The 144,179-nt window shown below is 41.6% G+C and overlaps 1 protein-coding gene and 1 long non-coding RNA gene across 2 annotated transcripts; one reads left to right on the plus strand and one right to left on the minus strand.

The window, feature by feature from the left end:
- Positions 1-18,150: 18,150 nt before the first annotated feature.
- klf5l (Kruppel-like factor 5 like) lies at positions 18,151-99,634 on the plus strand. The gene is made up of 4 exons (XM_034177911.1): positions 18,151-18,422; positions 75,147-76,083; positions 77,415-77,474; positions 96,747-99,634. Exons 1-4 carry the CDS (start codon positions 18,282-18,284, stop codon positions 96,923-96,925), a joined length of 1,317 nt encoding a protein of 438 aa, XP_034033802.1. The 5' UTR covers positions 18,151-18,281; the 3' UTR covers positions 96,926-99,634.
- On the minus strand, positions 97,749-100,550 carry LOC117517008. The gene is made up of 2 exons (XR_004562614.1): positions 99,059-100,550; positions 97,749-98,832 (listed from the first exon to the last, which is right to left on the minus strand). It is a non-coding gene; the product is annotated as an uncharacterized LOC117517008 (long non-coding RNA).
- Between the last annotated feature and the right edge of the window lie 43,629 nt (positions 100,551-144,179).

Below are 144,179 nucleotides of genomic sequence, written 5' to 3' on the forward strand. Positions count from 1 at the left end.
GGGCTGGCTGAGTTCGTTACCTCCTTGGTAGAGCGATATCTCGGCAAATGAGGTGGAGATGCCGTCCTGCTGATATACCTCCTCAGTGATTGGGATCAGCTGTCTCCAGTGATAGATGACAGCTGTCATCCTGGCTGCTCCCGTAAGGCGGCAGCGCCCTCCGGTTGCCTGGAGCCCGCACTCCAGCAGGGCGCCCTCTAGTGGTGGTGGCCAGCAGTACCTCCTCTTCAGCGGCCCACACAACACATTTACCACATTGCAGTTGTTTTTTTTAATGAAAACTCAGCCTACCATTCTTTTTGAGTTCTACACATGTGGTGATACCTTATTTACACCAGGATGTTAATGAAATCAGTGCTGGCTATTCTCAGAATAAAGTACTAATATCCACAGTTTCAAATTCAACGACCCCCCCCCACCATCCCCTGAAGCATACATAAGCCCTCCGGAGCCGTACGGAGGTTGTGTTGAGACGTGCGCAGACTTCCTGATGCAGTGCTCGCTCGTCTTTGCACAGCGTCCCATCATGTACGCGTCAGACACTAGCCGGGTGGCTTATGTCATCAATTTGCTTCGAGGAGAGGCACGCGCTGGGCTACGGCGCTCTGGGAGCAGAACTCACGGCTCCTAACATCATACGCTGGGTTTGTAAGGGAGTTCAAAACAGGTTTTTGATCATCACAACAGAGGCGAGACTGCTTCGAGCATGCTACTGTCAATGCGACAGGGGGCCGGAGTGCAGCCGAGTATGCAGGTCGACTTCCGCATCACGGCTGCGAGGTCCGGCTGGAATACGATGCACTCCGCGCCGCCTTCATAAAGGACTGTCTCCGGTCCTGAAGGAGCACCTGCTGGCTAAGGAGGAACCGCGGGATTTTGACGGGCTTGTCGACCTGGTTATACGCTTAGACAACCGGTAGAGGAACACCGTCGGGAGCAGGTGGGGGGCGTGACCGGGCAGGGCCGTCCCTCTTCCTTCCGGTCCGAAAGGATGCCGTCGTCCCCCGCTCCACAGCCAGAGGGCCCGTGTGGCTACAGCTCCCCCTGCTGACGAAGCTATGGACACGAGCAGGGCCAAATGAAATCAAAGGACAGACAAGGAGGCAGGCCAGCGGGGATGTTTTTCTGGGTTTTAAAGGTCACATACAAAGGAACTGTCCCAAACGGTCAAACTACAACGCCCGTCCTTAGAAACTGGGCTAAGGGTGGGCCATAACACGCATGCGGGGGAACCCCGAAAATCAGCACGAATCCCAGTCACAATCCTTTGTGAGGATTTAACCCTTCACGCCCCAGCACTTATAGACACGGGGTCAGAAGGGAATCTGCTGGACAGCAGATGGGCAAAGGAAGTAGGGCTCCCTCTGGTGGCTCTGCCTTCCCCTGTGAAGGTACGAGCATTAGATGGCACTCTTCTTCCATTAATCACACACCAGACACAGCCAGTGACCTTGGTGGTGTCGGGAATTACAGGGAGGAGATAATGTTTTTGTAACACCTTCTACCTCCCGAGTGATTTTGGGTTTTCCATGGGTGTTGAAACACAATCCCCGGATTGATTGGCCGTCTGGGGTTGTGACGCAGTGGAGCGAAACTTGCCACCGGGAGTGTTTAGGATCCTCGGTTCCACCCGGTGAGATAGCTAAGGAGGAGGTCAAAGTCCCCCCCAATCTGACGGCGGTGCCATGTGAGTACCACGATCTTGCTGACGTCTTCAGCAAAGATCTGGCACTCGCCCTTCCCCCGCACCGACCGTACGATTGTGCCATCGATTTGATTCCGGGCGCTGAGTACCCGTCCAGCAGGCTGTACAACCTCTCACGTCCGGAACGCGAATCAATGGAGACCTACATCCGGGACTCGTTAGCTGCCAGGTTGATCCGGAACTCCACCTCCCGATGGGTGTGGGTTTCTTTTTTGTGGGTAAAAAGGACGGCGGACTCCGTCCATGCATCGATTACAGAGGGCTGAACGACATTACGGTTCGCAACCGATACCCGTTACCTCTGTTGGATTCGGTGTTCACGCCCCTGCATGGAGCCCAAATATTTACCAAACTTGATCTTAGGAATGCGTACCACCTGCTTCGGATCCGGAAGGGAGACGAATGGAAGACGGCATTTAACACCCCCTTAGGTCACTTTGAGTACCTGGTCATGCCGTTCGGCCTCCAACGCCCCCGCGACGTTCCAAGCTTTGGTTGATACGTCTTGCGGGACTTCCTGAACCGGTTTGTCTTTGTGTATCTAGACGACATCCTCATCTTTTCTCCGGACCCTGAGACTCATGTCAAGCATGTACGTCAGGTCCTACAGCGGTTGTTGGAGAACCGGCTGTTTGTGAAGGGCGAAGTGCGAGTTCCACCGCACTTCTTTGTCCTTCCTGGGGTTCATAATCTCTCCAACTCCGTCGCCCCTGATCCGGCCAAGGTTGCGGCGGTGAGAGACTGGCCCCACCCAACAAGCCGTAGGAAACTGCAACAGTTCCTCGGCTTTGCAAATTTCTACAGGAGGTTCATTAAGGGCTACAGTCAGGTAGTTAGCCCCCTGACAGCCCTGACCTCCACTAAAGTCCCCTTCACCTGGTCAGATCGGTGCGAAGCCGCGTTTAGGGAGTTGAAAGCCGGTTCTCGACTGCGCCAGTTCTGGTGCAGCCCGATCCTACTCGCCAGTTCACAGTGGAAGTGGATGCCTCTGACTCAGGGATAGGAGCCGTGCTGTCCCAGAGTGGGGAGTCCGATAAGGTCCTCCACCTTTGTGCCTATTTTTCCCGCAGGTTGACCCCGGCTGAGAGGAATTATGACGTCGGCAATCGGGAACTCTTGGCGGTGAAGGAGGCTCTTGAAGAGTGGAGACACCTGTGGAGGGAGCGGCGGTGCCCTTCATGTTTTCACGGACCATCGGAACCTGGAGTACATCCGGACCGCCAAGCGGTTGAACCCCAGGCAAGCTGGTCACTGTTCTTCGGGCGCTTTGACTTCCAGATTACGTACCGCCCTGGGACCAAGAACCAACGGTCGGATGCACTGTCCCGGGTGCATGAAGAGGAAGTCAGGGCCGAGCTGTCAGACCCCCAGAAACCATCATCCCCGAGTCCACTGTCGTGGCCACCCTCACCTGGGACGTGGAGAAGACCGTCCGGGAGGCCCTGGCATGGAACCCGGACCCAGGGACCGGCCCGAAAGAACAACCTGTCCGTCCCACCAGAGGCCAGAGCTGCGGTTTTGGACTTCTGCCATGGGTCCAAACTCCTGTCATCCTGGGGTGCGTAGGACCATGGCAGTAGTCCAGCAGCACTTCTGGTGGGCGTCTATGGAAGCCGACGTCCGGGACTACGTCCAGGCCTGCACCACCTGTGCCAGGGGCAAAGCAGACCACAAGAGGACCTCAGGACTCCTCCGACCCCTACCGGTGCCTCATCGCCCCTGGTCCCACATCGGCCTGGACTTTGTCACGGGCCTCCCGCCGTCCCAGGGCCACACCACCATCTTGACGATAGTGGACCGGTTCTCCAAGGCGGCCCACTTCATGGCCCTCCCGAAGCTCCCTACGGCCCAGGAGACAGCAGACCTCCTGGTCCACCACGTTATGCGTCTGCATGGGATACCAGCGGACATCGTCTCAGACCGTGGCCCTCAGTTCTCCTCCCAGTTCTTGCCACCGTGAGTCTCTCGTCCGGGTATCACCCCCAGACGAACGGACAGGCAGAGCGGGCCAACCAGGAGTTGGAGCAGGCCCTCCGTTGCGTTACCTCCGCGCACCCGACGGCCTGGAGTACCCATCTGGCCTGGATCGAGTACGCCCACAACAGCCAAGTGTCATCTGCCACCGCTCTCCCCGTTCGAGGTGTGTTTGGGGTATCAGCCCCCATTGTTCCCGCTTGTGGAGGGTGAGGTCGGTGTGCCCTCGGTCCAGGCCCACCTCAGGAGGTGCCGCCGGGTGTGGCGAACCGCCCGTTCTGCCCTGTTGAAGGCCCGGACGAGGGCCAAGGCCCATGCAGACCGCCGGCGTTCCCCGGCCCCTGCATACCAGCCTGGGCAGGAGGTATGGTTATCAACGAAGGACATCCCCCTTCAAGTGGAATCACACAAGCTGAAGGACAGTATATCGGACCCTTTCCCATCACCAAGGTCCTCAGCCCGGCCGCAGTGAAGCTACGGCTGCCAGCTTCACTGCGGATCCATCCTGTTTTCCACGTGTCCCGGATTAAACCATACCACACCTCACCGCTCTGCACCCCTGGACCTGCACCACCTCCTGCCCGGATCATCAACGGGGAGCCGGCGTGGACCGTGCGTCGGCTTCTGGACGTCCGTCGTAAGGGTTGGGGCTTCCAGTATCTGGTGGACTGGGAGGGGTATGGTCCGAGGAACACTCCTGGGTGAAAAGGAGCTTCATCCTGGGCCCGGCCCTCCTGGCCGACTTCTACGCCCGGCACCCGGATAAACCTGGTCGGGCGCCAGGAGGCGCCCGTTGAGGGGGGGGTCCTGTATTGTGGGCCGCTGAAGAAGAGGTACTGCTGGCCCACCACCACCAGATGGCGCCCTGCTTGGAGTGTGGGCTCCAAGCACGAGAGGGCGTCGGAGCCGCTGGAGGTGACAGCTGTCATCACTCAACACCAGCTGTCACCCATCACCACCACTATAAAGACCGGACTGCAACTACCATACAGGTAATTTTTCTCTGCTGAACAAAACATTGAGTAATAGTCTGAACTTCTTTTGCAGCCGTTTTCCTGTGGTGCTTGCCTTATCTGTGGGATTGGCGTTTGGTGTGATCAGCGACGGCTTCACTTCACACCCCAACCAGATAAGTGGTTAGACAGGAGCTGCACGAGTGTGTGATTGGAGGTGGAGGTTCTCCCTCCGTAACTGAACACAGACTGTGGGATTACTGAGTGTGCGGACTCACACTCATCCAGAACTGTTTCTGTTTTCTGCCAGCAGTCTGACTGCTGAAGACAGTGGCCACCTGGGGCGCAGGGCTTGGCGGCTCCGGTGTTCTTCAGGTCCGTTGGTGGTGAGGCTTGTGTGGGTTCCGGCTTCTCTCTCACCGGACGTCTCCTATCTTCGAGCCTGCCACACGTCACCTTTTGTTGGATTGATATAACGCATATTTGTATCTGTCTGTATCACATTGTGCACCTTCACAACATTAAATTGTTACTTTTTGGCTATTCCATTGTCCCTTCATTAACGCCCCCTGTTGTGGGTCTGTGTCACGACACTTCCCCAACAATTTTGGTCTCAGAGTCATTCAGTAAGTATCTAAACATTAAAAATAACAATGGCGAAGACGAGAGGACTCCGTAAGTCACTATAAGACATGCTCATACGTAACCACAGTTGACATTTGTGATATATGTTAGTGTGGTAATTTTAAAGAATGTGTGCAATCACACGTACACACAGTGATCACATTCTGAAAGTGCATCAACAAATAATTAGAAAATAAAGGTCAATACTTTGTAAATATTAATATTATTATTTGTAAAATTATCAACATTTTAATTAAAAACCATTGTTAAATATTCATGATGTCTGTTTTTTGTTTGGTCTATCAGCACACCACTATTGGCTTCTTTACACTGGCTCCTGGTTCACCTGTGATAGACGAGCGGGCCTGTCCAAGGTATAGCCCCGCCTCTTGCCCAATGACTGCTGGGATATGGATACATGGATGGATCTAATTTGTGATTAAGTATGAGTAATGTTTTTATTGTTTTATAATTACTGAAATAGTTTCATTTCAGTTTTTGTTTTAATACCTGTTTTTTGTTGTTATTTCTACCTTGTCATTGGGACACACTTTACAGCTTCATTAGAATGCTGGTACAAAATAAAGTTATTATTGTTGTGGTTGTTATATTCCTGACTTTTGAGCCTGATACCTGAACTTAAACCCTGATTGTTGAATGTTGATCCTTAGGACTCATGTTCAGTCCTGATCTTTAATCCTGGGATTTGATGCTGATGTCCTGGGGGAAAAAAAAAATTGGAGTGAAATTTAATGGGAATAAAGTTTGTTAACTTCTACACAGAAATCTAATAAATTTAACTGGGTACAGTCTCATCATTATCATCACCATATAGTCATCTTTAGCAAATTGTACATCAGAGCTATGATTATCTGATAACATAAAATTTTTGAAAGTCTTCCTGTAGTGTGGCTGAATATAGATCTGACTTTTGAATGCTTTGATCCAGAAGTCAAGATTAAGCCATCAGGATCAGCAAAGAAAAATCAAAGTATCGGAATGAGAGGAATCAGGACAACAATTAATCTAAAATGTAGGATCCAATTCTCACTCTGTATCAACACCAAAATTGTTTTTGTCTCCATCAACCTTCATGGAAATCTGTCCTGCTGACAATCACAAATAGACAAATTGAACCAAAAACACAATCTCTTTGATGGAATTATATAAAATTAACTGCATTTATTGTATATAAATTGGAGAAAATTGGTTCATCTTCATACTCACTAGATCTTGTATTACATTTATTGGATCTCCTGTATACGTAAAGGTATTCTGTTTTGTGTTGTTATGTTTTGTTTGTTGTTTTTAATCATAGTTGGTATTGTCTTCACTATGATATATGCATACTGGACAATAGGCAAATCTCATAGAATCGTGGTTGTATAAAATTTATTGCAAACTGCATTTTCATTTTTTTATTGAAACATTGAAGATACATGTAAATAATGAAAATAAATATCATTTGAAATATATGTAGGTTCATAAGACACTTTGTAAGCTCGTAAAGAGACAACCAAAACAGGCCATTAATTTAATTACCTTCTCAGTTCATTATTTCTGGCTTTACTTGTTCTACTACTCTGAGTCAGGCAAATTAGTGCTTGGCCACCAAAATACAGGTATCTGTCTGAACATGTTTTTAAAGCTTTTGTTTAAAGGTCAATAGGATTTTGGCATGAAGTGGAGTGAATGCGACCCATAAACTGTTGTCACATATTGTTGCTTGTTATAAATATACTTGTGTTTTAGTGTGTTCATGAAACTGCAAACACTGTGGCACAGATGGTTGATTTTACTGACTATACTTTAGAACTGTAGTTATCTGCAGTTGCCAAACATTTTGCCATGCTCCCCTAAATTGAATTAGTCTTCATTTGCAACTGAAAACCTGTGAATTGAGACTCCAAACTGTTATATTAATTAGGCACTAACTTTCTTCAATTGCATCACCTAAATGCTTAGACAGCACAAATGAAATGCATTCAACATTTTACAAGAAATAAAGCAATGATAATACATCATTTGAAAAATATTACAAACTTGAACAGCAGAATTATGATTCCCTCACTCTACCGTGAGGCAGACATTTGCCTATACAGCACCTGAGGGTCCACTTTAGTTTGGGAACTGCTAATTTAATGTTAATTTCTTATTGATTCCAAAGTAAAGAAAAGCCAGGTGGCTAAAACACAAGCCATTTAGAAGACAATTATCCTGAGAAGACAATCATCCAAGGAAAAAATTTAAGGTTTAAGACAATACATTTGTATTTCTGAACATGAATAACAAACATTTAGCATGCATTCAAACCAACTTTAACTTCTTTTTTTTTTAAAACAATATACCAAAAATGATGTGAACCAATAAACAAAAAAAAAAAAAAAGAATATTAAAATTATGTGTGAGGTCTGATATTGGCCAAAATTACTGGATCGGATGTCAGAAGAAAAAAGATACATGTCATAGTTGTGTTGTGAGATTCATATTTTTTTCATTAAGGGGAGAAGAATATTTGCCTCAGTTTGAGTTGATGTTTTATTAGGAGGCTAGATTAACAAAAAAACATCCAGACAGCTATACAGTATTTATTAACAGATGAGTTGGTTTAAATGGTATAAGATTGGCAATGGTATCAGCAGATACTGAAAGCTACAGTATCTTATGTCGAACATGAAAAATATGTAATTTTTAATTAAAATATATAGCTACTGGGAACCAAATTTTGCTGAACTGTTCAAAAAGTGCATGATGTTTTTTCCTTATCCATCAGACAATGAGAAACGTAAAATTGAATGTCTACAAATTTGATACTTTAATCACATATGATGACCAAGAAGCTGCGATCACAAACCCAAGCACTCTGTTTCCACACTGAACTTCTGAAGTGCTGCAGCCAGTGTACTGACTGATTCCACAAATATTAATTTCAGTAATATGTACTGAGCAATTTAAAGTCAGGCACATTCGGCTGTTCGGGATTGTTGATCTGTAGTCCTTGCAAACATGCCAAATTGAAATGTGTTAACAAAATCACAAAGCATAAATTTCTTTAGTATCATTTTTTCCACAAACTAGGAAAAGTGCTGGCCTGCATTGATATAAGGCAATATTTAAATACGTAAGACAACACTGGCAAAAATGCACACTAATAGCTCCCAAGTGACCAAAGTACTGGCTTATTGTACAATATGCACAATGTCCAACTTTTCCTTAATTCATTAATTTTATGCGACTTGTCCAGGTCAAAGTTGTGACGTCAGTAGCCCAAACAGCTCTTCCCACACTTCCTTATCCTCTATCATATCCTCTAACTCTTCCTGGGGAATACCGAGGTGTTCTCAAGTAAAAAAGTAAATAAATCCCTTTAGCTGTTCCTTTGTTTTTTGCACTCTGGGTCACCACAGCAAGGTGTGAAATATAATCCTGCCATCATGTCCTGGGTCTTGCCCTCGCCTCCTCCCAGTTAGATGTGCCTAGAAGTCCTCTCTAGGGAGATGAACAGGGTGTTTCCTCACCAGGCTCCTGTCAATGTGAAGAAGCAGTGACTCTACTCCGAGTCCCTTCCGGATACAGTGAGGAAATAAGCATTTGAACACCCTGCGATGTTGCAAGTTCTCCCACTTAGAAATCATGAAGGGGTCTGAAATTTTCATCTTAGGTGCATGTCCACTGTGAGAGACATAATCTAAAAAAAATAATAATAATCCGGAAAACATAATGTATGATTTTTTAATAATTTATTTGTGTTACTGCTGCAAATAAGTATTTGAACACTTGTGAAAATCAGTGTTAATATTCGGTACAGTAGCCTTTGCTTGCAATTACAGAGGCCAAACGTTTCCTGTAGATTTCACCAGGTTTGCACACACTGCAGCAGGTATTTTGGTCCACTCCTCCATACAGATCTTCTCTAGATCTTTCAGGTTTGGAGTTTCAGCTCCCTCCAAAGACTTTCTATTGAGTTCAGGTCTGGAGACTGGCCAGGCCACTCCAGGACCTTGAAATGCTTCTTATGGAGCCCCTCATTAGTTGCCCTGGCTGTGTGTTTGGGGTCATTGTCATGCTGGAAGATCCAGCCATAACCCATCTTCAATGCTCTTACTGAGGGAAGGAGGTTGTTTGCCAAAATCTCGCAATACATGAACCCATCCATCCTCCCTTCAATACGGTGTAGTTGTCCTGTCCCCTTTGCAGAAGAGCACCCCCAGAGTATGATGTTTCCACCCCCATGCTTCACGGTTGGGATGGTTTTCTTGGGGTTGTTCTCATCCTCTAAACATGGTCAGTGGAGTTGATTCCAAAAAGCTCTATTCTGGTCTCATCTGACCACATGACCTTCTCCCATGCCTCCTCTGGATCATCCAGATGTTCACTGGCGAACTTCTAACGGGCCTGGACATGTGCTGGCTTGAGCAGGGGGACCTTGCTGCCCTGCAGGATTTTAAACCATGACAGCATCATGTGTTACTAATGTAATCTTTGTGACTGTGGTCCCAGCTCTCTTCAGGTCATTGACCAGGTCCTCCTGTGTAGTTCTGAGCTTTCTCAGAATCATCCTTACCCCACAAAGTGAGATCTTGCATGGAATCCCAGACCGAGGGAGATTGACAGTCATCTTGTGTTTCTTCCACTTTCTAATAAATAATCATAACAGTTGTTGTATTCTACCAAGCTGCTTGCTTGTGGTCCTGTAGTCCATCCCAGCCTTGTGCAGGTATACAGTTTTGTCCCTGGTGTCCTTAGACAGCTCTTTGGTGTTGGCTATGGTGGACAGGTTGGAGTTTCAAGGATTCAAGGATTCAAAAGAATTTTATTGTCATATGCACAGAAGAACATGTTCCCTGCACAATGAAATGTGTCTACTTCATTTATCCTGTCCTAATTGCCAGTAGGAGCAGAAGTCGCATTAGGTGCCCGGGGAAGGGGAGTTTGATTGATTGAGTGTGTGAACAGGGTCTTTATACAGGTAACAAGTTCAAACAGGTGCAATTAATACAGGTAAAGAGTGCAGAATAAGAGGGCTTCTTAAAGAAAAATTAACAGGTCTGTGTGAGCCAGAATTCTTGCTGGTTGGTAGGTGGGCAATTCTGTGGTAACGGAATTACAACAGCAACAAAATCTGGACATATGGCATCTAACCACGACAGATTAGCTCAGATTGTAATTCCGTTACCGTAGAATTGCCCAGGTGTTCAAATACTTATTTTCAGCAGTAACATACAAATAAATGATTAAAAAAATCATACATTGTGATATATTTTTTAGATTATGTCTCTCACAGTGGACATGCACCTAAGATGAAAATTTCAGACCCCTCCATGATTTCTAAGTGGGAGAACTTGCAAAACCGCAGGGTGTTCAAATACTTATTTTCCTCACTGTAGTTGAGCTTCTCACCCTGTCCAGGAGTATAAACCCAGATACCCGATGGAGGAATCTCATTTTATTGTGTCCACAGCCTTATTCTTTCAGTCATTATCCAAAGATTATGACCATAGGTGAGGGTAGGACTGTAAATCAAGAATTTCACCTACTGGCTCAGTCCAACTTTTCCTTGTGTCAGAAATGGTCATCTTGATAAACTGTCATCATTGTATGTTTGTTTGTTCTTCTTTTCTTAATTTGCAATGTTCTTTGGTGGAGAAAGAATGTATTTTTTTAATCCAAAAATAATAAACTGAGACACAATAGTGTAGATTTACCTTCCCCCAGAAAAGAGGCTGCTCCATGTGTTGACAAGTACACATGCCACTGGCCTCTGAATGGACTGTTCTCTAGTCGACGAATCACAGTAAATATAGTAAAGGCAGTTGGCTGCATTTAACTCTGACAATAGTCCAAACATAGAAATAAAACTCAGGGGTAGGGATGTGTTGTAAAAATATGACGACAATGAAATACGCTTGCAGAATGACATAATTCTAAATGTATTTAGATTACACAAAATCATCTCTGAACATCTGATGCAAGTGTTAAAAGTTGTGACATCTAACAAAGTTGTAGAAATATGTCCTGCTTCATCATCACTCACTTCAGTTAACACTGAAACATACCTCATGCATAACTTAAATTCATCTTTATTTTGGGAAGTACAAATACTACAACTTTAATTCCAATGAAGTTGGGATGTTGTGTAAAATGTAAATAAAAACAGAATACAATGATTTGCAAATCCTCTTCAAACTATATTCAATTGAATACACCACAAAGACAAGATATTTAATGTTAAAACTGATAAACTTTGTTGTTTTTGTGCAAATATTTGGTCATTTTGAAATGGACGCCTGCAACATGTTTCAAAAAGCTGGGACAGTGGTATGTTTACCACTGTGTTACATCACCTTTCCTTCTAACAACACTCAATAAGTGTTTGGGAACTGAGGACACTAATTGTTGAAGCTTTGTAGGAGAAATTCTTTCCCATTCTTGCTTGATGTACGACTTCATTTGTACAACAGTCTGGGGTCTCCGTTGTCACACATTTTCAATAGGCGACAGGTCTGGACTACAGGCAGGCAGTCTAGTACCCGCACTCTTTTGCTATGAAGCCAGGCTGTTGTCACACATGCAGAATGTATGTTGTCTTGCTGAAATAAACAGGGACATCCCTGAAAAAGACATTGCTTGGATGGCAGCATGTGTTGCTCCAAAACCTGGATGTACCTTTCAGCATTGATGGTGCCATCACAGATGTGCAAGTTGCCCATGTCATGGGCACTAACACACCCCCATACCATCACAGATGCTGGCTTTTGAACTTTGCGATGGCCTTTGTCCTCTTTTGTCCAGAGGACACAACGTCCATGATTTCCAAAAACAATTTGAAATGTGGACTCATCAGACCACAGCACACTTTTCCACTTTGTGTCTGTCCATTTCAAATGAGCTCAGGCCCAGAGAAGGCAGTGGTGTTTCTGGATGTTGTTGATATATGGCTTTCGCTTTGCATGTTAGAGTTTTAACTTGCACTTATAGATGTAGCGATGAACTGTGTTAACTGACAATGGTTTTCTGAAGTGTTCCTGAGCCCATGCGGTAAAATCTTTTACACAATGAAGTCAGTTTTTTAATGCAGTGCCGCCTGAGGGATCGAAGGTCACGGCATTCAATGTTGGTTTTTGGCCTTGCCGCTTACATGTAGAAAGTTCTCCAGATTCTCTGAATCTTCTGACTGTAGATGATGGAATCCCTAAATTCTTTGCAATTGAACGTTGAGAAACATTGTTCTTAAACTGTTGGACTATTTTTCACGCAGTTGTTCACAAAGTGGTGATCCTCATCCCATCTTTGCTTGTGAAAGGCTGAGCCTTTTGGGGATGCTCCTTTTACACTCAATCATGACACTCACCTGTTTCCAATTCAATTTCAGTTTCAAAATATTTTCATTCATATAGCGCCAAATCACAACAGAGTTGCCTCAAGGCGCTTCACACAAGTAAGGTCTAACCTTACCAACCCCCAGAGCAGCAGTGGTAAGGAAAAACTCCCTCTGAGGAAGAAACCTCAAGCAGACCAGACTCAAATGGGTGACCCTCTGCTTGGTCCATGCTATGGACATAATTACAGAACAATTCACAAATGAATATACAGGAAATGCAATTGGTGCACAGGACAGGAGGGTCTCTAGCACAAATACCACACCCATCTCTGGATGGAGCCGCACCTTAAACAGAGAGAAAAAAACAGAATCAGTCATCAGAAAGATAAGAAATACAGTATAATTTGTCAGCATTAAACAACAAGAAAACAGGAAATACTAAGGTGATTCCAGCCACTAGCCCTAAACTTCACTAAAAGACCCAGAATTTAGGTAAAGTTGAGGCCGTGGCCCGCTCCATTTCCTAATGAAATGAATTAAAAGAGTAATACTATACTATGCCAGTATGCTAGCCATACGAAAGGGAAAATAAGTGCGCCTTAAGTCTGGACTTGAAAGTCTGCACAGAATCTGACTATTTTATTGACGCAGGGAGATCATTCCACAGAACAGGGGCACGATAAGAGAAAGCTCTATGACCCACAGACTTCTTATTCACCCTAGGGACACAAAGTAGTCCTGCACCCTGAGAACACAAAGCCCGGGCCGGCACATAGGGTTTAATTTGGTCAGCTAAGTAGGGAGGTGCCAGTCCGTGAACAGTTTTATAGACTAGTAGCAGAACCTTAAAATCTGATCTCACTGGGACAGGAAGCCAGTGAAGGGATGCTGAAAATGGGTGTAATGTGTTGTGTGTTGGGGGGTTTGGCTGGACATTTTGGTGTTGTTTTCTTTTCTTTGCTCTCCAGGTGGTATGCAAACTGGTTTTTTGTCTGTGGAGACGGTGCTGGCAGAAGAGTCCTTCACCCTCATCAGCATTATTAGCTGCACCTGTGGATGATGCTCACGTGTAAACTTAAAGACTTTCAGCTGAAGCAGATAATGAGATGGCGTTCTGCATTTAAGCCATGAGTGGTTCAAGCAGAATTGCCGGGAACTCGACCTTGTGACGTTCGTTTGTGAGACGCTGAGGGCCGCGCCTGGGTTTGACACATCGTGCCTGTGAAGGAGGACGGGTGAGGGACACATGCTGTCAGCACACATCAGAGAGTCAGTTTGTCGTGTCCACCTGGGGGGTGTTCGGCGGTGAGTCTGGGTCCAGAAGCGTCGGGCTTCGATCCATTTGGGCGCTGGAGAGCGCGCCGTCCTTCACCTCGCCAGACAACCGCACATTTATGTTGTACACAAATTATTGCACAGAGGGGAAATAAACGTGTTTTGTTTTTGGAACCGCTTTCTGGTTATTTTAGCGCTGGGTTCAGTCAGACGCTGGTCGCGCTCCTCAACTCGCGTCTGCACATAACAGTAATGTGTTCGAACTTTCTACTTTGTGTCAAAAGTCTGGCTGCAGCATTTTGAACCAATTGGAGACCCCTAATGCTGGACTGCGGTAAACCAGAAAATAAAACACTGAAGTAGTCCAATCTAGAAAAGATAAACACATGGATCAGAGACTCAGCATCAGCCATAGACAGGATGGGACGAATCTTCATTATATTTCGCAGATGGAAGAAAGCAGTCCTCGTAATATTTCTAATGTGGAGGTCAAAGGACAATGTAGGATCAAAAATTACCCCAAGGTTCCTCACTTTGTCAGTTTGATGTATGACACACAAGCCTAGGCTAAGCATTAACTGGTCAAATTGATGCTGATGTCTCACTGGACCAAGAACCATCATTTCAATCTCATCAGACTTTAAAAGTAGGAAGTTTCTAGACACCCAACTTCTCACTGCTGCAAGGCAATCTTCTAAGGATTTTCTGGGAATGAGATTGCAGTTATCAGCATGTATAACTGAGTATCATCAGCATAGCATTGAAAGGTAATCCCAAAACACCGCAATATGTGCCCAAGGGGTGCTATATAAAGGGAGAAAAGCAGGGGTCTAAGACGGACCCCTGTGGAACCCCAAATTTCATGTCACTAAGGTTAGAGGTAGTGTTACTGTACAAAATACAGTGAGAACAACTGGTCATGTATGACGTCAACCATGCAAGGGCACTCCCAGTAATCACAAAATGATTTTCCAGCCTATCAAGTAGAATATGATGATCCACTGTATCAAATGCAGCACTGAGATCGAACAGCACCAGAACCGTAGTGGTGTCCGAATCCATTACAAGCAGAAGATCATTCATCACTTTAGTGAGAGCTGTCTCTGTGGAATGATATTTTCTAAAAGCAGACTGCAGTGGCTCAAGGAAGGTTATTCTCAGTAAGACTGTCCACAAGCTGCCGTGACACCACTTTTTCCAGAATTTTAGAGCAAAATTATAGATTTGATATCGGCCGATAGTTTTTCAGTACACTAGGGTCAAGATTAGGTTTCGTAAGTAATGGTTTAATCACTGCAGATTTGAAACATTTAGGAACAGATCCAGAAGTTAAAGAAAGATTAATAATTTCCAGCACAGTCGGCCCAAGAGTGGGCCACAGGTCCTTAAACAGTTTTGTTGGTATAGGATCAAATAACCAGGTTGTGCTTTTTGTTGATGTTACGAGTTTCATCATCATGCCTAGAGAGATACTCTCAAATTCTGTAAATCTAGGTAATACCTCAGTAGTGGCGCCCACCTCACTAGCAGGGTGTAGTGGCTGGGTTAAGGCATGCTGGGATATGTTTAACCTAATGTCTTCTATTTTCTTCTCAAAGTAATCCAGTAAATCTTGTGCTGTAAAAGACCGAACTGCAGGTGGTTGTCCATGAATAAGTGTTGCCACCGTGTTGAACAAGAACTTTGAGTTATACTTGTTTTTGTTGATCAAATCAGAGTAATAGGTCCGCTTTGTAGCCAATAATGCATGCTTATAGTCTAAGATAGCATCACAACATGCAAGGTGGAATATTTCTAATTTTGAACTACACCATTTCTGTTCGAGACCTCTTGGCTCATGCTTGAGGTCACGCAGGTAATCATTGAACCAAGGTGACTGTGTTTTGGGGGAGCGCAGTTTTAACTCAGGTGCCGCAATCATGTTGAGTGTAGTTTTGAGCACTGAGTTTAAACTATCCACAAGTCTGTCTACCGATTGGGTATTTGCCAGATGTGAAGCTAACACATCAGGCAGTCTAGCTTCAAGTTCAGTCTTAGCTGAGGAGTTGATGTGTCGCCATAGTGATATATAAGGTTGTTGTTCCACAAAACACTGCAGCAAAACTGTAAACTTAATGAGTGATCAGAGACCACTGATGTAAGAGGCATGATGTCAATATTCATGACAGCAATACCACGTGCGAGAACCAAATCCAGGGTAATTCCACTAATGTGCGTCGAGTCCTGAATGCATTGCCGAAATCCTAATGCATCCACAATTTCGATAAATGATTTGCAGAGGGGATCAGAAGGATTATTTATATGAACATTAAAGTCACCAATGGTCAGAATGTTATCTGCACTACTTGACAAGTTAGATATGAATGCACCAAATTCATCTAAGAATTCAGAATATGGGTCAGGAGGCCTATATACAGTGACAAAGTAATACGACTGATTTTTATTCTTCTGACCTTGGCAATGTGTAATATCCTGAGCAGACCAGAGAATCAGATGCTCAAACGAGTGATATTTGTGACCCCCAACAGCTAATAAGCTAAACCTAGATTTATAAATAAGACCAACACCCCCGCCTTGCTTCACATCAATTAGGTGTTCTTTGAGCATTCATCAACTTTCCCAGTTTTTTGTTGCCCCGTCCCAACTTTTTTGAAATGTGTTGCAGGCATCCATTTCAAAATGAGCAAATATTTGCACAAAAATAATAAAGTTTATCCGTTTGAACATTAAATATCTTCTCTTTGTGGTGTATTCAATTGAATATAGGTTGAAGAGGATTTGCAAATCGTATTCTGTTTTTATTTACATGATTTTACACAACGTCCCAACTTCATTGGAATTGGGATTGTACTTTATTCAAATTTCTTTTGAATAAAGTTATTCAAGGTTCTCTCCCTCAGCCCCAACCAGTCCCAGGAGAAGACTGCCCCTCCCTGAGCCTGGTTCTGCTGGAGGTTTCTTCCTGTTAAAAGGGAGTTTTTTCCTTCCCACTGTAGCCAAGTGCTTGCTCACAGGGGGTCGTTTTGACCGTTGGGGTTTTACATAATTATTGTATGGCCTTGCCTTACAGTATAAAGCGCCTTGGGGCAACTGTTTGTTGTGATTTGGCGCTATATAAAAAAATTGATTGATTGATTGATTGAAATTAATTTGTGTTTAAATGGGTCATACTGTGGGTAGATGTCTGTCCTAGGACTGAGGAGGGATCCATCATGTTGGCGGATGCAGCAACATGCAGCACCGGTGCGCGCTCCAAGAAGTGATCTGATTGGAACATGTTTTTAGCCATCTGAGCTTGTTAACTTGTTGTTTTTGGAATAACATCTGCATTCATTCATAAAATGACTGATGAGTAAATAATCGTTTACCTAGCCATGGTGGCTAACACATGCTTCTGAACTTGCGTGCTTAAGTGACCTTCCTCTGGACATATATTTATTGTGTTTTCAAGTTTTCTCTGAACATATTGGTTTCTGTGTCTTTAATAATTTTCGGTAATAGAACCTGTTGTTGTGAGGCGACAGTGTAAAGCACTAATCCACTGTGCAGTCCAAACCAGGGATATATTAGCGGCAAAAATAATATTTCTCCAATGTGTATTTGGGTTTACAATCCAGGACAGGATGAGCGGTTTGAATAACCGGGAGGGAGTCTGAGTGGAGCCGCTGCTTCTTTGCGTTGGACTACACTTTGTACAAAAGGACCCATTTGAGACGGTTTGGGCATTTGGTGAGGATACCCCCGGATTGTCTACCTAGGGAGGACTTCCAGGCACCGCCAACTGGCAGGAGGCTAGGGTAACCTGGATCCTCCAGGAAGTGTTGGAGGACTTGACGGAGTATAGGGAAGTGTGGAATGAGGTGCTTGGACTACTGCCACCACAACCTGGACCAAAATAAGCAACAGAAAATCAGTGCACAAACAAAAGTAAAGGAATGGCAAATTATTTCTTCATAGGCTTATTGAACAAATTATGTGGAAAAGAATAAATTAATACAGCTGTTTAATCAAGAAAGATGAGTCAAATCAGCTTTATTTGTTATTGTTTTTTGAAGACTTTTGAAAAACTTTCTGTTTTTGTCATTCTGAGGGAATCAGTTTTCCTCACAGTTAAAAATATAATTGTTGCGTATTCTTTATCTGAAGTCCCCAGGTGAGCCACGCCTAACCACGTAATTGATTGGGTCGCCTGACCCGCGCCTTGTTTTGATTGGCTCTGGTGCCTGTCAGTCATTCCAGCAGGTAGCAGGTCGTACTTGAGCTCAGGTGAAGTTTACCTGTGAGTCAGAACGGTTGGCTGCGCTCTGTGTCCTCAAGCGGCTCGACTCTTATTTTAAGCTCAAATAAGGCGCGGTTATATTTCAAGTCTGTTTTTTTTTAAGACACGCGTTATTTGAAGGCGTATACTGCTTGAAAGTTGATATTTTTAATGGCAACGAGTGTAGGACTGGCTATGAATCCGCCGCACCCCGCAGAGGAGAGGGCGGTGTTCACGCAGCTGAAGCCGGTCAGGATGTCGGCAGCGGACGGCGCCGAGGAAGCGTCCGTGTTTGAGGACGTCAAACCCGGGGTGAGAGTCTGTGACGCCCCGCTGAGTGCGGCCGGACTTCCGGTGAACCGGTGGTCCGGCTTCTCTTTTCTTTTTATGGCTTCTCCTTACTTGCATAATAAGTCTGTTAGACATTGTGGATGTAAGTTTTTTTGTTGTTGTTGTTTGTTTTTTAATTGTTTTGATTATAACCTGTTAATAAGTTGGCACTTTGGTGCACGTTGTTCTACTGCTTCTTCTTGAATAGATCAGGTTGTTTTTTGTTTTTTTGTTTTTTTTTACCTGTACAGGCAGGTTAAAGTCCAACACCAGACACCTGACATGTTAGAAAACACAGGTAAGTTCACCTGTAGGCTGTTTGGCGCTCATATTCTGCAAAACAACTCACTCATAAACAACTTTTGTAGGTCAACCCCATGGAAACCAACGTTGTGTTGGGTACTGTAGACATTCCAGCGTAGTTTGAAGGCAATTTTTTAGAATAATAGTAATGATATAAATGGTAATCACAGACAGCCAACGCATTTTATTGCGGATATTAATTTTTTCTACATACTGTAGTGATACAATGCAAAAGCTAAGATAGATTAAAAGTAACCCATCAATGACGATAATATTGATGGGAGTTTAATATATGGGGATCCTAAGCTTTCTTTAAAAGAAGTGCACGTCTGTGCACATAAACATCCTGTTAATGGCCCTTAACCTCCTCCAGCAAACGGAGCAGGGGGTAGAGGTTATGTGATTGTGTCTGTTCGTTTGGGTTTTAAGACGTGGCATGTGGAGACGTATGGACGGGTATTACCAAAGGTTTGTGGTGAGATAGTTGTGGTAACTGTATAATGTAGGTTGACTATTAGTGTATGCATCATATTCTGACCTAAATCAATGCTTCTTTCCTACATGTGTTAAAAACCTTCCATAACGTTCTATTTTTAAAGATGCAAAAGACCACATTCTTTGAGCAAATTGTATTTTGGATTGACAATGTGAAGAAAACAATTCTTCTGTTTTATGTGCTACAAGGTTAACAGATTAAAAAAAAAAACTGCTTGTGAATATTGTTTTATTACCTGCTGGTGACATGATACAACAATACTGTCTGGTTGCCATTTGCGAAACAAGAAGGAAACGTGGACTTCTTTTGGAAGTGTCTTCATTTTAAATTGATGATGGAAATATTACAGTACTCTTCATATTTAGTGCAGGAAGTGGAGAAGTAAATTTAAGGGGAATATCTGGAAGTGAAACTGGGTATTTGTGTATGTTCCAGTTATTCTGCGGATTTAGAATACCAACTTGACAAATCCTCAAGGCAGTGAAGTGGTGATTCCGTTCTGGTGATGAGCTGGCTCCAGTCAAAATATAAAAAAAAAAAATATTGTTTATAGTGACACATACTTGCTTTTAACTTTGTGTCCCCCCCGATGCAAATCACAAGGAAAAATGTGACTGACTCAGAAACACAAAAGCTAAAATTAAGTTGTGTGCACATTATTTATGTAAACCTGCCACAATCCTGCATTTGTGATTTTAAAAAAGAAAAAAGAAAGGGAGACAACTTTTCACAGAAAAATACACAAGATATTTTTCATATTAAAGAGTAAGAGTGGGATCACGCAGTGTCATGTTCACTAATACCAATAACTGCATGGATACAAACAGTATACATTTGGGTAAAGCTAAATTTAATGTCAGAATCCCACTAGTTATCACTGACAGATCTCAGGGCACATGTGCACCCAATTTTTTTCTTCAGAAGTTAAGGCCAGACACCTTGGTAAAGCAAGCGCAGAGGTGGTGGCCAAGTGGTTAGTGCACTTGGTTTCAGTGCAGAAGGTTCCTAGTTCAAACCCCACCCGTCACATTTCTCCAATGTGCCAATTCAACATGCAGATCCACCTTGGATTTGCGGTGGTGACCCCAAGTGCAGACAAAGGAGCAACTGAAGGGACTTACTTTTTTATTACATTTACCCTTACAAATCTAGTTGGCCTGAACCATGGTAATTAAGTAACAGTAACGTAAATTCATCATGTTGACCCAACAAATTTACATTTAGGTCACTCTGCAAAATTGTTTCTGACTAAGTTAACGCATTTTACATGGGTGCAAATACTTTCCATAATTTTATTATGTTGACTGATAAGTTATTTTTTTGAGTGTGGAGGTTCTTGTTCACCTGGCGGCCTGCCAGGGCTGTAAACTGTAAGGGAAATACTGGTGTTCCTGTGCACATGAAGGCTTCCTCGTGTATTCTGCATCGACTTGGTGTATCACATGTGCACGTCTTCAGAAATGAATCCTATGCATCCGCAAACTGCAATACAGTGTACACATGAATACTAGGGGTGATATTAATTATCAGCAAACACTGGTGGAAGATTTTTAAGAGAAGTTGTGTGACTAAGTCCACAATTTTCCAAATTTACATGATTCATGTTTATTTACAGCATACAAATCTGGACTTTCTACTTCATCTGAGTACATCCGTGTGCTTGCTGGTGGAATCCTACAGTAACATGCGTAGTGCGTAGGCCGGTCTGTGTAGAATTACGTTCATGACTCAGCAGGTTGTCTACATGAACCCGTGATTAAAAACGAGTATATTTCCGCCTTTAACGTTCCTACTCGGTGACATACATTGGAGGCGCTCATAATCCTGAGGTCAATCTCAGCTTATTTTATGTTCTTACAAATGTCAACTTTGAAATGCGTGTGCTGTCAGTTGGCAAGTAATAATTAGCTTAGCTCTGGTTTGTGCTCCTTGAGTGCCCTTCTTGTTTCACAATTATAGGTGACTGGGAGAGTACTACTTATTATTATTTTGGTGATGTCTGCACCTGAAATAGCTGTTAATTCCTCATTTGGTCACATTATTAATGAGCAGATAGACAATGATAAATTGGTTACTTGTTGTTGCACTTTTCCATCTGTTGATCAAGAAAATCTGGTAAATTCTTTTTCAAATCTTGATGCTTGAACATTTCAAAAATGTTGAGTGATGAAAATTCCCTCCCCCCCCCCCCCCCCCCCCCCCCCCACACACACACACACACTCACACACACTCACAAGGTGGAGAAGATCAAAGTTAGCCTGCAAGTGTATGTTCAAGTGTAATTACGCTGTGTGACAACAGCCAGCGGGTATTGTAATCATTAATGTGTGTTTTTCTGTGCACAAAATACCACAAAAGAGATGAGCAGATTTTTACCAAACTTGTAGGAACATTCCTTTGGGTGCGATGATTAACATTTAGAACTAATCAGTCAAAGGTGAAGGTAATTGAAAATTTATTCCCAAAAAGCACATTTTCCAGGAAATAACAGCAACCAATTTGGGCTATACAAGCACTTTGTAAAGCTTATGTCAGTCAGTAAATCATTTGTCATCAAGTGGTATAGATGATGACATCACAAAGATACCATGATGTCAAAAAAAGCTACCAGCATCTTCCCAGATATCTCCACAACCAACAGGGTTACAGAGGGGATCAAAAGCTTAACGTCATTTGTTGTTATGTGGTACAAGTAATATTATGATATCAATTAAGTGTCATGAAATTACATAATTTTAGTCCAAAAAAAAAAACACATCTATGCAGACATGCCTTTTCATTTATTTATTATCCTCTCTGCAAAACACAAAAGAGACTATTGTAATGGCCATGTCTGTCTGTTTTTGTTTGTTTGTCTGTGGCGATATCTTAAAAACACAAAAATCAATTTCAGTCAAATTTGGTGGATAAACTCATTGGATTGTCATCTCACAACACAGGTTATGTCAAAATCATAGGTCAAAGTCAAATCACAAGTCATCATGTAAAATATATTAATAACCATGTTTCAGGAACTAGACCAGGTATTGAAACAGACTTATGCTGACCTGGGGCTGCCACATAAATCACACCTCAGTGAATAGCTGGTGGCGGTGAGGTACTGCCATTATCTGGTTTCCTCATTAACTGAATGAATGAATATCAACTGAAATTTTCAATTAATCGCATTGTTCTTCCATGTGTAGGTGTATGGTTTGTCAAAGTAAGTAAAGAATGGTCAACACTGCAACAAAAAGCCAAAATAATATACTTGTCAGTTGCTTTAAAAAAAAAATAAGAAAGATACCAAAAATTTGTGCGGCAAATATAATTTTATATCCAAAGGCAAAAATAAAACACAACCTGGAAGGGACACAGTATGCCCTTTGTGCAAATTAAAGTACAATCAGAACTAATGGATGAATAACATTTTAGGGAACTTTTGTTTGGGCTGCACGATATGTCTGCATTCATTATTTATAGTACAGAATTGTAATTTTTGACCCCGTGGTGAAGACTGCACCTGTGAGAAATGGGTTTGTCTTCACAAAGAACACAGGGATGACCACCAATGTATTTGTTTGATTTGCACATGAACGTCGCCATCAGATATTCCTAAAGCTTTCACAGATTAGCTAAACACTATTATGCCATGCTTATTTAGCCATCAGACGGCAGTCCATCTGCTTTGTGAACACCTGATGCCATCAGATCTTAGAAGCAGAGTAAGTCACGATTAGTAGTACTTGGCTGGCAGACCGCTTTGGAAGACCAGGACATGGGGATGTTTCTTCACGTAGCAAGACAATCCTACGTTAACAAGATTACAGTGATGGAAAAATCTGGCCATATTTTTCTTACCATTTAAAAAAAAAAATTGCTCTGATTGTAATTCCATTACCGTAGAATTACCTACAACTGGAGTTGCATCAGGAAGGACAACAGGTGTGAAAAGTGCCAATTCTCTGTGCGGATCTGTACAGGATCTGTTGTGGCAACCATGAACCTGGAAGACAAATATCAATGTGTAGCCATCAGATGGAGCTGGGAGGTATTCCATCAACAAGTCTAAAACAAAATCCTAATTCTCACTTGCATACATGAGACGTTGGTTCCATCATTGTGATTAACTATCCATGGTAGTGTCTGCTCCTGAATTAGCCTGGTCTGTAGCGGGATAACTGTGAAGCTTAAATTATTGGTGTCACCTCCCACCGGAAACACAAAAATCAGCTCTGTCCAGTTTTCACCATGGTCACATTATCGTCACCCATATCCGCACCACTGTCCCTTACTCACAAAAATATGAGCCATGATGGGGAAAAATAAATAAATACATCCCACTACTGTATTCAAACCAGTGTGTTTCACACATGTGATGACTGAAAGTGGCACTAATCCTTCTCTTGTGACGGCTCGTATTAAACTGAGACGGCCATGTATAAAACTACTTTTTTCTTGACTAGATGTTTGCACGTCTCGTTCAGTTCCATCAGTGGGGTCTGCTGTGAAGAATGCGGCTTTCTTTGCCTTCAGCTTTTGACCATGGTTTTAACATTATATCATGTTTTTGACACTCGGCTGCTTATGTACAGGCTGGTATAAGCCTCACTAGAGTTGCCAATTACAAGATTCAGTTCTGTTTACTTCAAATCAGCTTATTTCATTTATATAGCCCCAAATCACAATAAAGTTGCCTCCAGGTGCTTCACACAAGTAAGATCGAACTTTACCAACCCCCAGAGCAAGCACACAGGTGACAGTGGTAAGGAAAAACTACTTCTGATATTGAGGAAGAAACCTCAAGCAGACCAGACTCAAAGGGGTGACCCTCTGCTTAGGCCATTCTCATAATTACAAGGTTTTGCAAATTTTTACAAAGCTGAAGAAACAGAAAATAGAAAATCAAACAACATAATAATATAAGGGTGATTCTTTAACTACGGGCACTATTGGCCTTGTAAATGTCATTTCCACCACACCATTGCCTTACAATATAAAGTGCCTCGGGGCAACTGTTTGTTGTGATTTGGCGCTATATACATGTGCTCTGATGTCAAGGTTTATCTCCATAGAAACTACCCAAACAATCTTTCATACAAACTGTTTAAAGGGACATTACAGTGTTGTGGTGGAAATAGTGTGGGACAACTACATTTTGTTTAAAAAAATCACAACAGTTGTATGACATTGAATACCCCAATTATGTTTTGATTATTTTACTGATATTTTATTCAGAGATATTTTAAAACATTAGAAAAAACGTTTCTTTACCATTCATTTTTATCATTGAAGATCAAAAGTCTGGGTGTGGGACAAGCACAAAACGGCAATATTTGCATATAATGATGCTGAAAAAAGGTGAAAAAGTCATCATAGACTACTAGAACAAATTTCTTAACACCCTTTCATTGTAAAGATAACTAAAAGTGTGAAATTTCCCCTTTTTTCTGTTTTTCATACAATATGCTCAAAGGACATAAGTGCCCGTAGTCTAAGAATCGCCCATAAAAAAGATGAGAAGTCCACATAGATGTCAGCAGCACAGGTAGGGGTCGTACACACCGTCAGTGGGCCTGTCCCTGCAACAGGGTCACTTTCAAATGCAGCATGCAGCACAAGATACATTTGATTTCAGTTCATTGAATGGAATAGGCCTCGAGTGGAAATCGCTGCACAACCCAGGCCAGGCTCTTCAATTAAGCGCAATTTCTTAAACAACGTTGATGGAATGCACCTGGTTCAGTGATGATTTTTAGCCATCGGATGCTTTTATTGGTTGTTTCTTTCAGCATTTCATGGTAGATCCCAGGCATCATGATTGTTGAAAAACCACTGTTCATTTTGCAGCACCCAGACCTGGAGTCCTTGACTCCTTCCTTACTCACCAGACTACCTTTGTACAGTATGTTCAACGGATGCCCTCACTCCACCCAGCACATAGATATTTGCTTTTACTCTGGCATGAAAAGTGGCTGCTGCTTAAACAAAGGTTTGGTGACCATTGTTCTAAGACAGTAATATCGTTATCCGTGTGTTTAAGGACTCGTTGCTTTTATATAAGCACGCAGTCTGCTTGCTTCCTCCTTCACCTTAATTTTCAAAGTGACAACTTTGACAGCTTTAACATCTTTGGGAAGACTGTTAATGTAATGTTGCAATGATGATAGATAGTTCAGATATTTGCATAGCCAGGAAAGCACCAATGGTGGCATCAAAAGACTACTGTGTCATTGGGAGGTGAATCCAGGAAAGTGTGAAATCTATTGGATAAGTTAGGGACCTTCATGGTGGAGTTTAGGGTCCTCGTGCACATTCCAGGAATAAGCGGTTGTCAAATTACTATTTGGATTTCAGTCAGACCTTTTAAAACATGGCTATAAGGCTGCTTTCTCTACAGCTGCCATTTTTTAAGCACGTGTGTAAAGCAGCTTTTAATTATTAATGGTTCGCAAAGTGAGTTTTATGAGCAATGAGAACACGGCTGTTACCAAACCAACTTTGTCTGCTAGATAAATCCTTTTTCTAAAACTTTGCTTCGCTGAAGTCACAGTCAATACTTCCACAAGGAGATAGAAACACACTTCCCATCCTGACCTTTCACAATAAAAGTCCTAGACATGCACCACCATAGTCATAGAAGTTTTAACATTTACACATTTGTGTTGCACTTTCTAACCATGTAAAGTGTTTCCCAAAATAAAAGTTTAGCGAACCACCTAGTTTTGTCAGGATTCTGTCATTATCAGGATGGTCTTCAAACTGGCAGCATTATATGTTGTGACAAATATCTGTCTGTCAGATATTATGGATGGTAGATCATCCACCTTTGTCTTAAATTTGAACAATGTTGCATTTCTATCAGATGAATTCATCTCCTTCATCAGTTCTGTAGTTATGACCCCGAGTTTCTGGTGGAACTGTAGCACAAATGTCTATTAGTTCTTGGGTGTAGATGTGCTCCGCCTTCCTCAGTGGTGTAACGTTTCTCTGGTCCCTGATCCCAAGCTTCTTATATTTAGGTCTGACAGCTTGTACAGTTGTTCGTGGCTCTGTAAATCTTTTTGAGGTGGCTCCAAAGAAGGAACCTGGTATGAAGAGATCAAAGTGCTGCAAGGCATGCTGGGATTTTGAGCTGTGACATTTGGATGGCCTTGGCTGACTTGGTTGAATAAGTGCAAATGGAACTCATAACTGCAGGGCTACAAACATTGCACAAACTGGTCGTTTATCTCTGGATGGAGCATAAACTGTGCAGTGAAGGTTTTAATAATACGTTACACACAGTGCTTAATTTGTAAAGTGGGAGGTCCCGGAGCGCAGATTATGGGTGGCCCCGGTGCAAAAAAAAAAGGGGGGGGGGGGGCTTGTGAACAACGCTGTGCGCCACACCGAAAATAAACTGGGCATGTATTGTAGGCCTGATAACACTAGTCACACCAAATCCGGATAGAGTACAAATTCCTGTTTAATGATGTACAGTGGTCCCTCGTTTATCGCGGGAGTTAGTTCTCCGCGTTCACACCGGGCGCGACGCGAGTGACTGCAGCCACAGGTTGCCATGTAATCCCTATGTAAGGACGTGTTTTGGCGCCAAACCGCGCGACGCGAGTGAAGCAATTTTGAGCGTTTTGCGCGTTTGTGGCGCAATATTGCGTCACGTCATGTTGCCCTCCTCCCCAAGTTGAAAAATCTGAACTTTTTCGTCTCGTCGCGCTGTGATGACCAATCAGGGACTGGATATGTAGTGACGTGGAGATGTCTGGAGTTTGAAGATGTGAACATGTCCTGTCTCTGGTAGCAGCCTGTGAGGAGGACTTATCTCTTTTGTCCTTTATTTCACAATTATGGCAGTTTTTGGAGCGAGCAGCAGCACCACAGCAGCGGGAGCGGAGTTTTTCTTTTTATTTTACGTGCGCGCGCGAGGGAATCATCCATGGAGATTATTTTACTTATTAACTACACAGATGTACTATAATCAGTAGTGGGCACACTTCCGATAATCTGATAACAGATAATTATTGAAGATAATGTTTTATTTATCGGATTATCTGTTTAGATAACTTTAAAACCATTATCGGACCAATTATCTTCCGATTAATCTTTGTCCAATAACTTTTGAATGAATGAATGAATGAAAACTGTTTATTTCGAACATTTGATACAACAACAATTACAAGATAGATCAGTAAAGACAACAACAAAAAAGTTCTTACTGTGTACCCAACATGTCCGAAAAGGGGTAGGGTGAAGCATCAGCTTATTTATCCCTACCCCTTCTTCCCCACAACCAGTAATACCCTTTGCCACATATACACATAGATTCCTACACACCTAAACCGATATCAATATATATATATATATATATATATATATATATACACACAAACATAAATATACACCTACACATACCTACTTGCATACAAAATACTATATATTTACAAGCCGAAGCAAAAAACAAAAACACCCTAACCCTCATTACCCTTCCTCCTCCCTATACCTAGAAAAAACATATTTTTGTACCGCTGTTTGAACTGGTTCATGCTTGGACATTCCTTGAGCCCCACTCCCAATCTGTTCCACATCCTCACCCGACAGACAGAAATACAGAAACCTTTTAATGTTGTTCGTGCCCACTGATGCTTTAAATTAAATTTCCCCCTCAGACTGCAATCCCCTGATCTGTTAAAAAACATATTTTTAATATTTGCTGGAAGTAAATTGTTTATTGCTTTATACACAATTTGTACTGTTTGAAAATGAACCAAGTCTGTGAATTTTAAGAATTTGGATTGTAAAAATAGTGGATTTGTATGATCTCTATAGCCAGTATTATGAATAATTCTTATAGCTCTTTTCTGCATTACTGATAGTGATTGTGTTGTACCTTTATAAGTATTACCCCATACCTCTGCACAGTACTGTAAATATGGTAAAACCAGTGAGCAGTAAAGAATGCGGAGTGAGTTGTGGTCTTTTAAACTTTTAAACCGATAAACAAAATAAACAAAGCTGAACAGCGACAAGCATTTTTAAAATTAGTTTAGCACTCACCTGTTAAAAGTTTTGTAACAGACACACAGCCATAACCTTTGCAAATACAAGAGAGCCGCTTGTATAAAAAGCATCTCAATCATGTGCAGACAAAAGAGAAACAGCCCCAAAAGAAAAAAAAACATTTCCTTTAACACCATACCAAAAGGCTGCCGATATCACCTAAGTCATCCAGAGGCATACGTTTTTAAGTTTTGGTTCAAATTTTAACCAAACAAATTTTGGACAAGTTATTTAAAATTACTGTCATGTCTGAGTTTTATTAAGTGAAAATATCAGACATATGTTTTAGTTTTAAAGTAATGTGCTAATTTTTAAGGTTTTGTGAGCACATCCTGTGACCCGCAATGCATTTTGGGTAGGATGATGTAATCTCAGTACATCACGACAGGACAAATGCATTTCAGACACTCTGTTCAGGCTCCACAGACAACAGCATTAAACTCTAGTGCCTAAAACTCTCTTGAATATATTCTCTGTGTTTATAGATGTTGGTTTTATTTGCGTTTGTTAAATTCCACGCATTTTAAATGTAGCAGACAGGGATTACTGTATCTGGAATTTTGTTTTCAAGGCCTCTACTGGTCAGTAGTGTTCACTAAGCATGTGGGAACCAGTAGATAGCAGTGTTCTATTTATTTTGACCCCGGTTATGTCAGATGATTGTCAAATCAACTTTTTGGCTTTGCAAATGGCTTTTTTTGTGTGCAATGAATGTATACATTATACAAGTTTCACTTTTTTAATGGAATTACAATCTTATTTCTTTTTCAAATTCTCCCATTTTTTGCATCCAGCCTTATTTCCTTTAGAAATTTCCTTGACAAATAATATCAGTCTATTAGGACGTCAGGTTATGTGTTACACATATACATGTGTGTGTATATATTTTCCAACTTATTCCCATTGATGAAACTTTTCATTTTCTGCCTAAAAGCTTATTAGATGAGTGTGTTCAGGGCTCCATTTGTTTACAAAATACACACACGTTACAGACCTTGAAATCCAACAGCAGGGATTGATATTATCCAAAGATTTATGAACATTCAAATTAACGTGCTTACACTTTATCATGATTTTCTCCATTGTGAGTTATAAAAGTGTCTTATCGTAGCGTTCGTGTGTATGTGCATTATAACGCAGCGCACGAGCAACGTTACAATATTCTTCAGAACGATAACATACGCACATGCATCCAGCAGCATACACGCTGCTGTCATAGACAACTGCCTGTAAAGATTTTTGGCAAGTTATAACTTTCTAAACAGCGTAATTTGTAATGAAAGCCGCTTCATTTGTGCGGCTCTTTCGGTGCCATGTTTGTTTTTTCAGAGACAGCAGTAAGCTCCTCCTACCCCTCCAAACGGAGGGTTTTGTAGCCCTTCGCCTTCCCCTCAGCCTCGCTCCAAAAGAGGCACTTTTACCCAGAATCCTTTGCGATCTGTTTGCTACAAAACCTCAGAATTAGTGCATTATTCAACATTAAAAGATATTTTATATTTTAACTTTGTACAAATGACATAATTGACATTAATGGAGTTATTCTATCGGTATTAATGTTATTTATAATCAAAACCATAAGTCAGCATGACTTTATTTTTCAAGACCTGCACCTGACCGGAGTGTCATAATTGATAGAGAGTTGGTTTTATGGCTGCTCTTGGAGTGCCTCTGTGTTGGGAGCGCTGTAGTAAATAAGAGCTTCCAGCAGGGGCAGAATGTAGAAAGAAAAGTGTGGTCTCATTGTTGGGGTCTGTTTTTATTTTTAATATTATTGTAAGCTATTAAATTTGTTCTACTACTAGTTGTAGATGTGTCAGAGGTAATATTGGAATTTATCTGTTATCAGTTATCTGTAACTTCCGATACATTTTTGGGTGGTTTATTGTTTTATCTTTATTGAAGATAACTTTTCAGTTATCTGATTATCTGTTATCGAAGTTAATTTTTTGGTTATCTGTGCCCATCACTGACTATAATAAAGCAAATGGTGACTGGTTTCTAAAGACAATTATGACAGAGTTTTTTGAGGGGGGAAAGAGCGAGGAGCAGCCTCACAGCAAGCCGCAGAGTTTCTTTCTTTCTTTCTTTCTTTCTTTTTAACGTGCGCGCACGAGCGAATCGTCTGTGTGGAGAATATTTTATTAACTACACAGATGTATAAAACAAATGGTGACTGGTTTCTAAACACAATTATGACAGAGTTTTTTGGGGGAAGAGCCAGCTGCAGCAAGCAGCGGAGTTTCTTTCTTTTTTTTAATTGTTTACATGTGCGCATGAACGGGACAGTTGGTCCTCAAACTGGGTCCTGCAGAGGTGGAAGGACCACTGAAAGCGGCCATCATCCACACGCAGCTCGTGCAGCAAATAATGATACTCTCTGTATTGGAAGCTTTTCACAACAACTCGCTCCGTGTGATCAAGGTCCGTCATGATGACTTGACGCCGAGCGGAATGGAAGCTCCTCCTATTTGATGACGCACCGGGGTGAATTTTCGCAGCGAAAGTCCACCCAAGCAGAGCGACACACCGGGCGAAGGAGGCGCGTCCGTCGTCACGCGACCCCCGCGAATTTGTAGCGTCTGATCGCGCCCGGTGTGAGCGCGGCATTTTTTTACACATATTATAGATGTTTGTAAAACCCCTCACTACACACTTTTCTCAAACAGGCATTAACATTTTCTCACTTTTCTCTCTTGTGTAAACACTCTCTTTTTTCTTCTGTGCGAGAAGATTATAAACAGACACATGCAGAACACAATGCGTGGCTCTCCCTTCACTCATTGCCTCCGGGGGTACGGATGCGGGACCTGCAAAGAATCCAAGTCGTCTCTCGGTGGCCACGGAGCTCTGCGGCTACGGTCAACATCCGGATCAAAACAGCGAGCGTAGCCTCTGGACCTGTTGCCAGATTTGGCGCAATTCCGCGCAGCAGACAGGAGGGCGGTGGTGTGATTGACAGTGAGAGCAATCGCAGTGATTTTTTTTTTTTATATTTTGTTAGTCAAGAGAGGTGGCGGATCACGGATCCAGTATAAATGATAATAAAATCTTTTTAAGAAATCCTATTGAAAAAGATTTTTGTTACATTTCTCAGTTTTGTGAGTAATTGGCAGCATTGTAGTTGATAAAGTTTCACTTGTTGCTTTGGAATAGTAACTTTCTTCTGGGTTTTTTGCTGTCGTTATGAGGTTGGCATTTCTGAATATGTTACATTCGTGTCTCGTGTTTTTTTGTTTGTTTGTTTTGATGATATACCTGCGTTATGAATTGTTAAAATCTGTGTTTGATGCACAATATGATGTCTTAATTTGCGTGTTAATGGAGGCTGCAGCAAGAGGTGAAAATCATCTCTTTGGTCCAGTGTAGAAAGAAGTTATTAAAAAGTTTTGAGAGATTTGTAGTCCTGTTGATTAGTCTTATCATGAACTGAAGATGAATAAACAGTTTGTATCAAATGAACGTGTGATCAAAATTTAAAATGATCTGTTTAATTGCAGCTAGTCCGTATGGGGTTGATTACCTCAGTATCATTAGTTAGCCATTTTTAAATTGTAAATCAGCAGAGAGAAACAACAAAAAAATGTAGAAATGCAAATAAATAATCTGTTAAGCTGCTTTCAAACATTTGTAGTAATATTTTAGCATTGGCTGCCTTTTCATCTGAGGGCAGGTTTTAAAATGTTGTTACTAACTTATAATATTTGATCAAAGTTGTAAAACTGCATTTAAGACTCCTATGCACTCAGCTGGGTACAATCGATGACTTCTGTCATTTGGCTTCTCCCATTTTGCTGAAAGACACCATAGCAGATTTGATATGTATCACTGTGTTGATTTGGCACAAGTTTTACACCGGATGTCCTTCCTGGTGCAACTCCAGTTACATAGCGAATGGGTACGGGTGGTCTTGATCCAGGAACCTTCTGCTTTGGAAGCAGGTGGACTGACCACAAAATGTTAAACAATCAAAAGTAATTTTTATTCCAAATGTAGTACATCCACGATGGGTCCTTCAGAAATTAGGTCCCTTGTCAAAGTTTTCCTGCAGTACTAAATGTGAAATGCACGGACATCAGTTTGATTGTGAAACAAACAAAAGTGTGCTGTTAAAAAAAAAAGACAGCTGAAGTTGTTTGTCAGCTTCATGTATCTGAAGATGATGGCAGCGGCTAAAGTTCATGTCAAGGATTAAACATAACTAGCGTGTTTCCCGTGGGGATCCATGGGCTCTAGATTGGGCAGTGTTTATAAAACATGTAGCTGATATGTTTCAAGGGTGGTAATAAATTATGCAAGCTTTTTGTAATGATTTGGAATGGCGTGTGTTGTTACGTAATAGCCGTAATTTCTCCAAAAATATTAGACCTATCAACGTTCATCCTTGAATCAAAACACATAAGCAAACCAAGTGGCAAATGTCAGCTCTCCCCAGTTTGTCCGAGTTCAAAGGTACAGACACACACATACACAGAGGCCACTTGGCTTTTAATATTACATAATACATATTTTGTGTAGTGGATGCCTAACAGTCACAGTGTGTGTGGATTTTAAGTTTGTACAGTTTTAACTATAACCAATCAGTCAGTTTTCTTTCCAGCCTTGTGGGTCCCAAATAAATACTTATTTATCTTTTGTTATTTTGTGTGAACAATGATGAGGTGTATCATTTGCACGGCTTGATCTAGCACACAGGTGCGTCAGTTTTAAGGACTCTAGTGGCTAGAAAATGCTAACATTTCTTTGCCAATGTGAGGAAGAGCCAGTTATCTGTGTGGTTGGTTGCCATCCAGAACCCAAAACAGTTCTGTAGTGTGGTGAACAGTGGCATGCAGCACCAGTGCTGCTCATAGAACTGAACTGAGCTCAAGAGTGTTTTTTTTGTTTGTTTTTTTTGTCTCCAGTATCAAATATTTTGTGAGATTATCTCAGGGAAGCATAATGCAAACCTGTTCAAGCACCAGAGGATTTTCAGTTTCATTTTGAGCAGTAGAGAGGAGGTGAGTGTCATTGGCTTGTTACAGTGCTGTTAGTGACTCACAGAGAATAACATATTGTTCTTAATTTGACTGTTTCCATTTTGCCTGAAATTGAAATCTGCCACATGCATATCATTTGCATATTATCATGTTTCAATGATTTCCTTGTTTTTTTATTTGAGTTTGCAAAATAATCATGTAATCATAAATGTTCAAACATGCACCAACTTCACATGTTGTAGTCACCCCTTACACACCATTAATGTGCCATGCACATGCCATGCCGGAAAGCACCAGTTTGTTCAGAACCTCCACGTCCGTGATAAAAAGTGTGTGTGTGTTTGCACATTAAACACATGCACAGGCAGCGGTGACACGCCGTCAGTGGCCAGTATAGCATGCCACTGGTTGCCATTAAAATGCCACGCAAACAGCTTCTGTGTGAGAGGGGCTTTGTGGTGTAACTACCGAAGAGACTTGGTGTTCTTCAGTGTAGTTAAAGAAACCAAAGATCAAACATTTATATGTTGGTATCAACCAAAATAAGTTTGGAAATGGCGTCATGTCAAATATTGACTAAAATCCAACATTGTACTTTCCTAAAATGTTGTGTATTTAGTTGCAAGGAGAAGTATTTTACCGCTGTCTTTTTTGATTGCCCCATGCACTTCCTCAGTTTTAACAATCAAACCAAGCAGGAGACCAATTAAAATCTTTTTAATCCTAAGTGAAATGTTTAACCCAAAACAGTTTAAAAATATAACTCAGTGCTAAAATACCCTCAGCCATTTGTGCATTGTCTTCTTTATAATTTGCACTTGTTTAATCCCATTGCAAAGTGTGTGTGTGTGTGTGTGTATGTGTGTGTGTGTATATATATATATATATGTATATGTATATATATATGTATGTATATGTATATGTATATATATATGTATATGTATGTATATGTATATGTATATATATATGTATATGTATATATATATGTATATGTATATGTATATGTATATATATATGTATATGTATATGTATATGTATATGTATATATATATGTATATGTATATGTATATATATACATACGTATATATATGTATGTATATATATATGTATATATAGTAGTGCTATGTGACTAAAAAGATGAATCCAGGTTTTGAGTATACGAGGTCTGTGATATAAAAAGCGGTCCTTTTTAATTTTTTTTTAAAAAATAAATGGATTTGATTCATATGTTTTTACGTCAGACAAGCTTGAACCCTCGTGCGCATGCGTGAGTTTTGTCATGCCTGTCGGTGACGTCATTCGCCTGTGGGCAGGCTTTGAGTGAGGTGTGGACTCCCCTTCCCGTCGGAATCTCTTTGTCTGAGACACTGCAGGGAGGCGGCGCGTGTTGCTTTATCAAATTTTTTCAGGACCGGTGAGGGATATCCGTGTGGACACTATTCGAGAAATTCAGCTGGTTTTTGGTGTAAAGTTTAACGGCTAATGAGAGATTGTGGAGTTTCTTTCGCTTTAAGCACAGCCCACAAAGTGGATCGGCGCGGACGGAGATGGCGTCCGTCTGGCTGTTTCGAGCTGAAAACATTCTAATTTAAAGCTCTGTTCACCCAGGACATCGTCAGAGAACAGAGAAGTTTCAGAAGAAGCCAGCATCAGGAGTTTACCCGGACATTCCACTGTTAAAGGAGATTTTGTAATGAAAGAACGTGCGGACGAATTTGCCGAGTCGGATCCGTGACGACGTGGCAAATCCGTCTGCGCCGCGACAGGAAAAACACCTCCGTGTTGAAAACCATTTGTAAAATTCAGGCGGCTTTTGATGGCTTTCAACAAGTGAGTATCTGAGAAATTGTTTAACAGCTTGGGCATGTTCCAACTTGTCCGTTAAAGTTTCCAACGGAGGTGTTTTTCCTGTGGCGACCCCCGCGGTCGGGTCCGGCCCGACATGCGAATCTGCCCGCACGTTCTTTCATTACAAAATCTCCTTTAATAGTGGAATGTCTGGATAAACTCCTGATCCTGAATTCTTCTGAAAGTTCTCTGTTATCTCACAACGTCTTGGGTCCACAGAGCCTGAAATTAGGAAGTTTTCAGCTAGAAACAGCGAGACGACGACGCCTCGGTGCGCAGATCGCCATCAGGCGCCGTGGGCCGTCCTTACGGCAACAGTAAAACTCCAAAATCTCTCATCAGCCGTTAAAATTTTCACCGAAAACCAACTGAATTTATCGAATGGTGTCCACTCCGTTGTGCCTTACAGGTTTGAAAATTTTTTATCAAACAAAGCAGCAGTCTCTGAGCCATTCCTAAACAATGAAAAAATCGACGAGAGGGTGGGCCACTCCTCACTCAAAGACTGCCCACAGGCGAATGACGTAACCGACAGGCATGAAAAAACTCTCGCATGCCCACGAGGGTTCAAGCATGTCTGATGTAATCGCACGTGATTCAAATCCATATAGTTTTTGAAAAAAATAATAACGTCCGTTACTTTTCTCACAGACCTCGTATTTCTTATTGTTAGATGGGAAACAAGGTACCAGTAGATTCAGTAGATTCTCACAAATCCAACAAGTCCAAGCATTCATGATATGCACACTCTTAAGGCTATGATTTGGGCTATTAGTAAAAAAAAAAAAAGTAGAAAAGGGGGTGTTCACAATAATAGTAACATCTGCTGTTGATGCTACAAACTCAAAACTATTATGTTCAAACTGCTTTTTTAGCAATCCTGTGAATTACTAAACTAGTATTTAGTTGTATAACCACAGTTTTTCATGATTTCGTCACATCTGCGAGGCATTAATTTTGTTAGTTTGGAACCAAGATTGTGCTCGTTTACTAGTGTGCTTGGGGTCATTGTCTTGTTGAAACACCCATTTCAAGGGCATGTCCTCTTCAGCATAAGGCAACATGACCTCTTCAAGTATTTTGACGTATCCAAACTGATCCATGATACCTGGTATGCGATATATAGGCCCAACACCATAGTAGGAGAAACATGCCCATATCATGATGCTTGCACCATCATGCTTCACTGTCTTCACTGTGAACTGTGGCTTGAATTCAGAGTTTTGGGGGTCATCTCACAAACTGTCTGTGGCCCTTGGACCCAAAAAGAACAATTTTACTCATCAGTCCACAAAATATTCCTCCATTTCTCAATAGGCCAGTTGATGTGTTCTTTGGCAAATTGTAACCTCTTCTGCACGTCTTTTATTTAACAGAGGGACTTTGCGGGGGATTCTTGCAAATAAATTAGCTTTACACAGGCGTCTTCTAACTGTCACAGCACTTACAGGTAACTCCAGACTGTCTTTGTTCATCCTGGAGCTGATCAATGGGTGAGCCGTAGCCATTCTGGTTATTCTTCTGTCCATTTTGATGGTTGTTTTCTGTTTTCTTCCACGTTTCTCTGGTTTTTTGTCCATTTTAAAGCATTGGAGATCATTGTAGATGAACAGCCTATAATGTTTTGCACCTGCATATAAGTTTTCCCCTCTCCAATCAACTTTTTAATCAAACTACGCTGTTCTTCTGAACAATGTCTTGAATGTCTCATTTTCCTCAGGCTTTCAAAGAGAACAGCATGTTCAACAGGTGCTGGCTTCATCCTTAAATAGGGAACACCTGATTCACACCTGTTTGTTCCACAAAATTGATGAACTCACTGACTGAATGCCACACTACTATTATTGTGAACACCCCCTTTTCTACTTTTTTCCTCATTGCTGGAAGATGTGTCCTCTACTCCATATTCAAATTATTACAAAGAGCTACGACGCCATGTTAAGTTATAGTTAGCCCCTCAGGCAACTGCGGTGACAGCTGCAACCTGAGAAGATTACCTCAAGTGCCTTTGGTTCCCCGTGAACACACACGCAGTTGACGTCTCAAACAAACAGATCACTCAGTGTTTGTCTACTTTGTTTCTCTGACTGTTAACCTCCATTTCTCCCTCTTTCCTCCTCAGTCTCTCGTCATTTTTGTCTTTTAAAATATCTAAAGAGTGTTTGGGCTCTTAGAACGCACAATAGAAGGTTGTGGGTTAAAGGAGAAAAATAACCCTGCCTCTCTTGTCTTTTCCTACTTACTTTATTTTCTCAGAGATGTTTTTCTTTGTGTTGGTGTTTTAAAAGGCTGCTGAACTAAGCTGGTGTGTCGTGACAGCAGCATGTTGTCCAACCTGTCTGAGCAGGGCCCACATCTCCATAGCCTGCCTCGGGGCAGGTAGGGAGGATGGTAAAATCCGACCTCATGAGAAAGTCACTGCTGCAGAGAAAAGGCTGCTGATGAAGATGGGCTGCTCTAATCACACTCGGGTGTTAGCTCTAGCGGAGGCTCATCACGGGAATATTGTTTGCTTTATTCTTATCTCTTCGTTCCTGCTGCCAGCTGATGAACTTGTGAAACAAAGTCTGTAAATCAACTCGCTGAACCTTCATCTGGGGGACACCTGTGCGTTTTGTTTTCTACAGTTGATTTAATGGCGGTAGAAGGCATGTCTGGAAACTGCTGGATCAACTGTCAAGCTTTATCACGTTTGATTTTTAAAAGGAAATTTAGCGAAAGTGTAAATGGTGGCTTAGTGGTTAGCACTGTTGCTTCACCGCAAGAAGGTCATGGGATTGATTCCCACCTGTGGAGTTTGCATGTTCTCCCCATGTTTGCGTGGGTTTGCTCCAGGTGCTCCAGCTGCCTCCCACATTTAAAGACATGCAAGTTAGGTAAATTGGAAACTTTACAATTGCCCCAGGTCTCCCTTGCAAAATAGATCTTGATCTCAATGGGACTAACCTGGTTAAATAAAGGTTAAAATTAAAATGACAAAACATCACCCGAGTAATCTTCAGTAGAGTTCTATATCGTTTCTCAAAACTCGATACGATATGCATCATTGGATGCCAGATATTCCATGCTTATCGCAATATCAATACATTTGTGTGCTTAATACCGCTTATATAAATTTTATTTAAATGCATGCATAAATGATAGAGTATGGTGTTGGTGTGTAAACCATTCTTTAAATGCTCTAGGTATACACACGTTATTGTGTGTTAGATTAGTATTTTCTTTTTTTTTCTTTTTTTCTTTTTTTTGCATTTAAACTGTCACAACCTACGTTTGATAAGATTACTAATCCCAAGAGCTGTAATCATTTTCAAATTTATGGCTTCCCTAACCCACCTGATTTTAAAGCTAGAACCCCAAGCAGACCCAGTTATGACATTTCTTAAAAAAAAAATTGCTTCACATCTAACTTTAATTATGCCAAAAATTTTAATGAAATAAGTATAGTAAAAATATGAGACAGAATAATACTATTAGTAGTAATTATATATGAATGTCTTCAAAAGTGGTCCTTTAAGGGTGTTGTTGGGGTCGGGGGGATCCCATCCTCTTTCCCCTCTGGCTGTGCCCCTGTCCTGCACAGGCTGAGCAGGAAGAATGGCAAACTCATGTATTTATGTGGAAAATACTACCTGATTGGCAGCTAAGAAGGTTTTATCTGTGCTTTTATCCCATCATCACAAAGAGAATTTGTGAACTCACCGCAGGTGTATACATATGTACTTTGAAAGAAAAGAAAGCCTAAATATGTTTCTAAAAGTCACAGTGGGTGTGCTTCTCTTGTTCAATGCATTGTCACCACACTGTTTTTTCCAGGTTAAAGCACTCAGAGCTGCACAAAACAGTGGATTGACAAACTGCTCGCCACATCCACCACTGGTATATCAAAATTATGGGGATGACATTCCCGACATGCATGATGCTTTGATAATGTAGTGACCCTAGATCCTAATCATCAACATGAATGTCAGCCTTTTTGTTTCTCAGTTGCACCACACCAGTGAAGGGCCCTATTTTGACAGTTGAACAGTGTACAATGAGGGGAGGAGAGTAGCATAGATGTTTTTGCAAATTCTATTTGCAATCGAGAGGGTGCATAAACTGAATGTAAAGCTGGAAACTGGGCAGAGGTTGGTTTTACAGTGTTCATTAGTCAAAGAGGTGTTATGTGCCAAAGATAAATTCAGCCAGTCAGAGTGATGCCTGTCATTCACTTTAATCCAGAGAAGAGGGAAACAAACTTAATGGTAGACATGCAAGATATAGGCTTAAAACTAGGAGTGTCACAGTTCAAAGAAGGCAGTTTTTGGTTCATATTTGTTTTTAGATGTCATGGTTTGGTATGAGTTTGGTTTTTACATACACTAGCTGCTGTCTATTTTAGCAAGTGTAAACTTTCTTTTTTTCATTAAATGTTTGCAAATTGGATTGCATCTCTTGTCATCAAGTGTTTTGGTTGTCTTTTGGTTTTTCATTTATCTTTGATGTCTTTTTTGGTTGTTTGTATGTTGTGCAACATGTGCAGCCAGACTGCCTTGAAAATTTTGACGATTTAAGTTTGTTTTGTTTCTGCACATGACAGCATCTCTTAAAACCTCACTCTGTAAGTCCCTTCGGCTGCTCCCTTGTTTGCACTCGGGGTCACCACAGCAAATCCGAGGTGTGGCTAATCATCTGTGAAATTTTACACCAATTCATATAAAATGTCAACTTTTATCATAAGTTGGTGGCATTTTCTGTGCAAAGTTTCAGCATTTTGAGTTGTGGATGGTTCAAGTTATGTCATGTTACAGCAAAAGAAAATCCGATGGGTGCTGAGAACATGTCTTCACTCATGCTGCTTGCCACTGATGTGCTCTGCGGATGAGAAAAAAATTCATGCATTGTGTTATAGCTTCATGTAGTTTATAGTCAGCTTAATATTTCTTCCTGCACACTTTGAACTCGACCTTCCACCATCGTTCTGCATCAGCTGCCTCCATACAGTACATATGAAAACATGCCATCAACTATTTCTAACGTGGGGAGAATTTCTCCCAGTATATTGATCGACCCCTACTTAATGGGGACATGAATAAGAGTTGTAAGCCTCCACAGCCATCCACTTATGATGTGAGGGCGAGTTCTCGAACTGCATCTAAAACTGTGTAATTCGAAGTTTGGACGCCCAATAGCATTCCTCCATGTGGGTTTGGCCTTTGTAACGGATTTGTAAAGTTTAGGGATTTTATTTAACACAAAAACAGTTCTGACAATAGCTTGAAAATTTTGTGGAAAAAGTACTAGAGAAAGATAAGCTTTGGAAGAGATGAGCACATTTTAGTGAGTTCATCTTCATGCAAGTTGGAGGCAGTAATGACCAACATGTGAAATGTTGTTAAAATTAAACTTTAATAAGGCCTCAAATTTAACTCTGATTTGAATACCGAGACATGTGAAGGAATCTTAAATGGGAATTATGTAGAGGACAGTTATGTGATGCTGCATTTGGGGGGAAAGTTTTTTTTTTTTTGTTTTAATCTGGATTGAAAGGATTATTTAAGTGGTCAAATATAGTGAAGGTGTCTGACACATTTGGGATGGATATGGAAAGGTTGGATATTCACAGCAGTTAGTCATCTGCATAGAGTGAAGTCTTATATATTACGCAGTGCATAATTACACCTGTAATACAAGGGTCTGATCTAAGCGAGCTAGCAGGTGGCTCAATAGTAATGTCAAACAAAAGAGGACTAAGTCTGCAGTCCTGTTAGGTGGAGCAGTGCCTGGAGAACTGTTTTGAGTGGTTATTGTTAGTTCTAACTGAAACTGTAGGGGATGCATAATGCAATTTTACCAAAGCAACACAATTCTTGCCAAATACAAACTTCTCCAGTGTATACAAAAGGTTCATCCACTCCAATTGGTCAAAGGGTTTTTCTGTATCAATACATATCAGAGCTTTTGTTGCATTTATTGGGCAGGAGTTGTATAATTCATTAACAGTATTTTATTGGAAAAAAAAACCTGCGTGTTTTGGGTGACCCCTTTGTAATCTGGAGATGATAGTGGGAAGAACAAGTTCCAAACACAAAATGAATAATTTAGATAAAAGCTTCAAGTCTGTAGCCAGTAAACTGATAAAGCGATAGCTGGCACAGGATAGAGAACCTTTATTTTTCTCCAGTAACAGGGAAACTGAGGCATAGGAAAGTGGTATCACTATGAATCCATATACATATCTATTAAAATTTATGCTAATATTGTAAAAATGTCTCCGGGTAGCCTCCCAGTCACAGACACATCCATTTTGGACTGGGCAAGCAGCTTGTCTCGGGTCATTTTTAGTGATTGACTCCTCCAGCTTCTTGGCTGCATCAGGGCTTGACCTTGACATTTCTAATGAGTCAGGAAAAAAAAGTCAGAATTTTGTTTATATGTAGGGCGGTATAAAACAGTTTAAAATGTTCAATTTGGGTGGGATATGTCCTCAGGCCAGAATGAATCCAAAGGTGAGAAATCTGATGTGTGAGCGATGCTTGTTGTAGTTGGTGGGCAAACAAATTGCTGGTTTCAAAATAGGCACATACAGTGAGGAAAATAAGTATTTGAACACCCTGAGGTTTTGCAAGTTCTCCCACTTAGAAATCATGGAGGAGTCTGAAACTTTCATCTTAGGTGCATGTCCACTGTGAGAGACATAATCTAAAAAGAAAAATCCGGAAATCACAATGTATGATTTTTTTTTTTTTTTTTAATAATAATAATTTATTTGTATGTTACTGCTGCAAATAAGTATTTGAACACCTGGGCAATTCTACAGTAACAGAATTACAATCTGAGCTAATCTGTCGTGGTTAGATGCCATATGTCCAGATTTTGCTGCTGTTGTAATTCCGTTACCATAGAATTGCCCACCTACCAACCAGCAAGAATTCTGGCTCACACAGACCTATTAATTTTTCTTTAAGAAGCCCTCTTATTCTGCACTCTTTACCTGTATTAATTGCACCTGTTTGAACTTGTTACCTGTATAAAAGACACCTGTTCACACACTCAATCAATCACACTCCAACCTGTCCACCATAGCCAAGACCAAAGAGCTGTCTAAGGACACCAGGGGCAAAGCTGTAGACCTGCACAAGGCTGGGATGGACTACAGGACAACAGGCAAGCAGCTTGGTAGAAGGCAACAACTGTTATGATTATTTATTAGAAAGTGGAAGAAACACAAGATGACTATCAATCTCCCTCGGTCTGGAATTCCATGCAAGATCTCACTTTGTGGGGTAAGGATGATTCTGAGAAAGCTCAGAACTACACAGGAGGACCTGGTCAATGACCTGAAGAGAGCTGGGACCACAGTCACAAAGATTACATTAGTAACACATGATGCTGTCATGGTTTAAAATCCTGCAGGGCAGCAAGGTCCCCCTGCTCAAGCCAGCACATGTCCATGCCTGTTTGAAGTTCACCAATGACCATCTGGATGATCCAGAGGAGGCATGGGAGAAGGTGATGTGGTCAGATGAGACAGAATAGAGGTTTTTGGAATCAACTCCACTTACCATGTTTAGAGGATGAGAACAACTCCAAGAAAACCATCCCAACCGTGAAGCATGGGGGTGGAAACATCATACTCTGGGGTGCTCTTCTGCAAAAGGGACAGGATGACTGCACCGTATTGAAGGGAGGATGGATGGGTTCATGTATTGTGAGATTTTGGCAAACAACCTCCTTCCCTCAGTAAGAGCACTGAAGATGGGTCATGGCTGGGTCGTCCAGCATGACAATGACCCCAAACACACAGCCACGGCAACTAAGGAGGGGCTCCATAAGAAGCATTTCAAGGTCCCGGAGTGGCCTGGCCAGTCTCCAGACCTGAACTCAATAGAAAATCTTTGGAAGGAGCTGAAACTCCAAACCTGAAAGATCTAGAGTATATCTGTATGGAGGAGTGGACCAAAATCCCTGATGCAGTGTGTGAAAACCTGGTGAAAAACTATAGGAAACGTTTGACCTCTGTAATTGCAAAGAAAGGCTACTGTACCAAATATTAACATTGATTTTCACAGGTGTTCAAATACTTATTTGCAGCAGTAAAATAAAATAAATTATTAAAAAATCATACATTGTGATTTCCAGATTTATTTATTTATTTTTTTTTTTTTTAGATTATGTCTCTCACAGTGGACATGCACCTAAGATAAAAATTTCAGACTCCTCCATGATTTCTAAGTGGGAGAACTTGCAAAATCACAGGGTGTTCAAATACTTATTTTCCTCACTGTATGGGTTTAAATAACTTGTCCACTGAATGTCAAAGCCTGCTTTGAGGTAAAGGTGTTCCCTATAGAAGTCTGGAGAAGTGGAGATAGCAAAGATGTTGCCCAGTTGGTGCGTTTACTTTGACAGTGTGTAATTGTTTTTTTGTTTTTTGTTTTTTTGTGAAAATTAACCTTATATACACGATACTAAATTATTTCCCCTATAAAATATAAGTATTTCCACAACAGTCAGTCATAAATCCCACATGTTTTCTTAACAGAAATAAAAAAAAAAGTCAGTTTGACAGGATTCTGACTTCTGATTTGACAATAAATGAGTATTTAGGCGCTGAGGAGGAGGAGGAGCAGCACTGTCATCATCTTAAATAGGCATCTCCATGAGTTCAGGAGAGCAGACTTATGGAACAGTAGCATGATGATGAGTGCAGCAATGGTATGAGTTGGTTCTCAACCAAAACATATTGAATACGAGTGACGATGGACTGATGAAAAAGATGGATTTAAGAAATCGCAGTCATCTGAAGACATTAATTTCATCAACAAAAGATTGAATGGTCTGAACAGAGTGAGGGGGTACTACAGTTTTAGGGAAGGAATGGTCAACTATTCCACATTTGCAAACCTGCGTAGATTTCCTATGGAATGATGTACTTGATTGGCTTATCTTTTATGTCATTTGGTATGATCAGATGATTTTAACAGTGTGTCCTAGAGGTAATCGATGTCTGTTCCTCTGCGCTGAAGGCCATGAAGTACTTTAAGGTTAAGTGGCAGATTTAAACCGCTAGAATTCCAATTACAAAATTTAAGTACTCCTCTTAGTTGCTTTCCAGTTCTTTTGTGGCGACGTATATAAAATATCTCGGTTAGTGCTGTGGGGGGGGGGGCTCAAATCACGAGGTACATAGTAAATGCAAAAGCTAATCTGTTATTTGCCTGTTGGCTGCTTCCAGTTCTTCAGAGTTGCCACAGTGGATCCAGAACAGATCCACATTAGGATTTGGCACAGGTTTTAAACCGGATGCCCTTCCCGACTCAGCTCCAGTTCAACAACTCGGACTGCATTCACATTAACACGGCTCAATCTGAAGTTGCCAGTGACAACAGGATTCAGTGTGCATCCACCCTGAAATACATACAGTGCATCCTGAAATTATTTGCAGCGCTTCACTTTTTCCTCATTTTATGTTACAGTCTTATTACAGCCAAAGTTTAGGAAATAAATTTTTTCTCTCAACATTGTACACACAATACCCCATAATGACAATATGAAAGAAGTTTTTAGATTTTTTTCAAATTTACTAAATATAATAACTAAACTAACAAATCACATGTGCATAAGTATTCACAGCCTTTGCCATGATGCTCAAAATTGAGCTCAGGTGCATCCTGTTTCCATTGATCATCCTTGAGATGTCTCTACAGCTGAATTGCAGACAGGACTGTCTCAAGGCACAAATCTGGGGAAGGGTACAGAAACATTTCTGCTGCTTTGAAGGTCCAAATGAGCACAGTGACCTTCATCATCTGTAAATGGAAGACGTTCTGATCCACCAGGCCTCTTCCTAGAGCTAGACACCCGTCTAAACTTAGCGATCAGGGGAGAGGGGCCTTAGTCAGGGAAGAGACCAAGAACCTGATGGTCACTCTGTCAGAGCTCCAGCATTCCTCTGTGGAGAGAGAACCTTCCAGAAGGACAACCATCTCTGCAGCAATCCACCAATCAGGCCTGTATGGTAGAGTGGCCACACAGAAGCCCACTCCTTGATAAAAGACACATGGACACTTGAAGTTTGACCAAAAGCACCTGAAGAACTCTGACCATGAGAAACAAAATTCTCTGGTCTGATGAGTGCATCTCTTCTAAACTGCTTACGTGTAAGACGGAAAATACATCCGGCTCTGTTTTATTTTTAACTGGTGCAGTACATTGTACGACACTGACCTCGAAAGATGAATTGCCATTATTCCACCATCAGATTTATTACCATTGTTATATAATACATGCAAGCAACTATTTTAGCAGAGTGGGAAGTATCTCTAGTTGACTCAAATATAAGCAAAGCAAATAAAGCAGGATCCATTTAATTTTGAAACTTTTAGAGTTTGTCATGCAAATATCAGCATTTTGTCACCGGAACATTGCCTTCTCATCAGAACATTGTAGTGGCTCAACTCACTTTAGGTTTGTAGCAGTCGCGGGACTCACCGCCGCTATGTTTCTTGCTATACAACACGCTGTATTTTATAATGACTCTGTTCATATACCCGAGGAGTCACAGCATAATAAGTAACTGATATGAAACCTATTTCCAGATTCTTTTGCCGTTAATTCACCTGCGAGTTTCCTGAAAGACTGTTGACGATGGAGGAAGTTACAGAGTAACTTTATAGCGTGCAGATCAAGAGCGTGCCGCCACTCATGTCTAATGATTCTTGAAGATCAATACTCAGATATTCTTTAAACTGTGTCACCAAGCTGATATGTTATTTTACACGGTGGGCACGTAATGCCCTCTTATTGGGTTCATACCTCATTCCATGTGTTTGACATGAGTCAGAAGGACTGCTGTTCCTTCCCCTCATTGGTTAGTACTGAGATTTGTTATCCTTTTCGGTACCTTGTTGCTCAGGTGCACTCTTGATCTGCTGAGAGTGGAATTGGTTTGAGTTTGACTAATGACTTGACTTCCAGGACAAACACACAAAGCTGCTTTGCATGTGGGCAAGTGTCAGCTTACATGGAGCGCTCAGCTCCACACAATCTCACAGTGATTGGAGATGATGAGAATGAAATACATGATGCATTCTCTCTCACTTTTTTTTTTTTTTTTTAATTCTTCTTCCTGGAGATAATGAGGTCCAGGTTTATTTTTGTTTGTTTTTGGGGGGTTTTTTTAAACTTCAATCAATCAACTTTTTTCTTGTATAGCGCCAAATCACAACAAACAGTTGCCCCAAGTTGCCATACAATAATTATGAAACACAGTCTACGTCTAAAGCAACATAACCAAGGGATGGTCCAGGGTCACCCGATCCAGCCCTAACTATAAGCCTTAGCGAAAAGGAAAGTTTTAAACCTAATCTTAAAAGTAGAGAGGGTATCTGTCTCCCTGATCTGAATTGGGAGCTGGTTCCACAGGAGAGGAGCCTGAAAGCTGAAGGCTCTGCCTCCCATTCTACTCTTACAAACCCTAGGAACTACAAGTAAGCCCGCAGTCTGAGAGCGAAGCGCTCTAATGGGGTAATATGGTACTACGAGGTCCCTAAGATAAGATGGGACCTGATTATTCAAAACCTTATAAGTAAGAAGAAGAATTTTAAATTCTATTCTAGCATTAACAGGAAGCCAATGAAGGGAGGCCAACACGGGTGAGATATGCTCTCTCCTGCTAGTCCCCGTCAGTACTCTAGCTGCAGCATTCTGAACCAACTGAAGGCTTTTTAGGGAACTTTTAGGACAACCTGATAATAATGAATTACAATAGTCCAGCCTAGAGGAAACAAATGCATGAATTAGTTTTTCAGCATCACTCTGAGACAAGACCTTTCTGATTTTAGAGATATTGCGTAAATGCAAAAAGGCAGTCCTACATATTTGTTTAATATGCGCTTTGAATGACATATCCTGATCAAAAATAACTCCAAGATTTCTCACAGTATTACTAGAGATCAGGGAAATGCCATCCAGAGTAACGATCTGGTTAGACACCATGCTTCTAAGATTTGTGGGGCCAAGTACAATAACTTCAATTTTATCTGAGTTTAAAAGCAGGAAATTAGAGGTCATCCATGTCTTTATGTCTGTAAGACAATCCTGCAGTTTAGCTAATTGGTGCGTATCCTCTGGCTTCATGGATAGATAAAGCTGGGTATCATCTGCGTAACAATGAAAATTTAAGCAATACCGTCTAATAATACTGCCCAAGGGAAGCATGTATAAAGTGAATACAATTGGTCCTAGCACAGGAACCTTGTGGAACTCCATAATTAACTTTAGTCTGTGAAGAAGATTCCCCATTTACATGAACAAACTGTAATCTATTAGACAAATATGATTCAAACCACCGCAGCGCAATGCCTTTAATACCTATGACATGCTCTAATCTCTGTAATAAAATTTTATGGTCAACAGTATCAAAAGCAGCACTGAGGTCCAACAGAACAAGCACAGAGATAAGTCCACTGTCCGAAGCCATAAGAAGATCATTTGTAACCTTCACTAATGCTGTTTCTGTACTATGATGAATTCTAAAACCTGACTGAAACTCTTCAAATAGACCATTCCTCTGCAGGTGATCAGTTAGCTGTTTTACAACTACCCTCTCAAGAATCTTTGAGAGAAAAGGAAGGTTGGAGATTGGCCTATAATTAGCTAAGATAGCTGGGTCAAGTGATGGCTTTTTAAGTAATGGTTTAATTACTGCCACCTTAAAGGCCTGTGGTACATAACAACTAACAAAGATAGATTGATCATATTTAAGATTGAAGCATTAAATAATGGTAGGACTTCCTTGAGCAGCCTGGCAGGAATGGGGTCTAATAAGCATGTTGATGGTTTGGATGAAGTAACTAATGAAAATAACTCAGACAGAACAATCTGAGAGAAAGAGTCTAACCAAATACCGGCATCACTGAAAGCAGCCAAAGATAACGATACATCTTTGGGATGGTTATGAGTAATTTTTTCTCTAATAGTCAAAATTTTGTTAGCAAAGAAGTCATGAAGTCATTACTAGTTAAAGTTAATGGAATACTCAGCTCAATAGAGCTCTGACTCTTTGTCAGCCTGGCTACAGTGCTGAAAAGAAACCTGGGGTTGTTCTTATTTTCTTCAATTAGTGATGAGTAGAAAGATGTCCTAGCTTCACGAAGGGCTTTCTTATAGAGCAACAAACTCTTTTTCCAGGCTAAGTGAAGATCTTCTAAATTAGTGAGACGCCATTTCCTCTCCAACTTACGGGTTATCTGCTTTAAGCTACGAGTTTGTGAGTTATACCACGGAGTCAGACACTTCTGATTTAAAGCTCTTTTTCAGAGGAGCTACAGCATCCAAAGTTGTCTTCAATGAGGATGTAAAACTATTGACAAGATACTCTAACTCCCTTACAGAGTTTAGGTAGCTACTCTGCTCTGTGTTGGTATATGACATTAGAGAACATAAAGAAGGAATCATATCCTTAAACCTAGTTACAGCGCTTTCTGAAAGACTTCTAGTGTAATGAAACTTATTCCCCACTGCAGGGTAGTCCATCAGGGTAAATGTAAATGTTATTAAAAAATGATCAGACAAAAGGGAGTTTTCAGGGAATACTGTTAAGTCTTCTATTTCCATACCATAAGTCAGAACAAGATCTAAAATATGATTAAAGTGGTGGGTGGACTCATTTACTTTTTGAGCAAAGCCGATAGAGTCTAATAATAGATTAAATGCAGTGTTGAGGCTGTCATTCTCAGCATCTGTGTGGATGTTGAAATCGCCCACTATAATTATCTTATCTGAGCTAAGCACTAAGTCAGACAAAAGGTCTGAAAATTCACAGAGAAACTCACAGTAATGACCAGGTGGACGATAGATAATAACAAATAAAACTGGTTTTTGGGACTTCCAATTTGGATGGACAAGACTAAGAGACAAGCTTTCAAATGAATTAAAGCTCTGTCTGGGTTTTTGATTAATTAATAAGCTGGAATGGAAGATTGCTGCTAATCCTCCGCCCCGGCCCGTGCTACGAGCATTCTGACAGTTAGTGTGACTCGGGGGTGTTGACTCATTTAAACTAACATATTCATCCTGCTGTAACCAAGTTTCTGTTAGGCAGAATAAATCAATACGTTGATCAATTATTATATCATTTACCAACAGGGACTTAGAAGAAAGAGACCTAATGTTTAATAGACCACATTTAACTGTTTTAGTCTGTGGTGCAATTGAAGGTGCTATATTATTTTTTCTTTTTGAATTTTTATGCTTAAATAGATTTTTGCTAGTTATTGGTGGTCTGGGAGCAGGCACCGTCTCTACGGGGATGGGTAATAGGGGGATGGCAGGGGGAGAGAGAAGCTGCAGAGAGGTGTATAAGACCACAGCTCTGCCTCCTGGTCCCAACGCTAGACAGTCACAGTTTGGAGGATCCCAAAAAATTGGCCAGATTTCTAGAAATGAGAGCTGCTCCCTCTAAAGTGGGATGGATGCCGTCTCTCCTAACAAGACCAGGTTTTCCCCAGAAGCTTTGCCAATTATCAATGAAGCCCACCTCATTTTTGGACACCACTCAGACAGCCAGCAATTCAAGGAGAACATGCGGCTAAACATGTCACTCCCGGTCTGATTGGGGAGGGGCCCAGAGAAAACAACAGAGTCCGACATTGTTTTTGCAAAGTTACACACCGATTCAATGTTAATTTTAGTGACCTCCGATTGGCGTAACCGAGTGTCATTACTGCCGACGTGAATTACAATCTTACCAAATTTACGCTTAGCCTTAGCCAGCAATTTCAAATGTCCTTCGATGTCGCCTGCTCTGGCCCCCGGAAGACAATTGACAATGGTTGCTGGTGTCGCTAACTTCACATTTCTCAAAACAGAGTCGCCAATAACCAGAGTTTGATCCTCGGCGAGTGTATCGTCGAGTGGGGAAAAAACGGTTAGAGATGTGAACGGGTTGACGGTGTACACGGGGCTTCTGTTTAGGGCTACGCTTCCTCCTCACAGTCACCCAGTCAGCCTGCCTTCCCGACTGCACGGGGTCTGCCAGGGGGGAACTAACGGCGGCTAAGCTACCTTGGTCCGCACCGACTACAGGGGCCTGGCTAGCTGTAGAATTTTCCACGGTGCGGAGCCGAGCCTCCAATTCGCCCAGCCTGGCCTCCAAAGCTACGAATAAGCTGCACTTATTACATGTACCGTTACTGCTAAAAGAGGCCGAGGAATAACTAACATTTCACACCCAGAGCAGAAAAGTACGGGAGAGACAGGAGAAGCCGCCATGCTAAAACGGCTAAGAGCTAGTAGCTACGCTAAGCTAGCGGATTCCCAAACAGGGAATCCGACACTAGACAGGCTGTGGAGCAGCACAGGTAACGCACGACAACAGCGCTAAATAAAAATCCACTGGACAGGCTGTGGAGCAGCACAGGTAACGCACGACAACAGTGGTAAAAAATAAAATAAAAATCCACTGGACAGGCTGTGGAGCAGCACAGGTAACGCACGACAACAGTGCTAAAAAATAAAATAAAAATCCACTGGACAGGCTGTGGAGCAGCACAGGTAACGCACGACAACAGTGCTAAAAAAAAATAAATAAATAAATAAATAAAATAAAATAATAAAATAAAAATCCACTGGACAGGCTGCGGAGCAGCACAGGTAACACACGACAACAGTGCCAAAAAAAATAAAATCAAAATCAAAATCCACTGGACAGGCTGTGGAGCAGCACAGGTAACACACGACAACAGTGCCAAAAAAAATAAAATAAAAATCAAAATCCACTGGACAGGCTGTGGAGCAGCACAGGCAACGCACGACAACAGTGCTAAAACAAAATAAAAATCCACTAGACAGGCTGTGGAGCAGCACAGGTAACACACGACAACAGTGCCAAAAAAAATAAAATCAAAATCAAAATCCACTGGACAGGCTGTGGAGCAGCACAGGTAACACACGACAACAGTGCCAAAAAAAATAAAATAAAAATCAAAATCCACTGGACAGGCTGTGGAGCAGCACAGGCAACGCACGACAACAGTGCTAAAACAAAATAAAAATCCACTAGACAGGCTGTGGAGCAGCACAGGTAACGCACAACAACAGTGCTAAAAAATAAAATAAAATAAAAATAAAAATCCACTAGACAGGCTGTGGAGCAGCACAGGTAACGCACAACAACAGTGCTAAAAAATAAAATAAAATAAAAATAAAAATCCACTGGACAGGCTGTGGAGCAGCACAGGTAACGCACAACAACAGTGCTAAAAAATAAAATAAAAATAAAAATTCTCTGGACAGGCTGTGGAGCAGCACAGGCAACGCACGACAACAGTGCTAAAACAAATAAAATCCACTAGACAGGCTGTGGAGCAGCACAGGTAACGCACGACAACAGTGCTAAAACAAAATAAAATCCACTAGACAGGCTGTGGAGCAGCACAGGTACGCACGACAACAGTGCTAAAACAAAATAAAAATCCACTAGACAGGCTGTGGAGCAGCACAGGTAACGCACGACAACAGTGCTAAAACAAAATAAAAATCCACTAGACAGGCTGTGGAGCAGCACAGGTAACGCACGACAACAGTGCTAAAACAAAATAAAAATCCACTAGACAGGCTGTGGAGCAGCACAGGTAACGCACGACAACAGTGCTAAAACAAAATAAAAATCCACTAGACAGGCTGTGGAGCAGCACAGGTAACGCACGACAACAGTGCTAAAACAAAATAAAAATCCACTAGACAGGCTGTGGAGCAGCACAGGTAACGCACGACAACAGTGCTAAAACAAAATAAAAATCCACTAGACAGGCTGTGGAGCAGCACAGGTAACGCACGACAACAGTGCTAAAACAAAATAAAAATCCACTAGACAGGCTGTGGAGCAGCACAGGTAACGCACGACAACAGTGCTAAAACAAAATAAAAATCCACTAGACAGGCTGTGGAGCAGCACAGGTAACGCACGACAACAGTGCTAAAACAAAATAAAAATCCACTAGACAGGCTGTGGAGCAGCACAGGTAACGCACGACAACAGTGCTAAAACAAAATAAAATCCACTAGACAGGCTGTGGAGCAGCACAGGTAACGCACGACAACAGTGCTAAAACAAAATAAAAATCCACTAGACAGGCTGTGGAGCAGCACAGGTAACGCACGACAACAGTGCTAAAACAAAATAAAAATCCACTAGACAGGCTGCGGAGCAGCACAGGTAACGCACGACAACAGTGCTAAAACAAAATAAAAATCCACTAGACAGGCTGCGGAGCAGCACAGGTAACGCACGACAACAGTGCTAAAACAAAATAAAAATCCACTAGACAGGCTGCGGAGCAGCACAGGTAACGCACGACAACAGTGCTAAAACAAAATAAAAATCCACTAGACAGGCTGCGGAGCAGCACAGGTAACGCACGACAACAGTGCTAAAACAAAATAAAAATCCACTAGACAGGCTGCGGAGCAGCACAGGTAACGCACGACAACAGCGCTAAAACAAAATAAAAATCCACTAGACAGGCTGCGGAGCAGCACAGGTAACGCACGACAACAGTGCTAAAACAAAATAAAAATCCACTAGACAGGCTGCGGAGCAGCACAGGTAACGCACGACAACAGTGCTAAAACAAAATAAAAATCCACTAGACAGGCTGCGGAGCAGCACAGGTAACGCACGACAACAGTGCCTAAAACAAAATAAAAATCCACTAGACAGGCTGCGGAGCAGCACAGGTAACGCACGACAACAGTGCTAAAACAAAATAAAAATCCACTAGACAGGCTGCGGAGCAGCACAGGTAACGCACGACAACAGTGCTAAACAAAATAAAAATCCACTAGACAGGCTGCGGAGCAGCACAGGTAACGCACGACAACAGTGCTAAAACAAAATAAAAATCCACTAGACAGGCTGCGGAGCAGCACAGGTAACGCACGACAACAGTGCTAAAACAAAATAAAAATCCACTAGACAGGCTGCGGAGCAGCACAGGTAACGCACGACAACAGTGCTAAAACAAAATAAAAATCCACTAGACAGGCTGCGGAGCAGCACAGGTAACGCACGACAACAGTGCTAAAACAAAATAAAAATCCACTAGACAGGCTGCGGAGCAGCACAGGTAACGCACGACAACAGTGCTAAAACAAAATAAAAATCCACTAGACAGGCTGCGGAGCAGCACAGGTAACGCACGACAACAGTGCTAAAACAAATAAAAATCCCTAGACAGGCTGCGGAGCAGCACAGGTAACGCACGACAACAGTGCTAAAACAAAATAAAAATCCACTAGACAGGCTGCGGAGCAGCACAGGTAACGCACGACAACAGTGCTAAAACAAAATAAAAATCCACTAGACAGGCTGCGGAGCAGCACAGTAACGCACGACAACAGCGCTAAAACAAAATAAAAATCCACTAGACAGGCTGCGGAGCAGCACAGGTAACGCACGACAACAGCGCTAAAACAAAATAAAAATCCACTAGACAGGCTGCGGAGCAGCACAGGTAACGCACGACAACAGCGCTAAAACAAAATAAAAATCCACTAGACAGGCTGCGGAGCAGCACAGGTAACGCACGACAACAGCGCTAAAACAAAATAAAAATCCACTAGACAGGCTGCGGAGCAGCACAGGTAACGCACGACAACAGCGCTAAAACAAAATAAAAATCCACTAGACAGGCTGCGGAGCAGCACAGGTAACGCACGACAACAGCGCTAAAACAAAATAAAAATCCACTAGACAGGCTGCGGAGCAGCACAGGTAACGCACGACAACAGCGCTAAAACAAAATAAAAATCCACTAGACAGGCTGCGGAGCAGCACAGGTAACGCACCGACAACAGCGCTAAAACAAAATAAAAATCCACTAGACAGGCTGCGGAGCAGCACAGGTAACGCACGACAACAGCGCTAAAACAAAATAAAAATCCACTAGACAGGCTGCGGAGCAGCACAGGTAACGCACGACAACAGCGCTAAAACAAAATAAAAATCCACTAGACAGGCTGCGGAGCAGCACAGGTAACGCACGACAACAGCGCTAAAACAAAATAAAAATCCACTAGACAGGCTGCGGAGCAGCACAGGTAACGCACGACAACAGCGCTAAACAAAATAAAAATCCACTAGACAGGCTGCGGAGCAGCACAGGTAACGCACGACAACAGCGCTAAAACAAAATAAAAGCCACTAGACAGGCTGCGGAGCAGCACAGGTAACGCACGACAACAGCGCTAAAACAAAATAAAAATCCACTAGACAGGCTGCGGAGCAGCACAGGTAACGCACGACAACAGCGCTAAAACAAAAAAAAATCCACTAGACAGGCTGCGGAGCAGCACAGGTAACGCACGACAACAGCGCTAAAACAAACAAAATCCACTAGACAGGCTGCGGAGCAGCACAGGTAACGCACGACAACAGCGCTAAAACAAAATAAAAATCCACTAGACAGGCTGCGGAGCAGCACAGGTAACGCACGACAACAGCGCTAAAACAAAATAAAAATCCACTAGACAGGCTGCGGAGCAGCACAGGTAACGCACGACAACAGCGCTAAAACAAAATAAAAATCCACTAGACAGGCTGCGGAGCAGCACAGGTAACGCACGACAACAGCGCTAAAACAAATAAAAATCCACTAGACAGGCTGCGGAGCAGCACAGGTAACGCACGACAACAGCGCTAAAACAAAATAAAAATCCACTAGACAGGCTGCGGAGCAGCACAGGTAACGCACGACAACAGCGCCCAAAAAAATAAAAATCCACTAGACAGGCTGCGGAGCAGCACAGGTAACGCACGACAACAGCGCTAAAACAAAATAAAAATCCACTAGACAGGCTGCGGAGCAGCACAGGTAACGCACGACAACAGCGCCCAAAAAAATCAAAATCCACTGGACAGGCTGCGGAACAGCACAGGTAACGCACGACAACAGCGCTAAAAAATAAAATCCACTGGACAGGCTGCGGAACAGCACAGGTAACGCACGACAACAGTGCTAAAAAATAAAATAAAAATCCACTGAACAGGCTGCGGAGCAGCACAGGTAACGCACGACAACAGTGCTAAAATAAAATAAAAATCCACTGGACAGGCTGCGGAGCAGCACAGGTAACGCACGACAACAGTGGTAAAAAATAAAATAAAAATCCACTGGACAGGCTGCGGAACAGCACAGGTAACGCACGACAACAGCGCTAAAAAATAAAATAAAAATCCACTGGACAGGCTGCGGAACAGCACAGGTAACGCACGACAACAGCGCTAAAACAAAATAAAAATCCACTAGACAGGCTGCGGAGCAGCACAGGTAACGCACGACAACAGCGCTAAAACAAAATAAAAATCCACTAGACAGGCTGCGGAGCAGCACAGGTAACGCACGACAACAGCGCTAAAACAAAATAAAAATCCACTAGACAGGCTGCGGAGCAGCACAGGTAACGCACGACAACAGCGCTAAAACACAATAAAATCCACTAGACAGGCTGCGGAGCAGCACAGGTAACGCACGACAACAGCGCTAAAACAAAATAAAAATCCACTAGACAGGCTGCGGAGCAGCACAGGTAACGCACGACAACAGCGCTAAAACAAAATAAAATCCACTAGACAGGCTGCGGAGCAGCACAGGTAACGCACGACAACAGCGCTAAAACAAAATAAAAATCCACTAGACAGGCTGCGGAGCAGCACAGGTAACGCACGACAACAGCGCCCAAAAAATAAAAATCCACTAGACAGGCTGCGGAGCAGCACAGGTAACGCACGACAACAGCGCTAAAACAAAATAAAAATCCACTAGACAGGCTGCGGAGCAGCACAGGTAACGCACGACAACAGCGCCCAAAAAAATAAAAATCCACTAGACAGGCTGCGGAGCAGCACAGGTAACGCACGACAACAGCGCCCAAAAAAATAAAATCAAAATCAAAATCCACTGGACAGGCTGCGGAGCAGCACAGGTAACGCACGACAACAGTGGTAAAAAATAAAATAAAAATCCACTGGACAGGCTGCGGAACAGCACAGGTAACGCACGACAACAGTGCTAAAAATAAAATAAAAATCCACTGGACAGGCTGCGGAACAGCACAGGTAACGCACGACAACAGTGCTAAAAAATAAAATAAAAATCCACTGGACAGGCTGCGGAGCAGCACAGGTAACGCACGACAACAGTGCTAAAAATAAAATAAAAATCCACTGGACAGGCTGCGGAGCAGCACAGGTAACGCACGACAACAGTGGTAAAAAATAAATAAAAATCCACTGGACAGGCTGTGGAGCAGCACAGGTAACGCACGACAACAGTGCTAAAATAAAATAAAAATCCACTAGGCAGGCTGTGGAGCAGCACGACAACAGTGCTAAAAAATAAAATAAAAATAAAAACGAAAGCGTTAGCAAGCTAGTTAGCTTGGCAACGCTGATGAAGGTTAGCTGATAAAAGAGCTCCGTCGCGATGCTTCGACCGTTAGAGGTCTTCTTTAGGCGTTGGAGCACGGTGAAAAAGTTAAAAAAAAGTAAAAAAGTCTTGAAAAAGACTGTTAATTCAAAGAACTCAAACAGCTCAGTTCAAACAGCTAACAGATACAGCAGAACACCGCTGTGCTCCGGAACCAGAAAAAAGTCCACCCTCCACCACAATCTTGAGCTGCAAATGGTCAGTCTGCAGAAAAAAAAACATTTTTATTGTTTTTAATTTGGAAGAGTAATTGTAAAAATAATTTGGTTACAGTTGTTATAATATGAGGATTTGCTCCACTTGTCTGTATCGTTGTTAATTACATAAATAGTCAGATGCATACAGTAACATTTGGACGGTGAAACTTTTTTAATTTATTTATTTTGCTTGTACACCACCACAATGAAGTTGAAATGAAAGTCTAGATGTGCTTGTTGTGTAGACTTTCAGGTTTAATTCAAGGGGTTTAGCAAAAATATCAAATTAGCAACTTAGGAATTACAGCCATTTTATACGAGGTCTGTCCATAAAGTATAGGTCCTTTTTATTTTTTTCAAAAACTATATGGATTTCATTCATATGTTTTTACCTCAGACATGTTGAACCCTCGTGCGCATGCGTGAGTTTTTCCACGCCTGTAGGTGACGTCATTCGCCTGTGAGCACTCCTTGTGGGAGGAGTCGTCCAGCCCCTCGTCGGAATTCCTTTGTCTGAGAAGTTGCTGAGAGACTGGCGCTTTGTTTGATCAAAATTTTTTCTAAACCTGTGAGACACATCGAAGTGGACACTGTTCGAAAAATTAAGCTGGTTTTCAGTGAAAATTTTAACGACGCGGTGCGGCGGTAACCATTTGTAAAATCCAGGCGGCATTTGATGGCTTTCAGTGGAGTGAGTATATGAGAAATTGTTTAACAGCAGGACATGTTCCAACTTGTCCTTAAGGCTTCCAACAGAGGTGTTTTTCCTGTGGCGGAGCGTCGCGGCGGCTGCGTCCCGACGCGCGGACCCGTCCGCACGTCTTTCATTAAAAAAATCTCCTTTAACAGTGGAATATCCGGATAAAATGCTGAAACCGACTTCTTCTGAAACTTCTCTGTTCTCTCACGACGTCCTGGATCAATAGAACCTGAAATGTGGAGGTTTTCAGCTTGAACAGGCTGACGACGGTGGCTGAGAGCGCTGAGCGACGTCTCGCACCGTGGGAAGTCCTTAAAGCGACAGAATCACCTCAAAATCTCTCATCAGCCGTTAAAATTTTCACTGAAAACCAGCTTAATTTTTCGAACCGTGTCCACTTCGATGTGTCTCACAGGTTTAGAAAAAATTTTGATCAAACAAAGCGCCAGTCTCTCAGCAACTTCTCAGACAAAGGAATTCCGACGAGGGGCTGGACGACTCCTCCCACAAGGAGTGCTCACAGGCGAATGACGTCACCGACAGGCGTGGAAAAACTCACGCATGCGCACGAGGGTTCAAGCATGTCTGACGTAAAAACATATGAATGAAATCCATATAGTTTTTGGAAAAAAATAAAAAGGACCGTTACTTTATTGACAGCCCTCGTACACAGTCCCTCCATTTTCAGAGGCCATACGTTACTGAAAAATGACTAAGGATTATTGTTAATACAAATCTTAATTTTTACTACCATGAATAAGACACGGGTGCAGCCATCTTATTCTCATCTGATCATATATAGCTGAATCGCGAGCCGGTGATTGGCAAAATATCATTCCTTTGCCACAGGCCACAGTTGATTAATCCTTTAACAACGCAGTAATCCTTTCACTTGCCTTTGTTGATGGTACCACAGCTCTGTGTGCCTGGCACACTTGAGTTAGGGAAGAGCACTTTGGCACCTCTGATTGGTTGATGTCATATGTGGACGCCAATGATGATGATAAACCCGACCTTTTTGTGCGCAGAGCCTTCTCTGCTCAGGTATTTTCCACTGCTTAAGTAGCAGCGTGCACTGAAACGCTCCCCAGATTGACGAGCAACCTCTGTACAAGATGGAACCAGAAACATGTAAAGCATTTTCTTACTTCTTCTTACAGGCTTTGTGCAGATTAAATCTGTCCAGTGGTCAGAATGAGACCTGCAATAAATTGTCCCTATATCGGGACTTTTATTTTTTTAAGTTTTTTGTTGTTTTTAAGAAAAATGAGCCCAGTGTGCAGAAAATCCTATGTGTTTATGTGTGTACCGCTTTAGGTTCATTCATCCATTAATTTTCTATACTTGCTTACTCCAATTAAGGGTGTCGGGGGAGCATATCCCAGCAGTCACAGGGTGTGAGGTGGGGCACACCCTGGACAGTGGGCCAGTCTATCGCATTCACACCTGCAAGCACACTTGCGGTCAATTTAAAGTTCTCAATTCATCTCGCTTGCTTGTCTTTGGTTGTGGGAGGAAGCCGGAGCACCCAAAGGGAACCCACGGAAACACGGGGAGAACATGGAAACTCCTCACAGAAAAACCCCACTTAGGAAGCAATCCCATGACCTTCTTACTGTGAGGCAACAGTGCTAAACACTAAGCCACCGTGCTACCCAGTTATGACTCATGTTTTTTTATAATTGGATTGTTTGGTCTGCTGATCTTTACCCATCATTCTCAGCTGCATATCTGCACCAGACACCACATGCTGTCTGCAGACATGTTCTGCTGTCTGCTGAAGTCTGTGGTCTCAAAGCTCAACTGCGAAAGCTCAAAATAAGATCAAGTTTTAGTCTTACTTCATCTGTAGAAACTGAAAACAAAACAAAGAAATGCTCATCAACCAAGAACAAGTCAAGCCTTGTTGAAAATAAGCATGCCACTGGTTTATATGAGCAACAGTCTAGCACATCAGACCCTGCGTGCGCTACACATGACAATATAAATCTACAACTAAATATAGATATGCATGTCATGGTGGTTCTGGCTCTCTGTAACTGCATCATATGACTTCTGTGTGAATTTATTATGAAGTCATATCAATCAATCTACTTCCATTTATTTGTACAAGGACAACATACAATTACATTATGCTCATCAAGCAGAGATGTTTGTACCAGATTGTAGCTGCAACAGCTAATTTCCATCTGTAGTCCTTGAGGGTCAGGGGGATACACATAGGGCTATTAAATACATCACAAACAAACCTACAGAATATATAATACTAAATTCATAAAATATATAATATTAAATTCATTCTTACGTCATTCATTTCTAAAATACTGTGCCATATCAAAACATTTAAAACAACCATTCATAATTCATCCCTGTCACTCATAACATGCAGCATCAAAACATCAAAATTGTCAAGACATTCATAAATTCATCTAATCCTCTCAATTATTGTACAATATCAAAACACTTGTAAAAAATATTCACCCTTCATACAGTTAATCTCTCAATTTCTATATAGAATCAGAATACTTATTACACATGTTCAGTGTTACCTTTAGCAGTGCTATATATTTAGTGCCTACATCTTTGGTTTTGAAGAAGCCATGATTTTACCTTTACAGAAAATGTCTTAAAGTCTGGTTGTGTCTTTATTTCTTCTGATAATATATTCCACTTCTTTGTGGCTCTGTAAGAAAATGTCGATTGTGCAAATGCAGTCTTACATTTGGGAATGGTACACTGCCTCTGAGTGGTTGCTCTTGTTACCCTTGTTGTTGTATCAGAGGACAGGTGAATGAAGTTCTTGAGAGGTGGCGGGGCTTGATTATTAACTATTTTGTATACCATTTGAACCTCATGGAAAAAGATAAAATTTTCAAAGCTGAGCATAGCATATTTGCTCAAAATATGACAATGATGATATTGAATACTTTTTTGATCAAGGATTTTAAGAGCCCTTTTATACAGGGACTCCAAAGGTCTTAACGCTGTTAGATTTGCTTGAGCCCAACTTGTTATACAGTAAGAAAAATGAGGTATTATCATTGCATTTAGAAAGCATTTTGCAGCCTCTGTTGTTAATGTGTTTCTTATGCTTTTAAAAGTAACTAAATTAAATTTCAAAGTGTTTGAGATCTTTTTTATATGCTTCTTAAAACTGAGAGTTGAATCTAATGTAAGCCCTAAATATTTGAACTCAGTTACATTTTTTATAATTTGATCATTGATAATAATATTTGGATATACTGTTGTTTTATTCTTAATAGTAAAATACATGGCTGCTGTTTTTTCCAAGTTTAATGTTAGACAGCATTCCTGAAGCCACGTAGAAACTCTTCCCATGGCTATAGTTAATTTGCTCACAACCTCAGTCATATTTGTTCCATGTGTGTATATTATTGTATCATCTGTGTACATTTGTATGCTCACATTGTCACATACTGAAGGTAAATCATCTATATATAAAGAAAATAATGCCTGCCCCAAAATTGACCCTCGTGGTAAACCTATATTGCACAGTTTTATCTCAGATACTACATTATTCATTCTGACACATTGATTGCGCCCTGATAAATAAGATTTTATCCAACTTATTGTGTTTTCTGATAGTTTGAATCTTTGTAATTTTGAATAGAGAAGTTCATGATTTACAGTATCGAACGCTCTGCGTAAGTCTAAGAAAATTGCTCCAACAACTCCTCCTTTGTCTAAATTTGATTTTTTGTTTTCCAAGAGATAGCTACAGGCTGTATCTGTAGAATGGTACTTTCTAAAACCAAACTGCATAGGATGTAACAACGCATTTGATTCTAGATGGTCAATTATTTGCCTGGACACTACCTTTTCTATGATTTTGGAAAATATTGGAAGAATGCTAATCGGTCTATAATTTTCCATTTCTTGTTTATTACCATATTTGTGTATAGGAATTATTACTGCAATTTTCATTTTATCTGGAAAAGAATTTTGTTCAATTGAAAGATTCGTTAACCTTGTTAGTGGTTTGATTAAGTATTCATAATTTTTTTTAATGAGCGCAAACATTCTGCTGATGGATATATGCTTTCATTCATACATCGAGGCTTCTTGATTATTGATATTGACAAAAAGGGTTTTTTTTTTGTTTTGTTTTTTTAATTGACAATGTTTTCCTTGACCTTTGACCAAACTCTAATCACCTCTACATATTTATCCAAGTAATATTCACACCAGGTCTAGTTGTTTTTGAATGATCTTGCATACAAACACACACCCCAGTGCACACAGTACTCTATCACCTCTTCGTTGATACGCAGGGTAAGAAAGCGATGGTGGCACTCTGCTATATAACAGGATTTGTTTTTTTTAAACATTTATACATTTCATTTGTGTAGCTTTTTCAAATAAATGTTATGGCTCGCTTTACAACATCCCTACAGTTAACAAAACATTTAACTACGAGATCCTCGCTTGGTATGGCTTCATATCTATGTTGAAAGCAGTGCCCAAAAAAGTCACTGCAGTCTCAAAGGTTTCATTTTGCTCTGACATTGACATGAATTCTGCTTTATTGATTCACAGAAAGTGGACTGTGGGTTCCTGACATCAGTATTTTGATTTTTTCCCCCCCATGGTAAATCAGAGATACTCTTAAGTGCTATAAACAGACATTAGTGGGTACGTGGAGCCATTCGTTTCAAAATTAATGTGGAAAAAGGGCCTATCGAAGTAGATTTCTCCCATGTTAAAATAACGTCTGCAGTGTTCAGTGTGAGGCTGGTTGCAGTTTGATGCATTTTGAGGATATTAGAAATCAATTTGAGATTTAAAAACATTAAGTGTTGAATGTTTTTGGCTATGAGACTGTGAAAAGCTGGACTTCAACCAGAGATGTCTCCATCTCTGATCTTTGTTCTTTTGGACTTGTTAAGGCGATAAAACACCTCAGCACTGTGATACTACCACAGTATTCTCTCTCTCTATCTATCTATCTATAGATATAGATATATATAGACAGCTATGTTCGAAACTGTTCCACCTCATTAACTTGCACATTTGATGTTTGTGTCTGTGATGTGGAGTGATGTTGTTCTGTCTCTCTCACATACACACACAGCTGTTGCAGCATGTTTTTGGCACATGAAGTTACCATTGCAGGTAATTGCATGTAATGACACTTTTGGAACATAATGTCTTACGTGACTGTGTGCACAAAAACATTATATGCCACAACATACTTGATGAAAGTAAATTGAAAACAAACATTCAATAAAATAAAAGCAAACACTTGTAGAAAAATGCAAAACTCAACCTTACTCCTTCACTCCTTCACCTCAGGGAGCTTTGGTGGCTGCTGCCTGCTGCTGAGCTTGCATGTTGTCAGTAATCTGCTAATTCACCAGAAAATCTTTCAGTTGTGTTTTCACAGTCGCACCTCTGTTTGCCTTGTACACTTCATTTTAGTACTATTGCGGTTGGTTTGCACACAAATTTATGTGCCTTCTCAATTGCAAGTTTGGGCACACCCCAAGTATTTGTATCATTCTGCAACACTCCTGCATCTGCTGTCAAGGTATGGTCCTACATATTTGGGGGAATGTTAGGTAGCCCGGAAGTGTGGGAACTCCCGCTGCAGCCCATAAATCTGGACTGAGCTGATAAGAGACTCTTTCTTATCAGGTAGGATTCATAGCAGAGCAGTTATACATGTTCTCCAATTATTAACTGACTCAGTCTGCACTTTAAGATATTCTTCAGACTCCATATCTTCAGATTTATTTCTCTGACTGCCACATAAAAAAAACCCGGGACATTTTCATGGGTTTTTTCTTTCTTGCAACAGACTTGAGGAAATCTCAGAGGATAAGCAACACAAATGCCAATGCACTTCCTTAATGATCTAAGCTGATAATGTATTAAATTACTTAACGTGTTCTTTGAGGTTGATAATATGTGGATGGTAAAGCAAAAATTGTATCCACTTCTTGACGTCTGTAAAGCTTCTAATTTCTGTGATTGGAAAATGAGAAAGAAGTGCTTGCTTTGGACATGGACTCATTTTAAATTATTTACAATAGCAATATATAGTCAATAACTCCTGAAAAGTGACACCAAAATGTCCTCATTGCTCCCTGAGGGACTGGTTGCAATCGAAGGCGACACTCCAACCCGACCAGCCCTCATCTATGCAAATCAGTTAGACATGTGACACAATAAATATAAAAGCCAGTCAGTTCGGTCATTTCAATATTTTTTTTTCTTCACTCAGTTATTTTATAGAGTTGTAGTCATATGTATCTATCTTAATATCAGGCTTTGATGATTTTGTTGTTGAAAGTTTCCTTGTCAGATGGGTGTACATCAGCCCTGTATAGGCATGCAGCACAGCTATAAATGTCAACTACAGTACACGTCTTGGAATTGGACAAGTCATGTTATAATTGTGTTCAAATTATGGTGTGTGCATTATTTACTTATTTAGGCTGAACTGAAACCATAGAACACCTGAAAAACAACTGATGCATGTATTAATTTGGGAAGGGACAGTTAACATCCATAATGTACCGGAGTTAATTGGATAAGACCTGAAGTTGACATGAGGATAACTGGAGCCAAATGTAACAGTGTGTTGGATTTCTCCATGTAAATGTAGTTATTAAAATCACAGATTGCTCAGAAATATCAACCTTTGTTGAGATTATCCTTTGTTTACTTCCAATTGCAATTTTAAAAAAGCAAATATTCATCTATTCATTTTGTAAAACCACTTGTTCCAGTTAAGTCACAGGGTGCTGGAGCCTATCATTGGCACAAGGCATGGTACACCCTGGATAGACTACCAATCTTCTTGCAGAGCCGACCCACAGAGACAGCCTCATTTACAATTTTGGTCAGTTTCGAGTCACCAAATCACCTAACCTGCATGTCTTTGGAGGTGGGAGAAAACTGAAGCACCTGTATAGAAACACAGGGTGATCTTCTATGTGAGGCAACAGTGCCAACTACTAATCAACTGCGCTGCCCACAGTCAAATATTTTTGAGCTAATTCTTATTACAAAATTGAAAATCAAAGACTTTTTTTAAAATGACCTCTCATGGCACACCTGCAGGAACTACATTTAGTGTTGTGATTTTAAAAACCCTTTCAGAGTAACCTCGGCACAAGAGGTTGGGTCTGAAGTCTGTGAGGTCTTTAGTGGTTACAATCTGAATTGCTTGTTAAAGAAACTTTATGTCTGTCTTTGTTGTTGCCATTTTATTTATGTATATATTTTGCGGTGTACATAACTGTGTTTTGTCAGATTTTAAATCACCAGTCTTTTTAGCTGGTCTCCATAGGAGAATTCTTTGTAAGACTTGAGCTGTTGCTTTCTTTGTGATTGTCTCAATCTTTATATGTAGTTTGGCAGCACTTCACTCATCACTGCTGCCCTGACAGATGCCACTGTGACTCACTTTAATGAGGAACGGCCTGCCAGCCACAAGCATTTACATTGGATTGACTTTAATGTGCTTACAATGTGCTCTGTGCAAGTGCAATATCTAGAAAAATACAGATATCGGATCAGGACTCGTATCGGCAGATATTAAATGACTCTGATTGGGATTGGTGGTTTAAACAAACAAACAAAAAAAAACCCTAAAACACATGATCAGGAAATCTCTATCAACCACAGATACTGGTCCAACCCATGTAAGTGTGTGGAAATTGAAATGGCTCTTCATATTTTTCAGTAACTTACGGTCTGCTGTGTGCACAATGATTAGGCAGGTGAGTTTTCTGACCTTATATTTTATACATATTTTCCAACTCCAAGCTAGATGAACCTGAATGCTGATGAGTTTTAAGCATTCTCAGGTGATGGAGGGCGTGACCGAAAGTGATTAGCACCCTATATGGAGATGTACATAGTTATTCAGCCGCTTCTTTACCTCAGGCAAAATGGGACAAAAAGGATATTTGACAGATACTTAAGTCATAAATTGTAAAATGTCTTTCAGAGGGATGCAGTACTCTTGAAATAGTTAAGCTATTGAGGCGTGACAAACGAACAATCACGTTTTGTTGCAAATAGTCAACAGGGTCAAAAGAAATGTGTGGACAAGAAAAGACTTAACTGCAAAAGACTTGAGAAGAATTAAATGAGATGCTACCAGGAACCCATTATCCTCCAGTGCCACCATATTCCATAACTGCAACCTACCTGGAGTGTCCAGTAGTACGAGGTGTTCAATGTTCAGAGACATAGCCAAGGTAATACCCCTATTCCACAGGGTGCCATTCTACAACTAATATTAATCATTTCCTTTATTTGCCATTGTACATACATACAACAAAATTTGTCCTCTGCATTCAGTCCATCCTAATTATAGTTAGACACAATCCACACACTAGGAGCAACCACTACTACAATTGCCCATGATCCAAAAAAGTGCAAAATGGGACAAAATACGGTTCCTCCTAACAGGCTGGCTTGTAAAGTGCAGACCTGGCAACTTGCAGGAAAAAAAAAAGGAGCTGCACCCTCAGCCAGAACCACAACAAACAATATTTGGCTTCAGATTTCCCAATGGAGTTTCAAACTGTAGTTACTAAGAATACCTTGTTTTAAGAAGTTCCAACATGATTGAAGCTGTTAAGACTACAAACACCCAGACATTACAATGTCCTATCAACGAGTTCGAGAATCGAATAAATTTTTTTGAACAGTTTTAAAATTAGATTCTGATTTCAAATCTGGTGCCGATGATGGTTGCAACTACTACATACGCAATGTTTGTGCAAGATTGACAAAGATGGATCAAGAAATTACTGTGATGCTTCAAAACGTTCCATGATTTGTCATTTGGGATTAAATGGGAAGGGATTGCACTCTGTGGAATGGCCCTCTCAGGAAGGCTGAAACATGACCACCACTGAACAAGACTCAGAAGTTGAAACAGCAAGATCAACCAAGAAATATTTGAAGAGAGATTTCAAACTTTTTGAAATGTTTTATCAACCCGCAAACGGACAAGCAGTTGGTCATGTAACATCAGCTCTCTTCTGTCAGCTAGCGGCGGTACAAATATAGGAAATCAGGAAGTGGTCGTCAACCTTCTCACGACATTATGTGACTCGTAAGAGGCTGAAACGTGGTGTGTCCGTACTGGGAAAAGATTGGGATAAATCAGAGTGAACTGGCTGACAGCTGGAGAGAACAGTCGGTAGGTGACGAGGCCAAGGGCACCCAAGGGTTACAGCACAGGGCCTGTTTGTGTCGCATCCTGAAAGCCACACAGGAGCCTTCAGGGGACTGGAAACAGAGAGGCTGTTTTTTGTATTCTTTTTTCTACAGTAAATACCCCAAGACTTCAATTTCACCAAGTCCTCAGATTGCACTGATGACAAGATGGAGCAGGCATGAACAATGAATCTGTTTGCTTTGAGTGCAAGACCAAATGTACGTCAATGCACACACTCGCTGACTGTATGCGTACTGTTTGTGCATTTATAACTCTTAGCAAAAATTACGCCATCTCCACTCAGCATGCAGACAAATGAGAGATATGACGTAAAGCAACACTTGTTTTACTGCTCAGCATTCTGGCTTCATTAAAACATATTTCCAATATATGAGATTTAATTGATGGCATGTATTTTCCACCCACCCCCAAGATCATGTAGAGGAAAAAACCATGTGTTGAGGAAACTACAAATGGATGATATTCAGTGATGAATCCCACATCTGCATTAGCCAAGTCACTGATGCTGGAACTTTAGTCTGGTATGGTTGTAATGGAACGTATAAAAGCAGCTGCCTGAAGAAAATAAGCAGATTTACCCACTCATTTATGAGACGGGGTTGCATGTCTTCATTGACATTTTGGACACTTCTCAGATTCCATCAGTTGAACATTATTTTGGTGGTGATGGTGTGTCAGGATCGTGATGCATCTTCCACAGAGTAAAGAAGGTTCAACCTTTTTCCAGGAAAGTGATATCAACTCAGTGCCACTGAAAATCTTTGGGAAGTGCTCTATGATTGTGCTAAAACTATCAGTGTTGAGGTTTTTTTTAATATGTTTTGATTTTTTTTTTTTTATTGTTTTGCATTATTAGTCAATTAATACTTTTTTTGCAACTAAAAAAATTGTTCAATATTTTTCTGTGTTTTTCCCAGTTTTACTACTAAAATTCTGCAAGAAATGGAACTGAAAAAAAAAGTTAATTCAAAATAATCAAGGAGCAGCTTGGATTGCAGGTGCCCCCCTCCCCCCAAATGCATGGCACAGCTGTTAAATTGTCAAGCATTTTCACTAGATTGATATCTGCAATGTGCTCTGTGCAAGTGCAATATCTAGAAAAATACAAGTATTGGATTGGAACTGTGTGTATGTATGTGTATGTGTGTGTGTGTGTGTATATATGTGTATGTGTGTGTGTGTGTATATATGTGTATGTGTGTGTGTGTGTATATATGTGTATGTGTGTGTGTGTGTATATATGTGTGTGTGTGTGTGTGTATATATGTGTATGTGTGTGTGTGTGTATATATGTGTATGTGTGTGTGTGTGTATATATGTGTGTGTGTGTGTGTATATATGTGTGTGTGTGTGTGTGTATATATGTGTGTGTGTGTGTGTATATATGTGTGTGTGTGTGTGTATATATGTGTGTGTGTGTGTGTATATATGTGTGTGTGTGTGTGTATATATGTGTGTGTGTGTGTGTATATATGTGTGTGTGTGTGTGTGTATATATGTGTGTGTGTGTGTGTATATATGTGTGTGTGTGTGTGTATATATGTGTGTGTGTGTGTGTGTGTATATATGTGTGTGTGTGTGTGTGTGTATATATGTGTGTGTGTGTGTGTGTATATATGTGTGTGTGTGTGTGTGTGTATATATGTGTGTGTGTGTGTGTGTATATCAGAATTATGTTGTTGACTTCATCCTCTCATGTACTTGGTTCATGTTCTTAAATGCATTTTACAAGCAGGCAGCATTCCTTTCTCTGGACAACCACAATCGAGACTCGGATGTTTCTGTGACTCTTGGCTCTGCCGAGTTGTTAATTCTGGATTTGCAGCTCACATTTCTCCCATTGGAAGATTCTGTGCACCGTCCTTAGCGGTTGCTTTGAAACCATTCTGCAGATTTCACCATCAGATTAGCCGCCTCATTCACACTTCAGTATCAGTTTCATAATTAACTTCTCACTTTCTTTTCAGCGTATGCTTTTTTCCACCAAGCTTTCAGTGTGTCTCATTCTGTTTTTTGTTCTTGTTCTTTCCTTCTCTCTCCCTGATTTCGCCCCTCCGCTCATTTATCCATCTTTCATCACTGCTGCGTATCTCTTGTCACTGGATGGATCACATTTGTCTGGCAGGTCTATTTTTACCCGACAGTGTTTGTTTTGCTGTCTTTCTCATTACTTCAGCCTGTGTTTTGGTTTGCCTTGTTTTTAATCATCCACTTTATACATCCAGCTGCTTATCTGCCACACCCATGGAGGGAAGTGTGTGTGTGTGTGTGTGTGTGTGTGTGTGTGTGTGTGTGTGTGTGTGTGTGTGTGTGTGTGTGTGTGTGTGTGTGTGTGTGTGTGTGTGTGTGTGTGTGTGTGCGCGCACGCGTGTGTGTGTGTGTGTGCGCGCACGCGTGCCTGAGTAGGCAGGTGTTTTCTTGTTTATTGTTTTAGTATTTAGACACATGCATTTTTATTTGTGCACTAGACAGATTCTGCACATGATATCCTGCACATCTAGATTCTGCACGATATCATTCGTGCACATCTAAAGTTTTGTCTCTGTACATGCACAGATGGCATATTTGTCTGACTTGTCACCTCACTCGGATTAAGATCAAGTGAGGTGAGATAATTTTTTCTTTCTTAACAAATACCTGTTTCATTTTCTTACAAATAAGATTTCTGTGCTCAGGCACAAATTCTACAACTTTTTAAAATATTATTTTTAGGGATGCACCAATAACACTTTTTTCCAGACCGAGTACAGTACATACATTTTGGTACTCGTCGATACAGACTGCCAATACAAATGCTTAATGATAATTAATTACAGTTTTATGAGTTTGAAAACATGTTTTATTCATCAGTTGTTGCTTACGTTTTGACTATAACTGCTCACCAATAACATTAGCTTTGTTTTAATTTACAAACATTTCACTTAAATCATGTAACATCACTTTTTGACTACAACAAATTGTCCTTTAACATTGTGTTTCTTAAAAAACACGACACTGCCAAACATCTCAATTTAACCTGTGGACCTCAGCACTACAAAATATACAATACCAGGAACAGAACTGAAACTGTCCATCACTAACTTTACTTTTATGTCTGTGAGGACTAAAATCCTTTTTAAAAATGTGAGGGGCAGATTCTTTTTGATGAAAAGAAGCTTCTCTGCATTATTTCTGTTTTTATCTACAATGTGTGACACTGAGCTAAACAGCCTTTCACTCTCCACACTTTTTTTAAACTTTTAATTAAATATGTATTGGTAACATACACAAATACTAGGTGTGTAACGATACACAAAAATCATGGTTCGATACGTACCTCGGTTTTGAGGTCACAGTTCGGTTCATTTTCGATACAGTATGGGAACAAAATGCAAAACCTAAATTTTCTTGTTGTTTAAACCAACAATTTATTGTAACATTATACAAACAGGAAAATAAAATAATTGCAAAGTGCTGCCTGGTAAGAAGTTAAATAAAATGTTCTCAAATAAACAACAAATATGTCAATTGATGCTGTCAGTTGATTTCCTGAAAGCTGCGCTCCTCATGTAGTGTGAATTCACACACACACACACACACACACACACACACACACACACACACACACACACACACACACACACACACACACACACACACACACACAGTGTAAATAGGTCTTACCTGAGTGTTTTAGTGAAGAAAAGTCACTCTGCAGCACTTTGTGCCGTCAGATCAGTTAGCGGAGCAGAGTCTTCTCCCCCCTCCTTCCCCATCAGTTCTCTGTCTTGGCGCAACAAGTCTTAAAGGTCACAGCACCTCAGTAACGTCTCATTTACCACAAGCTCCATGCGATCCTGGCTGCACACGCGATGAAATCTCAAGAAAAAGTTATAGAATTACTCAGTTCTCTATTTTCAGTTTTCAATTTCAATTTATTTTCCTTTATATAGCGCCAAATCACAACAGAGCAACAGTGGTAAGGGAAAAACTCCATCTGAGGAAGAAACCTCAACCAGACCAAACTCAAAGGGGTGACACTCTATTTGGGCCATGCTACAAACATAAATTACAGAAACAATTCACAGAACAATTCACGGATGAATATACAAGAATTGCTGTTGGTGGACAGGACATGGAGAAAGGACACACGGTGTTGCACGGCATCTCCACGGAGTAATTTTAACATTATTTTGTTTTTCTTTATGGATCATGGGATAATTTCATCACATGCAGACAGAATTGCCTGATGCCTGTTGTAACTGAGATGTTAGCGAGGCGCAGTGAATCTTTCAACTTGTGCAGCAAAGTGCGGCCCGTTGGGGGGAGAGGTGGTTCCGCTGACAGCACCACAGACATCCAACAAACGGATTACACCTGTAGCAGACTGAGCCAGTCTCACATGGGCCTGGACAGCCACACCAAGGGCTGCAGCTCAGTCACCTGATGGACAACCTCTGCTGCTGAAACCATGATCTGAAGGCAGAACTGTGGTGAAAAGTGGGGGGGTCACAAAGTAACTTTTTTTCAGACACAAGAAGAAATTAAAGCATTTTCAGATGTTGTTTTCTAAAATCAGGAGGCTTTATGTGGATAATTTTCTTCAGGATGTGATCACGAATTCCACTGAAACGAACAGGTAACACTTTATATTTACTTCATGTGTGAATTTACGCTGCATGAGGACTGCAGCTTTCAGCCAATCATTGGATAGCATTGATGGATGTATTTTGACTTGAGTAAATTACATGAAAACCTGTAAAAAATCCATAAATTAGCCACATCATTGTTAAAAAAAAAGTAGCGGCTTATAGTCCGAATATTATGGCGCGTGGTAGTGCATGAAAATCCCCTATTGAGAGGTTGACATCAGGTGTCGTAGTATCGGAGAAGTTTATGATTACAAGTAAATGAATATGGTATTTGGCTGTTGCTCAATACTGGTATCGGTATCGGTTCATCCCTAATTATTTCATTTTTGCATATATGGCTGAATGAATCCCTGTTCTTATATTGTATACAGCGTGTATGCAATATAGTATGGTGTAAGTACAGTGAAAATAAAAAAATATATAAAATAACCATGAATAAATATTAGGAAATGGTAAAACAAGGCTGGGAAATATTTAAAAAAGATACCCACCAGTGCTATTCATAATACAATTACAATATTATATAAATAATATTTTGTGTGTGTATAATAAAATAAACTGCTTGAAAAGGCCTGAATGCAGTTGTTTAGAATTGTTGCTGCCTCTGAATTTTAAGTACGTGATATAAACTTTACTGAAAAAAATAAATAGAAATGATCTAATTTTGTATAATTAGATTTTTGTATTTTTTTAATGCACCGATATTAAATAACAAAACAAGATATTTTCATACAGTGAAACAAAATATTTAAAATGTCTATGTGACACAATTATTGGCACTCTGAATTTAATTTTACACCAGTTTTTTTTTTTTTTTTATGAGATAAGTCAGTACTCGGGGGGGACTTCTGTGGCTGGAGAAACTGTGCAAAGTGCAACCTTTATCAGTTGTATCAGCAGGTTATTGGCTTCATTACAGAATGGCACAGAGAATGATTTTTCTTTAAAAGAATAGATCTTGGATTTGTTAAGTTTTCAGATGTTAAAATATTTTGTTCCACTCCACCATGAAACTGAATAACTGCTGATCCAACTGACAAAGGTTTACTGTTCAGATTTACCAAACAGTATTATATTGTTTGTATTTCTTAATGACTGATATAAAGTTCAAGACATATTCAGTAACTTGGAAATGTTGAAGAACAGAATTTAAAATGGGTTCAAAAAATAAATAAACAGACCAATTTTGTACAACCAGAATAGTTTACAATGTTACACGCATTTACCCCAGAATGGTAAACAATTTCAGCCAAATACATAAAAACGACTTACTTAATGCCATACTTAATGATGTACTTAATTTGGTCAAAATTACTCTTTCATTGTCCAAAGGACTTTAGAGTCTATTCAAGTCAGGGCCTCTGCATGTTAATAAAGAGACATCTTAAATAAGAAGGTGGCAGTGTAGAGAAGTTAAACAGGATAGAGAAAACTTTCAAACTTCTAGGACTTCTGGGTTCTAGGAATTCTAGGTCTCCTCACCAAATCTCATCAACATATGCTCACGTTGTTTTGAGTCGAATGTTATTTTCTGAACATTCTTCTGGATCTCAGGTCCAGAATATGTTCCAGATCACCTCAAAATTTATTTTCCAGTACATTATCTGCTTGCCAAAATTCACTGGAATCTGTTCATTACTTTGAGTTATGCTGCTAATGGACAGACAGAGACAAATGCCGGTGAAAACATGACCTCTTTGACAGATGTAATTACCCCAGTTCCTCTTTTCCTTTAGTAGAATATCTCAATCCAGACTATCTCGGACCAGATCACAATAAAATAGTATTTGTTTCATGTCAGTTCAGTGCTTGTTTTTAAAAAAATGTTTGAAAAGCTTTGCAATTTTATTTTACTCTGTGTACAAGCCATCAGAAGTGCTTCTGTATGTGGTGTTGAATTTGTAGAGACATTCACTTAGCTTGGCAGTGACATTCATGTCTTTGGGTCTTCGGCCTTTGAGACCGAGAGACCTCTAGACAGAGATGTTTGGTGATAGTGATGCCTTTGTAGGAGAAGGAAGGTTTTTATTGTCTGGGCACTTCCTGTCTTACTCTATGCTTGTTGGACTGCAAAGGTAACCAGTGACCAAAGGCAACAACTGGATGTCTTTGGTACCAGGTCTCTTTGGTACCACTGGAACCATCATGACTTACTTAAAGAGACTCGGGTGAGGAGTATGACTTGCATTGTGAAGTGGTGTGTTGTTGGCTCACACATTTCCCTGTGGATGATCCAGTGCGCAGGTGTCTCATTGTTAAGGACTCCAGTGGCTGGAGAAGGTCAAGGATTTGCCCGTGTTTTAGACTGATCAGATAGACTGATCCTTTTTGAGAGGTAGGGAATGACCATTTGTCTGCCTTTGGTGAGTGTTCTCCAGGACCCAAGACTATTCCGTAGTGTGGTGATGACATGTGGTACTAGTGTATGCTCCCAAATTCGACATGAGAGATTTACATAGATTTTTTTTTTTTTTTTTTTTTTTAGGAATTCTTATTCTTTTTCTATGTCTTAATTCCATGCTTATGTGGGGTCAGCAAGGTAGATTTTTAGCAATATTTACATCTATTTAAGTAGTTTGTAAAGAGAGACAATAAATGACATCATCAAAGGTGAGACAGGATTCAATACAGTGATACACAGCTTTTATATTTGAGCAGCCAGTATACTCCATGTGCGTTTAACCAGAGAGAAAATGGCCGTATAATATTTTGTTTCCTGATGGTTGTTATGGCTGAGGAGCAGCTCATTGCCCAGCACGCCTGCTGTTGTCTTTTAGCGTTAGTCTAGCGTTAGATTTTTCTTATCACTTTGCATTAACCAACTTGTACTATCTAGAGCCCTACACGGGAGTAATTTCTTCGTCCCATTCCGGCCCGCTCCCGCTGAATTTCAGACCGTTACCGCCCGCACCCAGAACGTGTGTTACACTCCCGTTCCTGCAATGTGCCTGTCCAGTCCCACCCGCACCCACAAAACGTTGAGAACTTACGTCCACACAGTAATCAAGATGCATTCATTTTGTGTCTCCACCCATCTCACAGGGGAAAACACGTCATTTAGGCTATTGAAGAGATTCATGGGGTTGTTTGCTTCACTTCCCTGGCCTGTATGTCTTTTGACACACTGGTCAGGAATAGCACTACTATTTGGTTGTTTTCATTTAGTTTAAAGACAGTTTCATGCATGTGCCCTATATGGGCATGCAGTCTTGCCACGGTAGCCCGCTGTGCTGTGTCTGTGTCTCTCTGTATGTGTACCTGTTCGCTCCCGTTATGACCGCTGCTCCTGTTATATTAAAGATGTTCTCTGAAAGTAGCGTCTAGACACTGTATATGTTACACTATTCTCCTTTGTTGACTGAGTCATCCTGTTGCTTCCGTTCCTGCAGTATTTTTTTTTTTTTTTTTTAGCTGCCCACTCCCACTCGCAGCGAAGTTCTGACCGCCCGCTCCTGCCAGATTTGCGTTGGGTCCCGCAAGACTCAATCCGTTTGCAGCTCTCTGGTACCATCCTCAATCAAAGGAACAGGTTCATAGGCCCCAATTTATGTAATACAGTACATCTTTATGGGCACGCCTCGGTGTAGCAGTTTGCTTTGTAAATCTAATTGTATGCCATTTGCTTGCATGTGATTAGCAGCAGTCTGATTCTATGGAGTTTAACCAAGACGGAGAATTTGAGAAATCCTCAAGTGAAGATAACAAAGCCAATTGGCAGATATTCAGAAAAGTCTAACTTGGTTTGACATCTCACATGTCTGCTGTAGCAGTGAAGTTACATTAAGGTGCACATCAATAATCCTGTTTATTTTTTCCCTTTAGATTCGACTGGAGATGGATAAGTACCTCCCCCAGACCAGCAGTCCTATTTTAAACGCCTCCAATGACACTGTTGACAAGAAGTACAGACGAGAGAGCGCATCTGTGGTCGACGAGTATTTCTCAGAGGACAAACCGGCCACGCCTTACAGCCTCAACATAAACGTCATAAACGTCGCCAGCACGAATCACCTCCGCACAGGCCTCTACCGTCCCAACACAAAGACCCTCACACCCCATCAGATCAAGACAGAGCCTGGGCAGGAGGTTCCCTGCTCCATCCCCACCACCACTACCCAGGCCCTGCCAAGGTTCACCTCAGTTTTCAGTGTGCCGCCTGTGGTCAATAACGTTTTCATCAAACCAGAAATGAGCTCTGGAGGGGTAGTCAGCATGGTCACAGGATCCCAGCAGCAGCAGAGTTTGGAAACAGAGCTTCAGATTGGCCCACCAGGGCCCCAGCCGCAGGTCTACCACATGCCCATAACCACCAGTGCCGACCTCACCATGACCCTTTCCCACAGCAGCCAGCTGCCAAGCAGCTCCAGCAGTGGCAGGACGATGCTGAACCTCGGGAGTGTTGCGTTGACGACAGCCAATGGTAACTATGTGATGGCAGACCACCAGCTGGCACAGTGCCATGGGTACTTCCAGATTTCTCAGTCTAACCCAGCTCAGCAACAGCCCCACAGTCTGCCTCCGTCACCTCCAAACTCCCAGCCAGGAAGCCCAGATGGTCAGGCTGAGTTGCTGACCTTAGCACCACATCATCCACACCTACCGCCTCCATACCAGCACATGGGAGGGCCAAAGTTAATGGGGCTGTCCCATCATGCCATGCTGATGACCCACGGCCAGGGCGTCCTGACAGGTCCCAAGTACAACAGGCGGAACAACCCTGAGCTGGAAAAACGAAGAATCCACTTCTGTGACTTCCTAGGTCGGTGCAGGTTAAATACAGTTCACATAGTGACAGTAGTTTGACTCTTATTTAAATTAATTGCTCCTGCTGCCTGAGGGAAATAACTTCACTGGTTTTCAACACAGGTCTTGACAGCGTAATGGAAAAACTTTTTTACTTTTCTGATTTTAACCTCCAAAAGGTAATGTGTATCTATAGATCTATCAATGGAATGGCCTCATTTGTGAGCATGTGCATATATATATATATATATATATATATATATATATATATATATATATATTTTTTTTTTTTTCTCTCTCTTTCTGGGCATTTTATTATAAATATCTGAGATTATATGGCTTGTTGTGCAATTAGTTATATTAACAGACAGTCGAATAAGTCTGTGCTCCAATATTTCCATCAGGTGAAATTTTTTCATCTTAATTAGGTGTTAGCATTGTTAGCAGGTATCGCTAGCTTAGTGATGTTATTTCCACTGTTATTTGCTGTTACTGAAGCAATAATCCTGTCCTCGATTTTAATACCTGTCCTGCACCCCACCAAACCTTCATGAAAACCAAGGACCAGTCCACAAATTCTAGACTTTAATAAAACACCTGAGCCAAGGTTAGCCTGTTAACCTTTGCTTGTTTACTAACGCTGAGATGGAGCCTTAAAAGAGCCAAGTCTGCCACTGCTAACGGCTGAACTCTTTTAGTGTCGGGGGTACTGGAGCCTATCCTAGCAATCATAGGACAAAAGGCGGGGTACACCCTGGACAGGACGCCAGTCTGTCACAGGGAAAAATGGTGAAACAGAATGTTACATTTTAGAAACTGTATTTTTTGCTGAAAGTACGCAGTTTGACTAGTTGTTTTAAATTGTTTGATTTATGGTAATTTTACAATTTACTTTTTACTTTGTAATCAATTACTGTAAATGTAATCTTTATCTTTAGGTGCACGCTGTCAGAAATTCATTTTTTCCTCTTAAGGCCATGCTTACAATCAGAATTTCATTCAGCGACACTATTTATTTATTTGCTTGCCGTGGTTTGGCCAGTAAATGGATTAGTTTGTAAGTTCATTTACACAGATTTCTGACCCTGAATAAATATTTCAGTTTATTGGCTGTGGGCTTGTACTTGAACTGATTACCCTCAATGAAAGTGGTTCTCCAATACTTGCTCAAAAGTTGGACCTTACCCTTTGTGAAGTGTCTTGGGGGTGATTTATGTTGTGATTTGGTGCTATATAAATAAACTGAATTAAAGGTTGGCAGGTCTGCAATCACAGTTCAGTTGTCCATGAGGTTGATGAGTTTTCTGATTTTCTTTCTTTTTTTTTTCTTTCTTTCTCTCTCTCCAGGGTGCACCAAAGTTTACACAAAGAGTTCTCATCTGAAGGCTCACCAAAGAACGCACACAGGTAACTATTACCCAAATGCTTATACAATCATCAAAGTATACAAAACTGCTTTCTTCTGCTGTTCTTCAGGTGTAAATAATGGTGTTTTGGTTTGGATTTTTTGGAGTAGACAGTTGTAGAGGAGGATTTTCTTAAAAAGAAGACCTGAAAGTTCAGCTACAATTTGCCAGAAGGCCTAGATTTGATGTTTTGGTGAAAGCAAATCCTCCTCTATACCACTTCATCCTGAAGGTGTATAACTGGTGATACAAAACGCAGAACATTCACTGTGCACAATTTCTCCAATCACAGCCACAGAAGCCTGTAACTTCTTCTGGGTTGTCTGGGTGTCTTGGTGACTTTCCTCACTCTTCTTCTTCCACAGTGACTTAGTTTTTGAGAGCTGTCCACACAGATTTACCATAGAGTGCCATACTGTTTGTATTTCTTCATAATTGATGTAAAAAAAAAAAAAAAGTCCAAGACATATTCAGTGATTGGAAATGTTCATGTTCATTAAACTGATTATTTACAGGTATTCTACCAAAGGGGCCCATTGCTTATGCAACCCATCATCTTGGCTTTTATATTTTTAACTAATTTATATCACGTTGTAGATAAATTTGGCTTCCGGGTCGTACCCCTAAACCCATGTCTCATCACCAGTGATGACCGTGGTCAGAAAGTCGCTGGTACTCTTTGCATATTCCAGCATGTCCTGTGAGACTTTCAGAGCAGTTTCTTCTACTCCACTGTTAGCAGCTTTGGTACAAATTTTACTGACACACTCTGCATGCCCAAATCCTCCGTCAAAATGGAATGTACCGAATATGTGCTTATCTCCACCTTGTCCACAAGTTCCTGGATGGTAACATGGTGAGCATCCATGACCAGAGTCCTTATTCTGTCAGTCACTTAGTCATTTTGGCTTGTGGATGGCCTTCCGGAATGTGCGTCTCTCTCCACTGACGTGCATAATTTCCAAAAGCCTGCTGAATCTTATGATTGGTTTCCACTTGGGTATCGCCAGGTTTTTGGCAAAATTTGATGCAATACATTTGCATTTGTATGCATACATACATGCAAATGAGAATCCTACTGCTGCTCAGTACGCATGTTGACTGTCAGACTGACTAATAGTGGCTCATGCACTCTGCAGGCGGGAAAAATTTCATGCAAGCACAAAGCAAAAGTTCCCTACAACTCCCCAGCAAATGACAACTTGCATTCTTGCATTGTTACTTATTAAGTGCACCTTGTATAATACATAGAAACCACTAATCTGACAAAGCATTTCATGAGGCCTTTAATCCCCTATTGCTCCCGGTGTGTAGTGAGCGCCTTGTATGGCAGCACCCTGACATCGGGGTGAATGTGAGGCATAATTGTAAAGTGCTTTGAGCGTCTGATGCAGATGGAAAAACGCAATATAAATGCAGTCCATTTACCATGAGTTTGATCATAGGGCCATAGGTTTTGTTTTTGTTTTTTTTAACTGTGATCCAAGACCAGCAAACATTCTCATCCCTGTTCATCTCTGTTGAAAGCTGAGTTCCGTTGGCTTGATCATCTTAATTGTGTAATAGATATTTTACCACACTTCCAGTTTCAATCAGACAAGAAGCTACAGTGTTGCAATGACACAATGATGCAGAACACAGCAATGATGAGAAAAATGGGATGAAAAAAATGTATGCACTTGCTAAAGGGCTTTTGCTTTTCTTCCGTTGTGTTTGTACGTGTTCGTACTTGTTCTCCCCAGAGAGACTGAACAAAGGAGGGAGGAGGGGTACATGAAGCAAAAAGCGAAATATAGACGCAAGATGCACAGTTAGAACGAACACCAAACCAGTTACTCCTGCTTTTCAGTCCCTTTTCACAGGATGGAGGAGGGTTTGCAAAATGGGCAGACGCACATGCGTTTCCATGCTGTAAGATGAAACCTTGTGGATTTCCAGCAGTCTCTGAGTTGTATTTGGTCGATATATTCATCAGCTGAAACTTACTGTGCTTCTTCCGCTTGAAAACATTGACTCAAAAAGGATGAACACATGAATGTGCAAACAAAAAAAAAAGATAAGATGGACCTTTATGGATCCCAGTGTGGAACTTGGGTTGTTGCAGCAGGATACAGCAGAACAAAAGACAAATAAAATGAACAATGAGAAGAGTAAACAGAAAATTAAACACTGAAGCATTGTGGGACTAAGTGTATGACAAAGGCCCGTGGCTACATATGTGCACCATGATGATGAAGTGAAAGAAGAAGCCTGTTTCGTACTTTCTAAATGTGTCTCTTATAAGTGATGGCCTGATGAACTCTGAATATTCATGCTAAACATTAACGCTGGTCTGATGGCTCACAGGGGATTTGTGGATCATAGGCCCAGGTTGATTCAGTAAATTTAATTTTTATAACCCCCCAATTTTTTGTTGGCAGGGGGTCTGTCAGTCTGTCCATGTGTCTTGTCATTACAACTCCTAAACCGCGTTATAGGCTTCATTGAAACTTCGCACAGTAGTAACACTCCATATGAAGATGTGTCTGATGGAGAATAGTTCTGGTTCATGGTTACCTCACAGCTAGAAGGTCACAGTTCAAATCCGACCTGTTTCTTCCTGTGTGGCGTTTGCATGTTTTTGCTTCCCATCGCCAAAGACATGCAGGTTAGAAAGACATGCGCTTCTTCTCCGGTTAGAGTGACAAGTTTTGCCCCATCTGAAAACATAGTGCACTGATAACACAGCACAACAAAAGCAAAGTTTCTTTTTGTCTGTTCTTGTCTACAGTTGGCTGATATTTGACACAACAAATCTTATCTGTGATAGCATATTGGCCAGACCCTATGGTTCTGCTGAGGGTGAACGCTTTTATCCCCGTATGCATTATAAGCTAGTCGTTTGCTGTTTATTGTTGTCATAGAAACAAATCTCACGAGGAGCACTTTTTATTTTTTAAGAAAGCACTAGGAAGTGTTCTTGGCTCCGTCTTAGTGCTTTTCTGACAAGGGGGGAAAGCAGCTATATGGATACTTGGCCTAAATTGACAGTAGGTGTGAGTAAGTGTGTCGGCCTGCCCAGGGTGCACCCCGCCTCTGGCTTAGTGATTGCTAGGATAGACACCATCCCCCTGTGACCCTTAAGTGGACTAAGTGGGTTTTGGTTTAATTCAGCTTCTTCATCAAAAATTTTCACTATCACTTATATGGCAGAGTGTGGAGTGTCATTTTATGAGCTTGGTCACAGATCTCTAGTTGCTCTAGTCTCAGGTTTTTAAAAATTGTTTTATAAACAAGACCCTGATACTTGGAAAAATCATTTTCAAGAGGCAGATGTCATCGCCATCTTCTTTGCCTGATTTAATGGCATCTTCAAGCAGCATGCTGCCACCTAGTGCAACATGCCATATGGTCAAACTGCACTTACTTCATTATCAAGTTCTTATTCATGCCAAGCAAATTTTAAAGCTACAGTGTGTAAGATTTAGGGGTGTTTATTAGCAGAAATGAAATGTCATATTCATACCGATTGGTTCATGTGTGTGTAACTGCCTGCAGCAAATAATCACGTGATGGTGCTTATCACAAAAAAGGCAAAGCTGCACGAGTCCCTGTTGACAAAAAAGAAAAAACATGAAGAGGAAAAAAAGTCATGACCAGCAACGGCCATATTTAATTTGCAACATCACCACTAGATGACAGTAAATTCTACACACTGTAGCTTTAATCACCAACAGTACCACCAGCAGAGGCAAACATAATGTTAGTGTTTCTGTGCAGCCCTGGGCCACAGTGCTCACAAATCAAGGGTTTACGTATACGTCTCCTCATCAGAGCTTCAGGTGTTTCCATACCAGTCACTGATTGATGCCCTTAAAATCGAATCAGAAGTCTGAAAAATTAATGAAATGGTGACAGTTTACCTGAGAAAACAAAGACAAAAGGTGCATGTGAACACAACTGTTATGGATAAGACGCGGATTGAGGAGCGGTCCAGTATCTGACTGAACCCAGCATGAAATAAGCAGAAGCAGTTCTAAAAAGAAAACATTTATTTTTCTCCCCTTTGTGCTATACATGAAATACTAAATAATTTAAGTTCTGGTGAGGTGAAAAGACGGCGTGCTCTCTCAGCGTCTCAACAGTCGGAGTCCGAACGTTCAGGACTCAGGAGTTCCGCCAACCCCCCCCCCCCCCAGGTGACTTTCCCAGACTGTACTCTGTGAAGGAGGAACAGAGATGAGATTATTCAACACTTATTACTACGAAATATTGTTTAGAGGCAAACTTATCAGCTACACATTTAGGTCTGGTTTCAAAACTTAGTTCAAAGAGGCTGCTGCTCACAGCTAGTGCAGGATCATTAATCCGCACGCCACTGCCGTGAGGAGCACGCCAAACACTTTCTACCAATAATTACTTATAGCTGCGTATAAGACGCCAATTTACATTCATGGATAAACTTTTCAGAATATTCACCTCTCCCGTGTGCTGATAACGTTTGTCTCTCACCCTCGTCCTCCTTCACAGGCGTGATGTCAGACTCTGAAACGGCCCTCAGCGTCCCCACAAGGTCGTATTCTCCGGCAATCTTATCCAATTCACTGCTGGTTTAAATGTAGTTCTTCATCACTACATTGGTACCAGCTGGAAGTTCTCAGATCTGCACGTGAACATCACAGGTGTCGTGGACTGTCCTGATAGAGAGCCGCACAAGAATGCAACAGGTGCAGCCAATCATCGTAACAGAGGAGAGAGACTCTTCTGCAGCACATTTTCCTCAGAGAACAGCCCCAAATCACCTGGGAAGGAAAATAAACACAACAACCCAACCTTGTCCAGCCAAACCCCCCCCCCCCCCCAACACACAACAACAACAAGTTGAAGAGTCTGTGATCAAATGACTACATGGGAGATCTTGACTGACCCATTGTCATACAAGTCGCTTTGAATTTTGAATCTCAGTAATTTTTCAAAATGTGCTGAATGCCTGAAAATTTCCCCCGCCATTGTGTATGACAAAGTTTGAGTTTTATTTATTTATTTTTTTGTTTGTTTGTTTGTTTTATCATTATCAATGTTAGCTCCAAAGAGCTTCACGTTTCAGTCAGCGTACTGCTGCTGTGTTCTCAGCCTGAATTGGGTAAAAGCGTCTGCCAGCTGCATGACGTAAATGGTGATTAATTACAGTATCATCCACCAAGGAACAAGGAAGCCCAACAGACACCGTTCAGCGTCTGTGAATGTAGTTGTCAGCTGAACAGCTATAAGGAGCATTTCTGGGTCTGTCCTCATTCAGACAGAATTGTAAAACCTTTTATCTATCTAATCAGTCTTGGCACAGATAAATGGTAAATGAAATGCATTTATATAGCGCTTTTCCATTTGTATCAGATGCTCAAAGCGCTTTACAATAAGGCCTCACATTCACCCCAATGTCAGGGTGCTGCCACACAAGGCGCTCACTACACACCGGGAGCAACTAGGGGATTAAGGACCTTTTCCAAAGGCCCTTAGTAATTTTCCAGTAGGGCTGGGATTTGAACCAAGGATCCTCTGGTCTCAAGCCCAACACTTAACCACTAGACCATCACCTCCACAGAGTCTTTAACATAGTGAAATGTTGTCACTCATTTGTGTTGTGGAAGTGAGTGAAATTGTTTTGTTTTTTGTTTTTTTTTTCTTCAAGGCAAACTGTGTGGTGTTGTTTCTTTCAGTGTTTAATGCAAAGGGTTGGTTTTAAAGTGTTGTCCTGATGAGTTGTTCATAGATGGGGTTGTTCTATCACTATCTATTCACTTATTACCTCTTAATGTCTGGATAATTGTTGTCCTTGAGTTATTCAAATGAAAAAGAGGTTTAGAAAGGAAAGACACTTTGCATTCATTTACAACTCTATTGTTCAGCAACCCTGTTTTAAAAGAAGAGTTGACACAGTATATCAATCAATCAATTTTATTTATATAGCGCCAAATCACAACAAACAGTTGCCCCAAGGCGCTTTATATTGTAAGGCAAGGCCATACAATAATTACGTAAAAACCCCAACGGTCAAAACGACCCCCTGTGAGCAAGCACTTGGCTACAGTGGGAAGGAAAAACTCCCTTTTAACAGGAAGAAACCTCCAGCAGAACCAGGCTCAGGGAGGGGCAGTCTTCTGCTGGGACTGTTTGGGCCTGAGGGAGAGAACCAGGAAAAAGACATGCTGTGGAGGGGATCAGAGATCAATCACTAATGATTAAATGCAGAGTGGTGCATACAGAGCAAAAGGAGAAAGAAACACTCAGTGCATCATGGGAACCCCCCCAGCAGTCTAAGTCTATAGCAGCATAACTAAGGGATGGTTCAGGGTCACCTGATCCAGCCCTAACTATAAGCTTTCGCAAAAAGGAAAGTTTTAAGCCTAATCTTAAAAGTAGAGAGGGTGTCTGTCTCCCTGATCTGAATTGGGAGCTGGTTCGACAGGAGAGGAGCCTGAAAGCTGAAGGCTCTGCCTCCCATTCTACTCTTACAAACCCTAGGAACTACAAGTAAGCCTGCAGTCTGAGAGCAAAGCGTTCTATTGGGGTGATATGGTACTATGAGGGCCCTAAGATAAGTTGGGACCTGATTATTCAAAACCTTATAAGTAAGAAGAAGAATTTTAAATTCTATTCTAGAATTAACAGGAAGCCAATGAAGAGAGGCCAATATGGGTGAGATATGCTCTCTCCTTCTAGTCCCCGTCAGTACTCTAGCTGCAGCACTTTGAATTAACTGAAGGCTTTTCAGGGAACTTTTAGGACAACCTGATAATAATGAATTACAATAGTCCAGCCTAGAGGAAATAAATGCATGAATTAGTTTTTCAGCATCACTCTGAGACAAGACCTTTCTAATTTTAGAGATATTGCGTAAATGCAAAAAAGCAGTCCTACATATTTGTTTAATATGCGCATTGAATGACATATCCTGATCAAAAATGACTCCAAGATTTCTCACAGTATTACTAGAGGTCAGGGTAATGCCATCCAGAGTAAGGATCTGGTTAGACACCATGTTTCTAAGATTTGTGGGGCCAAGTACAATAACTTCAGTTTTATCTGAGTTTAAAAGCAGGAAATTAGAGGTCATCCATGTCTTTATGTCTGTAAGACAATCCTGCAGTTTAGCTAATTGGTGTGTGTCCTCCGGCTTCATGGATAGATAAAGCTGGGTATCATCTGTGTAACAATGAAAATTTAAGCAATGCCGTCTGATAATACTGCCTAAGGGAAGCATGTATAAAGTGAATAAAATTGGTCCTAGCACAGAACCTTGTGGAACTCCATAATTAACCTTAGTGTGTGAAGAAGATTCCCCATTTACATGAACAAATTGTAATCTATTAGATAAATATGAATCAAACCACCGCAGCGCAGTGCCTTTAATACCTATGGCATGCTCTAATCTCTGTAATAAAATTTTATGGTCAACAGTATCAAAAGCAGCACTGAGGTCTAACAGAACAAGCACAGAGATGAGTCCACTGTCTGAGGCCATAAGAAGATCATTTGTAACCTTCACTAATGCTGTTTCTGTACTATGATGAATTCTAAAACCTGACTGAAACTCTTCAAATAGACCATTCCTCTGCAGATGATCAGTTAGCTGTTTTACAACTACCCTTTCAAGAATTTTTGAGAGAAAAGGAAGGTTGGAGATTGGCCTATAATTAGCTAAGATAGCTGGGTCAAGTGATGGCTTTTTAAGTAATGGTTTAATTACTGCCACCTTAAAAGCCTGTGGTACATAGCCAACTAATAAAGATAGATTGATCATATTTAAGATCGAAGCATTAAATAATGGTAGGGCTTCCTTGAGCAGCCTGGTAGGAATGGGGTCTAATAGACATGTTGATGGTTTGGATGAAGTAACTAATGAAAATAACTCAGACAGAACAATCGGAGAGAAAGAGTCTAACCAAATACCGGCATCACTGAAAGCAGCCAAAGATAACGATACGTCTTTGGGATGGTTATGAGTAATTTTTTCTCTAATAGTTAAAATTTTATTAGCAAAGAAAGTCATGAAGTCATTACTAGTTAAAGTTAAAGGAATACTCAGCTCAATAGAGCTCTGACTCTTTGTCAGCCTGGCTACAGTGCTGAAAAGACACCTGGGGTTGTTCTTATTTTCTTCAATTACTGATGAGTAGTAAGATGTCCCAACAGACTCTTTTTCCAGGCTAAGTGAAGCTCTTCTAAATTAGTGAGACACCATTTCCTCTCCAACTTACGGGTTATCTGCTTTAAGCTGCGAGTTTGTGAGTTATACCACAGAGTCAGGCACTTCTGATTTAAAGCTCTCAGAGGAGCTACAGCATCCAAAGTTGTCTTCAATGAGGATGTAAAACTATTGGCGAGATACTCTCTCACTTAGAGTTTAGGTAGCTACTCTGCACTGTGTTGGTATATGGCATTAGAGAACATAAAGAAGGAATCATATCCTTAAACCTAGTTACAGTGCTTTCTGAAAGACTTCTAGTGTAATGAAACTTATTCCCCACTGCTGGGTAGTCCATCAGAGTAAATGTAAATGTTATTAAGAAATGATCAGACAGAAGGGAGTTTTCAGGGAATACTGTTAAGTCTTCAATTTCCATACCATAAGTCAGAACAAGATCTAAGATATGATTAAAGTGGTGGGTGGACTCATTTACATTTTGAGCAAAGCCAATTGAGTCTAATAATAGATTAAATGCAGTGTTGAGGCTGTCATTCTCAGCATCTGTGTGGATGTTAAAATCGCCCACTATAATTATCTTATCTGAGCTAAGCACTAAGTCAGACAAAAGGTCTGAAAATTCACAGAGAAACTAACAGTAATGACCAGGTGGACGATAGATAATAACAAATAAAACTGGTTTTTGGGACTTCCAATTTGGATGGACAAGACTAAGAGTCAAGCTTTCAAATGAATTAAAGCTCTGTCTGGGTTTTTGATTAATTAATAAGCTGGAGTCTCATTAAGAGTTTAAATGAGAAAAATAATACCTTTGATATAATTTAATGCTAGTGTCCAAATATTTACAGTGAAAAAAGTATTTAGTTAGCCCCTGATTGTGCAAGTTCTCCTACTTAGAAAGATGAGAGAGGTCTCTTATTTTCAACATAGGTGCACTTCAACTGAGAGACAAAATGAAAAAAAAAATCCAGGAAATCACATTGTAGGATTTTTAAAGAATTTATTTGTAAATTGTAGTGGAAAATAAGTATTTAGTCAATAACAAAAATTCAACTCAGTACTTTGTAACATAATCTTTGTTGGGAATGACAGAGGTCAAAGGTTTCCTGTAAGTCTTCACCAGGTTTGCACACACTGTAGCTGGTATTTTGGCCCATTCCTCCATGCAGATCTCTTCTAGAGCAGTGATGTTTTGGGGCTGTCGCTGGGCAACATGGACTTTCAACTCCCTCAACAAATTTTCTATGGGGTTGAGGTCTGGAGACTGGCAAGGCCACTCCAGGACCTTGAAATGCTTTTTACGGAGCCACTCCTTTGTTGCCTGAGCGATGTTTGGGATTATTGTCATGCTGGAAGACCCAGCCACGTTGCATCTTCAGTGCTCTCACTGATGGAAGGAGGTTTTGGCTTAAAATCTCACGATACATGGCTCTGTTCATTCTTCCCTTAACACGGATCAGTTGTCCTGTCCCCTTTGCAGAAAAACAGCCCCAAAGCATGATGTTTCCACCCCAATGCTTCACAGTAGATATGGTGTGCAGCACTGTCTCGGCCTCGTTGCCCACCTGAGCTAGATGCACATCAGCAATCCAAGCACGGTAATAATCACTCTCAAATGTCAAGAGTTGAGGGCTGAATGTGCGCACTGATCTTGATGACATCATTCAGACCAGTGAGTGTGTGCTGTGGTGTCATCAGACAACTTTTCCGAACTTTTGCAGAGTAGTGTGCCTACTCGGGAAAATTGATGTATTTATCTAGAAAGTGCCATTATTTATTATAAAGTGCATTATTTTTAGCATTATTAATAGTAGTTGTAGCCCAGCAATACAGTGGCGCCCTGTCCAAGGTGTACCCTGCCTCATGCCCTATGACTGCTTGGATATGCTCCAGCACCCCCAGCCCTTAATTGGAGTAAGCAGGTATAGAAAGTGGATGGATGCTGCTGTAGTAGTAGGAGTAGGAGTAGTATTAACCTGTCACAACCTCGACAGTGTAGAATCCTCATTTTTTTTTAAACAGAATTTGAAGTTATGGACTTAAAAGTTTTAGTTATGAGTTCAAAGTTATGAAAGGTCTGCTTGGATTTCTTTTCTTTTTTAATAACTTTTTTATTAATTGACAGGCACTTTTTATTCAATACTACTGTTCATATTGCCGTTTAATATAGCCGTCTTTTAAAAATGGTCAACAATGTTCTACTGTCCCCTCCTGCCACTTGATAGGAGCCCAACTGAGTTTTGTGGTCTGTTACACCTCTCGGCTCATTTGTTCAACGCAGTAAGTGACTAGTGATTTGCTCAGAATGAAGCTGTGTCTTTGTGTTTTAATCCTTTATCACAGCTTCTGTGGATGTGATTGGAGAAACTGGGCCAAGGCTAACTTGTCTGTTGCTTCACCGCGACTGTGAGGCACAAAGTACATTTGAAACCGTAAACATGAAATCTCAGTTCAAGTCTCCTCTGTGCCTTTAGCAAACTACAGCTGAAATTTCATGTCCTCTTCTTAACTCTGTGTGTGTGTGTGTGTGTGTGCGCGCTGATTAGAGAACCCTCCAGCCCTCTTCACAAACATTAACTGGACTGATAAACTGAAGAGATTCACAAAGAGTTTATGGGCGTCCTGGAGAGCTTGAAAGTGTTTGTTCTTTGACTCACTTAAACCTCACACAGATGGTTATGAAATATCATTAGACTATACCGTCATACTCTATTGACTGTAAGATCTTTTAAGGCCCAAATGACATGAACGAATACACATTATGAACGGCACATATTTTACATATCACATATCTGTTGATATTTTACCTTGTCTGTCAATTGTAAAATTTGTGTGGGAATTTTATGATGAGTTATTTGGGTCACTGAGTGTGTCAGCAGCTACACAGTAGGAAAAAAAAACTGGACAAAGACCCTGTTTTTTCATGGAATATGTATTTGAAGGTAATGAATGTCACTTTTGCCTGATGCTAATTTATCAAAATGTGTATATTAAACTAGTGATGTCTCCAACCAGTCGAAGTGATCAGAGTTGGGCCTGATCAAGCATTCTCCAAATCATTGTTGTTTCCTCTCGCTTTATTTCATATGAGCACTGCAAGTGGAACACACAAGCAGCATGTTTTAACAGCATAATTAACATCTCCTTTATTTTAAATCTGCAACAGTTCAATGGTATTCACACAGATCATCAACAGTCGCGCATCAGTCTGGCCCTCTTTCATAAGCCCGGTGTCGCAGACCAAACGGCCCCCCCTAAAAATTGGTCCACCCTGCCTCCACTGCGCAAACGTCATTTCAAAGCTCAGCAGCTCATCTGAGAATGTGATTATTAACAATCAGATGACAAGATAAACCTCTTAAATCATTCTAAAGTCAGTTTTAAGCAGAAACAAGGCCATTTTAAGTGGAAACATAGCGATATTTGGTGACATTTTGAAATGACGGGCAAGCAGCGAATGCAACGGCTAGCAGCTCATGTAACCGCGGTGCTCTGATCGCTTCCTCTGTCTTTTATGATGAAATAATGCTGAATTTAATTGGAAATGACTTGTAAAAAAGCTTCAGATATCTGTCACTGAGATAGATGATGACTGGAGTGTGGTTTTAAGCAGAAATGAGGTGATAATCGGTGAACCGCGGTTAATGACACATGCGCAGTGAAGGCAGGACGGACCAATTTTTAGGAGGGACCGTTCGGTCTGCGACACCGGTGCCGATGCAGTGATAACGGTGAGCGGCCAGCGGTCCGACTGAGCAAGTTTTAAAAACATATTTATACATTCCTTCACTTTGAAGAAGCTAAAGAGAGGGAGATGCAAGAGCTGGAAAGTAAGCTGGAGTAAGAAACTCTTTTATAAAACGTGAAGCAGACTGAACAGGAAGTAGAGGAAAGTGGGAATGCAAAAGGAGATGAGGAGCAGAAGTAGATGGTGGAGACAGAGAACATGGAAGGTAGAAAACCTCCTGGAGAAATCCATGAAGTTCTCTCTGGAAACGAGAGAATCTGTGTACACAGATCTCCGAAACAGAAGACATGGGACGTACGAGCTCCCAGGTGCGTCGGCAGAAAAAGATCGCAGGATTCATACGAGGCTGCTGATGAGTCCTAGTGAACGATTTTCCGATTTTCTTCACAAAGGAGCCGTGATTCCTACAAACATCTGTTTTGATCTGTTGCAATAAGCGGTATATAAGCGCCTCCACTGGATTGACTTTAAGGTGCTGAAATTCTGGTCTGTACAAGTGGTAGGATATTTCCTTATTTGAAATTTGAATTCATTTATTATCATTTAGTCAGTGATCACATTCAAACTAATATGAGCCACATTTTTGATTGGTTAATAGACACTAAGGTCAAACTTTTCAAATAATGGGTAGTGTATTCATGGAAACATATTTTGTATACAGTGCATCTGGAAGGTATTCACAGCGCTGCACCTGTTCCACATGTTATGTTGCAAACGTATTCCAGAATGGATGAAATTCATTTTATCATCAAAATTCTATACAGTGTTTGCTCAATACTTTGTTTGCTCAAACCTTGTTGATGCACTGTTGTCAGCAATTACAGCCTCAAGCCTTCTTGAATATGATGTCACAAGCTTGGTGCACCTATCTTTGTGCAGTTTTACCCATTCCTCTTTGTAGCATCTCCCAAGCTCCAATAGATTGGAAGGAGAACATTGGCACACATGTAGACAGGTGTGTGGCTTTCCAAATCATGTTCAGTAACTTGAATTTACCCCAGATGGACTCCATTTAAGCCGTAGAAACATCTCAAGGATGATCAGTGAAAACATGATGCACTTGAGCTCAATTTTGAGCTTCGTGGCAAAGACTGTGAATACTTATGTAACTGTGATTTCTTAGTTTTTTATTGTTATTATTATTAATAATAATAATAATACATTTGTAAAAATCTTGGGAAAAAATTCATACTGTCATTATGGGGTGTTGTGTGTATAATTTTGAGGAACAAATTGAATTTACTCCATTGTGGAATGAGGCTGTAACATAGCAAAATGTGGGGAAAGTGAAGCACTGTGAATACTTTCCAGATGCACTGTATATTTGAAAATAATAGCTTTGCTAACACCGAATTCAAAATGTGTGTGGGATGGGGGGAATACATTTTCAAATTCACATGATCGTGTACATGATCTTACATTGAACACACAGATCATTTGACAGCAAGTAAATGTCCCAAAATCTCAGTTCTGACTAAAAGCATGAATGAAAGCACAGGTGGACCGATTAGGGCTTTCGTTGGCAGCTTATTTACCGACCTGTACCAGGCAAGTGTGTTTGTTTTGTGTGTCCGTGCTGCGTGTCATGTTTCACCCGGCTGTTTGCTAGCACGCAGGGTTAATAGTTGGAGGGAGGCGACTGCTTTGACCCCAGCAGCAGACTATACAACCAAAACAAACACACCTGCAGGTCCACAGCCTCGAGCGTCTATACAAAGACGTTAGAACGCCGCCTCAAACACAGACAACAGTTTGCTCTAGAAACAGGATATTGTCCAGATAAGAGGCTGGAGGACTGCTGAGGCACCCAGACATGATCCTCAGGAGCGAGGAATTACAAACGTGTTTACAAGGCTTTATCTTGTTTAGAAAGTCCTACATACACAATAAGTCCATTCTCAACTGCTAAGACTACTTCACCCTGAACCAAACAGTCTTTTTTTTTTTATGTTGAAATTTGACTATCAATTTGTTGAACTTAAATTTTGATAAACCTTTATTTTTAAAACACAGATGCTCCCTGGTGTTTGTGGGTAAAAACTGTTTATATTCATCAAAGATATGCAAAGCTTTTCTGTGTGTTTTAAAGTCATGTTCTCGTCACGTTTGCCATGTGCTCTTTGGACTCATCGCTCTGATAATGGTTGTCACTACGTGATTGATGGTCACTGCAAGAAGCTATCTAATCAGTACCAACAGGACCGGGCTGGTAACGAGCACTTAATGACCCCAATATGGTCGCACTCACTCAGCGCTGGTTGATAAATGGATTTCTTTAAGGAATTTCAGTTCGGCCGTACTCATCGTTCAAATTAAAGCGGTTACTAGGCAGAGTGGGGTTCTGGTCACCCCACCCCAGACTTGGACACCCCAAAAAGAGGGTGGGATTGTGTGTTTGTTTTTTGTGTTTGTTTTTTTGTTTTGTTTTGTTTTTATTTATTTTTTTTTTTGCTTTTTTTTTTTTTTTGGAGGGGCAGAGGTCTATAATTATAAATCTTACAATAGATTTCCCATATTCGTGGCTGTAAAGGATCTTGTAATGCGATTTCAGACACCCAGGGCTGGCCCAAGCCTTTATGTGGCCTTTCATTTGGCCCCCAAATGAAATTTGGCCCCTACCATCACCTCAGCACCAGATGCCTCATTATTCCATAGGCTACACTGTTATGTTTGTAACGTACCCACAATCATTAGCATTATTTGTAATTATCTTACATCATATAGGTGTCATTCTTGTTTTTAACCTTAAAGGGGTAGCAAACTCATAAATATGTTTTAATTAACTTCTACATACAGAGTGATGTATAAGTATGGCTCATTAATTTAACTATTTGAAAGTAACATCAGCAGGCAGGAGACTGCATTTATAGTAAACACGTTAAATAGTTTAACTTCTTTCAGATGTGCAATGGTGTGCAAAATGTTCAATATCCAAATACAAAATAGAATCATATGACATTCACATTATCTTACAGAAAAATAAAGTCGTAATCAAAATTAAATACTTAAATAATAAATACAATACTTAAATAATCTCCAAAATGAACATAGAAATCCACAACATAACAGCAATGTGTGTGCATAGCAATGCACACACATTGCACTGGGGGCTATTGCCTTAACTTTGGCCTGCAAACCATTGAGAGCTGAGCTACTTTTCCCCACCTTTTGCACCGTTACCACTGATAAGAAGCTGATTCTGAACAAAAGTTGTGCGAGTTGTAGCGCATATTTAGTCAATGACATGTACACGCAACAGTATATATTTGATCACTTATTTTTTGACATTTTAGGGGAAGCTGAGCTTCCCTTGCAGTCTTAGAGCAATCGCCTCTGACTTTAAGACACCTAAAGCACTTTACACTAAACGAACGGAGCATTTCGCAAATAATGACAACAAAAACTGTAATATTGGTCATGCAAACCTACCTTTGTCTTGTTTTTTCTCGTCTTCCAACTTCTTTTTTCTTTTCTCCGCTCCAGAGGGATAATTTCTTTTCTGAGACATGACTTGCACTCACTTCAGTCCTCACGATTAGTCATCGATCACCTGACCCAAGCGGTGCATCTAAATTTGCCCAACGGTGGCATCAGCCAACAGGAGGCATCAATTAACCTAGTATTGGTATTTTGTCAAAATGAATGTATTTTTTCGGGTGTAATACAATTTCATTTAAATTATTCAATATTATTTTAATTTCATGTATATATTTACTTTTTTATCACAACGTCTCGGGGCCCCCTGGTGGCGTGGAGGCCCTAAGCGACCGCGTAGTTGGCGTATGCCTTGGGCCGGCTCTGCAGACACCCCTAAAGGGGGCCATGCCATTTGTCTGACCATCTCATTCCCATCATGACAGTTTAATTCTATGGTCTGTGGCACAAACAAAATATACTGTAGTAAGTTAGTATCAGTAACTAACCCAGCTTTTTTAACACACTGGTTTCTTATCTTCAGAGGTTCTGAAATAGATTCTGTCAGGTGTCTATGGATGAATTCTAACATTAGCTAGTTTCAAACTTTTACCTTATTTACTTAATTACTTTCATGTGAGCTAGCTAAATCTAACATTTGTGTTCCCTAACATATTATTTGGAAATTACCCCTTTCATGTCGTTGGTATCATTGAAGCTTTGGCCGTACTTGTGCTTCTTGGTGCCAAAACACAAGACAATCAAAGCAACACTTTTTGTCCAAAAGAAATACCTAGAAAACATCAGAACTGATTCTGTGTAGGCTCTCAGTTGTCCAGGTGGTTTCCATAGTAGAGAAGCTTGAATCTTCGACTGGACTGGGTTGCTTGACGCGAGGACGTTTCGCTTCTTGATTTGAAGCGAAACGTCCTCGCGTCAAGCAACCCAGTCCAGTCGAAGATTCAAGCTTCTCTACTATCAGAACTGATGTTTGAATGAAAGGAAATGACTCAAACCTGCATTAAAACCAGATGTTTATGCAATGAACACCATTTTATCCATAATGATTTTTAATGTTGTTTTGGAAAATGGTCTGTATTCTGTTTGGCTCCAGAACACGCCACAGTTTGAGGAATGTGTGCTCAATGGAGTCTTATTGTTTGGCTGTCTCTGCTGAACTTGTGTTTGTGCTCATGCCATTGATTCTAAGATATTAATTTCAACTTCCGCCATGAAAGATGACATTTTTCTTTCTTGTTGTTTGCGTACCAGCCTTGTGCTCCATGTTGATGATTAGCTCATTGTTTGGCAATGTGGCACTGCAGAGAAATGCCTGAGTGTGGGTGTGGTAACGTAAGTGTTATTGTTGGAGCTACTTCATGCCTTCTTATCCAGCATGTAATTATGTATGAACCACTTTCATAGTCACGATAATTGAAGATATAATAAGCAAGTATAAAAGTATGTATGAAATAATAAGTTTGATTTTCCCTCACGAAAGAAGTGATCACTTTAAGATTATTTAAAAAGCAAAGCTCACGTTAATTTTAAATCTCCACTTATCAGTTATTTTATCGTATTAATGACCAACAGATTTCAGGTGAACAAGATCACTAAAAGATGAAAACTGCATTGCTGCAATACTAACACATACAGTACATGGCATGACAATGACTAAAAGTAGATTTAATGTATAATTAAATTTAATACTCCTGACTGTGGAAAAACATGAATAGTAATGTCAACAAAACTTAGTATTTGCTTTCAGAATTTGTCTTATTTACTCGGCCCAGTCGCACGCTTTTTTCATGGTATGAAATGAGTCGCATTGTCGTGACGCGTTTTTTTTTTTTTTTTTTTGCTATTTCTAGCTCTACGATAAACTGATAAAAAAAATTTAGCGGACGTTACAGCTAACTTTTAGTCTTGACTCAGTCGTGGCCACATCAGATTACACTGTGGGCTACTGATAAACCAATTTTGAATTTTAGCACCGCAGGTGCTGCTGGGTAAATTCAAAGGCAATTACAAACACAAAATAAATGCACAAAAAATAAATAAAACATAAATAAAAACCTAAACACTGTCATCATCTTTATCAAAAGCAGTATATTGCAGTATTAGAAGTCACAGTTTAGCTCTGTATTATATATTTATAACCATTAACGAAGCGCAAGCTCACCCATATTGCATTCACAAACACAAAACTAATGCATGAAAAATAAATATATAACAATCCTGACTTTTGAGCTGCTTACGTACCATTTTTGTTCACAGCGTAACTTCATGCTGCTTGTGTGCTTTGACGTGTAAACCAGAAATGTTAGCAAGCTCCCTCGTTCATAAACAGGAAGTAGCATGTATGATTTTAGGGTTTACAATTGTTTTTGACTGTTAAATTTACTCACTTTACCACCAAAAAAAAAAAAAATGTTAGTGGACTGAAAGTTAGTGGAACAAAATTTAGCAGAAACTAATTAATCTGCTCATGGTTTTCAAAGGTAGCTGAAAAGCTAATCTGCTAATGAAAACGTTTGCTTTGCCAGTTAGCCTATTAGCAGAACTGTGTCCACCACTGGGTATCACAGACCATTAGATTAATTTACTTGTCATAATACCATCACAAAATGGCATGAGCTTGAGTTGTATTTACTACTTAAACTCTACAGTGAGAAAAATAGAAAACATTTAAATTTGTCAATTGGTAATGTTAAAAATAATTCCGTTTGTTCAAATTAGGTCAACAAGTTTTTGTAAATATTATTTAAGTTGAAGTGTTACTAATTGAAGCACTTTAGTCATTTGGTCCAACACTTCTCTTGTTTCAGTGTTGGTAAAGTCCTTGTCAGAGTTATTGGGACTGCTGAATTTTATGTACAGAATTTTAAATATGTTCACAAAATGCAAAGTAACTGATGTTCATGAATCAGAACATTTTACATTTGCTCATTTAAACTTATTGAATAGCAACAATGAAATGCTGTCATACTGTGAAATTAAAATTTGTCCACATGACAATTATTACTGTACTGTACACTCACAAAGTAGACCCTTTTGAATTTTAATGGCAGCATATGAACCTATCATTAGATATTTCACTCATTACTTGTCACTGCAAAATTGCATCCATGTAAAAAATGGTGGAACTGTTTTCTTGGAGGTTTAAAGTGTGTGAGAGGGAGGGGTCTTTGTTTGTTTGTTTGTTTGTTTGTTTGTTTGTTTGTTTGTTTGTTTTGCACTTGAACACATCGGTGGCTCTCAGTAATTCAAGCAGGATAGAAGTCTCCAGCAGGTGGACTTCTTGTTGGTCTTCAAGATGCTTCACCACTCTTCCAAGTGATATCTTACATAAATTAATTTAAATATATGTAGTCCCAACTAAATTAAATTATCTTGCATGGGTGTTTTGTTTGAGTTGGGGCTACATATATTTATTAGATGGAAATCCTGCACATAATTGAATTGAGTTCATCCAGTGAGTCTTTTTTTTTTTTTTTTTTTTGAGTGTGTAATTTTTGGGAATACCTTTATTATGAGTGAGGGTTGATGTTGACATGGGGAGGATCTCAAAAATATTATTCAATCTGCCAGTATTTTCTAATTTTGTAATTATGTGGATAAAAAGGAACTAATAATGATAAAAATACAATATGTCACATTTTCCAACCATATATAAAGAGTTTCTCAAAACACCAGATTCAAATACATTTATCTCGCATCTCTCTGTGAATCTTGTATGGACACAGCAGAAATCTGTTCCACCGCAACCGATTTCCACCACTGATCTATGATACGGCAGAGCGGTATGTTATCATGATCACAGATCTATGGTTACTGCATAAAAAGCTTTATGATGTTATGTTTGTAAATATAGGTATAAATCTTTTTTCCCCAGATTAAAACACGTCTCTTCCTCTATCCTGCAGGTGAGAAGCCGTACCGTTGTACATGGGAGAACTGCGACTGGCGTTTCGCCCGTTCAGATGAGCTGACTAGACACTATCGGAAACACACCGGAGCCAAACCCTTCAAGTGTATCGCCTGCAGCCGCTGCTTCTCACGCTCCGACCACCTGGCCCTGCACATGAAGCGTCACCAGAATTAACACACACACACACACACACCAGCCAAGTGAACACACCATGGATGAAGCGGTACACGGACCAACTCTTGTGGTCCACCAAATGATGAGCGCACACATACCAAAATCATTCATGTCTATCTTGCTGCTTTGTGCCAACTGGTTAGCATCCACCACTTTGAACGTGTGATCAAAAATAATGACCCATTCCAGTGCATTCCAGGGAAACTAGCTGGTAATAATACACAGTAATTCATTTTCTCACCTGAAGAGAAACCTGCATCAGACCAGATGGAAGCAGCATGACTGTTAACACGTCCTTACCATGTAGTTACTACTGAAAAAAACAAACAAAAAATTATTTGATTTATTAGATAGACAGGAAATGAATCGACAATAAATTCATGGTTATTTATCAAGCAAAACTAAACATTGTGTTAAAATACACATTGTTCAGAATTTTATATATAGCGAATTCTCACCAGTTCAGAGTTAGTTACACTTTTGTTTGTGTGAAAATATTAACTGTTTAATCATATTAACTTTTGACACACTGTCATTTACAATGTCTGAAAGTGTATTTTCAACTCTACAGAGTGTACTTTAACACTGGTCAGATTTAAAAGTGCAACTGTTTGAGTGTTGTTTATAGGAGATAAATGCCTCTGTTTTAAACCCATAACCTTGTGGTTATGAAGCGGCACCACTACCATGGCATACCATGGCCTAAATTAGATATTCAGAAAGTTAAAGTCCGCTTGCTATAATTTAAACCTGAAATATTTACAGTGAGATTTTTAACACTACAGTTTTTCTATATATATGAATTTAATTTGATGTTGATTTTATCACATCCTTCATTTGGCTCGGTAACTTGCTCCTGTCCTGAAGGGGGCAGTCCAGTTTTCCACTACCTCAGATTTAGAAACCATGGGTCTCCTCCCAGTTGTAAACTGGCCAAATAGTAAAGTTCACTGTGTTCCGGTTCCAGCTTTTATTGGAACTTTGTGCATATTTGCAAAATCTTACATTTTTAAAAAAAAAATTACATATTAGCCAATAAGAAATAGCCAATAGCCGATCACAAAATGTGTGATGCCTTTATTCCAGAAGCCACTGTGGCTTAACTTTGTAAAAATGGAGGCTTAAAATTATAGTTTATAATTTCAGCTTGACACTGATGACAGTGGTTTAGTATTTTCAGTGTAAGGAACCCACCCTGGTAGCTTAATGGTTAGCAGTGTGGCCTCACAGCAAGAAGGTCAAAGGATTGACTCCTGCCTGCGGTCTTCCTGTGTGGAGTTTGCATGTTCTTCCTGTATTTGCATGGGTTCTCTCCGAGTGCTCTGGCTTCCTCCCACATCCAAAGACATGCAGGTTAGGTGGATTGGAAACTTTAAATTGTCTGTAGATGTGCGAGTCTGAATATGTTTGTTTGTCTGTATGTGGCCCTGTGACAGACTGGCATCCTGTCCAGGGTGTACCCCGGCTCACGCCCTATGACTGCTTGGATAAGCCCCCAGTGACCTTTAATTGATGTGGGTATAGAAGATGGATGAATGGATGGATGGAATGCAATGGTGGTGGTTGGTGGTCTTTAGGAAAATTGAATAGTCTGTTTTCTGATTGGCTATTGCATACACTTTCCAAAAATGCACAATTTTAGTAATCCTAAAATTACAAAATTACAATCAAATTACATAACGAGCCTGACAATGCAGACCGGAGGTCATGTTCTGAAGAAACTATGCCGTACGCTGAATGTTGCCAGATTTCATAACACAGTTATCTTAAAATCCCTCATGGCTGCATAGAGTTCTTATTTGATTGAATTCACTTATTGAAATTTGGTGTTTAGTACTGAGTTTTTGAAGGGAAAAACTTTGCTCATGCGTTCATTGTGGTGCACCACATGGTCAGGTCTGATACTACTACAAGGTACCACATCCAGTCTGGTACATAGCAGAGGTAGGACAAAGTCACCATCAAGTCACTCTCAAGTCATGAATAAGCAGGTCCCAAGTCAAGTCTCAGGTCAGCTTGCAAAAAATTGGTGGTCATTATGACTTGAAACTTGACTTGGGACTTGCGGATTCATGACTTGAGAGTGACTTGATGGTGACTTCGTCCCACCTGTGGTACATAGTACATGTAAACCACGAGAGCCAAAGCAACAGAACCCAGAAAACGCTGACAAAGATGATTTTGGTGTGTGTTCTCATTACTTGAACAAGTTACCACTTATGTTGATTCATCATATGCACTGTTTCACTCAGACTGACTACACACACACACACACACACACACACACATGCCCATAAGCACACAAGCACATGCTTTTGGAACTGAACTGTATCTGTGGAACCGTCCTGTGTGACTCCCATGATGCATTTGGAACTCTTTTGGATCACATCCGAAGAAGTTTAATTGATGTTTAAAAAAAAAAAAAAAAAACGTTTTTCCCCAGTTTACTGCCAACATCATCACCACACTGTCAAATCATTTATTGTTTGAGACATGAACTTTTAAGGAGAAGTGGAAGCAGAAGCTGAGCAGCGTGCTGGTTTCTCCTGTGTGTAAATATCTGTTTATATCTGTGTGCATGTGTGTCTGAAAATACAATGAATGTATTGAGATTCATACTTGACTTTTTTTAAAACATATTAATGTGGGTAATATTCCATGCTGAAACTTCCTCGTGATATGATGACCATTTAAGGAGCTGACAGAAAACAAATAATCAGCAGAAACAATCAGAGAACTCTCCATGGAAATGTTAATAATCACCTTGTTCTGCCTGTTTCAGCACAGGTAATACCTGTCGAGCCCAGACAGCACAGCCACTCGCCAATGTTTGTATCTGTGACATGAACCGTTGCCACGGTGACTAAGTTCCTTTTCATCATTGTTGCGTTTTTAATCTTTCGCAAACCTGTATTTGTTCAACACTTCAGCTGGACAAAGGGCTGATGATTCATCTTTTTTGTTTTTCCTTTTTTTTTTTTTTTTTTTTTTAAACACATTTTTATGACAAATTGCCCTCTCAGACTGGAGAGTAAACCGGATAAACAACACCTTAATGTTCACTCTTTTGCACGACATTCATTTTCACTCATTTTTGCACGACATTCATTTTCACTCATAGTTTGTAGTAAACTGCCTCTGCCTACCTGACGCTTTTGTTTTGTTTTGTTGTTTTTTTGTTTTTTGCAGGACTGCAGTACTTTAGATCACTTGAAGGCCAACAACCTTAGAGAGAAAATAATTTATATGACCTCGTACATTTTTATACCGGCAAAATATCACCAGTTTGTGAATATAATGATTTCTTTGGATACACCACAAGGGGGTGCTGTTTGGTGTTTGTCAGACTGGTTATGCCACCTACTGGACAGAAAAAACAACGGTACCAGCAAACTACATTTATAGATGTTAAAATTGTGATGCAGCCTCCTACAATCAAAGAATGTAATTGTTGCTATAGTTGCAGCACTTGCGCCACCTGCAGGTGTGTTGAATGAGCATCATATTGTTTTTTTTATAGCTTTGATGACACATCAAATCAATTTTATTTATATAGCGCCAAATCACAACAAACAGTTGCCCAAGGCGCTTTATATTGTAAGGCAAAGCCATACAATAATTACGGAAAAACCCCAACGGTCAAAACGACCCCCTGTGAGCAAGCACTTGGCGACAGTGGGAAGGAAAAACTCCCTTTTAACAGGAAGAAACCTCCAGCAGAACCAGGCTCAGGGAGGGGCAGTCTTCTGCTGGGACTGGTTGGGGCTGAGGGAGAGAACCAGGAAAAAGAAATGCTGTGGAGGGGAGCAAAGATCAATCACTAATGATTAAATGCAGAGTGGTGCATACAGAGCAAAAAGAGAAAGAAACACTCAGTGCATCATGGGAACCCCCCAGCAGTCTAAGTCTATAGCAGCATAACTAAGGGATGCTAAGAGAACATATGTTTTCTTTTGTGCAGTGCAGCATGATTGTGTCACATTGACGTAAAGCTAAAGTGACAATATTTTCCTTCACGTAAAAAAGCCGATAGCTTAACAAAGTTCTTAAGCTAACTGAGGCTTGTAGTTATTTTTCGGGGGCTGTAATTCCAAACACAGCATGTGATATGATTTGATCATGATTGATATTTTCTTCTTCCTTTCCTTTGTAAACCTCTTTGTTCAGTTGATATTACTGTCTTTGCCTATAGGTGGCAGTAGTCAGTAGGTTTGCACCTGTTGCTGTAAACCACTGCTGTTCCCTGCTTTGCCTGTAGGTGGCACAGGAACTGCATTTGTGTATTTGAATATTAGCCAAATTTGTGTGAATTTGAATGTTAGGGTAACACTGGAACATTAATTTTTTAGCCCATTTACTGTCATGTTTGACTCGACTGCCGTGTGTTGATTTTACAGGAAACGCACCGTTTTATCACTGCTGGTTGTTTCTTCAATGGAAGCAAGTTCTCGGAAAGAAGCACCGACCACCTAATGTGTACATAACTATTGTTTTTAGCTTGAACAGAATATTGTAAATATTTGGTTTTATTTCCTATTATAATATTTTTTTTTTCTGTTTTTAACTAAAGGGATTTGAGATCAGTTGTATGTGAATGTTTGCTTTGATTTTTTTTTTATACTTTATGTATGCGAATGTATTAGCTTATGTACAAATTATTAAGAACAATGTTTTATTTTTTGATGTTTGAGCATAAAGTTGACATGAAATAAAAGGATTCATAAATAAATGGATTGTCTCTGGCTTATAAACACATGTATGAGAGCATGGTGATGCCACGCCCACATTTTAAAGTATCCGGTGTCACAGACCGAATGGTCCGCCCTTAAAAAATCGGTCCGCCTTGCGTCATTTCAGACCACAGCAGGATATCTGAGACGGAGTCTCTTCACCCAAAGCAATCAAATGGACTGTGATTATTAACCATCAGATGATAAAGGTAAAACCTCTTAAATCATTCTAAAGTCAGTTTTAAGCAGAAACCTGATGAAATTCCATGAAATGATCGACACGCAGTGAACGCATCAGCAAGCAGCTCATTTAGCTGCGGCACTCTGATCGCTTCCGCTGTATTGGAGCTGAGCTGTGGATCGTTGGGTACCACTCAAACGAGTGGCTATTTAGGGAGTATCAGATGAGGACTTGCACTGTGATGAAAAATTGGCTACATTTGGCCATGTGGTGCATTTCACCATGCATGATCCATTATGCGTGTTCCTCCATTTTGATGACCCCAACAACTGGAAAAGGCCAAGGACACGCCCATGTTCCCCCTGGCTGCAGCAGATAGATGATTACTTTCAAGTACTAGGGACGGACTGCTTGTGTCTGGGTGTAATTCTTCACTTGACTCCTACCTGACCGCAGACTGAAAATTCAAATGGCCAATGTTTTTTGTTTTGTTTTTTTCTTCAAAAGAGGAATGTCTAAGGAGTATTTGTGCTGAATTTGATGCTTTCATCACCATTTGCAGGATTCTGCTCAAAATATTCTCTTATCTGCTGCGCTATAACCAATAAACCAGTAACCAAGGTAAACATTTGTGCGATTGGAAACAAGAGGTTTGTGCTCTAGTTGATCATGTGAAATCACGTTATTCTGGCCAGTTTAGGTGCAAAATTGTTGGGGAAAAAACAGGAAAAAAAAGTGAGAGGAGAAGGTAACAAATTTTCAGAAATTGGAATCTTGTCTATGGAAGGCACTGGCGGCCGGGGGTTAGACTTTAAGGACATTGTCAAGGATATTTACTCAATAGAATGCTCATTGAATACCATTAAAGTGCGTGTGTACGAGCTTCATGAGTACCGAGCATGTTATCTTAATAGCATGCACTGTGGCCCATGTAACCGGTTTGGTCTTGTTTGGGTAGACTAAACAAGCTGGATAATTGGATAACCAAAGACAAACTGTGAGTGCTGTTGGCACGAAAACAGTCATGTGTCCTTCCTCTGTTTGATATGAAGACCAGACGTTGGCTACAAGAAGACCAATTGATTTGATTGTGTTGTGCATGTGATGTTTTGCATAACTTCAGTGGCCACTTCACACAGAACACGATTGAAGCCGACTGGTGCGCGAAGGAGAAATTGCATGCTATTCGTGAAAAATCATAGATGTCTCCAATGCCTCGTACACTTGTCGCTACAATTATTCATGCACACCAGCGGCTGAAAGACAGTGTGTGCCCTGTGAGAGCTCATCGATCCCTCTCACGGCAGGTGTCAGCCAAATTCCAGGTGACACACACGAACATCCAACACTGCTCACTTGACACTTAGAAAATGTGTGGCCATTCACACTGTTAGCATGAAAACAGTCAGCAGATGACCACTTTCGAGCTGGTTGTGAAATTTGTCTGTGTGTGGCGTTGCAAAAAAAAAAAAAACAGCACACATAACGTGCCAGAGTGTCGATGCCCCCGGCAACACATGCCAAGCGTGTGAATCGCACGTGTTGCCCCCCCCCCCACCACCACCACCATTCACAACACATATTGTCCTGAGGGAGCGCACTTGCATGAACTGCTGATTTGGATGTACAGATGGGGAGCGGCCAGCCACGTCAGAGCGCACACAGCACACTGACAGCTACAAATGACTGCTCAGTGCACACGACATGTCACATTAAAAACACAGAGACCACAGCCAGGACACATATTAATAAGTACTACACTACCTATATAGACAATTACATAAATAACTAAAAGAAAATGATCACACAACACAGACACAGAGTGACACATTGGTGTGTGTGTGTTGGTCAGGCAGGGCGTGTCTGCCAACAGCAGCAGCTCTTGAGATCTCTAGTTCTGGATGTCATGGCTGGGGAACACGTAGTGTTTTGACGGACATGACCTAACAACTGTCCACTGTGATGCACATGTTTCTGCTTGCTGTCCTCGTGCACATACATAAAAACATATATCGCTGTTGCGATGGGCTGCAGCGAGCGAGCACACGGCGCACATGAATGTAGCATCACCCACGTGAGCTCTGTTCCACATGAAGCAGTGTCTGTCCTGCGGTCCGCCATCCACTAGACATGCATGTTGGGCCGGACACATTACGCCAGCAGATGTGGACATAACAGCACACTGCTTCATTTATGTCATGTCATGACTGTACATCTGTGACCATGGGTCATCTACAGGGGAACAGATGGTTCATACTTGTAGTGTCCATTCGATAACAGGGATTCAATCAAATGCTGTGGGGTCTTTTTATGTTTTGTTTTTTTATGGTGCGAGGTTTTACTTTTTTAAAACCATGCAGAGGCACGATGTGGTGCAACACATTCCGGCTGTTTTTTTCCCCCTCCACAACAGGAGCAATTACTGCGCTTTTTCCACCGGAATTAAAGACTTCCTCTTTGTCTACATCATCTGATTTGTCTTTTTAAAAACGTTTATCTCCTTACTGATTTCAGGCATTTTAAGCACCTTTTATAGGACAGTGGTGGTAGAGTTTCTGTCTGTTAATCAGCGCTTTTGTAAATTGCAGGTTCGAATCCCGCAGGTGGCATGTATTTTTTATTTTTATTTTTTTCCACAGCAGCTGCACAATGTCGTTCCACACGCTCCAGCTGCTCGCACTGTGTTTCCGCTATGACAGTTTCATGCATGCTTGTGCGCGTGCATGAAACCGTGGCATTGGGAATGTTCACGCCTGGCCGACCTGTGTGTCCCTCCCGATGTCGAGCTGTTTTGCCGTGATTCATCCTGATTCCTACCTATTCGTGCTATGTGTGAAGGGGCCCTAAGAATCTGGCCATTTGCTAGGATGCTCTGAACACCTTTAAGACTAATCTGATGTAGCCAGAGGTGTTTGGAGAAGCTGATACCTTCACAGGAGAACCAAGGTCCTTAGTCTGTAGGGTACTGGTAATTCCCGTCTTACTATATGGTTGTGAGAACTGGATGTTAATTGTTGATCTAAGATGATGACTAGATGTCTCTCCTGTCAAACAAATGCTTACTCAGATGAGGAACATCACTTGCACTGTAATGTCAGCTACCATATTTTGGCCATGTGGTGTGTTTCACTGTGCATGGTCCAGCACACAAGTGCATCATTGTTGAGGATCCCAGTGGAGAAGGCCAAGGACCCACCCACATTTCACCTGGCTACAGCAGATAGATGGCTACTTTAGAGAAGTGGGAATGGGTCAGTTGTCTGCCTGGGTGGTTGCCATCCAGGAGGAGCTTAAGTGGTTCCATAGAGTTTTGGATACAACACCAATGTATACCCCTGGACCTGACCTGATTTGATGTTGGGTCCCTGCATATAATTTCGTTTTGGTGCCCATCAATGAATGTCACCAGGTGTTATCACGTTTACAGCCTTGTTCTACCATCAAGACTCAGGTGATGCAAGACTGAATATTTATTTATAGATATAAATTTGACAGAAAAAGATCTTTTGTTTGGGGCTCGTCCCCTCTCCTGGACAACAGGGTGCTAGAACAAATGCTGCCATCAAAGAAAGGCAGGGGCAGAGCCTACTTCCAGTGCCAGACAAGAACCAACTGGTGGCGGAGGGGTGGAGGAGGGCACGTGCAGGACAGCGACCACAGCACCACTGGAACAAAGAGAGGCTACTAGAGGAGGAGACAGAGATGAGGGCAGCGACAGATGGGTACCAACAGGAGACAATGGAGAGCAAAGGGGCTCCAGGGACCAACAGGAGGCAGCGAGAAACCGGTGGCTAAGTCTTGGACACGTCTGCAAATGACGAGAGGTGAGTAAGGACTGACATTTTTAAATAACTTAACAGTTTCTGTTAAGCTGGCTGTGGTTAATCACTAAATTACTGCCAGCTGCTTCTGATTAGTGATACGGATGATATTAATGAGCAAATGGGAGGGAAGATGAAACCTGAGCCTTGCTGCCAGAACCTACACTAAGATACATTTCCTGTAAAGCTTTCCACATAAAGATCAAATGTCAGTTTTACTAGAGCACAGACTGTGGCCATCTTCCATATATCCATCCATCCAGCCATTTTCTTCCGCTTTATCCGGAGACGGGTCACGGGGGCAGCAGCTCAAGCAAAGCCACCCAGACCTCCCGATCCACACACACATCCCCCAGCTCCCCCGGGGGAACCCCAAGGCGTTCCCAAGCCAGCCGAGAGATGTAGTCCCTCCAGTGTGTCCTGGGTCTTCCCCGGGGCCTCCTCCCACAATGGGACGTGCCCGGAACACCTCTCCAGCGAGGTGTCCAGGGGGCATCCAGAAAAGATGCCCGAGCCACCTCAACTGACTCCTTTCGATGTGGAGGAGCAGCGGCTCGACTCCGAGCTCCTCCCGAGTGACCAAGCTCCTCACCCTATCTCTAAGGGAGCGCCCAGCCACCCTGTGGAGGAAACTCATCTCGGCCACTTGTACTCGCGATCTCGTTCTTTCGGTCATGAGCCAAATCTCATGACCATAGGTGAGGATCAGAATGTAGATCGATCGGTAAATCGAGAGCTTTGCCCCCCTACTCAGCTCTCTCTTCACCACGACGGTCCGATACAGCGACCGCATCACTGCAGATGCTGCACCAATCCGTCTATCGATCTCACGCTCCATCCGTCCCTCACTCGTGAACAAGACCCCGACATACTTAAACTCCTCCACTTGAGGCAAGGACACTCCACCGACCTGAAGAGGGCAAAGTACCTTTTTCCGGTCGAGAACCATGGCCTCGGATTTGGAGGTGCTGATTTTCATCCCGGATGCTTCACACTCGGCTGCAAACCAACCCAGTGCACACTGAAGGTCCTGATTTGACGAAGCCAACAGAACCACATCGTCCGCAAACAGCAGAGACGAGATTCTGTGGTTCCCAAACCAGACCCCCTCTACACCCTGGCTGCGCCTAGAAATTCTGTCCATAAAAATAATGAACAGAACCGGTGACAAAGGGCAGTCCTGGCGGAGGCCAACGTGCACTGGAAACAGGTTTGACTTACTACCAGCAATGCGAACCAAGCTCCTGCTGTGGTCGTACAGGGACCGGATAGCCCTTAGCAAAGGACCCTGGACCCCATACTCCCGGAGCACCCCCCACAGGATGTCCCGAGGGATACGGTCGAACGCCTTCTCCAGATCCACAAAACATGTGGACTGGTTGGGTGAACTCCCATGAACCCTCGAGCACCCGATAGAACGTGTAGAGCTGGTCCAGTGTGCTGCGACCAGGATGAAAACCACACTGCTCCTCCTCCTGAATCTGAGGTTTGACTATCGGTCAAATTCTCCTCTCCAGTACTCCCTTACCGGGGAGGCTGATGAGTGTGATCCCCCTATAGTTAGAACACACCCTCCGGTCCCCTTTCTTAAACAGAGGGACCACCACCCCGGTCTGCCAATCCAGAGGCACTGTCCCTGATCGCCACACGATGTTGCAGAGGCGTGTCAGCCAAGACAGTCCCACAACATCCAGAGACTTAAGGTACTCAGGACGGATTTCATCCACCCCAGGAGCCTTGCCACCGAGGAGCTTTCTAACCACCTCGGTGACTTCGGCCTGGGTAATGGATGAGTCCGCCTCTGAGTCCCCAGTCTCTGCTTCCTCTTCGGAAGATGTGACGATGGGATTGAGGAGATCCTCAAACTATTCCTTCCACCGCCCGACAACATCCCCAGTCAGGGTCAACAGCTCCCCACCCGCACCATAAACAGTGCTGGTGGAGAGCTGCTTCTGCCTCCTAAGGCGTCGGATGATTTGCCAGAATCTCTTCGAGGCTGACCGATAGTCCTCCTCCATGGCCTCCCCGAACTCCTCCCAGACCCGAGTTTTTGCCTCTGCAACCGCACGGGCTGCAGCACGCTTGGCCTGCTGGTACCTGTCAGCTGCCTCCGGGGTCCCACCTACCAACAGTTTGACGGCATCCCTTACTTCCAGCGTCCACCACCGGGTTCGGGGATTGCCGCCGCGACAGGCACCAGAGACCTTGCGACCACAGCTACGAGCGGCCGTATCGACAATGGAGGCGGAGAACATGGTCCACTCAGACTCCATGTCTCCAACCTCCCCCAGGATCTGGGAGAAGCTCTCCCGGAGGTGGGAGTTGAAGACCTTGCTGACAGAGGGTTCCGCCAGTCATTTCCAGCAGACCCTCACGATACATTTGGGCCTGCCAGGTCTGACCGGCTTCCTCCCCTCCCAGCGGATCCAACTCACCACCAGGTGGTGATCGGTCAACAGCTCTGCCCCTCTCTTCACTCGAGTGTCCGAGACACATGGCCGAAGGTCAGATGATATGACTACAAAGTCGATCATCGACCTCCGGCTCAGGGTGTCCTGGTGCCACATGCACTTTGGGACACCTTGTGCTCGAACAACCAGGCCGCCGGGCCACCCGCCCTCGACCGCCACCCAGTCCTCTCTGCACTCGACCCCCATGGCCCCCTCTGCAGGTGGTGAACCCACAGGAGGGCAGGCCCACGTCACTTTCTCGGGCTGAGCCCGGCCGGGCCCTATGGGCTAAGGCCCGACCACCAGGCACTCGTGCGCAAGCCCCAAACCCAGGCCTGGCTCCAGGGTGAGGCACCGGCTCCGCCATACCGGGCGACATCTCGGTCGTTGATTTTTTTACTGGTCATGGAGGTTCTGAACTTGGAGGTTCTGAACTGCCCTTAGTCTGACCCGTCACCTAGGACCTGTTTGCCTTGGGAGACCCTACAAGGGGCACAAAGCCCCCGACAACATAGCTCCTAGGATCATCCGGGTACGCAAACTCCCCCACCACGATAAGGTAGCAGCTAGAGGGGGAGCCTAAAGTTTATCTTCCATATATTTAAGTTGATTTTCAAACATTCCATTGTCCTGCTCCAATCAGTAGTAAATAACACCTAAAATATGTCATATAAAGGCTGTGTCTCAATTTAGGGGTGGCATCCTTTGAAGGCTGCATCCTATGATGATCTGGCTTTCTGAGATCACGAAGGTTGAAACTGCCATTCTGAAATGAGACGAAGCATCTTATGATGTTGTCATTACCTTATTCCACCCCTACCCCGTTTCACCTAGCAACCTTGACAGCTGAACACGACGACAAGCTAGCGTAGTGGGCATAATCTCAGGTTAGTAATCATTTTTCAATACTTTACAATACAATATTTATTCTTCACTAATAAACACTTTTTACAGCTGGATTGTTTGAGTTGTGAAGGAAAGAAAGCTGCATTTATCGCCCACCATTCAAGCCTATTCAAACCACTGTGATGCATACAGTCAATGAATGCAGCCTTAGAAGGATGCAGCCCCTGAATTCAGCCACAGCCATATGCTGTGGTCAAACTGAGCTCATTCTTTCTTTCCTGAATAGTTCAGGCATTGAAATCAGTCATTGAATCATCATGAAATCCAAGGAAATAACCCACCTGAGTCATGTGAAGAGACAAGAGGACAGATAAAATATTAACAACGTTACTGATGACAGACGGAGAGGAAACGGTATTGTCCCTGCATCGACTCTCAGGGTGGAGTCAACTGTCTTTGCCAGAGCTGTCAGGTCAAAGGTAAGGCCAAAAAAGGAGGCGATGGTTTGATTTAAGATGAATAAATAAAGAACACAATTATGAAAAGACAGAGGATAAAGAAGCAGAGGGTGGAGTCTGCTGTGGTTTCATTGGCAGTGAAAGTCATTATGTTTATGCCAAGAGGCTTTCAGCCAGAACACTGATTTGTCTCATCACCTTTTGTACTCTGAATGTGTGTACGTGATGTCTCCTCTCTTTACTTCATGAATCATACAAATATGTGTCAGAACCACCTGGAAACAACCCAATTATTTTCACTTTCAGCTTCAGAGGCCTGTTTGTCAGATTTAGACGTTTTACGTTTTTCACTTAAAATAAATTGGTCACCTAAAGTTTAGACAACTGGTCTTGTGATTGGAGGGTTGTTGGTTTACATTTCTGGGAGCTCATATTCCTATAGACGATTCCTGACACTTGGTTGTGCCTCTTAGTCCAGCACATAGTAGCAGGATGCAAGATGCAAGCTGGGTCTCTGGGGCACTATTGCACAGCCTGCAGCTTGGATCCTGTCAGTGTGGTGGATTCCTGCCTCTAAGGATCTGGTGCTTAGGGCTTGTTCTTATGCTGCCACAATCAGAGCCTCTGTGCCGTCCTTTAGGCCGACCTTGTCTAGCCACTGGTAGGTCTTCTTGATGTCAGCCACTTCTTCAATCTGGCGATGGTATGTCCCATGGAGGGGTTTGATCTTCCATGATATCGCCTCCTCTTATTCCTTATTACCGTCTGTCTTCAACTCTCTCAGGCATTCTTGTAGCAGCATCCCGGGGGGATCTTCATGGATGCTCCTTGTCTCATCCTGGATTGTGGCTCTGACACTAACCCTCACCCTCCCTCCTTGCGTTGCTCATAGAGCCTCAGAGTAGTGGACTTTGGTTGGAAACCTCCATGCATTGTGAGTAATGTTCATGTCTTGACATCAGTGGCATTTATCTCCTCCTGTGGCCAATTTATTATTCCAACTAGGTATTTGTATTGATTAATATTAATGGTTTAGAATTTATTCTTACCATTGAGCTGGCTTCTCACTACCAGTCTTTGGTGGTATTTGGCTGTGGCTGGCTTTCTTGCATCTGTATCATTTTTAAGATTGGATTGTGGGATTCCCAGGTACTTGTAGCTGTCCTGCATGTCCACTAGTCTGCCTTCTGGCAACTCCACCCCCAGTCCAGATTACTTTCCCTTTTTGCCACCATTTGGCCACACTTATATACGTATATATACGTATATACGTTATATACGTATACACCATTGACATCCCCCATCCCCAATGGAGGAGAACATTGGAAGCCCAAATCACCAGAGAAGTAGAGGCCAAGAGAATTAAAAAGTGCCAGAGTTCTTTGGGGGGGGCGCAAAAAAATAACTGTAAACGCTGTTACCAACAAAAAAAGAAGGTCAAAAAAGGAAAAAGAAAACATTGTTAGCTAACATGCCAGGAGGAAAATGGATAAAGTTTTAGTGTGTAAATGTACCAGTGAGGAGACAGAGATTGGGGCAACCAAAAAAGAAGAAAGTAGAGGACGATCTTCGTTTGCTCCTCTCTACAGTGCGTCCCCGCATCAGCCGCCTGTGCGCGTCAAAGACCCAGACTCACTGCTCACAATAAACAAGAGTTGACACGAGATGAGAGACTAAATATGTATAAAAGTTTAATTAATATTATTTATATTCAAATGTGTTAGTTATGTCAAAGATGTTTAAAAACACACAGAGGTGTTTAAATGTTAAAAAAAAACAATGTTAAATATGACAAAAGGTAAAAATAGAAGAATAGGAAGTTTTTTAAAAACACTTTTAAAATGTATGAAAAGGGTGTAAAATGTGTGAAAGAACAGAAAGTTCTTTAAAAATATGTTTAAAATGTTTGCAAAGGCTGTAAAATGTGTAAATGCACAGTTCTTTAAAAACATATAAATACGAGGTCTGTCCAAAAAGCATCGGACCTTTTTATTTTTTCAAAAACTATATGGATTTGAATCACGTGTGACTGCATCAGCCAAGCTTGAACCTTCGTGCGCATGCATGAGTTTTTTCACGCCTGTCGGTTGCATCATTCGCCTGTGAGCAGGCTTTGTGTGAGCAGTGGTCCAACCCCCTCGTCGGATTTTTATTGCGAATAAATGTCTGAACAATTTGGAGCTTTGCTGCATCAATTTTTTTCCAGAAACTGTGAGAAACCTCCAGGTGGACACCATTCGGAAAATTAATATGGCTTTCAGGGACGATTTTATGGGGATTAAACAGATTAAGGAGTGCTCCAGACGGTTTAAAGACTGCCCACAGCTGCTGAGAGCGCGCCGCGCTCCGAGCGCCGATCAACAGGCTCACATCCCGCTGAAACAACCAGATCATTTCCAACGTGAAGGCTTTGTTGATCCGGGACGTCGTCTGACTTTCACGAAAAGGCAGAAGCGTGGACATCAGCACTTTTTCGGCACATTCTACTGTTACAGGAGTTTTTTTCATGGAAAAAGAAGCGGAGTATTGCACCACCGTGCCGCTCATGGCGCGGGACAAAACCACCTCCGTGTTGGTCTCACAGGATGGCTTTCAGACGGCTTCCGGTGGCTTTTCAGTCGTGTGAATATCCGAGAAACTGAGTATGAGCTGGACATGCCCCAACATGTCCTGTGAGGCTTCATCACGGCGTTGCTTTGCGCCATGCGGCCCCACCGCAACGCGCGGAATTCCTCCGCTCCTCTTTCCATGACAAAAACTCCTGTAACAGTGGAATGTGCCTTTCATTTCTAAACTGGACACTGTCTTGATCCGGTATGTCCTCTGACTAGCACAGGAATTGCAGAAGACGTGGACATCAGCACTTTTTCGGCACATTGAGACAGACGTGCGGAGGAATTCCGCGCAGTCAGGACGGAGCCGCATGGCGCAAAGCACCGCTGTGATGAAGCCTCACAGGACATGTTGGGGCATGTCCAGCTCATGCTCAATTTCTCTGATATTCACACGACTGAAAAGCAACCGGAAGCCGTCTGAGCCATCTGAAAGCTGTCCTGTGAGACCAACACGGAGGTGGTTTTGTCCCGCGCCATGAGCGACACGGTGGGGCAATCCTCTGCTTCTTTTTCCATGAAAAAAACTCCTGTAACAGTAGAATGTGACGAAAAAGTGCTGATGTCCACGCCTTCTGCCTTTTTGTGAAAGTTAGAAGACGTCCCGGATCAACAAAGCCTTCACGTTGGAAATGATCTGGTTGTTTCAGCGGGATGTGAGCCTGTCGATCGGCACTCGGAGCGCGGCGCGCTCTCAGCAGCTGTGGGCGGTCTTTAAACCAGCTGGAGCACTCCTTAATCTGTGTAATCCCCATAAAATCGTCCCTGAAAGCCATATTAATTTTCCGAATGGTGTCCACCTGGAGGTCTCTCACAGTTTCTGGAAAAATTTGATGCAGCAAAGCTCCAAATCATTCAGACATTTATTCACAATAAAAATCCGATGAGAGGGGTGGACCACTGCTCACACAAAGCCTGCTCACAGGCAAATGACGCAACTGACAGGCGTGAAAAAACTCATGCATGCGCACGAAGGTTCAAGCTTGGCTGATGCAATCACACGTGATTCAAATCCATATGGTTTTTGCAAAAAAATAAAAAGGTCGGATACTTTTTGGACAGACCTCGTATATTTAAAATGTGTTTAACGTGTAAAAGAATAAAAAGAAACACACGATGATGTGAAATTCTGTGTATGTGTGTCGGTGGGTGGGGGGGGCTCACTCTACCACACTTTGAAAATCCCTGATATAATGTCTATGCAATTTGTATATTTGAGTGATACATCAAATGTCTGGTATAGTTCTGACTATTATGGAGATGACAACTCGAATGTTAATTTTTAATGAGTAAAGAAGACGTGTGAAAACTTTACTGATGTTTTTTCTGTGCTGATGTCACTGATGACTTTATGTCTGGCACAGACTGAAACATCCTGCAGGTTTCATTTCTATTTTCTCTTTTCTCTGGTGTGAGTCTTGTTTCTGGTGAACGCTGCCTGACGTACTGCTCATTCCACAACTCTTGTTAAAACTTGTCTGACTGCAGACTGATTGTGAGGAATTAAATCTGACTAAGAGACACTGGGGATTAACGGCTGAACAGCAGGGATTTGGAGTTCGTTGAAACCAACGCCTGCACCGCAACTCAAATAGTTCTGAAACTTTCACACATTACAACTGTCATTTTTCATGTGCATTTCTGTGCTTTGTTTTTTTTTTTTCTCCACTCTGCTTTTATTGCCTTTGTTATTTAACTGTGGCAATTTATTGCTGCTGTACATTTACCATGATTTTTTTTTTCTTCTTCTTTCTTTGTCTACACTTTATTGCACATGTGTGAAGGGCTGTTTGTTAATATAAACAGTGGTGGGCACAGCTAACCAAAAAATTTGCTTCTATAACCATTAAACCATTAACTGAAACATTAACTTTATAACGTTAAACTGATAAACTGCTAAAAAAAAATTTAGTGGAAGTTACCGCTAACCACTAACTTTTAGTATTGACTCGGTACACTGTCGGCTACTGATAAGACAGTTTCAAGTTTGAGTGCTGCAAGGGCTGCTGGGTAAATTCAAAGGTGATCACAAACACAAAACAAACACACGAAAATTAAATAAATACAAATAAAACCCCAAACACTGTCATCATCTTTATCAAAAGCAGTAAATCACAGTATTAAAAGTCACAGTTTCTCTCTATATCTTTATAAACTGTTAACGGAGCTAAGGCTTACCAGTATTGCGTTCCACAAACACAAAACAGATGCACGATAAATAAATAAATAATAATACTGACTTTTGAGCTGCTTGCATACTATTTTGTCCACAGTGTAAGTTCTTGTCTTCTTACCAGCGCTTGTGTGCTTTGACCTGTGAACCGGAAGTGTTAGCTTGCTCTCTGCATTCATAAACAAGAACTAACATGTATGATTTTAGGGTTTACAAGCATTTTTGACCATTAAATTGACTCACTTTACCAGCAAAAAAAAAGTTAGCAGACTGAAAGTTAGTGGAACTAAATTTAGTGGAAGCTAATTGGTCCGCTGATGGTTTTCAAAGTTAGCTGAAAACCTAATCCGCTAAAGAAAATGTTAGCTTTGCTAATTAGCGGTTAGCAGATTAGCTGAACTGTGCCCACCACTAAATGTGTGTGTGTGTGTGTGTAGTGTTCAAATTTACACAATGACAATTCATTACTTCCACCATTTTTCCTCAGGTTAACGTGTCCTGGTCACAATGTTTAACTGCATCTTTCATAATTTTTATGAAATCCTTTCTACAATCATGTTTTTTGAGTTTTAGACTGTAATCGCTGTCAAGCAGAGATCAAATACGAACGCAGTTGATGTCTGTGACTCAGGGTGTTACTGTGTGGAAGCAATCGGTCATTTTCACTGACAACCACACCTGCTCTAATCCATCGTCCAACCAGCATCTATTAACGGTCTAGCTGGTGGCAGACATGTCTAAGAGCTATGCATAAGGAAGACAAAGTTACTTTTTGGGTTGATCTGGTGCATCAAAGTTCACCAGATTTGAAGTTTGTCTATTACCCTTTGAATTTAGTGAGTTACAACAATATAATATTTATTGCGTTTGAGTTACTGTGTTAATCTGGAGGGGATGAACTCATTTATCCATCTATTCACTCACTGCATTTACAACGTACATGCCTTGACTTTTCTAAGCCTGGGAATTGCTGATTGTACACGTTACAAAGGGCTAAATTACTGTGCAAATAAGATAATTAGTGTATATCTGACAACACGAACTTTAGGTACAATGTAAAATAACAGTTCTGAGCTCCCTGCTGGCACACAGTGGCTGAAAAGGAATTTCTTTATCTTTTTCTTTGTTGAAAGTTAAAAGAATGTTCATGTTTTTACCTGGTTTTCACATCAAGTTGTCTTTTGGAATGGATCACCACTTTAACTGAGGTAACCCCGACATCATCTCAGCAAAGCCTTCCATCTCCTTGATGATGTTTGAGCTGAGGGTGGAGTCTAGCACGTGTTGGTGGTAGCCACTAGATGGCACCAAACACCAGCTGTCAAAAGTGACAGCTTTGTCATGTTATAAATGGGTAAATGGACTGCATTTATATAGCAATTTTCCATCTGCATCAGACACTCAAAGCACTTTACAATAATGCCTACAATCCACCCTGATGTGAGGGTGCTGCCATACAAGGCGATCGCTACACACTGGGAGCAACCTGGGGTTTTAAGGACCTTGGTGATTTTCCGGTCAGGCTGGGATTTGAACCGAGGATCCTCTGGTCTCAAGCCCAACGCTTAACCACTAGACCATCACCTCCCCAAGACATATTCAGTAACTTGGAAATGTTTGTGTATCCATTCCATTGACTTGTTAAAAAAACTATCTGTAAAAGTGATGATTTTTCATCATCATTTAGTTTGTCCAATTCCTTATGGCTTCTGAAAAAATATATGTAACTTCTCAGTGGTTAATAGAATATTTTTGTTAATATAAACACTTGTTACAACTTGTGTGATAACTGTAGTGGCAAATCAAATCAATTTTATTTATATAGCACCAAATCACAACAAACAGTTGCCCCAAGGCGCTTTATATTGTAAGGCAAAGCCATACAATAATTACGGAAAAACCCCAACGGTCAAAACGACCCCCTGTGAGCAAGCACTTGGCAACAGTGGGAAGGAAGAAACCTCCAGCAGAACCAGGCTCAGGGAGGGGCAGTCTTCTGCTGGGACTGGTTGGGGCTGAGGGGAGAGAATCAGGAAAAAGACATGCTGTGGAGGGGAGCAGAGATCAATCACTAATGATTAAATGCAGAGTGGTGCATACAGAGCAAAAAGAGAAAGTGCATCATGGGAACCCCCCAGCAGTCTAAGTCTATAGCAGCATAACTAAGGGATGGTTCAGGGTCACCTGATCCAGCCCTAACTATAAGCTTTAGCAAAAAGGAAAGTTTTAAGCCTAATCTTAAAAGTAGAGGGTGTCTGTCTCCCTGATCTGAATTTGGAGCTGGTTCCACAGGAGAGGAGCCTGAAAGCTGAAGGCTCTGCCTCCCATTCTACTCTTACAAACCCTAGGAACTACAAGTAAGCCTGCAGTCTGAGAGCGAAGCGCTCTATTGGGGTGATATGGTACTATGAGGTCCCTAAGATAAGATGGGACCTGATTATTCAAAACCTTATAAGTAAGAAGAAGAATTTTAAATTCTATTCTAGAATTAACAGGAAGCCAATGAGAGAGGCCAATATGGGTAAGATATGCTCTCTCCTTCTAGTCCCTGTCAGTACTCTAGCTGCAGCATTTTGAATTAACTGAAGGCTTTTCAGGGAACTTTTAGGACAACCTGATAATAATGAATTACAATAGTCCAGGCTAGAGGAAATAAATGCATGAATTAGTTTTTCAGCATCACTCTGAGACAAGACCTTTCTAATTTTAGAGATATTGCGCAAATGCAAAAAAGCAGTCCTACATATTTGTTTAATATGCACATTGAATTACAACATGACAAAAGTGACCACTGTCCAAATGCTTAAGGTCCTGAGTGAAATTTCATACATTTTAATGTTGAGAAGCCAAAATGTATGTAATTGGATTGTATTTTGTGTCATACCAAAAGAAATTGTGTTTAAAAAAGATTACTGTTCTTGTGACAACAACTAAGGCACCAACAATGGCAGTGGAGAAAAGGAGAGAGAAACAATCAATCAATCAATCAACTTTTTTTTTATATAGCGCCAAATCACAACAAACAGTTGCCCCAAGGCGCTTTATATTGTAAGGCAAGGCCATACAATAATTATGTAAAACCCCAACGGTCAAAACGACCCCCTGTGAGCAAGCACTTGGCTACAGTGGGAAGGAAAAACTCCCTTTTAACAGGAAGAAACCTCCAGCAGAACCAGGCTCAGGGAGGGGCAGTCTTCTGCTGGGACTGGTTGGGGCTGAGGGAGAGAACCAGGAAAAAGACATGCTGTGGAGGGGAGCAGAGATCAATCACTAATGATTAAATGCAGAGTGGTGCATACAGAGCAAAAAGAGAAGAAACAGTGCATCATGGGAACCCCCCAGCAGTCTACGTCTATAGCAGCATAACTAAGGGATGGTTCCAAGAAAGGGAGGATCCAAGAAAATTGGCCAGATTTCTAGAAATGAGCTGCTCCATCTAAAGTGGGATGGATGCGTCTCTCCTAACAAGACCAGGTTTTCCCCAGAAGCTTTGCCAATTATCAATGAAGCCCACCTCATTTTTTGGACACCACTCAGACAGCCAGCAATTCAAGGAGAACATGCGGCTAAACATGTCACTCCCGGTCTGATTGGGGAGGGGCCCAGAGAAAACAACAGAGTCCGACATTGTTTTTGCAAAGTTACAGCTCTCACTGATGGAAGGAGGTTTTGGCTTAAAATCTCACGATACATGGCTCTGTTCATTCTTCCCTTAACACGGATCAGTTGTCCTGTCCCCTTTGCAGAAAAACAGCCCCAAAGCATGATGTTTCCACCCCAATGCTTCACAGTAGATATGGTGTGCAGCACTGTCTCGGCCTCGTTGCCCACCTGAGCTAGATGCACATCAGCAATCCAAGCACGGTAATAATCACTCTCAAATGTCAAGAGTTGAGGGCTGAATGTGCGCACTGATCTTGATGACATCATTCAGACCAGTGAGTGTGTGCTGTGGTGTCATCAGACAACTTTTCCGAACTTTTGCAGAGTAGTGTGCCTACTCGGGAAAATTGATGTATTTATCTAGAAAGTGCCATTATTTATTATAAAGTGCATTATTTTAGCATTATTAATAGTAGTTGTAGCCCAGCAATACAGTGGCGCCCTGTCCAAGGTGTACCCTGCCTCATGCCCTATGACTGCTTGGATATGCTCCAGCACCCCCAGCCCTTAATTGGAGTAAGCAGGTATAGAAAGTGGATGGATGCTGCTGTAGTATAGGAGTAGGAGTAGTATTAACCTGTCACAACCTCGACAGTGTAGAATCCTCATTTTTTTTAAACAGAATTTGAAGTTATGGACTTAAAAGTTTTAGTTATGAGTTCAAAGTTATGAAAGGTCTGCTTGGATTTCTTTTCTTTTTTAATAACTTTTTTATTAATTGACAGGCACTTTTTATTCAATACTACTGTTCATATTGCCGTTTAATATAGCCGTCTTTTAAAAATGGTCAACAATGTTCTACTGTCCCCTCCTGCCACTTGATAGGAGCCCAACTGAGTTTTGTGGTCTGTTACACCTCTCGGCTCATTTGTTCAACGCAGTAAGTGACTAGTGATTTGCTCAGAATGAAGCTGTGTCTTTGTGTTTTAATCCTTTATCACAGCTTCTGTGGATGTGATTGGAGAAACTGGGCCAAGGCTAACTTGTCTGTTGCTTCACCGCGACTGTGAGGCACAAAGTACATTTGAAACCGTAAACATGAAATCTCAGTTCAAGTCTCCTCTGTGCCTTTAGCAAACTACAGCTGAAATTTCATGTCCTCTTCTTAACTCTGTGTGTGTGTGTGTGTGTGCGCGCTGATTAGAGAACCCTCCAGCCCTCTTCACAAACATTAACTGGACTGATAAACTGAAGAGATTCACAAAGAGTTTATGGGCGTCCTGGAGAGCTTGAAAGTGTTTGTTCTTTGACTCACTTAAACCTCACACAGATGGTTATGAAATATCATTAGACTATACCGTCATACTCTATTGACTGTAAGATCTTTTAAGGCCCAAATGACATGAACGAATACACATTATGAACGGCACATATTTTACATATCACATATCTGTTGATATTTTACCTTGTCTGTCAATTGTAAAATTTGTGTGGGAATTTTATGATGAGTTATTTGGGTCACTGAGTGTGTCAGCAGCTACACAGTAGGAAAAAAAAACTGGACAAAGACCCTGTTTTTTCATGGAATATGTATTGAAGGTAATGAATGTCACTTTTGCCTGATGCTAATTTATCAAAATGTGTATATTAAACTAGTGATGTCTCCAACCAGTCGAAGTGATCAGAGTTGGGCCTGATCAAGCATTCTCCAAATCATTGTTGTTTCCTCTCGCTTTATTTCATATGAGCACTGCAAGTGGAACACACAAGCAGCATGTTTTAACAGCATAATTAACATCTCCTTTATTTAAATCTGCAACAGTTCAATGGTATTCACACAGATCATCAACAGTCGCGCATCAGTCTGGCCCTCTTTCATAAGCCCGGTGTCGCAGACCAAACGGCCCCCCCTAAAAATTGGTCCACCCTGCCTCCACTGCGCAAACGTCATTTCAAAGCTCAGCAGCTCATCTGAGAATGTGATTATTAACAATCAGATGACAAGATAAACCTCTTAAATCATTCTAAAGTCAGTTTTAAGCAGAAACAAGGCCATTTTAAGTGGAAACATAGCGATATTTGGTGACATTTTGAAATGACGGGCAAGCAGCGAATGCAACGGCTAGCAGCTCATGTAACCGCGGTGCTCTGATCGCTTCCTCTGTCTTTTATGATGAAATAATGCTGAATTTAATTGGAAATGACTTGTAAAAAAGCTTCAGATATCTGTCACTGAGATAGATGATGACTGGAGTGTGGTTTTAAGCAGAAATGAGGTGATAATCGGTGAACCGCGGTTAATGACACTGCGCAGTGAAGGCAGGACGGACCAATTTTTAGGAGGGACCGTTCGGTCTGCGACACCGGTGCCGATGCAGTGATAACGGTGAGCGGCCAGCGGTCCGACTGAGCAAGTTTTAAAAACATATTTATACATTCCTTCACTTTGAAGAAGCTAAAGAGAGGGAGATGCAAGAGCTGGAAAGTAAGCTGGAGTAAGAAACTCTTTTATAAAACGTGAAGCAGACTGAACAGGAAGTAGAGGAAAGTGGGAATGCAAAAGGAGATGAGGAGCAGAAGTAGATGGTGGAGACAGAGAACATGGAAGGTAGAAAACCTCCTGGAGAAATCCATGAAGTTCTCTCTGGAAACGAGAGAATCTGTGTACACAGATCTCCGAAACAGAAGACATGGGACGTACGAGCTCCCAGGTGCGTCGGCAGAAAAAGATCGCAGGATTCATACGAGGCTGCTGATGAGTCCTAGTGAACGATTTTCCGATTTTTCTTCACAAAGGAGCCGTGATTCCTACAAACATCTGTTTTGATCTGTTGCAATAAGCGGTATATAAGCGCCTCCACTGGATTGACTTTAAGGTGCTGAAATTCTGGTCTGTACAAGTGGTAGGATATTTCCTTATTTGAAATTTGAATTCATTTATTATCATTTAGTCAGTGATCACATTCAAACTAATATGAGCCACATTTTTGATTGGTTAATAGACACTAAGGTCAAACTTTTCAAATAATGGGTAGTGCATTCATGGAAACATATTTTGTATACAGTGCATCTGGAAGGTATTCACAGCGCTGCACCTGTTCCACATGTTATGTTGCAAACGTATTCCAGAATGGATGAAATTCATTTTATCATCAAAATTCTATACAGTGTTTGCTCAATACTTTGTTTGCTCAAACCTTGTTGATGCACTGTTGTCAGCAATTACAGCCTCAAGCCTTCTTGAATATGATGTCACAAGCTTGGTGCACCTATCTTTGTGCAGTTTTACCCATTCCTCTTTGTAGCATCTCCCAAGCTCCAATAGATTGGAAGGAGAACATTGGCACACATGTAGACAGGTGTGTGGCTTTCCAAATCATGTTCAGTAACTTGAATTTACCCCAGATGGACTCCATTTAAGCCGTAGAAACATCTCAAGGATGATCAGTGAAAACATGATGCACTTGAGCTCAATTTTGAGCTTCGTGGCAAAGACTGTGAATACTTATGTAACTGTGATTTCTTAGTTTTTTATTGTTATTATTATTAATAATAATAATACATTTGTAAAAATCTTGGGAAAAAATTCATACTGTCATTATGGGGTTTGTGTTAATTTTGAGGAACAAATTGAATTTACTCCATTGTGGAATGAGGCTGTAACATAGCAAAATGTGGGGAAAGTGAAGCACTGTGAATACTTTCCAGATGCACTGTATATTTGAAAATAATAGCTTTGCTAACACCGAATTCAAAATGTGTGTGGGATGGGGGGAATACATTTTCAAATTCACATGATCGTGTACATGATCTTACATTGAACACACAGATCATTTGACAGCAAGTAAATGTCCCAAAATCTCAGTTCTGACTAAAAGCATGAATGAAAGCACAGGTGGACCGATTAGGGCTTTCGTTGGCAGCTTATTTACCGACCTGTACCAGGCAAGTGTGTTTGTTTTGTGTGTCCGTGCTGCGTGTCATGTTTCACCCGGCTGTTTGCTAGCACGCAGGGTTAATAGTTGGAGGGAGGCGACTGCTTTGACCCCAGCAGCAGACTATACAACCAAAACAAACACACCTGCAGGTCCACAGCCTCGAGCGTCTATACAAAGACGTTAGAACGCCGCCTCAAACACAGACAACAGTTTGCTCTAGAAACAGGATATTGTCCAGATAAGAGGCTGGAGGACTGCTGAGGCACCCAGACATGATCCTCAGGAGCGAGGAATTACAAACGTGTTTACAAGGCTTTATCTTGTTTAGAAAGTCCTACATACATAAGTCCATTCTCAACTGCTAAGACTACTTCACCCTGAACCAAACAGTCTTTTTTTTTTTATGTTGAAATTTGACTATCAATTTGTTGAACTTAAATTTTGATAAACCTTTATTTTTAAAACACAGATGCTCCCTGGTGTTTGTGGGTAAAAACTGTTTATATTCATCAAAGATATGCAAAGCTTTTCTGTGTGTTTTAAAGTCATGTTCTCGTCACGTTTGCCATGTGCTCTTTGGACTCATCGCTCTGATAATGGTTGTCACTACGTGATTGATGGTCACTGCAAGAAGCTATCTAATCAGTACCAACAGGACCGGGCTGGTAACGAGCACTTAATGACCCCAATATGGTCGCACTCACTCAGCGCTGGTTGATAAATGGATTTCTTTAAGGAATTTCAGTTCGGCCGTACTCATCGTTCAAATTAAAGCGGTTACTAGGCAGAGTGGGGTTCTGGTCACCCCACCCCAGACTTGGACACCCCAAAAAGAGGGTGGGATTGTGTGTTTGTTTTTTGTTTGTTTTTTTGTTTTGTTTTGTTTTTATTTATTTTTTTTTTTGCTTTTTTTTTTTTTTGGAGGGGCAGAGGTCTATAATTATAAATCTTACAATAGATTTCCCATATTCGTGGCTGTAAAGGATCTTGTAATGCGATTTCAGACACCCAGGGCTGGCCCAAGCCTTTATGTGGCCTTTCATTTGGCCCCCAAATGAAATTTGGCCCCTACCATCACCTCAGCACCAGATGCCTCATTATTCCATAGGCTACACTGTTATGTTTGTAACGTACCCACAATCATTAGCATTATTTGTAATTATCTTACATCATATAGGTGTCATTCTTGTTTTTAACCTTAAAGGGGTAGCAAACTCATAAATATGTTTTAATTAACTTCTACATACAGAGTGATGTATAAGTATGGCTCATTAATTTAACTATTTGAAAGTAACATCAGCAGGCAGGAGACTGCATTTATAGTAAACACGTTAAATAGTTTAACTTCTTTCAGATGTGCAATGGTGTGCAAAATGTTCAATATCCAAATACAAAATAGAATCATATGACATTCACATTATCTTACAGAAAAATAAAGTCGTAATCAAAATTAAATCTTAAATAATAAATACAATACTTAAATAATCTCCAAAATGAACATAGAAATCCACAACATAACAGCAATGTGTGTGCATAGCAATGCACACACATTGCACTGGGGGCTATTGCCTTAACTTTGGCCTGCAAATTGAGAGCTGAGCTACTTTTCCCCACCTTTTGCACCGTTACCACTGATAAGAAGCTGATTCTGAACAAAAGTTGTGCGAGTTGTAGCGCATATTTAGTCAATGACATGTACACGCAACAGTATATATTTGATCACTTATTTTTTGACATTTTAGGGGAAGCTGAGCTTCCCTTGCAGTCTTAGAGCAATCGCCTCTGACTTTAAGACACCTAAAGCACTTTACACTAAACGAACGGAGCATTTCGCAAATAATGACAACAAAAACTGTAATATTGGTCATGCAAACCTACCTTTGTCTTGTTTTTCTTCTTCCAACTTCTTTTTTCTTTTCTCCGCTCCAGAGGGATAATTTCTTTTCTGAGACATGACTTGCACTCACTTCAGTCCTCACGATTAGTCATCGATCACCTGACCCAAGCGGTGCATCTAAATTTGCCCAACGGTGGCATCAGCCAACAGGAGGCATCAATTAACCTAGTATTGGTATTTTGTCAAAATGAATGTATTTTTTCGGGTGTAATACAATTTCATTTAAATTATTCAATATATTTTTTAATTTCATGTATATATTTACTTTTTTATCACAACGTCTCGGGGCCCCCTGGTGGCGTGGAGGCCCTAAGCGACCGCGTAGTTGGCGTATGCCTTGGGCCGGCTCTGCAGACACCCCTAAAGGGGGCCATGCCATTTGTCTGACCATCTCATTCCCATCATGACAGTTTAATTCTATGGTCTGTGGCACAAACAAAATACTGTAGTAAGTTAGTATCAGTAACTAACCCAGCTTTTTTAACACACTGGTTTCTTACCTTCAGAGGTTCTGAAATAGATTCTGTCAGGTGTCTATGGATGAATTCTAACATTAGCTAGTTTCAAACTTTTACCTTATTTACTTAATTACTTTCATGTGAGCTAGCTAAATCTAACATTTGTGTTCCCTAACATATTATTTGGAAATTACCCCTTTCATGTCGTTGGTATCATTGAAGCTTTGGCCGTACTTGTGCTTCTTGGTGCCAAAACACAAGACAATCAAAGCAACACTTTTTGTCCAAAAGAAATACCTAGAAAACATCAGAACTGATTCTGTGTAGGCTCTCAGTTGTCCAGGGGTTTCCATAGTAGAGAAGCTTGAATCTTCGACTGGACTGGGTTGCTTGACGCGAGGACGTTTCGCTTCTTGATTTGAAGCGAAACGTCCTCGCGTCAAGCAACCCAGTCCAGTCGAAGATTCAAGCTTCTCTACTATCAGAACTGATGTTTGAATGAAAGGAAATGACTCAAACCTGCATTAAAACCAGATGTTTATGCAATGAACACCATTTTATCCATAATGATTTTTAATGTTGTTTTGGAAAATGGTCTGTATTCTGTTTGGCTCCAGAACACGCCACAGTTTGAGGAATGTGTGCTCAATGGAGTCTTATTGTTTGGCTGTCTCTGCTGAACTTGTGTTTGTGCTCATGCCATTGATTCTAAGATATTAATTTCAACTTCCGCCATGAAAGATGACATTTTTCTTTCTTGTTGTTTGCGTACCAGCCTTGTGCTCCATGTTGATGATTAGCTCATTGTTTGGCAATGTGGCACTGCAGAGAAATGCCTGAGTGTGGGTGTGGTAACGTAAGTGTTATTGTTGGAGCTACTTCATGCCTTCTTATCCAGCATGTAATTATGTATGAACCACTTTCATAGTCACGATAATTGAAGATATAATAAGCAAGTATAAAAGTATGTATGAAATAATAAGTTTGATTTTCCCTCACGAAAGAAGTGATCACTTTAAGATTATTTAAAAAGCAAAGCTCACGTTAATTTTAAATCTCCACTTATCAGTTATTTTATCGTATTAATGACCAACAGATTTCAGGTGAACAAGATACTAAAAGATGAAAACTGCATTGCTGCAATACTAACACATACAGTACATGGCATGACAATGACTAAAAGTAGATTTAATGTATAATTAAATTTAATACTCCTGACTGTGGAAAACATGAATAGTAATGTCAACAAAACTTAGTATTTGCTTTCAGAATTTGTCTTATTTACTCGGCCCAGTCGCACGCTTTTTTCATGGTATGAAATGAGTCGCATTGTCGTGACGCGTTTTTTTTTTTTTTTTTTTTTTTCTATTTCTAGCTCTACGATAAACTGATAAAAAAATTTAGCGGACGTTACAGCTAACTTTTAGTCTTGACTCAGTCGTGGCCACATCAGATTACACTGTGGGCTACTGATAAACCAATTTTGAATTTTAGCACCGCAGGTGCTGCTGGGTAAATTCAAAGGCAATTACAAACACAAAATAAATGCACAAAAATAAATAAAACATAAATAAAAACCTAAACACTGTCATCATCTTTATCAAAAGCAGTATATTGCAGTATTAGAAGTCACAGTTTAGCTCTGTATTATATTTTATAACCATTAACGAAGCGCAAGCTCACCCATATTGCATTCACAAACACAAAACTAATGCATGAAAAATAAATATATCAATCCTGACTTTTGAGCTGCTTACGTACCATTTTTGTTCACAGCGTAACTTCATGCTGCTTGTGTGCTTTGACGTGTAAACCAGAAATGTTAGCAAGCTCCCTCGTTCATAAACAGGAAGTAGCATGTATGATTTTAGGGTTTACAATTGTTTTTGACTGTTAAATTTACTCACTTTACCACCAAAAAAAAAAAAATGTTAGTGGACTGAAAGTTAGTGGAACAAAATTTAGCAGAAACTAATTAATCTGCTCATGGTTTTCAAAGGTAGCTGAAAAGCTAATCTGCTAATGAAAACGTTTGCTTTGCCAGTTAGCCTATTAGCAGAACTGTGTCCACCACTGGGTATCACAGACCATTAGATTAATTTACTTGTCATAATACCATCACAAAATGGCATGAGCTTGAGTTGTATTTACTACTTAACTCTACAGTGAGAAAAATAGAAAACATTTAAATTTGTCAATTGGTAATGTTAAAAATAATTCCGTTTGTTCAAATTAGGTCAACAAGTTTTTGTAAATATTATTAAGTTGAAGTGTTACTAATTGAAGCACTTTAGTCATTTGGTCCAACACTTCTCTTGTTTCAGTGTTGGTAAAGTCCTTGTCAGAGTTATTGGGACTGCTGAATTTTATGTACAGAATTTTAAATATGTTCACAAAATGCAAAGTAACTGATGTTCATGAATCAGAACATTTTACATTTGCTCATTTAAACTTATTGAATAGCAACAATGAAATGCTGTCATACTGTGAAATTAAAATTTGTCCACATGACAATTATTACTGTACTGTACACTCACAAAGTAGACCCTTTTGAATTTTAATGGCAGCATATGAACCTATCATTAGATATTTCACTCATTACTTGTCACTGCAAAATTGCATCCATGTAAAAAATGGTGGAACTGTTTTCTTGGAGGTTTAAAGTGTGTGAGAGGGAGGGGTCTTTGTTTGTTTGTTTGTTTGTTTGTTTTGCACTTGAACACATCGGTGGCTCTCAGTAATTCAAGCAGGATAGAAGTCTCCAGCAGGTGGACTTCTTGTTGGTCTTCAAGATGCTTCACCACTCTTCCAAGTGATATCTTACATAAATTAATTTAAATATATGTAGTCCCAACTAAATTAAATTATCTTGCATGGGTGTTTTGTTTGAGTTGGGGCTACATATATTTATTAGATGGAAATCCTGCACATAATTGAATTGAGTTCATCCAGTGAGTCTTTTTTTTTTTTTTTTTTTTTGAGTGTGTAATTTTTGGGAATACCTTTATTATGAGTGAGGGTTGATGTTGACATGGGGAGGATCTCAAAAATATTATTCAATCTGCCAGTATTTTCTAATTTTGTAATTATGTGGATAAAAAGGAACTAATAATGATAAAAATACAATATGTCACATTTTCCAACCATATAAAGAGTTTCTCAAAACACCAGATTCAAATACATTTATCTCGCATCTCTCTGTGAATCTTGTATGGACACAGCAGAAATCTGTTCCACCGCAACCGATTTCCACCACTGATCTATGATACGGCAGAGCGGTATGTTATCATGATCACAGATCTATGGTTACTGCATAAAAAGCTTTATGTTATGTTTGTAAATATAGGTATAAATCTTTTTTCCCCAGATTAAACACGTCTCTTCCTCTATCCTGCAGGTGAGAAGCCGTACCGTTGTACATGGGAGAACTGCGACTGGCGTTTCGCCCGTTCAGATGAGCTGACTAGACACTATCGGAAACACACCGGAGCCAAACCCTTCAAGTGTATCGCCTGCAGCCGCTGCTTCTCACGCTCCGACCACCTGGCCCTGCACATGAAGCGTCACCAGAATTAACACACACACACACACCAGCCAAGTGAACACACCATGGATGAAGCGGTACACGGACCAACTCTTGTGGTCCACCAAATGATGAGCGCACACATACCAAAATCATTCATGTCTATCTTGCTGCTTTGCCAACTGGTTAGCATCCACCACTTTGAACGTGTGATCAAAATAATGACCCATTCCAGTGCATTCCAGGGAAACTAGCTGGTAATAATACACAGTAATTCATTTTCTCACCTGAAGAGAAACCTGCATCAGACCAGATGGAAGCAGCATGACTGTTAACACGTCCTTACCATGTAGTTACTACTGAAAAAAACAAACAAAAATTATTTGATTTATTAGATAGACAGGAAATGAATTGACAATAAATTCATGGTTATTTATCAAGCAAAACTAAACATTGTGTTAAAATACACATTGTTCAGAATTTTATATTAGCGAATTCTCACCAGTTCAGAGTTAGTTACACTTTTGTTTGTGTGAAAATATTAACTGTTTAATCATATTAACTTTGACACACTGTCATTTACAATGTCTGAAAGTGTATTTTCAACTCTACAGAGTGTACTTTAACACTGGTCAGATTTAAAAGTGCAACTGTTTGAGTGTTGTTTATAGGAGATAAATGCCTCTGTTTTAAACCCATAACCTTGTGGTTATGAAGCGGCACCACTACCATGGCATACCATGGCCTAAATTAGATATTCAGAAAGTTAAAGTCCGCTTGCTATAATTTAAACCTGAAATATTTACAGTGAGATTTTTAACACTACAGTTTTTCTATATTATGAATTTAATTTGATGTTGATTTTATCACATCCTTCATTTGGCTCGGTAACTTGCTCCTGTCCTGACGGGGCAGTCAGTTTTCCACTACCTCAGATTTAGAAACCATGGGTCTCCTCCCAGTTGTAAACTGGCCAAATAGTAAAGTTTCACTGTGTTCCGGTTCCAGCTTTTATTGGAACTTTGTGCATATTTGCAAAATCTACATTTTTAAAAAAAAAATTACATATTAGCCAATAAGAAATAGCCAATAGCCGATCACAAAATGTGTGATGCCTTTATTCCAGAAGCCACTGTGGCTTAACTTTGTAAAAATGGAGCTTAAAATTATAGTTTATAATTTCAGCTTGACACTGATGACAGTGGTTTAGTATTTCAGTGTAAGGAACCCACCCTGGTAGCTTAATGGTTAGCAGTGTGGCCTCACAGCAAGAAGGTCAAGGATTGACTCCTGCTGCGGTCTTCCTGTGTGGAGTTTGCATGTTCTTCCTGTATTGCATGGGTTCTCTCCGAGTGCTCTGGCTTCCTCCCACATCCAAAGACATGCAGGTTAGGTGGATTGGAAACTTTAAATTGTCTGTAGATGTGCGAGTCTGAATAGTTTGTTTGCTGTATGTGGCCCTGTGACAGACTGGCATCCTGTCCAGGGTGTACCCCGGCTCACGCCCTATGACTGCTTGGATAAGCCCCCAGTGACCTTTATTGATGTGGGTATAGAAGATGGATGAATGGATGGATGGAATGCAATGGTGGTGGTTGGTGGTCTTTAGGAAAATTGAATAGTCTGTTTTCTGATTGCTATTGCATACACTTCCAAAAAATGCACAATTTAGTAATCCTAAAATTACAAAATACAATCAAATTACATAACGAGCCTGACAATGCAGACCGGAGGTCATGTTCTGAAGAAACTATGCCGTACGCTGAATGTTGCCAGATTTCATAACACAGTTTATCTTAAAATCCCTCATGGCTGCATAGAGTTCTTATTTGATTGAATTCACTTATTGAAATTTGGTGTTTAGTACTGAGTTTTTGAAGGGAAAAAACTTTGCTCATGCGGTCATTGTGGTGCACCACATGGTCAGGTCTGATACTACTACAAGGTACCACATCCAGTCTGGTACATAGCAGAGGTAGGACCAAGTCACCATCAAGTCACTCTCAAGTCATGAATAAGCAGGTCCCAAGTCAAGTCTCAGGTCAGCTTGCAAAAAATTGGTGGTCATTATGACTTGAAACTTGACTTGGGACTTGCGGATTCATGACTTGAGAGTGACTTGATGGTGACTTCGTCCCACCTGTGGTACATAGTACATGTAAACCACGAGAGCCCAAAGCACAGAACCCAGAAAACGCTGACAAAGATGATTTTGGTGTGTGTTCTCATTACTTGAACAAGTTACCACTTATGTTGATTCATCATATGCACTGTTTCACTCAGACTGACTACACACACACACACACACACACACATGCCCATAAGCACACAAGCACATGCTTTTGGAACTGAAACTGTATCTGTGGAACCGTCCTGGTGACTCCCATGATGCATTTTGGAACTCTTTTGGATCACATCCGAAGAAGTTTAATTGATGTTAAAAAAAAAAAAAAAAAAACGTTTTTCCCCAGTTTACTGCCAACATCATCACCACACTGTCAAATCATTATTGTTTGAGACATGAACTTTTAAGGAGAAGTGGAAGCAGAAGCTGAGCAGCGTGCTGGTTTCTCCTGTGTGTAAATATCTGTTTATATCTGTGTGCATGTGTGTCTGAAAATACAATGAATGTATTGAGATTCATACTTGACTTTTTTTAAAACATATTAATGTGGGTAATATTCCATGCTGAAACTTCCTCGTGATATGATGACCATTTAAGGAGCTGACAGAAAACAAATAATCAGCAGAAACAATCAGAGAACTCTCCATGGAAATGTTAATAATCACCTTGTTCTGCATGTTTCAGCACAGGTAATACCTGTCGAGCCCAGACAAGCACAGCCACTCGCCAATGTTTGTATCTGTGACATGAACCGTTGCCACGGTGACTAAGTTCCTTTTCATCTTGTTGCGTTTTTTAATCTTTCGCAAACCTGTATTTGTTCAACACTTCAGCTGGACAAAGGGCTGATGATTCATCTTTTTTGTTTTTCCTTTTTTTTTTTTTTTTTTTTTTAAACACATTTTTATGACAAATTGCCCTCTCAGACTGGAGAGTAAAACCGGATAAACAACACCTTAATGTTCACTCTTTTGCACGACATTCATTTTCACTCATTTTGCACAGACATTCATTTTCACTCATAGTTTGTAGTAAACTGCCTCTGCCTACCTGACGCTTTTGTTTTGTTTTTTTGTTTTTTTTGTTTTTTGCAGGACTGCAGTACTTTAGATCACTTGAAGGCCAACAACCTTAGAGAGAAAATAATTTATATGACCTCGTACATTTTTATAACGGCAAAATATCACCAGTTGTGAATATAATGATTTCTTTGGATACACCACAGGGGGGTGCTGTTGGTGTTTGTCAGACTGGTTATGCCACCTACTGGACAGAAAAAACAACGGTACCAGCAAACTACATTTTAGAGATGTTAAAATTGTGATGCAGCCTCCTACAATCAAAGAATGTAATTGTTGCTATAGTTGCAGCACTTGCGCCACCTGCAGGTGTGTTGAATGGCATCATATTGTTTTTTTTATAGCTTTGATGACACATCAAATCAATTTTATTTATATAGCGCCAAATCACAACAAACAGTTGCCCAAGGCGCTTTATATTGTAAGGCAAAGCCATACAATAATTACGGAAAAACCCCAACGGTCAAAACGACCCCCTGTGAGCAAGCACTTGGCGACAGTGTGAAGGAAAAACTCCCTTTTAACAGGAAGAACCTCCAGCAGAACCAGGCTCAGGGAGGGGCAGTCTTCTGCTGGGACTGGTTGGGGCTGAGGGAGAGAACCAGGGAAAAAGAAATGCTGTGAGGGGGAGCAAAGATCAATCACTAATGATTAAATGCAGAGTGGTGCATACAGAGCAAAAAGAGAAAGAAACACTCAGTGCATCATGGGAACCCCCCAGCAGTCTAAGTCTATAGCAGCATAACTAAGGGATGCTAAGAGAACATATGTTTTCTTTTGTGCAGTGCAGCATGATTGTGTCACATTGACGTAAAGCTAAAGTGACAATATTTTCCTTCACGTAAAAAAGCCGATAGCTTAACAAAGTTCTTAAGCTAACTGAGGCTTGTAGTTATTTTTCGGGGGCTGTAATTCCAAACACAGCATGTGATATGATTTGATCATGATTGATATTTCTTCTTCCTTTCCTTTGTAAACCTCTTTGTTCAGTTGATATTACTGTCTTTGCCTATAGGTGGCAGTAGTCAGTAGGTTTGCACCTGTTGCTGTAAACCACTGCTGTTCCCTGCTTTGCCTGTAGGTGGCACAGGAATGCATTTGTGTATTTGAATATTAGCCAAATTTGTGTGTGAATTTGAATGTTAGGGTACACTGGAACATTAATTTTTTAGCCCATTTACTGTCATGTTTGGACTCGACTGCCGTGTGTTGATTTTACAGGAAACGCACCGTTTTAATCACTGCTGGTTGTTCTTCAATGGAAGCAGTTCTCGGAAAGAAGCACCGACACCTAATGTGTACATAACTATTGTTTTTAGCTTGAACAGAATATTGTAAATATTTGGTTTATTTCCTATTATAATATTTTTTTTTTTCTGTTTTTAACTAAAGGGATTTGAGATCAGTTGTATGTGAATGTTTGCTTTGATTTTTTTTTTATACTTTATGTATGCGAATGTATTAGCTTATGTACAAATTATTAAGAACAATGTTTTATTTTTTGATGTTTGAGCATAAAGTTGACATGAAATAAAAGGATTCATAAATAATGGATTGTCTCTGGCTTATAAACACATGTATGAGAGCATGGTGATGCCACGCCCACATTTTAAAGTATCCGGTGTCACAGACCGAATGGTCCGCCCTTAAAAAATCGGTCCGCCTTGCGTCATTTCAGACCACAGCAGGATATCTGAGACGGAGTCTCTTCACCCAAAGCAATCAAATGGACTGTGATTATTAACCATCAGATGATAAAGGTAAAACCTCTTAAATCATTCTAAAGTCAGTTTAAGCAGAAACCTGATGAAATTCCATGAAATGATCGACACGCAGTGAACGCATCAGCAAGCAGCTCATTTAGCTGCGGCACTCTGATCGCTTCCGCTGTATTGGAGCTGAGCTGTGGATCGTTGGGTACCACTCAAACGAGTGGCTATTTAGGGAGTATCAGATGAGGACTTGCACGGTGATGAAAAATTGGCTACATTTGGCCATGTGGTGCATTTCACCATGCATGATCCATTATGCGTGTTCCTCCATTTTGATGACCCCAACAACTGGAAAAGGCCAAGGACACGCCCATGTTCCCCCTGGCTGCAGCAGATAGATGATTACTTTCAAGTACTAGGGACGGACTGCTTGTGTCTGGGTGTAATTCTTCACTTGACTCCTACCTGACCGCAGACTGAAAATTCAAATGGCCAATGTTTTTGTTTTGTTTTTTTCTTCAAAAGAGGAATGTCTAAGGAGTATTTGTGCTGAATTTGATGCTTTCATCACCATTTGCAGGATTCTGCTCAAAATATTCTCTTATCTGCTGCGCTATAACCAATAAACCAGTAACCAAGGTAAACATTTGTGCGATTGGAAACGAGGTTTGTGCTCTAGTTGATCATGTGAAATCACGTTATTCTGGCCAGTTTAGGTGCAAAATTGTTGGGGAAAAAACAGGAAAAAAAAGAGAGGAGAAGGTAACAAATTTCAGAAATTGGAATCTTGTCTATGGAAGGCACTGGCGGCCGGGGGTTAGACTTTAAGGACATTGTCAAGGATATTTACTCAATAGAATGCTCATTGAATACCATTAAAGTGCGTGTGTACGAGCTTCATGAGTACCGAGCATGTTATCTTAATAGCATGCACTGTGGCCCATGTAACCGGTTTGGTCTTGTTTGGGTAGACTAAACAAGCTGGATAATTGGATAACCAAAGACAAACTGTGAGTGCTGTTGGCACGAAAACAGTCATGTGTCCTTCCTCTGTTTGATATGAAGACCAGACGTTGGCTACAAGAAGACCAATTGATTTGATTGTGTTGTGCATGTGATGTTTTGCATAACTTCAGTGGCCACTTCACACAGAACACGATTGAAGCCGACTGGTGCGCGAAGGAGAAATTGCATGCTATTCGTGAAAAATCATAGATGTCTCCAATGCCTCGTACACTTGTCGCTACAATTATTCATGCACACCAGCGGCTGAAAGACAGTGTGTGCCCTGTGAGAGCTCATCGATCCCTCTCACGGCAGGTGTCAGCCAAATTCCAGGTGACACCACCGACATCCAACACTGCTCACTTGACACTTAGAAAATGTGTGGCCATTCACACTGTTAGCATGAAAACAGTCAGCAGATGACCACTTTCGAGCTGGTTGTGAAATTTGTCTGTGTGTGGCGTTGCAAAAAAAAAAAACAGCACACATAACGTGCCAGAGTGTCGATGCCCCCGGCAACACATGCCAAGCGTGTGAATCGCACGTGTTGCCCCCCCCCCCCCCCCCCCCCACCACCCCCATTCACAACACATATTGTCCTGAGGGAGCGCACTTGCATGAACTGCTGATTTGGATGTACAGATGGGGAGCGGCCAGCCACGTCAGAGCGCACACAGCACACTGACAGCTACAAATGACTGCTCAGTGCACACGACATGTCACATTAAAAACACAGAGACCACAGCCAGGACACATATTAATAAGTACTACACTACCTATATAGACAATTACATAAATAACTAAAAGAAAATGATCACACAACACAGACACAGAGTGACACATTGGTGTGTGTGTGTTGGTCAGGCAGGGCGTGTCTGCCAACAGCAGCAGCTGTTGAGATCTCTAGTTCTGGATGTCATGGCTGGGGAACACGTAGTGTTTTGACGGACATGACCTAACAACTGTCCACTGTGATGCACATGTTTCTGCTTGCTGTCCTCGTGCACATACATAAAAACATATATCGCTGTTGCGATGGGCTGCCAGCGAGCGAGCACACGGCGCACATGAATGTAGCATCACCCACGTGAGCTCTGTTCCACATGAAGCAGTGTCTGTCCTGCGGTCCGCCATCCACTAGACATGCATGTTGGGGCCGGACACATTACGCCAGCAGATGTGGACATAACAGCACACTGCTTCATTTATGTCATGTCATGACTGTACATCTGTGACCATGGGTCATCTACAGGGGAACAGATGGTTCATACTTGTAGTGTCCATTCGATAACAGGGATTCAATCAAATGCTGTGGGGTCTTTTATGTTTTGTTTTTTTATGGTGCGAGGTTTTACTTTTTTAAAACCATGCAGAGGCACGATGTGGTGCAACACATTCCGGCTGTTTTTTCCCCCTCCACAACAGGAGCAATTACTGCGCTTTTTCCACCGGAATTAAGACTTCCTCTTTGTCTACATCATCTGATTTGTCTTTTTAAAAACGTTTATCTCCTTACTGATTTCAGGCATTTTAAGCACCTTTTATAGGACAGTGGTGGTAGAGTTTCTGTCTGTTAATCAGCGCTTTTGTAAATTGCAGGTTCGAATCCCGCAGGTGGCATGTATTTTTTATTTTTATTTTTTTCCACAGCAGCTGCACAATGTCGTTCCACACGCTCCAGCTGCTCGCACTGTGTTTCCGCTATGACAGTTTCATGCATGCTTGTGCGCGTGCATGAAACCGTGGCATTGGGAATGTTCACGCCTGGCCGACCTGTGTGTCCCTCCCGATGTCGAGCTGTTTTGCCGTGATTCATCCTGATTCCTACCTATTCGTGCTATGTGTGAAGGGGCCCTAAGAATCTGGCCATTTGCTAGGATGCTCTGAACACCTTTAAGACTAATCTGATGTAGCCAGAGGTGTTTGGAGAAGCTGATACCTTCACAGGAGAACCAAGGTCCTTAGTCTGTAGGGTACTGGTAATTCCCGTCTTACTATATGGTTGTGAGAACTGGATGTTAATTGTTGATCTAAGATGATGACTAGATGTCTCTCCTGTCAAACAAATGCTTACTCAGATGAGGAACATCACTTGCACTGTAATGTCAGCTACCATATTTTGGCCATGTGGTGTGTTTCACTGTGCATGGTCCAGCACACAAGTGCATCATTGTTGAGGATCCCAGTGGAGAAGGCCAAGGACCCACCCACATTTCACCTGGCTACAGCAGATAGATGGCTACTTTAGAGAAGTGGGAATGGGTCAGTTGTCTGCCTGGGTGGTTGCCATCCAGGAGGAGCTTAAGTGGTTCCATAGAGTTTTGGATACAACACCAATGTATACCCCTGGACCTGACCTGATTTGATGTTGGGTCCCTGCATATAATTTCGTTTGGTGCCCATCAATGAATGTCACCAGGTGTTATCACGTTTACAGCCTTGTTCTACCATCAAGACTCAGGTGATGCAAGACTGAATATTTATTTATAGATATAAATTTGACAGAAAAAGATCTTTTGTTTGGGGCTCGTCCCCTCTCCTGGACAACAGGGTGCTAGAACAAATGCTGCCATCAAAGAAAGGCAGGGGCAGAGCCTACTTCCAGTGCCAGACAAGAACCAACTGGTGGCGGAGGGGTGGAGGAGGGCACGTGCAGGACAGCGACCACAGCACCACTGGAACAAAGAGAGGCTACTAGAGGAGGAGACAGAGATGAGGGCAGCGACAGATGGGTACCAACAGGAGACAATGGAGAGCAAAGGGGCTCCAGGGACCAACAGGAGGCAGCGAGAAACCGGTGGCTAAGTCTTGGACACGTCTGCAAATGACGAGAGGTGAGTAAGGACTGACATTTTTAAATAACTTAACAGTTTCTGTTAAGCTGGCTGTGGTTAATCACTAAATTACTGCCAGCTGCTTCTGATTAGTGATACGGATGATATTAATGAGCAAATGGGAGGGAAGATGAAACCTGAGCCTTGCTGCCAGAACCTACACTAAGATACATTTCCTGTAAAGCTTTCCACATAAAGATCAAATGTCAGTTTTACTAGAGCACAGACTGTGGCCATCTTCCATATATCCATCCATCCAGCCATTTTCTTCCGCTTTATCCGGAGACGGGTCACGGGGGCAGCAGCTCAAGCAAAGCCACCCAGACCTCCCGATCCACACACACATCCCCCAGCTCCCCCGGGGGAACCCCAAGGCGTTCCCAAGCCAGCCGAGAGATGTAGTCCCTCCAGTGTGTCCTGGGTCTTCCCCGGGGCCTCCTCCCACAATGGGACGTGCCCGGAACACCTCTCCAGCGAGGTGTCCAGGGGGCATCCAGAAAAGATGCCCGAGCCACCTCAACTGACTCCTTTCGATGTGGAGGAGCAGCGGCTCGACTCCGAGCTCCTCCCGAGTGACCAAGCTCCTCACCCTATCTCTAAGGGAGCGCCCAGCCACCCTGTGGAGGAAACTCATCTCGGCCACTTGTACTCGCGATCTCGTTCTTTCGGTCATGAGCCAAATCTCATGACCATAGGTGAGGATCAGAATGTAGATCGATCGGTAAATCGAGAGCTTTGCCCCCCTACTCAGCTCTCTCTTCACCACGACGGTCCGATACAGCGACCGCATCACTGCAGATGCTGCACCAATCCGTCTATCGATCTCACGCTCCATCCGTCCCTCACTCGTGAACAAGACCCCGACATACTTAAACTCCTCCACTTGAGGCAAGGACACTCCACCGACCTGAAGAGGGCAAAGTACCTTTTTCCGGTCGAGAACCATGGCCTCGGATTTGGAGGTGCTGATTTTCATCCCGGATGCTTCACACTCGGCTGCAAACCAACCCAGTGCACACTGAAGGTCCTGATTTGACGAAGCCAACAGAACCACATCGTCCGCAAACAGCAGAGACGAGATTCTGTGGTTCCCAAACCAGACCCCCTCTACACCCTGGCTGCGCCTAGAAATTCTGTCCATAAAAATAATGAACAGAACCGGTGACAAAGGGCAGTCCTGGCGGAGGCCAACGTGCACTGGAAACAGGTTTGACTTACTACCAGCAATGCGAACCAAGCTCCTGCTGTGGTCGTACAGGGACCGGATAGCCCTTAGCAAAGGACCCTGGACCCCATACTCCCGGAGCACCCCCCACAGGATGTCCCGAGGGATACGGTCGAACGCCTTCTCCAGATCCACAAAACATGTGGACTGGTTGGGTGAACTCCCATGAACCCTCGAGCACCCGATAGAACGTGTAGAGCTGGTCCAGTGTGCTGCGACCAGGATGAAAACCACACTGCTCCTCCTCCTGAATCTGAGGTTTGACTATCGGTCAAATTCTCCTCTCCAGTACTCCCTTACCGGGGAGGCTGATGAGTGTGATCCCCCTATAGTTAGAACACACCCTCCGGTCCCCTTTCTTAAACAGAGGGACCACCACCCCGGTCTGCCAATCCAGAGGCACTGTCCCTGATCGCCACACGATGTTGCAGAGGCGTGTCAGCCAAGACAGTCCCACAACATCCAGAGACTTAAGGTACTCAGGACGGATTTCATCCACCCCAGGAGCCTTGCCACCGAGGAGCTTTCTAACCACCTCGTGACTTCGGCCTGGGTAATGGATGAGTCCGCCTCTGAGTCCCCAGTCTCTGCTTCCTCTTCGGAAGATGTGACGATGGGATTGAGGAGATCCTCAAACTATTCCTTCCACCGCCCGACAACATCCCCAGTCAGGGTCAACAGCTCCCCACCCGCACCATAAACAGTGCTGGTGGAGAGCTGCTTCTGCCTCCTAAGGCGTCGGATGATTTGCCAGAATCTCTTCGAGGCTGACCGATAGTCCTCCTCCATGGCCTCCCCGAACTCCTCCCAGACCCGAGTTTTTGCCTCTGCAACCGCACGGGCTGCAGCACGCTTGGCCTGCTGGTACCTGTCAGCTGCCTCCGGGGTCCCACCTACCAACAGTTTGACGGCATCCCTTACTTCCAGCGTCCACCACCGGGTTCGGGGATTGCCGCCGCGACAGGCACCAGAGACCTTGCGACCACAGCTACGAGCGGCCGTATCGACAATGGAGGTGGAGAACATGGTCCACTCAGACTCCATGTCTCCAACCTCCCCCAGGATCTGGGAGAAGCTCTCCCGGAGGTGGGAGTTGAAGACCTTGCTGACAGAGGGTTCCGCCAGTCATTTCCAGCAGACCCTCACGATACATTTGGGCCTGCCAGGTCTGACCGGCTTCCTCCCCTCCCAGCGGATCCAACTCACCACCAGGTGGTGATCGGTCAACAGCTCTGCCCCTCTCTTCACTCGAGTGTCCGAGACACATGGCCGAAGGTCAGATGATATGACTACAAAGTCGATCATCGACCTCCGGCTCAGGGTGTCCTGGTGCCACATGCACTTTGGGACACCTTGTGCTCGAACAACCAGGCCGCCGGGCCACCCGCCCTCGACCGCCACCCAGTCCTCTCTGCACTCGACCCCCATGGCCCCCTCTGCAGGTGGTGAACCCACAGGAGGGCAGGCCCACGTCACTTTCTCAGGGCTGAGCCCGGCCGGGCCCTATGGGCTAAGGCCCGACCACCAGGCACTCGTGCGCAAGCCCCAAACCCAGGCCTGGCTCCAGGGTGAGGCACCGGCTCCGCCATACCGGGCGACATCTCGGTCGTTGATTTTTTTACTGGTCATGGAGGTTCTGAACTTGGAGGTTCTGAACTGCCCTTAGTCTGACCCGTCACCTAGGACCTGTTTGCCTTGGGAGACCCTACAAGGGGCACAAAGCCCCCGACAACATAGCTCCTAGGATCATCCGGGTACGCAAACTCCCCCACCACGATAAGGTAGCAGCTAGAGGGGGAGCCTAAAGTTTATCTTCCATATATTTAAGTTGATTTTCAAACATTCCATTGTCCTGCTCCAATCAGTAGTAAATAACACCTAAAATATGTCATATAAAGGCTGTGTCTCAATTTAGGGGTGGCATCCTTTGAAGGCTGCATCCTATGATGATCTGGCTTTCTGAGATCACGAAGGTTGAAACTGCCATTCTGAAATGAGACGAAGCATCTTATGATGTTGTCATTACCTTATTCCACCCCTACCCCGTTTCACCTAGCAACCTTGACAGCTGAACACGACGACAAGCTAGCGTAGTGGGCATAATCTCAGGTTAGTAATCATTTTTCAATACTTTACAATACAATATTTATTCTTCACTAATAAACACTTTTTACAGCTGGATTGTTTGAGTTGTGAAGGAAAGAAAGCTGCATTTATCGCCCACCATTCAAGCCTATTCAAACCACTGTGATGCATACAGTCAATGAATGCAGCCTTAGAAGGATGCAGCCCCTGAATTCAGCCACAGCCATATGCTGTGGTCAAACTGAGCTCATTCTTTCTTTCCTGAATAGTTCAGGCATTGAAATCAGTCATTGAATCATCATGAAATCCAAGGAAATAACCCACCTGAGTCATGTGAAGAGACAAGAGGACAGATAAAATATTAACAACGTTACTGATGACAGACGGAGAGGAAACGGTATTGTCCCTGCATCGACTCTCAGGGTGGAGTCAACTGTCTTTGCCAGAGCTGTCAGGTCAAAGGTAAGGCCAAAAAAGGAGGCGATGGTTTGATTTAAGATGAATAAATAAAAGAACACAATTATGAAAAGACAGAGGATAAAGAAGCAGAGGGTGGAGTCTGCTGTGGTTTCATTGGCAGTGAAAGTCATTATGTTTATGCCAAGAGGCTTTCAGCCAGAACACTGATTTGTCTCATCACCTTTTGTACTCTGAATGTGTGTACGTGATGTCTCCTCTCTTTACTTCATGAATCATACAAATATGTGTCAGAACCACCTGGAAACAACCCAATTATTTTCACTTTCAGCTTCAGAGGCCTGTTTGTCAGATTTAGACGTTTTACGTTTTTCACTTAAAAATAAATTGGTCACCTAAAGTTTAGACAACTGGTCTTGTGATTGGAGGGTTGTTGGTTTACATTTCTGGGAGCTCATATTCCTATAGACGATTCCTGACACTTGGTTGTGCCTCTTAGTCCAGCACATAGTAGCAGGATGCAAGATGCAAGCTGGGTCTCTGGGGCACTATTGCACAGCCTGCAGCTTGGATCCTGTCAGTGTGGTGGATTCCTGCCTCTAAGGATCTGGTGCTTAGGGCTTGTTCTTATGCTGCCACAATCAGAGCCTCTGTGCCGTCCTTTAGGCCGACCTTGTCTAGCCACTGGTAGGTCTTCTTGATGTCAGCCACTTCTTCAATCTGGCGATGGTATGTCCCATGGAGGGGTTTGATCTTCCATGATATCGCCTCCTCTTATTCCTTATTACCGTCTGTCTTCAACTCTCTCAGGCATTCTTGTAGCAGCATCCCGGGGGGATCTTCATGGATGCTCCTTGTCTCATCCTGGATTGTGGCTCTGACACTAACCCTCACCCTCCCTCCTTGCGTTGCTCATAGAGCCTCAGAGTAGTGGACTTTGGTTGGAAACCTCCATGCATTGTGAGTAATGTTCATGTCTTGACATCAGTGGCATTTATCTCCTCCTGTGGCCAATTTATTATTCCAACTAGGTATTTGTATTGATTAATATTAATGGTTTAGAATTTATTCTTACCATTGAGCTGGCTTCTCACTACCAGTCTTTTGGTGGTATTTGGCTGTGGCTGGCTTTCTTGCATCTGTATCATTTTTAAGATTGGATTGTGGGATTCCCAGGTACTTGTAGCTGTCCTGCATGTCCACTAGTCTGCCTTCTGGCAACTCCACCCCCAGTCCAGATTACTTTCCCTTTTTGCCACCATTTGGCCACACTTATATACGTATATATACGTATATACGTTATATACGTATACACCATTGACATCCCCCATCCCCAATGGAGGAGAACATTGGAAGCCCAAATCACCAGAGAAGTAGAGGCCAAGAGAATTAAAAAGTGCCAGAGTTCTTTGGGGGGGGCGCAAAAAAATAACTGTAAACGCTGTTACCAACAAAAAAAGAAGGTCAAAAAAGGAAAAAGAAAACATTGTTAGCTAACATGCCAGGAGGAAAATGGATAAAGTTTTAGTGTGTAAATGTACCAGTGAGGAGACAGAGATTGGGGCAACCAAAAAAAGAAGAAAGTAGAGGACGATCTTCGTTTGCTCCTCTCTACAGTGCGTCCCCGCATCAGCCGCCTGTGCGCGTCAAAGACCCAGACTCACTGCTCACAATAAACAAGAGTTGACACGAGATGAGACTAAATATGTATAAAAGTTTAATTAATATTATTTATATTCAAATGTGTTAGTTATGTCAAAGATGTTTAAAAACACACAGAGGTGTTTAAATGTTAAAAAAAAACAATGTTTAAAATATGACAAAAGGTAAAAATAGAAGAATAGGAAGTTTTTTAAAAACACTTTTAAAATGTATGAAAAGGGTGTAAAATGTGTGAAAGAACAGAAAGTTCTTTAAAAATATGTTTAAAATGTTTGCAAAGGCTGTAAAATGTGTAAATGCACAGTTCTTTAAAAACATATAAATACGAGGTCTGTCCAAAAAGCATCGGACCTTTTTATTTTTTCAAAAACTATATGGATTTGAATCACGTGTGACTGCATCAGCCAAGCTTGAACCTTCGTGCGCATGCATGAGTTTTTTCACGCCTGTCGGTTGCATCATTCGCCTGTGAGCAGGCTTTGTGTGAGCAGTGGTCCAACCCCCTCGTCGGATTTTTATTGCGAATAAATGTCTGAACAATTTGGAGCTTTGCTGCATCAATTTTTTTCCAGAAACTGTGAGAAACCTCCAGGTGGACACCATTCGGAAAATTAATATGGCTTTCAGGGACGATTTTATGGGGATTAAACAGATTAAGGAGTGCTCCAGACGGTTTAAAGACTGCCCACAGCTGCTGAGAGCGCGCCGCGCTCCGAGCGCCGATCAACAGGCTCACATCCCGCTGAAACAACCAGATCATTTCCAACGTGAAGGCTTTGTTGATCCGGGACGTCGTCTGACTTTCACGAAAAGGCAGAAGGCGTGGACATCAGCACTTTTTCGGCACATTCTACTGTTACAGGAGTTTTTTTCATGGAAAAAGAAGCGGAGTATTGCACCACCGTGCCGCTCATGGCGCGGGACAAAACCACCTCCGTGTTGGTCTCACAGGATGGCTTTCAGACGGCTTCCGGTGGCTTTTCAGTCGTGTGAATATCCGAGAAACTGAGTATGAGCTGGACATGCCCCAACATGTCCTGTGAGGCTTCATCACGGCGTTGCTTTGCGCCATGCGGCCCCACCGCAACGCGCGGAATTCCTCCGCTCCTCTTTCCATGACAAAAACTCCTGTAACAGTGGAATGTGCCTTTCATTTCTAAACTGGACACTGTCTTGATCCGGTATGTCCTCTGACTAGCACAGGAATTGCAGAAGACGTGGACATCAGCACTTTTTCGGCACATTGAGACAGACGTGCGGAGGAATTCCGCGCATCAGGACGGAGCCGCATGGCGCAAAGCACCGCTGTGATGAAGCCTCACAGGACATGTTGGGGCATGTCCAGCTCATGCTCAATTTCTCTGATATTCACACGACTGAAAAGCAACCGGAAGCCGTCTGAGCCATCTGAAAGCTGTCCTGTGAGACCAACACGGAGGTGGTTTTGTCCCGCGCCATGAGCGACACGGTGGGGCAATCCTCTGCTTCTTTTTCCATGAAAAAAACTCCTGTAACAGTAGAATGTGACGAAAAAGTGCTGATGTCCACGCCTTCTGCCTTTTTGTGAAAGTTAGAAGACGTCCCGGATCAACAAAGCCTTCACGTTGGAAATGATCTGGTTGTTTCAGCGGGATGTGAGCCTGTCGATCGGCACTCGGAGCGCGGCGCGCTCTCAGCAGCTGTGGGCGGTCTTTAAACCAGCTGGAGCACTCCTTAATCTGTGTAATCCCCATAAAATCGTCCCTGAAAGCCATATTAATTTTCCGAATGGTGTCCACCTGGAGGTCTCTCACAGTTTCTGGAAAAATTTGATGCAGCAAAGCTCCAAATCATTCAGACATTTATTCACAATAAAAATCCGATGAGAGGGGTGGACCACTGCTCACACAAAGCCTGCTCACAGGCAAATGACGCAACTGACAGGCGTGAAAAAACTCATGCATGCGCACGAAGGTTCAAGCTTGGCTGATGCAATCACACGTGATTCAAATCCATATGGTTTTTGCAAAAAAATAAAAAGGTCGGATACTTTTTGGACAGACCTCGTATATTTAAAATGTGTTTAACGTGTAAAAGAATAAAAAGAAACACACGATGATGTTGAAATTCTGTGTATGTGTGTCGGTGGGTGGGGGGGGCTCACTCTACCACACTTTGAAAATCCCTGATATAATGTCTATGCAATTTGTATATTTGAGTGATACATCAAATTGTCTGGTATAGTTCTGACTATTATGGAGATGACAACCGAATGTTAATTTTTAATGAGTAAAGAAGACGTGTGAAAACTTTACTGATGTTTTTTTCTGTGCTGATGTTCACTGATGACTTTATGTCTGGCACAGACTGAACATCCTGCAGGTTTCATTTCTATTTTCTCTTTTCTCTGGTGTGAGTCTTGTTTCTGGTGAAGCTGCCTG

The sequence above is a fragment of the Thalassophryne amazonica genome, chromosome 9 (genome assembly GCF_902500255.1).
Source record: "Thalassophryne amazonica chromosome 9, fThaAma1.1, whole genome shotgun sequence".
NCBI lineage: Eukaryota > Metazoa > Chordata > Actinopteri > Batrachoidiformes > Batrachoididae > Thalassophryne > Thalassophryne amazonica.

What these genes read in the sequence shown, in the direction of transcription:
- klf5l (XM_034177911.1), top strand. Translation starts at nt 18,282, where the DNA reads ATGGCAACGAGTGTAGGACTGGCTATGAATCCGCCGCACCCCGCAGAG. An exon ending in CCACTTCTGTGACTTCCTAG is followed by an intron (nt 76,084 to 77,414) that starts GTCGGTGCAGGT and finishes CTCTCTCTCCAG; the next exon opens with GGTGCACCAAAGTTTACACA. An exon ending in TCACCAAAGAACGCACACAG is followed by an intron (nt 77,475 to 96,746) that starts GTAACTATTACC and finishes TCTATCCTGCAG; the next exon opens with GTGAGAAGCCGTACCGTTGT.